We start from the raw sequence: 144,179 nt of genomic DNA on the forward strand, positions 1-144,179 counted from the left end.
CAGCCCATCTCTGGCCATCGCCTGGTTTTTGGAAAACCCTGTTGTGTTGGAACTTTGGAGTTCTCTTCTCAGCACTAACATACCATGAGCCTGTGTTTATGTTCCTCCTGTGTATAACACCTTCTGTTCCATTTGTTTATTTTTTTCTGCATTTCTACAAAAACAACAGCTTCTTAGAACCAAAATATCAAAATGAAGCTGCCATCCAATTTTTATTTTTTCCCCATGTGCAAAATTTAGGGTTGTTTTTCTGGTTTTTGTGTTTCCCCCCCCTTTCTGAAAATTGTGTATAAAAATAGGCTCTTTGTTTTTCTACAGTGCCTACCGCTGTAGCTCCCACATGCTTTGGAAATCATGCCATTCAAGTTTGAATAGATACTAAAGGAACCCAGGGAGTAGTTTTCCCTTGCATCGTTCAGGCGACAAAATATTTCCAAACTGTGCTCTGACATTCACTTTGAAATATTTTTCCCTTCCTGTTTGCTCCCACCCCCCCTGAAAACGTATAAGCATGCCTGATTGAATAGCTCACTGGAGAGAGTTAAAGATAAGGCTGGGAACACCTGCTCTTGAAATAGTTCTGTGGTTAGTACCCCTTAACAAAGAAATATGATTCTTAGAAGGTCCAGTAAAGGGTAGATGAAAGAATTAAGGGAATATGTGGGCTGAAACATGAGGTCAAACTAAGAAGATTAAGACTTTTCAGCCCACAGAGATGAAGGCTGCATGGGGAGATGATCAAAGTGGACAAAGCCACGAAGGGCATCAATATGTTGTGTTCATCAAATTCCAAAGTACAAGGATGGTCAGGAAGACTCTTTGAAGCCTGAAAGAGGAGGAATTTAGGACAAATAGAAAAAAACATTACTTTACACAGTGTGTCATAAACTTTTGAAACAAGTCACTCCTAAGATATGGTCTGGGTCAAAAATAATAAAGGTTCACAGAAGGTGTAATGTACTTATGAGTCATAGAGGCACAGTGGTTTTTCAAGAGTGAATTATACTGTCCTGTGTTACCTCTTTGGCATTTTATATTTTACACTTATATTTATGTTTGAGATAGAGTGCTAAGCTATGTTTACTATGCATGTGATCTCATACGACAAAATTTATGTTCTTAAGGGGGGAAAACACTTTATTCAGTCAGGTGCCTTAAAAATTTTAGACAATGGAAATGATTTCCCTACTAATTAGGGATGTCTTGCCTTAAAACTTTTCACCCATCTTGAATCCTCATGGCTTGTCAGTTGATGTTTTCAATAACAGTGAAGCTGGGATGGGAATGAAACAACTATTATGGTGCATGCATTCTGGATTTTTTTTTCATTTTGCGTGTTTAACCTCTAAACAGTTTAGTGAGTCCAGAGAGGAAAAAGGGAGAGTCCTCCACTGATGCCGCTGATACCCCATGAGGCCCATACCAGTGATAAAGCCATGTGAATACTCCTCAGTGCCACATGTGGGAATTCCTTTCTGAGGCAGAATGACCTTTCTGCCTTTTCAATCATGCAAAAGGCTGACTGTTGAAGCTGACAGACAGGGAAACATTATATCCTAGGATGTGAAGTCAGCCATAGAAAAGGTGGAAATAAGAGGGAGGAGTTTTAGCCTTCCTTAAACTCTTTCTCAGACTCTAGTAAAATATATCCATAAATAAATTATTCTAGTAAGAGTACACCAAACAGCAGGACTGAGAGTTGATTCTTTCTCACCCTGTCAAAATTATACTGTATAAATAGCTGAGTCATGTAAGGAAATAGCCATGTAACAAACTGCCTCGACACTTCGTGGCTTAAAGCAACAACCATCGGATTACACTCATGGATTCTGTGAATTAGTAATTTGGATGGTTAATCTCTTCTCCACAATGAATGAGGCCTCCAAATGGCTGGGAGCTGAATCATCTCATGGCTTCTTCACTCACGTGTTTGACACCTGGTCTGCGATGACTTAAAGGTTGGGCTCAACTGAAATGTCAACTGAAAATGGCACCTGTATATGGCCTCTCCATGTTTCTTAGACTTCTCACAGCACAGCAGCTGGTTTTCAAGTGGGAGAGTCTGAAGATTAAGCAGATGGAAGCTCCATTGGGCTCTCGCGACACAGTTTAGTTTCAGAAATCATGAAGTGGTCACTTTGTTGTTTTTGTTGGCAGAAATAAATCACTGAGGCCAGTCTTATTCAACAGAGGGGTATTAGACTCCTCCTCTTAATGAGGGTGGTGGTAAAGTTACATTTCAGAAGAGCATGTTGGAGGGTAGATATTTTCATGGTAATCTTGCAAAATGAAGTACAGTATACCACAAGGATGTGTGTGTGTGTGTGTGTGTGTGTGTGTGTGTGTGTGTGTGTAAATGATCACCTTCCCCTCCGCCCCATATTAAGATCTGAGAGGGAAATTCTCTTGGCATCCAGGTGATGGGGAATGCAGGATGTGTTTATTGGGGGTGAGAAGAGATGAGAGTATTAAGAGTAATATTTGTAACTTGCCCATAAGAAGAAAGAAACTGGATAAGACTTTCTTCAATAAAGGATGAGCAAACAAACAAGTAAAACCAACATGGGGCCTTTGGAAAGTTTCTGCAACTTGAGAAAAAAAGGACCATTGCCTTGAAGATACAAATGGAAAGTATACTTTGAAAAATGACCTGTTAAAGGAAACAAAAGAACATTTTTGAAATCTTTTTTGGAAGGAAGAAGGAACATAACTGAGACTGCAAAAAATTGCATCAGTTACCATGAAGAGAGAGTTGAGAGTCTCCTTTAGAACACAGAGGAAATCATCAAAGAGATGAACATAATAGCAAAATTGATCAATATGGAAAGCAGAGAATAGATAATGAAATCATGAGTATCAAGAGTATCAATGTATCAAAGTAATAATAAAAGATATAAAGAAGAAAACTTTCCCAAATAAAGATTGAGTCAGCATTTGATAGCACTCAATAATTCCCAGAGAAAAGAAGCAGAGTAAGACTTGCCATCTGACATGCCCTCACAAAAATGTTTGAACTTATAGACAAAAACTTTGGTGCAAAACCCTGAATTCCCCAAAGTTTTCTAACAGAAACAAAAATCAGATTTTAATTCTACGATATTAAACATAAGATGATAGAGTAACCTCTATAACATGAAGCATTAGGTAATAATAGAATTATGAGGAAGAAAAAGTTTGACCAAAGTGTTCACTCATCCAAGTTTTTATTAATGTGTGAAAGCAACAAAAGCATTCTCAAATGTACAAAGATTCAGAAACATATAACACCTGTATGATTTATGAAAAAATATTAAAGATATGTCTGGGGATGGCTGGACTGAGAAAATACACATGCAAGACACTTAATAATTATGTGGATTTCAAATTTCACATTTCATCTTGGATTAAAAAAGACTGACAAGTAGTCAGGAGAGAGACAATGCTGATGTTCTCACCTTACCAAGGGAGAGATGACAACAATACTGCTTCCGCTGCTCCAAAGCAAATGAAAGATTGGTGCAGCAGAGTGGATAAAACTTCAGCCATAATATCTGCAGAGGAGGTTGCAGCCCAGAAAGGAGCTAGCCTGCCTAGAATATTCCAGAAAGGCTCTAGACTTCAAATTCAGAGATAGCAGATAACTGAGAGAATGGGAATGAGAGTTTGCAGAAAGCAGAGAATTGAAGGCTTATATTTAATGGCCTTTTTAAATAAGAACACATAGTCTCCTTTTTCCTTCAGAAAGTCTAGCAACCAAACATTTTCCTCTAGGCAAAAACAATAACAGCAACACACTAAAAACCCAGAATATTCTCTTCTAAAGAAATTGAACAAATATTTTGGGAGAACTTGAGCAGTTAGTGTGGGTGTTATCACCCTGAAGGAAAGCCCTTCACATTCTGTCATTTTGATGGCCCATTAATAAAGCTGGTTCTCACCTCTTCACCCTGTTGCCCTAAGGGGAAGCCTGTGAGTTGGCAAATCCTGCTCCTGTTCAGCTTTGTATCTGAGGAAGTTCACAACATGGAAAAGAAAACAGTGAAAGATAATCATAAAAAGCTGACCCCTGAAGAAAGAGAGAATTTAGGGAACTGAAAAGAATTTAAAAACAACTGTGACAACTCTGCTGTCCTCAGTGAGGTATAAGAAGCTATTGCCTTCATAAAAGGAGAGCAAGAGGCCATGAAAATGAAAAATACAAAGAACAAAGAAGAATACTTAGAAATTAGAGATGATTGCTCAAATAAAACATTCAACAGAATAATTGGGAGAAAAAGTTGGGGAAATCTTCCAAAAAGTAGTGCAACAAGAAAGGCTAGAAGGAGAGAAAAGATAGAGGTTAATTAAGGTGAAGACGTATAAATGTCAAGGGGATGGATTTAGCAAAAAGGTGGCTATTGGTGATCTTGCCAAAAATAATTTCAGGGGAGCAATAGAGTGAATACAACATCAGTGTTCAAATGATGTGATTCTGTTTAGCTTGAGAAGATTGGTACGGTGGTACAAACTCAGTCAAAAAGGATCCTGTATCTCATCCCAAATATATGATCCTAATTCATCTGTATAGTTCAGTGGATGGTGACTTCATGGTCTTGAGTTCTTACCCCAAAAGTATCTACTGGATTATTTGTCACTTTTGGTTCCAGATGGGTGGCAGTGACCACAGGCAGAAATGAGCAGGGCCAAGGTTATATCGAGTATTAATTTATTTTTCAGAATCTAGGTTACATACCATTAAGAATCTTAATGATATTGATAGTATTTAGTTGCAAATTGGCTGTCTCTACTAGGAGAAGGACATGTGAGTCATGTGATTAGTATCCATTACCATATCATAAAGTGGTGCATAACTTCTTATTTAAGTTAGAGACTTATTTAAGAGACTTATTTAAGTTAGAGACTTATTTAAGTTAGAGACTTTTCTGGCAGTAAGCATTGTGGTTTTCTGCATATAAATTAAAAAAAAAAACCCAGACAAATATTAGAAGAAATAGATGGAGATTAGGTGGCAGAAAAATAATCCTTAAACTACATTTTTCAAGGATTTCCATGAAGTATTCATTGACCTTAGGTAGTACTGCAGCAGTATCAGCATCCTAAGAAAGTAATAGCTTGCTATATTGATATTATTATTAGATTTTGAAAGGGGGAACAGGCTGCCTTCCAGGTAAGCACTGTCTTGGAGCTCATTGTTTAACCACAAATGAAGGGTTTTTAGCTCTGTGGTGCTCTTTAACTTTGTACCATTGGCGGGAGGCAAAATGATAATGGGTAATAGCTAAAAAAAAGTCACTTTTTATACAGCAAGTGAGCTTGAGACTTTCAGTCCTGCAAATTAAGTTGAAATGAATGGCTTCTGAACAGCACATTGGGTGACAGGAAGTTTATAAATGTTATGTCTCCTGAGGTGTTCCAGTAATAGTAAGTTTGGGCAGAATAAGCTTTTTCTGTAACAGTCTCGTTGGAAGGACCAGCAGTCTCCAGAGAGATTGGTTAATAAGTCAGTTACCTGGGTGTTGAAAATGAAATAGAAAAGGTAGTGGAATAAAAAAGACTTTGAAGGAGAAAAATGTTTATTTAGCCAATTCAGTGCTTCTACTAGAGTGATATTCAAGACTAGCTAACCTGCTCTCTCTGATTTCGCTCTAATTTCAATTTGTATGACAGCCTCCACGAAAGCAGGTTTTTTTTGTTTTGGTCATGCAGAGCTGATATGGAGAAGACAGTGGATGTGTGATTTAGGTTTGGTGCTGGGAGAAGGCTGGAAATGGCATTAGGAAAACCACCAGGTGTGCTGTCTGATTGGACAGCCCAGCATGTGGAATATGGTGCTGTTGCCATGAGCTACCCTTTTTCTGCTGTTGCTTTTGCAGATCTCAGTAGGAATCGAGGCAATGGTAAATGGTATATCTGTATGTTACAATCTGACAGTCGTCCCTACAAAAGCATTTTAATTTTCTCATGTAAAATTACTCTCAGAGGAAACACAATTAATTGGCTTCTGAAATGCCTTGACACTTTGAGATCATTGGACAAATGATGCTGTGTAAGTTCACAAACAGAATGTGCTTGGTTATATACTAGAAAGAGCATCTCCTTGAAAAAGGCAGCGTTATTTGCTTGAAGGTTTTTTCCTTGTCCTTGGGGTGGCTAAGATTATGAAACAGCCATGAGAGAGAGAAGATTGAGGTCTCTTTTGATTTCACAGCCTACCAACCCAGCAGGTTTCATGATTTTGTTTCATACGCGAACTCTACATATATTTACACATAGTTTCTCTTATTTTCTGCTAGCCCAGAAGTTAATAGTGTTGTTGCTAATGTAAATGAATGTATTAATTTTAATGTGAAATGATTTTTGAAAAAGCAGTAATGTTTTCTCCGGAAAGCTCATGAAGTATTCATTTTTCTATCACTACATTGTAAATCTGTTTACCAGTCATAATCATTTTAAGATTTAGTTTGTATGCTCTTTGGTGATTATTTTGACCAAGAAGTCAGGGAAACATGACATCATTTTATCTTCTCTCTCTTACCATCTGCCTTCCTTTCTCTGTTCTCCATGTCATTGCCTCAGTTCAGGCTTGTATCCTCCCTTGCCTGGACTATTGCAGTAGCCTCTTCCTAACTGGGCTCCTTTCTCCAGCTTTGTCTCTCGGCATATCCTCCAGTGATCGGTCTCAAGGACCTATATGATCAGGTCAATTCCTTCCATGATTTTTAGTGTTTGGAGGGGATAACCAAACCCTGTGCAAAGCCATTCATAAATTGACCCATTTCTACCTCTGTAATCTAGTAATTCTTAACCAGGCTCAATTTTGCCTCTCAGGGAACATTTGACAGTGTCTGTGTACATTTTTGATTGTGTGTGTGTGTGTGTGTGTGTGTGTGTGTGTGTGTGTGTGTGTGACTGGTATCTAGTGGATAGAGAGCAGGGATGCTGCTAAATATACTATAATGCACAGGACAGGCTCTACAACAAAGAAGCATAGAGTCTAAAATGTCCACAGTCCTGAGGTTGAGTAACCCTCCTCTTATCTCATATGCTCATTTCTTCTCTGCTTCCAGGGCTCCAGTCATAGGGAACTACTTACTCCTTTATGACTATGTCTTGCTGTTTCTCTTGTCTTGCTCTTTGTACATGCTGTTCCCCCTGACTGGAATGCCTCCCTCCCCTTTAACCATCTGGAGGTAAAGTGTTATCATCCTGGCCTCTCATATCATCCCTTGGGCATCTGTGTAATTTGAGCTTATGTGGCACTGTAACGTTGGTTTTTAAATTTTTTTCCCTTGGTCGGTCCCTCCTGGGAAGAGCTATTCATGTCAGGCATCATGTCTGACATCTTTCTTTTTGCCCCATCTGGTACAAATATTGGCATGTAGTAGATGTTAAGCATGCTTGTTTGTTGGATACTTGGTGGGATGTATGGATGAATAGAATCTGTGTTTAGATCAGATGACAGTCAGAGACCAATATTGTTCATGTATTCCAGCTTGGAAATTAATTATTCTTTTAGTCCATTTTTTTCAATGTCACCTTCTTGGTTATTTTCCTTGGATTTCCTAACTTGACTTCTGGTGCCTTGAATATAGTAAGTGATCAGTGACCATTTACTAAACAAATATTGGCTATAGGTCTGGGTTTAAACAGAACTTTAGATTCTTTCTGGATAACTTTAGATTCTTTCTCTTTAGCAAGGCAGGGAGAGATTTTTTTCCCTTCAAAATTGATCTGGGTCACCTTGTTCTTACTCTGTTTTTCTCTATCTTATTGGTACCTCCCTCCCTCTACTGCACCACCCACTGTAGCTCAGCACACCCTCAAAACTTGAGTGAAAAATTGAAGATCCCTGGAGTGAGAAGGCTTGGGGTCTTCCCACAGATACAACTACCTTAATTTGGTTCACCTGACTCAAGTTCGGAACATTAAATCCCATCCCTGCTATGCTGGTAATGGCAGAGATTTATCTCCTCTTTGGACCACAGACTCTTCTGTAGGTTCTGTCCCCTTCAATTACAAATGCTGGTTAGTTCATCCTGCTTCTACTCTTAGATATCAACTTGAGCTTTTTCTATCTTTAGCTTTCCTTTGTCATCTGGAAGAGAATGGTCTATCCAGTTTCTTCTGAATGTCCATTCTTTCCCTGGCCAGAGACATGGTTCATTAGGGAGAAGTAACTTGTTGAAGGTCTGTATTCAGGTGATTTTCCATTCACTTGTGCAGCTTCCCTGTTCCCACCTTTCTCTCTCAATACACTCAGTCGGCTGTTGATGGTTCCTAGTTTTGGACCCATTTTCATGTTCCCGGGCTTTTTCATTTTTATTGTAGATTCTAGTCCTCTTCTATCGCAACATAATTATTTCCTTTCTTGTGAAGTCTTCAGTTATTCTCCTGAACTCTTGTTCTTTGCCCTCATGTCTCTGTAGGTACGCATTAGCACTTTAGATATCTTCCCTCTGAATTTACCATATCCTTTCTAGGTGATGACATTTTTTTTTCATAGTACTTTAGCTTGAGTCTTCTACTTATTGTACCTCTTGAGTAGCAGATGCTTGGTGGTCTTAATCTTTGGATTTTATTGTGTCTGGGAAATGGGGTCAGATGGGTGGGGGAGAGAAAGGGAGCATTTAAGGAAGAAAGAGGCAAGAGATCTTCATTTCAGTCTTATCAGAAAAGGGCAAGGATCACAGAGACAGGGATTCTTTTCTATTAAACTCAGGTCTGGGTTTTGTAGAATTTCCTTTTCTTTCTTGAAGCCTTGATCTCTACTTCTACCCATAAGCAAAGTTTCAGTAATTTGTGGAATTTGAAAAAGCAAACCCAACCCCAGGAAGGTAACTCTTGGAGTCTATTCAGTATTGGGCATGACAAGCTACGAAATGTACACCTGCCCACAGTGGCAGCCAGAGGGGAGGTAGGTGTGTTCAAGACTAATGGCATTGGATCAGAAACAAACTAAGGAAGAGAAAAGTCAGTTTTCAGCAGGAACTCCAATCAGGAAGTTGTCCTTTCCACAAATATAAAATAAAAACAAAAATAGAAACAAACAACAAGCCAACCCTTCTCTTTCGTTTGCCACAGGCAGACACACACACAAAAAATACAGAACAGCCCACCGCCAGCTCAGAGATTAGACAGGAAATAAGTCATAACACGTTCATAAACTGGGAGACAAACAATGTATTCCAGGGGTTTACACAGAATGTAGGCAGCCAGCATGTTACAGAGGGTATTGGCAGGAAGCAAAGTATCCTCAGCAAAATGATTGATCATGAGAAGCATAAAGTGAACTCTGAAGTGCATTGAGAGATTTAACAAAAGGACACTGATGAGAATTGCAGCTACTACACTGTGGACCAGGGTGGAATAAGAATAGGTTGGTGAAGATGGAGGAGAAAGTGCAATTCAGATTATATCAGAAGCACAATCCCCTACCATCAGTGGCTAAAGGTTTTAAACAGTTTTTTCCATAAGAAATAGCAAGGTGTTTCTTTTGGAACCCAACCCTCTTTTTCTTCTACACGTGTGTGAATGAAGCTCAGGCATTTTCAAGTGCTTGTTATCTTCTTGAAATCTGAAGGTAACCCCACCTGTTTTTATTATGTAAGGACGGCTGATCCTATTTCAGCCACAAGTCAGGCATGCCTAATGGGAAGAGTAGGTAAGCAGCAATCTTATGGAACGTTGTCATGACCAGGCTTCCCAAATCTCTGCCATAAGTTCTTTTGTAGAAGGTAAACTTCCTATAACCACAATCCAGTTAACCGGAATGTTTAATAGTCCCAATTCCCAGCCACACTTACTATGGTTTTGAATATTTTTATACTTTTTATTAGAAAAAGGTCAACGTCAAGAAAATATATGGTGGCAATATGTAGTACATTAAACATTTTGAAAGCCATTTACAATTGAAAAAGTATTCTGGGATCAGTATAGATTTGGTTCAGTCTCCTTTACATGATTTAAATCAGTAGCTATGGAAACTCCTACTTGAAGTTTATTGTAATAAGCATGAAATGCTAACCTCTGTCATCAAAGGAAGATTCAGCTGTGTTCAGGGTGGTGAAGGGAGCTAATAATGCATCTTAGAAGGGTTTAAAACAGAGGTCAAAAGCAAAGGTTCCAAGAACATTTTGAACACTTTTTATTAATATAAAATTGAACATACACATAAATGTAGAGAGGATGATATAATGATCCTGAGGTTCAGTTAGATTCAAGTCCAGTTTTTAGGCAAGACTTTTTCCTGGGTAGTGCTCTTGCTTCCTGTTGCTTCATATCATGGAGCCATAAGTTCTGGTTGTCCCACTTGAGGTGATGCTAAGATCTGTGAGTGGGGACAGGTGTATCAGTCTCATTCCTCCATTATGAAATTTCTGTCCCTTGATGATTGTTGTCTAGATCTGTTATTTCACTTAAGTGCTTGGAAAAGGTGACTTTCTAGTTCTCTCATTCCTTCTGCATTTATTAGAAGAACATTTCCAAAAAAAGAAATTCCTTCATTGACTATTTGATTACCCTGAAACACATAAAATACACCATAAAGTACAGAAAGGGCAGAATAAATATCTCATTCATTCCTTTTATTTATAAGCCTTCAGAATCATTTTTTTGGGGTCCCAATAATTAGATTTGTGGCCACCTAACAAATGGGACCTGGGGATTTATTATTAAACTCTGTTTGCTAAGGTCACTGATGAGATGCTTTTGTCCCTACCGCCCATTCTAGAATTATATTATTTTCCTTGGTTAACTGTAACCCTCTTACTTCCCACACATACCCTTCCTTCAACAAAAACTAGTTAAAATTCTCAAACAGAAGTGACAGTAGAGATGTTGAATTGAAGGAAGAGTTATGGTTTTCATGTTCTTTCTTCAAGTATTTTATGATTTGGGTTTAACACAAGGACCTCCCAGACCTGACATTGCAAGGGTACGTTTAAATATAAATTCTTGATGTTGAGAGGTGATGTATGGTCTCCTTCTTTCCCTGTGGCAGGCCTATTGTAAGGATGTGCACATGCCTGTGATATATGGACAGGGAGCTGCTATAGCAGGAGCATCTCTCTGCATTGGGCCTCATGCATCCTGGTAAGGATGCACTTGGTGTTGCCAGCATGCTCCATCAAGTATTTTAGGAAGTAACAATAGCATGCTTCTATGGAAGGCTTCCATCATACTGTAAAATGTACTGTTAAATAGGTCTAACCCAAGGAATCATTGGCAATACTAACACTGGGCAATGTACTAACAACATTGGTTAGTACTTTATTTTGGGGATTGAGTGGCCCAGGGGGAAAAAGAATTATTTGAAAGAGAAAATAAATGTATTTATTTGTTTTTTGCTTTGCCTCTTTTTTCTCATCCCTTGGGCTTCTGAATTCAGTTTGGTGACCACAGAATAGTAGGAGTAAAAAGCTTCTGGGATTTGGATAAAAAGTTTCGTGAAATTTAACTTTTAGAAGCTGTTTGTGTTAAAACCTTTTGGGGAACAGGACTAAAGGCAATACCAAAGAGACCTTGGAGGATAGGCTTGTGGGGTGAAATACAGAATTCCCAGCCTAAATTTGAAATTCAGAGAACGATTACATTTTTAGTAGAAGTATATCTCAAATATTGCATGGGATATAATTCTACTGAAAAAAAAATTACTCATTTATCTAAAATTCAGCTTTAACTGGATGTCCTGTACTTTCATTGGCTAAATCTGATAACTCTACTTGGAGGGCAGAGGGAACAATCTGAGAGTTGTTTGTGGTGCTGTGTGCTGAGCCTCCAGCCCTTTAATTATCTCAGGAAAACTCAAGGGAGTGCTAGTAATGACCATGAATATTCCTATACCATGTGCTGCTGATATTCATCAGAGCAAAGCCTGCTGTTCCCTAATAGGCATACTTTTTAATGTCCCCCTTACTTTAGAAAAGTGAATATCAATAGGCATAACATTTTCTGAGGGTTAGAAGACCCCAGGCTAATCAGTCTTTCTCACTGAGCATCTTAGTTATATGAGATCCTAATCTGGGAACAGCAAAACACTAGGAGCCAGGGCAGTTGTCTTGAGCTTTAACTGGGTGAAATGGATGTTAAATAAAATTTTGTTTAACTTGTTCAGACATCCAGTGAAGAGGCCAGTGTGAAACTTGACTTGCATTTTTCATGACCTGATTATAGAACTAGAGAAATTAAAGGAGGTGGGAGTGTCTATTTGTTTTAAATGTTGTTGCAGTAAATAGACCACATCAAAGCCTATATTTTTGGTGATCTTGAGGAATTTATACCTAGGATTTCTTTGTACTTTCAGCAATGTCTAGAGGTGTTCCTTTTCCTTCCTTACAGCACATGTTGATTTTTGTAGTGTATGTAAATCTGAAATAGGGAGACCAGCCATTATCTGTATGTGATGTTGAATAATTCTCAAAGAGGAGCCTTACTTGTAAGATAAAGAACTTGGGGCGCCAGGGTGGCTCAGTTGATTAAGTGTCCGACTTCCACTCAGGTCATGATCTTGCAATTTGTAAGTTCGAACCTCTCATAGGGGTCTGTGCTGACAGCTCAGAGGCTGCTTCAGATTCTGTCTCTCCCCTCTCTGTGCCCTTCCCCCACTCGCACTCTGTCTCTCTCTCTCTCTCTCTCTCAAAAATAAATACACACTAAAAAAAAGAGAACTAAAAGTTTACACAGTTGAGCATGCAGGACTTAATGGTTTTATCTGTCTTTTTGTAAATGGTGTTTCCTTTATTTCAACCTTCTGTCTATAAGCTGCCATTTTTGTAAAACATGTCTGCAGGTTCAGCTTCTATTGATTGGTCCAGGGATGTTACTTGATTAAAAACTGGACCAGTCATAATAGACCTTTGTCCTTAACCCTTTCTGTGATCACCTGAGGTGTCTCCAGTATTCTTCCAAAAAAAAAAAAAAACAACCAATAAATTTCTGTTTTACTCTAAACCAAAATATTCAAGTTGGATTTGTAAAATTTGCAACCAAAGGAGTCCCAACTAATAAAACCCAGAACTAAATTTTTACAAAATACAGCATATAAGCCTTTTGGTTGCTTTAAAAAAAATAAACCAAAACAAAAAAAATTAAAGCCCAGCCTCCCCTCAGTCTACTCTTGAAAACATTCTGTTTACATTTATTTTAATGCTGGCCCACCCCCAGGAATTTTTTTTGATCATTCTTTTGGAGTTCTTTTTCTTTCAGTAAACTATCAGATTTCACTATTTGTACTAGTCTCATCACACTTAATTCATATTGTATTATATCACAGTTATTTTTGTTCACCTTTTTCTTTTGTACTTGTGAGTAGGGACCAATCTTTTATTCATTTTAGTAGTGCTTGCAATATCTACATTGTAAGTCAAAAAATTATTCATCCATTTGTTAAATGGATGAATAAATATTCTATTGGTTATTTGTTCTTAAGGGAATGTAATAGAGGTTTGGGTTGTTCTATATCCCAGAAAAGCTACTTATGATAAAATTTTTTTTTGTTACTTAGAGATGTACACATATGCATGTGAATGGTGTATTTAATACAAAATAGAAAAACTCATTTTTAAAAATCTGATTCAAAAGGCAGTAGAAAGATATGTCTGGCTTGTGGAGAAAGGGAGTATTGCTCATCTACGTTCTCTGTATGCTCTGAGAAGGCCAACCTCCATCAGTGACAGAAGACACAGAGGGGCAGAGGGAACTTAATTGTCATGGGCCATTAGAGACAGTGAAAAAGATTCCCAGCCACATCCTTGAGTTGTTTCTGGGAGGAAAGCAGAATGAGGCTCATCAATGAAGTTGGGCTGTGGAATGGATTGGATTCCTAAAGGAAGCCATACTGGAGGGAGGCACAGGAGGGACTTAAGTAAAATCACCCAGAGGGAAGACATCTGGAGATTATCCAGAATACAGTGGCTGGAATGTCAGAGAGAGCATGGCTCCAGGTATAAATACCTTGATGGTCCCTAACCCAAGCCACTCATGCTGGCATATTGTGGTGTATAGGGAAGAATTGTGTCTCTGGGGCCTGTGAACTATTCTGTGGGAAAACCCTTAAATAGCTTTTTATGGGAAGTAGAAGGAACTGTTTTCTTGGCCAGAGATGAATGCTAGAAGTTGGCCTTTCTCGAGAGGCTGGCAGAGGTGAGGATAGCTGTAGGAAAGCTCTGGATGGAGATAAGGAGAGTGAGGTGAGGAGGAGAGGGGCTGTGGGGCTCATTTCCATGGCCATCTTCCTTCCAGTTCTCCTCTTCCGTCCATCCTAGAATCAAAGAGAGGACAATTGGGAGAGTGATTCCTGGAAAAGTCTAGACTTAGTAATAATGAAGCCAGCGGGGCTTTATAGGCTAGTTTATGGTAAACATGAGATAGTATATACCACTTATATAGTATTATAGTATATAATATTGTAGCATATAGTATTATAGTATATAGTGTTATCATATTATAATAAATACAGTAAACACGACATGTTTGTATTCACCTGGATGAAGTTAAAGGACATTAGAGTGGCATGTATATAAACCATTAACTATTTCCAATTATCTGACAGTTTGTAATTTTTCATTGTCATCAATAATATGGCTATGAATTCATTGTATATGTAAATCTCTGTCCTTATCTGATTATTTGCTTAGGATAAGTTCCTGGAAGTAAAGTTAAATCTAACAGTATAAATAATTTTGTGGGTCTTGATACCACCAAGTTACTCTTTAGGAAGGGTGTACTAATTTATATATCAACCCAAAGTATGTAACAGTTCCTATTTCAATGATAGCATTATGACCCTCAAGGGTTATCATGAAAATACAAATCTTTGCACAGGTGAAAAATGCGTGTGTTATGAATTTCCTGTATGCTTTTTGCTCTATTAATATTTTTGGGAAGGAAAAATATTTCCTCCACCATTCTAGGTTCTTTTGGCTAGCCTATTAATTAAATTGACATAGATTAACAAGAGAAAAACAAATTTAGTTATGTATGTATGGGAGCCACCTAAGAATATGAGACCCACATATGGTCAAGCAGTTGAGGCTTGTATGCCATCATGTGCTGGAGAAGCAGGTAGGGATCTGAGGCTTCAAAGGGGAGGAAGGCAATTTACAGAAAGATGAGAAGAGAAAATATTTGGTAGCAAATTTTTGCCATGCAATACAGACACAGTGGGACACAGAGAGGAATTTGATCTCCGAGCCCTGCCAAACTCCCTACAGTTGACCACATCTAGCATATATTCTTTATAGTTATCTGTGGTAATGGTTTTCTTTCTGGACCAGGCCCTCTATCTAAATTCTTCTAAGAAGTTGAAGGGAGGTAAAATCTCTTTCTGAGTCTTTGAGCCTTGATTGACTTCAGCTCAAAGTAATCTATGTGCCAAAGTAACACATTTTGGGAAAGCTTGTTCTGAACCCCTTCAGTATGATGTATTATATTAATAAAATTTCCTTTATTGTACTTCTTAGATAAACCGTATTTGTTTGTGGTAGAATTGTTTTTAAAAAAGAGAAACTTGATTTCCTTTTTATAAAAGAAGTATGTTGAGGATAGAAAATACAGGCAAGCAGAAAGGAGAAAATAAAGATTACCTATAATCCTACCTCCTGGAGATAACCACTATTAAAGTTTAGGTATGTACAGTTGATTCTTGAACAATGAAGGGCTTAGGGCTGCTGACCCCCTACACAGTTGAAAATCCACATATAACTTTTGAATCTTCAGAAACTTAACTACTAATACCTTACTGTTGACTGGAAGCCTTACTGATAACATAAACATTTGACACATATTTTGTACATATGTATTATATCCTGTATCCTTACAATAAAGTAAGCTAGAGAAAAGGAAATGTTATTAAGAAAATCATGGGGAAAAGAAAATACATTTATAGTGCTGTATTGTATTTAATGAAAAAAAAATCTGTATGTAAGTGGACCAGTGAAATCCAAACCTGTTTTGTTCAAAGGTCAACTGTATATGTTTAGTCTGTTTTTTAATGAATACATCTCAATGGTTTTCAAGCCTGGTTTCACATCATAATCACCTGTGTTGCTTTAAAAAAAATACAGATGACCAGACCTCATGTGTGGAGATTCACATTCAGTAGGTACTTTCTTAAAACACTTTCTACCACTGTGTTTAATGGTATTGCACTCACCACGCCTTAGAATTTTATTTACCCACCTTCTCTGGGTCATGTCATCAACTGTCAACTTTTTGATAATCTGTTGAGAAGTAACAATTCCTACCCTTACACCAGATGGGTCTACCAAGTATGAGAACCCTATATCCCAGCAAGTATTCCCCAACTCAACATGGTGTGCTACAGGTCCCCCAAACTCAAAATATCCAAAACTCATCTCATTACTTAAGAGCAAAAACTGGTCATTACTTCAGTAGTCCCGGTAATTCAACTGTCTACCCTCTAATTCATCTCAATCCACACAGCCAGTCAGACTCAAAGATAGTTCCAGTTATCCTTGAATTCTGTCCTTGTGTAATCCATGTCCTTGTAGAATTCCCTCCCCTTGAGTATGAGCTTGCCTAGCAACTTGCTTGTACCCAATAGATAGCATGTCATTTCCATGATTAGGTTATAAAAATATATTGTGGCTTCTTTCATGCCAGCACAGTCTATCCTTGCCAGCTTTACTGAAGCAAGCTGCTATGTTGCAGAGGAATGTTCTGTATTGCAAGGAACAAAGACCCTCAGTCCAACTGCTGCTAGGAACTAAATCCTGTCAAAACTGCATGAGCTTGAAAGCAGACTCTTGTCCAGTTGGAACCTTCAGATGGGACTCTTGCCCTGGCCAACACTTTGACTGTAGCCTTGTGTGAGACTGTGAAGCAGAAGACATGCCTGGATTCCTGAACCATTGAAACTGAGATAAAAAATGTGTTTGTACTAGATTGGTGGTAATTTGTTATACAGCAATAGATAACTAATATACAATTAATCCCCATGTCCTGTTGTTTCAGTTTCCTTGATATCTCTCAAATATGATGTACTTTTCAAGTCTACAGCCAGCTGTCTAGGTCAGTCATGATCTTGAATCCCCTGAATTGTTATACCACCTTCTCACCCTGTTATTAATCTTGTGGCCTCCATTCTTTCTTTTTTTTCCCTCTTCATTTTTTCTTTTCAAAATCATCTTTCACAATGGAAATTGGATCATATTCCACTGCTTAGAAATCCTTCAGTACTCTTTGATTGTTCTTGGGTTGAAGTTCAGAGTTTTAAGCATGAGTCACAAGGTTCTCTATGACTTGGGCCCCTGCTTGCCTGTTTTTCAAGTCCTAACTGCATCATGTTCTCTTGGTTCTTGGCTTAACCTTGCTGCTTTCTCTGCTTGAAGTGCTCTCTTACATACTTCCCCCCTTGCCCTGACTCCAGATCTTTCATGTATTGCAACTAATTTTTCACATGCAAACAATTTCCTTTAGTAAGTCTTTCCCAATTGTGGAAATCTGATCTGGATGCCTATGTGGATTATCTGCTGGCTCCATGTTTTTCACCTATTTATCTATCATTGCCATCACCTATTTATTTGTCTCATGTTCCCTATAGACTAAGCTTTGGAGCACAAGGATCAGGCTATTTAATTTCCTAGTTGGTTGGTAATAAATATTTGTTGAATAGATAGATAGATAGATAGATAGATAGATAGATAGATACCAGTAGAGGATCTTTGTTCTCTAGGTTTGGTGAAACCTAGAAACAGAGACCAGTTTTCTACATGCACCATGTCTGGATCAAGCTATGACTTGATACTTACAACCAGTATCCAGCCCACCAGATCTCTGACACTGTGTCAGCTTTCTGCTTTTGTTGTTAAATGGATCCTGGGGCCACATTCTTTCCAGTGTTAATGCTCATGAGGGATGAAATGGAGTGCATTTGGCTCAAGGTTGTTCTAAATCCAGCCCAGGCCTCCAGCTTAGGAATGTCAATAAGCTTCAGCTGGGGCTTCCTTCACTTACATCCTGGGTTTGCTGCTCTTTCTTAGGTAGGGGCTGTGTGAATGGAACACATTGTGGACCTTCTCTCAATATCTTTATCTTTATTAGATGAGAATGTTTTTAAAGTTTTGCCTTATGAATGCTATTCTTCCCTTCCAGGGCTTACTGATAAAGGATGTCCCCTGATTTCATTGGGGAAGTAGGGAGGAAGAAATTAAATGATTGTGTTCAATGCCATTTGACCTGAAAATAAATTGCAATTATTTAAGCTTTACTTTTTAACTCTGGAATGCTCACCAAAGTCTTCTTATACATGATTACCTGATTTCTAGGTTCCTATTTTTAATTCATCTTTCTTCATAGGAATGTATCTTCAGTGTAGCTTTAGATTTCTTCCATTTCTGAGAATGTTTTTAACTTTGCTTCAGACATGGATAACAAGTCAGTGGAATAGAAAATATTTAAGGTAGTAACTTTTTCTGTTCAAAGTCTGTAGCTATTCATCTGTAGTCATCTGACCTTTGCCATAAAGAGGAGAAGTCTGAAGCCAGCCCAATATTTTTCCCTTGTGGATCACCTTTTTCTTTTTTTTTCTATCTGGTGGCTAATGTGACTTTTTTCTTTATTATTGTAATTAAACTTTTTATTCTAAAACATAATATCAAGGAAGCCTGGGTGGCTCAGTCAGTTAAGTATCTGACTCTTGATATCAGCTCAGGTAGTGATCTTGCGGTCGTGAGATCAAGCCCTGCGTCAGGCTCTGCGCTAAGCATGGAGCCTGCTTGGGATTCTCTCTCTCTCCTCTTTCTGCCTCTCCCCCACTTGCTCTCTCTTTCTTTTTCTCTCTCAAAAAATAAATAAGTAAACATTAAAAAAAGACTTTAAAATGTAATATCAGTTCTTCATTTTTTTCTAGAATGTAGTAAGCCCACTTGGTCTGTATAGGCATATTTCAGAGATATTGTGGGTTCAGTTCCAAACCTCCGCAGTAAAATGAATATCCCAATGAAGTGAGTCAAATGAATTTTTTGGTTTCCCAGTGCATATAAAAGTTATGTTTATACTACACTGTAGTCTATTAAGTATTTAATATCATTATGTCTAAAAAAAAAGCACATACCTTCGTTAGAAAATACTTTATTGCTAAAAATGCTAAGCATCATCTGAACTTTCAGTGAGTCATAATATTTTTGCTGGTAGAGGATCTTGCCTCAGTGTTGATAGTTACTAACTGATCAGCGTGGTGGTTGTAGAAAGTTGGGGTGGCTGTGTCAATTTCTTAAAATTAGACAACAGTTAAGTTTGTTGCATTGATTGACTCCTCCTTTCATCAATTATTTCTCTGTAGCATGTGATGCTGTTTGATAGCATTTTACCCACAGTAGAACTTATTTCAAAATTGGAGTCAGTCCTCTCAAACCCTGCCATTGTTTCTTTAACTAAGTTTATATGATATTCTAAATCCTTAGTTGTCAATACTCTTTACACCATCTCCACCAGGAGTAGATACTATCTCAAGAAACCACTTTGCTCATTCATAATAAGCAACTCTTCATCCGTTAAAGTTTTACCATGAGATTTTAGCAATTCAATCACATCTTCATGCTCCACTTATAATTGTAGTTCTCTTGCTGTTTCCACCACATTTTTGCAGTTACTTTCTCCACTGAAGTCTTGAATCCCTCGAGGTCATCCATGAGGGTTAGAACCAACTTCTTCCAAACTCCTGTTAATGCTGGTAATTTTGATCTCTTCCCAGAATCACAGATGTTTTTAACGGCATCTCCAATGGTGAATCCTTTCCAGATTTTCAATTTATTTTGCCCACATCCATCAGAGGAATCACTATTGATAGCAGCTATTGCCTTACAAAATGTGTCTCTTAAAGAGTAAGACTTGAAAGTTGAAATTACTCCTTGATTGATGGGCTGCAGAATGAATGTTGTGTTAGCAAGCATGAAAACATCCATCTTGTTGTCCATCTCCATCAGAACTCTCGGGTGATCAGGTACATTGTCAGTAAGCAGGAATATTTTGAAAGAAATCTTTTCTGAGCAGTAGGTCTCAACAGTGGGTTTAAAATATTTGGTAAGCCGTGTTGTAAACAGATGTGCTATTGTCCAGGCTTTGTTGTTGCATTGATAGAACACAAGCAGAATAGATTTAACATAATTCTTAAGGACCCTGGAATTTTCAGCATGGTAAAAGAGCACGGGCTTTAACTTAAAGTCACCAGCTATATTGGCTTGTAACAAGAGAGTCAGCCTATCCTTTGCAGCTTTGAAGCCAGGCATTGACTTCTCCTCTCTAGCTATGAAAGTCCTAGATGGCATCTTCTTCCATCAGAAGGCTGTTTTGTCTATGTTGAAATCTGTTGGTTAGTGGAGCCACCTTCACTAATTATGTTAGCTACATCTTTTGGATAACTAGCTGCAGCTTCTGTATCAGCACTTGTTGCTTCATCTTGTACTTTTATGCAGACAGCTTATTTTTTTAAACTTCATGAACCAATCTCTGTTAGCTTCAGACTTTGCTGCTGCCACCACTGCTTCTTTAAGTTTATTTGTTTATTTTGAGAGTGAGAAAGAGTGTGAGAGGGAAGGGGGCAGAGAGAGAGGGGCGGAGAGAGAGTGGATCCCAAGCAGGCTCCATGCTGTTAGTGCGGAGCCCAATGTGGGGAACCATAAGATCATGACCTGAGCCGAAATCAAGAGTCAGAAGCTTAACCAACTGAGCCACCCAGGTGCCCTCCAAACTTTTCTTCTGTAGCTTCCTCAGCCTTCACAGAATTAAAGAGAGTTAGGGCTTTGCTCTGGATTAGGCTTTGGCTTAAGGGAATATTGTGGCTAATTTGATCTTCTACTTAGAAAACTAAAACTTCCTCTGTATTGGCAATAAGGCTGTTTCACTTTCTTATCATTTATGTGTTCACTGGAGTAGCTCTTTTAATGTCCTTCAAGAGCTGTTCCTTTGCATTCACAACTTGGCTACCTGGACCAAGAGGCCTACCTTTCAGCCTATGTTGGCTTTTGACCTGTCTTCCTGATTAAGCTTCAATCATTTCTAGCTGTTGCTTTAAGCTCAGAAATGTGTGATTCTTCTTTCACTTGGACACTTAGAAGACTCTGAAGGGTTATTAATTAGCCTAATTTCAGTATTGTTGTGTCTAAGGGAATAGGGAAACCCTAGGAGAGGGAGGGGAATGGGGGAATAGCCAGGTGGTGGAACGATCAGAACACACACATAACATTTATCAATTAAATTTACTGTCTTACATGGGTGTGATTGGTGGCACCCCAAAACAATTACAATAGTAACATCAAAGATCACATGATCATAGATCACCATATCAAATATGGTAATAATGAAAAGTTTGAAATATTTTGAGAATTACCTAAATGTGACACATAGACACAAAGTAAGCAAATGCTGTTGGAACAGTGGCACTGATAGATTTGCTTGATGCAGGCTTTAGTTTATAAAAAACACAAAATCTGCAAAGCACAATAAATTGAAGTGCAATAAAATGAGGTATGCCTATATACTCAAGTCATTTTTTCTACCTTTGGAAAGTAATTTTTAGTCATGTATTGTTGCTTCTGTTTCATTTATATGGGTTTCCTTTTCAGATACACTTATAAATTCTTAGATGGAATCTCCATGTCAGTTGTGAATTTTTTTTTTATGTCTGAAGACTGCTTTTGTGCAGAGAAAAGGGCTATGTTTTTATTCAAGGTTTTAATTTAATATTCACTTTATTAAAGGTACAGTTTTTTTTTTTTTATCAATCTGGCTTCTCTCAAATCTTTAAGTTCACCTTACACACTGTATTATTTGATTTATGAATCTAGTAAATTTTAACAATTGCTTCCAAGGGAGCCTTTGAATAATGTTTGATCAATTTAAGTTGAACACATTCAACTCCCAAGCAGGTCCCTTTACAACTTAGTTAATAAAATCCCCTTAAGTATTAAAATCCATTTATACATTTGATACATTCAGTTCTCTTTTTAAGCTTTTCAGATGCTTGACCTACTAGTCAAACATTAACAACTCCAATAAATCTAATAAGTTAACCTTAAATAACTAATCATATGTTCTCCTAACCATTCCAGTACTTTTAAACTTGATTAAATTTTCTGAATCTTCCCACTTAAAGGTAAAAGTCTAAAATCCATTACTCAATTACACCTTTTAAATGGAAATCCCAAGACTAATCTGTCATATTCCCTGATATGCCACATTCTCTTAAATATTAAACCTTTTTATATACCACACACATAAATATTGTCCCATGATTAGAAACCTGTCCCTACATTTCCCACAAAAGTATTAATTCTGCAGGTTTGATTTATTTTATCATTTCGACATTTAGTGCAAACCTTCCTGGAGGGAAAATACCTATACCCACTAGATTGAAGTATCTAAAATAAATTAAGGTTGCCATTCCAAACAAGTTGGAGTTACCATGTAGGGAGAACTGGATGCTGAGCATGCTTATTGGCCAGAGATTTTTGACCAGGATGCATAAGGGCCTGGTGTGACAACATAGTATTATTGTTATGACAACAGGGGACTCCCAATCCATTGCCTGTAGATGAAGTTGGCTGCTTCTGGTTGAAATTACGTAATGCACTTTCCTCTTAGGACTACCTTTCCTGCACCCCACAGGAGTTGGACTATCATGTTTTCACTTTCACTTGCTTCCATGTATTTTTTTAAATTTCTTTTTTAATTTCCTGGTTAACCCAATCATTCTTTAGTAGGATGTTCTTTAACCTCCATGTGTATAAGGGCTTTCCAAATTTTCTCTTGTGATTTATTTCAATGTTCCCTAGTTTTGTGATCTGAAAATTATGTAGTTCTTCCTTTTGATTTGAGTAGGTGGGATCCTGCAGTACCCTAACACCCCCAAGGATTGCAACTAATTCCAAAACTGCTTGTTTGAAGTTTGCATTTCTTTGGCTTCTTTAATTATTTTAATGTATTTCTCTTCATCTTTAAGGCCATGTATATAATTCAGATTTGAATAACAGCAGTAACACAACAGCAACTGACTTATTGGGCATTTGCTCTGAACCAGATTCAGTATTTTGTGTGACATAACTCTTTCATTCCTCACAGCGGTCCCATGAGGAAAGAACTATGATTATTCCCATTTTATAACTATAATTTTAATTTTTTTAGGCAAAAAGAAATAAAGCAACTTGACCAAGGTTGCATAGCAATGAATCCAGGATTTCAACTCTGGCAGTGTCTCTCGGATGACTCAGCATGAAATACCATTTATTTCTCTGTTGTAGCTCAGACCAAATGAGACTTTGTATCCAACTCTTTACAGAGGAGTGACCTCTCCAAATTCAAGTTATGCCTATAGTTTTGTAATACTCCTGGTAAGGTTGTAGTTAACTTCCTTCCCAACTTCTTTGTTGCCAGATTGAACTCTTGATTCATTTGCAGGATCTTCATGCAATGAGAGCCACTACTTGTAGGATTGCATTGTGATCTCTCCTGAATTGTCTGCATCTGTTATCACAGATGCATGTTAATCATGTGCTATTATTTGCCTAACCTTCTTATCTGTCATTGGTAGAGAAGGCAGTACTCATGTTCTCATCTCTTTCTGATTTGATTTTCTGGAGTGTGAATTCCACTCTTCACCAGGTTCAATGTGAGTTTAAATTTTATTATGGCAATTTTAGTTTTCTTGCAAATCTTCCTTGGGTCATCCAGCTTCTTTTGCACTTAATACACTGTTTTCAAAACTCATCCTGTTGTCTTTTATTCTTGACCCTTTCTCTCCTTGATGGCCTCGTGTCTGGGTGTCCTTAGAGGGCACAGCTTCTTGGACAGTATCCAATTGAGGTTGCCAAACTAATTCTTAGAATTCCTTCTGATTCCTCTAAGGAAAGAATTTTCAAGACTGTGCTCTTCCTCTGAGATCCTGGATATTTTCCCACCTTTTTCCATGTGATTTTTCCGAGCATTCTTGGGGAAAAGAAGAGTTCTTCCCAGGGTGCAGCAACAGAAAAGGAAGTAATGCAACATTCACTGTCTAGTTCTTGCCTTACTATTTTCTGGGAGTATTAGTCTGAGGAAAGTGGTGGATAGAGATTGGTGAGTTGGAAGAGGTGGGGAAGTAAACTGCATCTGGGTCTTCAGGCTTGCAGTCCTTCAGACCAAGGTCTCTGAGGCCCTGCAAGCATACATTTCTAATCCATGTTTGTGAGCCATATGTTTATTTGAAATACTTCTTAGAGTCTAGTGGTAAATTGTCTATAACTCTTATTTTTTTATGGTGGTATGGTTTTATATTTTTCTTTGACTGTATATGTATTTTAGTAAGGAATCAGGAAAGGCCATATCAAGGGTTGCCAGCCAGGCTCCATTTAAATCACAAGTATTTTGCTATATTCTTGGAGATCTTTATGGAATATGTTGGATATCCCAAATGACTTATTTCCCGGATTTTATAATGGACTTGGATTTATCTCAATCTTTTTTCTTTTTACCTGAAAGATAATGTTAAAAATCTTGTATTTATAAACATCCAGACCTGAGTATTATTTACTTTTGGTTACTCATTCACGGAAATCCAAGCAATGTATGTGACTTGAAAAGACACACATGAAATCTTTAGCTCACCTGTTATGATAGAGAACAGAACAAAGAATGCAACATTAGATTCTATAAGTGTAAGAAATAACAAGAGGACAGTTGGCCAGAATGAGAGGGTAGGGAAGGGAGTATTCTCGAAGAGTTCTTTAAAATCCCACCAGAAAAACGCCATTACCTTTCCATGGTAGACAGTAGAGTCTAAATCCCTTTGTCTGGCATTCAAAGCCACCTACCAATTGTATCCCATCTGCTTTCGTAACCCTGTCTCTTATCACTTTCCTATGTAGGCCCTGCACTAAAGACTAAACTTGGTTGAACTTTGCAACAAATGGTAGTGTTCTCTGCCCCCTACATCTTGGCTCACACTCTCCCTTGGTTGAATGCTCTCCCAGGGTACCAGAGTCTGCTCATTTCCAAGGCCCAGCTCTTGAAACACTCCAGCATTTACGGTTCAGCACTGCCTTATTGCAGCTCTCTGGGTTCTTTTCTTATCTTTCACCTTGATTGTACTTTCCAGTCTGACAAGGATCCCACATTGTATTCATGTGGTCCTAAAGCACAGCAATGTGACCTGCACAGAGTAGGACCACAAGGAATAGATCATTTGATTGAAAAGAGAGTTACAGTGAGAAGGCAAATGAAAGGGCAAAAAAATAATAAAATAAAAAGAGAGACAGGGCAGGGGTGCCTGGGTGGCTCAGTGGGTTAAGCATCCAACTCTTGATTTCAGCTCAAGTCATATCTCATGGTTCGTGAGTTCGAGCCCCACTTGGGGCTGTTTGCTGACAGTGTGCAGCCTGCAGCCTGCTGGGGATTCTTTCTCTCCCTCCCTCCCTGTCCCTACCCCACTCTTTCTCATGAGCTCTCTCTCTCTCTCTCTTTAAATAAATAAATAAACATTAAAAAAAAAAAAAAGAGAAGTAGGTCAGACCAAAAATAGAGAGTATAGAAGAAAAAAAAGGAAAAGGCAGATAGGGAGGAGTGAGATACACAGATTTAACTTTCTTTAATTCAAAGATACATATCTTCTTTTCATTGAAATGCTTGTTAGCATATGAGCACCTTCAGCATTGGAGAAAAGAACTGTCTGCTTATATTTACACATTTCGAAGCTTATATTGGAAATAAACATTTATTTTCCCACGGAATACCACAAATTTTGTATTATGTCACAGAATGTGTTAAGATTTTTAAAAGGTATTTTGGAAACTCCAGGACGTCTGTCAATTTTCCTTTTATTCCTGTGAGTCTCTTGGACATTCACGTTCTATCATTTTTGCCTGATCTTTGTTATTTGAGAGATTAGGCCTGTCTCATTTCACAGTACATGGAAGATTTTATTTGAGACCAGCATTTATTTCATGATGTGGACATGTTTTTATTTTTTTTTTTTTTAATTTTTTTTTTTCAACGTTTATTTTTTTTATTTTTGGGACAGAGAGAGACAGAGCATGAACGGGGGAGGGGCAGAGAGAGAGGGAGACACAGAATGGGAAGCAGGCTCCAGGCTCTGAGCCCCCAGCCCAGAGCCTGACGCGGGGCTCGAACTCACGGACCGCGAGATCGTGACCTGGCTGAAGTCGGACGCTTAACCGACTGCGCCACCCAGGCGCCCCATCATGATGTGGACATGTTTTTAAATCAAAGCTATCATTTTCAAGTATAGCCACTTTTTGTTTTGTTTTAATTGTTCATGGTGGGGATTATATGGAGAAGAAACCAAAAGTAAAAATGCAGAAAATCATCAGGAAGAAATGAGTGGCTCTTGATCGCAGCTCTTAAACTGTTCTTGTTAAATCTCTAGAGCTTTAATTTTGAGCTCAGGCATCTCAGAAGCTTGCTGCAGCCAGCTTAGGCTGTGGGTCGTCATGTTACCTCTAGTCCAACACTACCTCATAACAGCTTTTCTGGCGCCAGATGAAACGAAGGCTAAATGTGATTTCTAGGCTATTTTCCACTTTTGCTTACTCTCAGCTTCTAGTCAGTAAGAGACGTAAACATCCTGAAGACTCTGTGATGCATGTCACGCCTCTAATGGGTAGAAGTGACTTTAAGACTTCTTCAGTTTACATCATTCCTTTGTGGGAATGAGTCTTCAGATTTTTCATCTGGGTCCACTGCATAGTGACAGATATTAAGGTGGTGATTCTGGAATCTGGCTGGCAGCCATGTTTCTTCCCTCACTTCTGGGGAAAGGTATTTTTGGTATATCTGGAAGGTGTATCTCTCTGGGAGCTCCGTGAGAAGCCATTGAACATGGCATGTGGTGGAAAAAGCTTTCAGTGTTATGGTCAGTTCAGAATGAAAGAAACTCCTGCATTACCAACAATTTTGGCACTGGAAAGCCATGTTAGAAGATGAGAATACAGCAGTGCAGATGGAGGGTGGGAGAGGAAGAAAGATATTTCAGACAGAGGCATCAGCATTTATAAAGACCCATGGAGAAGTGAGAGTGTGGGTAGACCTGGTGTGCGGTTTGGAGAAATGGAGAAGATGGGTCAGGAGAGATAAAACCCAGGAGCCTTGTAGTCCAAGAGAAGAAATTAGCACTTTGAGTTTCAGAAATGAGAGCTGGCTGGCTCTGTGAAATGGGAGTAATGGTAGAGTGTACCTGAGGATTCAGTTTGGTAACCACAGGCTGGCACAACATTTAGAAAGGGCTTTTGTCACAACTGCTGCTCACCTATACAGAGCCTCTGTGTGAGTTAGAAGTAGGTCCTGGTGGATGATGTCCCAGTTATCTGTTGCTGCCATAACTAGCCGTTCCAAAGCAGAGTAGTATAAACAACCATGTTAGTATGCTCTTAGACACTGTGGGTCAGGAATTTGGACAGGGGCTACCAGCGATGGCTTGCCTCTGCTTTACAATGTCTGGGGTATCAGGGCACCTGGGAGGCTCAGTTGGTTGAGCATCCAGCTTACGATTTTGGCTCAGGTCATGATCCCAGGGTTGTGTGATCAAGCCCCACGATGGGCTTTGTACTGAGCATGGAACCTTCTTGGGATTCTCTCTCTCTCTCCCTCTGCCCCTCTCCCCTGCTTGAGTTCCATTTCCCTCTCTCTCAAAAAAAAAAAAAAAAAAAAAAAAAAAAAAAAAAAAAGGGTTATCAGATGGAGAGAGTGGAAGGCTAGGTGTGACCCGACAGCTGAGTGTCATCGGGAGGTGTCTGTACGTGCATGTTTGCTGGGTGATGCTGGCTATTTGGCCAGGGCCGTAGCTGAGACTGTCAGGCAGAACACCTGCATGTGGCATCTCCGTGTGGCTATCAGGGAATCGTAACTAGGTTCCAAGAGCGAATATGCCAAAAGGCAGGAAGAGGAAGCTTGCACTGTGTCACTTTGAATTTTCTATTGATCCAGCAGCAAAAATCTTAGATTCACAGGGGATGGACCGTAGATCACTTGTTAGGAGGAGTATCAAAGAATTTGGAAGTCATTTTTAAAATTGCCACTTGTTAATTAGAAAAAGATGCTCCTCCAGGCAGACATATCCCTCAGGCAAGGGAAAAAAAACTACCCCTTTCTCCAAACACATACTGTCCCACACCACGGAACACAGGTTGGATTCAGTCCCACTTGTCACCTTCGCTGGGAGCCTTTGTACAGTTCACACCCTGCATAACCATACATAGAAGCCTTGGGCTAAGTGAATCCTAGGTACACTTCCTCTGTCCTACTCCTCACAATCAAAAGGAAAGCTACCTTTCTCCATGCAACTTTCAGCCTTGCTCCCTACATCTATTTTTTCCCCATTGTGATTGATTCAGTTTACTTAATATTTTTTTTTTCCTGTGGCTTATGGTGACCCTGGGCTTTGGTTGGTCATTTTTAAAAAGACTTATATTGCCTATTGCTGAATATTCTCTTGTTTTCTACTTGATTCCTACACTCCCCTCCCCCCACCCAATCCCTTTTCAGAACATACTTCGAACAATACAAATAACAGGCCTAGTTTCAGTGATTTGAATTTTCTCTCTTAGATCCTTTTGGGGGCAAGTATTTTTAAAGTGCTAATCCTCTTTTCAGAACTTCCAAGTTTTAAATTTTTATCAAGTTAGAGAAGTTAAAAAGTTTTTTAATTAAATCACACATTATAGTATGTTTGAACCTTTCCCTAGATCTTCCCTGAAGCAACTGGCATTAGGTGAAAGTGGTCAAGGAAATGAGTTTAAGATAATGTGTACTGGTGAGAAATGGTTATGGAGGTCAAATTAATTGAGCTATAAATAACCAAAGAATGAGGAAATGGGTGGCTAGGATAGCATATTCATGATCCTACTGAAGAAAGAATGGGAAGGTATGAAGAGAATTAGGAGCAGAACACCATCCTGTACCAGCCACTAGCTGACCCTGTTAGGCACGGACAGCTTGGATATTGCACAGGTGGTGGTGGAAGTCGGAGCGGGGGGGAGAAGGAATGGAGGCATCATTTGGGGAGGAAAGGACATTGGGGAAGAAAGCGTATACTGAGGGATTGATTAGCAGTACTGCACTCTAAATTAGTCTCTGATTATTTCCTGATTATAAGTTATCCAAGGTCTGGAATTGGGTCATGTACTTTTTTTTTTTTTTTTTTTTTTTTTTTTTATTGTATCCAGAGCCAACACCAGACCTGTAATAAGACCATTAAAATATAGACTAAAATTCAACAGTGATTTCTAACCATTGGGCATTGCAGTGAAAGTGTTTGTCTTTATTCTTTTGTGGATCCTCTTCTCTCTCCTTTTCAGATTAGGAGTTCTTGATCAGTGTGGTGGGAGGACATTAAGGGAAAGGAAAAATGACTTTAGGAGTCATAAATGTAAGTACTGGCTCTAGATGGTCTTAGAATCACCTGAATATTCATATTCTAAGGTCATTGAAAAGTCACAAATACATTCTGTTTATTAGATATAAATTGAAAAGAACTGTTTTTATAGCAAATGGAAAAATTTGTGCAGAAAACATTTCATGCTCCTAAATGCTGACTTTTGGAAAATCCCAGGTGAAATCAGAATGACCTACTATTTTAAATGGGCTCACTGGGAGTCAGCATAAGCGTTCTACTCTCCTGAGCCCTGGAGCCAAATTTCAGTTTCCTGTAAGTATTCAGTTACTTCATAACACCAGAGAAACTGCCTTCCTGGGCCTGCTCTTCCTTCCAGGTGCAGAAGGAAGATTGGTTTGATCAGGGCCTAAAGTTGCTAGTGAGATGATAGCAACTGAGGCAGGAGAAATCCTTTGTTGTCTTGGTCTGGTTGTCTGCCTAAGGGTTGCAGAAGGGACAATGAGATACTCTTATTTAAATTGCCCTCCAATGTGAATTTCAAGGCATGACCTCTCTTTTAATTCACTTATAAGACTATAACACTGTTAGATTATTTGTCTACTGGATGACTCTGTCCTAATAGATCCATTTTTTTCCCCTGCACACTTTTTTTTTTCAAACCCACTTCAAAAAATGTGAAAAAGACTACTGATTTTTAAAACTCTGTCTTCTCTTCAGTTGGATGCACCATTTTCAGTGGGTAAAAAGCACTTTTGAGGGGTATGATATTAATATAATACCCTATCTTATCCACTTGAGGCACCATCATTTTATGCGCCGTTAAGAAAAGAAAAAAAACAAAACCCTGCCAATTAATTGTGAGATATCAGATGCCATCAATTATAAGATGCATTCTGATTTCTGAGATATTAAAAGGCAAAAAAGAATGTCTTAGACTCAGTGAAATAAGATACAAATATTTCGTTTTTTATCACTATATACGTGCATTTAATTTTACAGAACTACAGTATTTCAGTGCAAATTGTTTATCCCCTCCCTCCCCAACTGTTGTTGCTATATCCATCCGTCCATTCATCTATCCATCATCTCATATAATTAAATTGTATAAAATAATGTATAAAGGTGTATATTGTATATAATCCATATTTATTCATATGATCATACAACCATGTGCAAACCTAGGCACACAAACACATAAATGTAACATTTTAGGAAGTTTGATCATTGTTTTATAATACTGTGATTTTATAAGCATTTTTTCTACATTTAGGTTTTATCCCAGTTGGTAGAGCTGTGATTCATTCTTTTTCATGGCCGTATAATATTCCACGATGGATCTAATATCATGGCCATGTTCTATTCCACAGTGGATCTGCTTTATGGATGCTTATTTTTCTTCCATTTTGTTGTAGTTGTCAGTGTTGGCACTTATTGGCTCTTTTACAAACAGTGATGCATTAAACATCCTGTACCACGTTCTTATACGTTTGAGCTTTTATTTCCTTGGCCAAATCCCCAGGAGGGGCAAGTTTTCAGTCAAAGAGGTGTATATTCTTAATAAATGTGGGCAAATTCTTTACCAAAAAAGCTGTTGTAGTTCACATTTCTTTTTAAACATGCTTTTACCCTTGGGCACATTTTGTCCTCTTTAAGAAATGTAAAATAGACCTGTTTTAAAAGTTTAACAATAGTAATTATTTTTCTTTCATACTTAGTCAAATGAGCATAATGGACATTTAATTTACTTCCATTTACATTTCCTGTGCCACTAGGGAAATTGAACATTTTTGAATACTTGTGGCATTAAGTCTTGCTAACTAATAACATGGACCAAATTTTAAGTGACATTGTATTAGCAGGGTTTTTTTTTTTGCTGTGATCTTATCACAATTTAGTATTGCAGTAAAGCTAGATTCCACTAGTGAGATTGCCTTCATTTTCTGTGCCCTAGAATAGTTTAAATAACACTGGCATTATCTGTTCATCAGAACATTTGCAGTTGTCCAGGTGTTTTGGTTATCCCAGTGATGGTGGGATGCTAATGTTATTGTGTACCTAGGAGCTAGGAATGGGTTAATGCCAAGCAATGTACAAGACAGTCCTATAATAATAAAGTATTCAAAAATACTGATAATGCCCCAGCTAAAAAAACACTGGGTGACTCAGTCAGTTAAGTGTTCGACTTCAGCTCAGGTCACGATCTCACGGTTCATGGGTTTGAGCCCTGCATCGGGCTCTGTGCTGACAGCTCAGAGCCTGGAGTCTGCTTCTCCTTCTGTGTCTCCCTCTCTCTCTCTCTCTGCCGCTCCCCAACTGGTGTGCGCGCTCAGACACACACTCTCTCTCTCTCCCCCCCCCTCAAAAATAAATAAATATTAAAAATACTTTAAAAAAACAAACACTGGGTTTGAAAAACTCAGCTGAGAACCCATCAGATTTCAATGCTTCTTTCTAATGATAGCTTTTTAAAATTTTTTAACCTTTCAAACCTCTGTGCTAATGGATCTCTTTCCCTTAGGTTTAAAAGTACGTTCCCATAGATTTTGGTATGAAACATTCTTCTTTTCAGTTTGTAATTTTTCTTTTGATTCCTCTTTGGTCCAAGAATTTTCTTTAAAAAAATTTTTTTGAATATTTATTTTTTGAGAGAGAGAGAGAGGGAGAAAGTCAGGGAGGGGCAGAGAGAGAAGGAGAGAGAATCCCAAGCAGGCTCTCCACGGTCAGTGAAGAGCCCAACATGGGGCTCAAACTCACAAACTGTGAGATCATGACTTGAGCCAAAACCAAGAGTCGGATGCTTAACTGACAGAGCCACCCACGTAACCCCTGGTCCAAGAATTTTCTAAAAGTATGTGTCTTAATTTCCTAGTAGTTATACCTTTTTTGGAGGAAACTTTTTATTATTTGTTTCTAATTGTATCATTTTGTAATCAAAGAATGTATCATGTGTCTTTTAAAACTATATTAGGGTTTGTGGTTAATATATTTTTTTTACAGATGATCCATTGATCATTTCACTCTCCAATCACACACACACACACACACACACACACACACACACACACACATTCTATATTTGAGAAGATACTTTCTATTTGTGAATTAACAGATTCAGTATAGATTGTTATTAGTTTGCAAGGCTGTCATAACAAAATACCACATATTGAGTGGGCTTAACAGATATTTCTTCTCCCACAATTCTGGAGGCTAGAAGTCCAAGATCATGATGCCAGCAAGTTTGGTTCTTCCGAGGCCTCTCTTCTTGGCCTATTGATAGCCACCTTCTCATTGTGCCTTCATGTGGTCTTTTCTCTGAGTATGCATCACTCGTGGCACTTTCTGTGTCCAAATTTCCTCTTCTAATAAGGACACCAGTCAGACTGGGTTATGGCCCAACCGTATGACCTCATTTAATTTTAATTACCACTTAAAAGTCCTATCTCTATATACAGTTACATTCTGATCTTTTAGGATTAAGACTATGTGAATTTCTTTGTGGGAGGTGGGGGAGACACAGTTCAGCCCAGTAACATAAGATTTATTAAGTAAAGCTTATAAAATTGAAGTATTCATTTTTTCTCTGATCTTATTTTTTTATAAGCTAGAGTTGGGTGATGCTCAAAAGATATATTGATATTTCAAGCTAAACTTACGTTTTTATCAAGGTCTCCCATTTCTAATAATTTTTGCTTTTTATGTTTAGCTTCTACCATATATGAAATTACAGTTATTTTATCTTCCTTATGACTTGTATGAAAACCTAATGACCCTCTATTTCCTTTTTAGGGCTTTTAACATTAAATTCCAATTTGTCTAATGTTAATGTCCTCTTTGCCTTTGTCCATACATTTGTATTCAGCCTTTCTCAATCACTTAGTTGTACAGTTGTTTCTTTTCAATTGCATAAATCAAAGTGTTCTCTTTTAATCCAGCTTGACAGTCTCATGCAGTGGGAGAATTTAGTCTAGTTTTAGTGTAGTGACTTAATTTTATTTCTCTCTTCTTCCATTATGATTTGTATTGTTGTTCCACTTTCCCCTTATCCTAATTTTAATTCATTTGATCATCTTATTTATTTGGAAGATCTACTGTACTATTTTGATCCTTTCTCTGTACTTATAATGTTACATGTATTTCTCTAGTATTATTTCCAAAATAAGACACTGTTTACTTTAATCTTAGCAAGCCCTTCTTCTTACCTTCTATTTGATGTCTCCCCTGACCAGATAGATCCTCATCACTCTTTCCTCTCCATAGTCCGTGGGTATTAATTCATCATCCTGTGAGTATGCGTGTTGCAGAGGAGAGGCCTGATACCTGTCTGATTTCTTTTTCCTTTGTGGCAAACTGTTTTGTTTTGCTTCTGTCTAGAAGTTGGTTAAATTTTCTCTTTATCCTTAGAATCCATAAATTTATTGGGATAGTCTTAAACCCTCCTTTTCTTATTAATCTAGGTTTGAACTGTGTCCTTTCATTCTGCAGACTCCAGTCGTTTACTAGTACAGAGAAAATTTTCCCTGTTATTTGTTTAGACACTGTATCTCTGTCCTCTCTTCCTGTCTTCTTCTGGGGTGGGGGAAAGCTAGGTTCTTGACTTTGTCCTTCAAAGCTTTTGTCTTTTCTCGTAATATTTCTGACCTTTTATAATTTCTATGTCTTCATGTTTCTTTTTATTTATTTTTTTCCCATCAGCTTTGTGTTTTGAGATGTTTCTTATACTTGACTTCCAAGTCACTCATTTGGATCTTAACAGTGAACATCCAGTCTTCAAATTCATCTGCTAAATTGTTTATTTGTAAAATCATGGTCTTTGTTTTGATTTTCCTCCAGAAAGGTTATTTTTGCTCTTTGCTTTTATTGTGATTGCTATTACATATTTTTCAATAAAAAAACACATGTATTACATCATTATCATTTATTTTTCCTAGCCATTCTGTTTTCCTAGACATGTATTCTATTTGTTCTGATCTTACTCTCTCTGGCTTTAATATAATTTTTTACAATATGTATTGTTCATTCACGTATTTATTTTCCAGCATCCTCAGCGGCCCTCAGATGTGGCTGTTGGAGATCTCTGGTGGTGGCAGTTCAGGAAGAGAGGGATAGGAGGCAGTGTGGTGTCTACATTCTGGGCAGTTGGTGTACCCCCAGCTTCCCACGGAAGCATCAAAAGAAGCCTCCTGCCCCAATGGTTTTTGATTCTGCAGGGCTGGGGACAGGGAGGACCAGGCCCGCATGCTTTGTAACTTCTTCACCACTTATCTCCTACTTCTGGTCTGAGGATCCCAGGCGTGCTCATGGATGGGGCTTAGAACCTCCTGAGTTCTGTGAGCCGTGCTGTCTCCAGCATCTTAGGAGTTGTGATCCTCATGCTGGGGCTCTCTCACATTTACATCCTGTAGTCTCTTGCTCCTTTAGTCCCTGTGGGGAAAACTTGAACCATTTCCTTCTTTGAGGACTCACTCTGAGGGGATGCCTCACTTCTACCCAGTACTCCTTGGACCCAATAGAAACAGATACGCTGGGGTTGAGAGTATAGCCGTAACAGACCTTTGCAAGACCTTTGCTGTAACAGACCTCCGTATTTTCACAATCCCTAAGAGGCCTATTTTAAAGTGGTTACCTTATAAATCAGCAAAATCTTAGCAAAATTCAGAGTTTCCTAGCCTTTTAAATCAGGAGAAGTATTCAATCTAGGCTGATTCTTTGCCTTAATGCACACTGGCAATGAGAGCTTAAATGCTAAATGATGTTCTTTCTTTCACATGTGTGAGACAGAGGAACATTTATTGTAAAAGTTAAACAGAGTGACAGCTTGCTTTGGCTAATGTGTAAGAGTTCTTGACTGGGCTGCTTTCCTTTCTTCCATAATAAGTAGTTAATAGAAATTCACTGACCTGCAGTGCAGACTTAATTTATCGCGTATATCAAGTTGATTTAACAGGAATGGAATGTGGTGGAACAATAGCTTCCCTCTCTCCCCACATCTTGGTGATCCTCCAACATTTCCCCTGAAAAGAAAATCAGGTTTAACACCATGTAGAACCTTTGTGATTTTAAATAATTGGACCATGTTTGAAAAAAAAGTATTTAATCAATGGCAGTCGTCTGTTTATTTGAAAAACTATTGGGTGGGGGAGGTGGTATTTGTCTTTAAATTTTTCGCTTGTAGGAAAAGCTAAAGTGACTGAGTACACTATGTACTTTGCACTGTGCAAAAGAAAAACTGAAAATCCTGAATTGCTTCTTTCTTGTGTGGTATGTTCTCTATTTAGAAAATCCTTAATTAATTTTGTGTGAAAGCAGACGGTCAAAGGATTTAAAGAAGCAGAAAAACATCTTGAATTCCCTACTGCTGGCAAAGTGGGGAAAGAGAAAATGGTAAACTGATTAACAGAAGTCATCTTGAAGTCTGCCATCATAATAAGATGTAAATAACAACAGCCACAAATCTGAATCACTTACAGAAGTTTGCACAGGGTTTTTCCATTTTAAATGCATTTCTCCCCCAACTTTATTCTCCTGAGACATCAGCCATTTAAAAGCATGATATTGGAACTAACCCAGCATCACTTTTAATTAGCACAGAGATGCTAATTATACTTTTTCTGTGTGATGCTTAATGTGAGCTGTCAGGGCACTGCATTTTTCACATCAGCTGCAGTGAGGTACACATGATCACCAGACCCGTTTTAAAATTATAAAGGCCAAATACATCCAAACTGATTATTTTTTAACAGTAGGAATCTGCTAGAAGATACATGAAAATAATGGCATCAAAGTGAAAAAAGTGAGCTTTTTCCAGACACAAGCATATTTTATTTTATTCAATATTTGTGGTCTGAGCAAATCAAATTTCTTGCCATTGCATCATTTAAAATACCATACAAAGCTCGACTTGAAATAAAGCTACACTTTCATGAAAAAGAGTCTATTTTGAAAAGCAAATTCCCTTCCATTTTATAGGTTTAGGGCTTTGCATTTTAGATTTTCTTAAAGGAAGGCCTACCTGTGTTCTTGACATGATTTCATTGTTAAAGCTGATAGCTCTAGGAATGCAATGAATACTATCCTTTAATAAAGTCTGTTGTGTGAATTTAATTAAGCACACATTTGGTTAAATTTATTTTAATTATTAAAAGACAGTTAGATTGAATTCTTCCCAGTACTCAAACACATAACCCTCCCCTTGACCAGACGTCAAACACAAAATGAAACAAACACATCCAACTATAAATTCTAAGCCTTATGTTTTGCTAACATTTATCAGAATAAGGATGAGAACCTAAATAACGTTAAGGTCTATACTCATTGTGCAATTTATTATATAATTCTATCTAACAAAAAGGATTCATTCTACTTTAAATTATTTTTTAAAGTATTGATGTAATGGACACTGGAGTTAGCCAGAAATCTGGGAGGAGTAACTCAACAAAACTGTCTATTTTGGGGGGCACAAGTTTTTTCCTCAGCTAAAGTGAATCCTCTGTAATTTTAACTCACTTGGAGAAAATTCTGAATTATTTTCTAAAAGTCTAAATTGCAGAATATTATACAAGAAATTGAATTTGATGGCTTTTGGTATACTTGGCCTACTGTATAACGATAATAACACAACAGTGATCACTATAATGTTTATTCACTGTCTGCTATGGTCCTGGCACTGCACTGTGTGCTTTACATAAAAACCATACCAAGTAAGAGCCATTATTATCTGCATTTTATAACAGAGGACAGTATGGTGCTGGGCATTATGGAGCTGGCTCAAGGCTTTGTAGCTAGCAAGTGGCAAGAGTGAGTCGCACCCAGGCCTGTCTGGTACTAAAGCCCATGTTAACCATTGCACTATATGATGAAATTTATGGTTTTGGTCATATGGTAGAAAGTCCTAGATGTATTTTTTTTTTCCATCTAAAATCAAGTTTCGTATGACTGCATGATCATGTTTTCACTGTTCTCAGAAGGCCATTTCTTCATATCTATGGTAAAAGCAGATCTCTGTCCAGTATGCTTTGAATGCTGACTGCTATGGACTAAATTCCATAATTTGAGGAACTGCATTCCCCCCAAATTCATATGTTGAAACCCTAACAATTAATGTTATGATATTTGGAGGTGGATGCTTGGGGGGGGGGAGGGGGTAATAATCTAATTAGTACATTAAAAGAGAAAAAAAATACCTTTAGGACTTTCTACCATATCCCCCCAAACACATAAATGAGGTTGTAAGGGTAGGCCCCCATGACAGGATTAGTGCCCTTATAAGAAGAGGAAGAGAGGGGCGCCTTGGGCGTTCAGTAGGTTAAACAACTGACTTCAGCTCAGGTCATGATCTCATGGTTCATGAGTTTGGGCCCGTGTCGGGCCTTGTGCTGACAGCTCAGAGCCTGGAGCCTGCTTCAGCTTCTGTGTCTTCCTCTCTCTCTGCCCCTCCCCCACTTGCATTCTGTCTCTCTCTTTCAAAAATAAGTAAACATTAAAAAAAAAAAAAAAAAGAAAGAAAGAAAAAGAGGAAAAGACACCAGGGCGCCCTCTGTCTCTCTACCATGTGGAGACCCAGCAAGAAGGTAGCTATCTGTAAGCCAGGAAGAGAGCCTTCTTTGGGGAGCCAGTGTAGCCCACACCATGATCTTGGCCTTCCAAGCCTCCAGAGCTATGAGAAATAAATGCCTGTTGTATAACCCACACAGTATTTTGTTATGGCAGCCCCAGCTAACTAAGGCACTAATAAAGTGCAAATGAGTGGAATACAGAGGAATAGTCAATGCAGGATTTTAAATGACAAGAACATTAGTATAACAATATGAAACACTTATGAGTCCTATGTACTGGGCACTGGTCTGTGTGCCTTAACAGTGTAACTTGCTTGACCAGTCCTCATAGTAATCCTCTATGTTACTGTTATTAGTAATGTATAATATATAGTGTCTGTGTGTGTGTGTGTGTGTGTGTATATGTATATGTATATATACATATATATATATACATATACATATAAATGTAGTAATATTACTATAATATTACTGTAGTAACATACATATATATATATATATATATATATATATATATATATATAGTAATATTACCGTAACTAGCATCGTCTTCATTTTACAACTGAAAATACTGATGGACAGAAATGTTGAGCAACTTATCCCAACGGTACACCTCTAGGTGGAACCATAATAGAACTAGAATTCAAACTCAGGCAGTCTAATCCAGAACCTATAGTCTTTCTTTTTCTACCAGAGGGTTTTGTCAGTTTTCATATCTGTAAAATGGGGATAATGGCTGCTTTATTTGTAGGGTAAGGAGAAATAGGTGAGGTCATGAATGTGAAACTACTTAAAAAAGCAGCAAAACACAATATAAGGTATTATTATTTATTAGCATAAGTTTTCAAAATTGATAGTTAGCAAATTTATTTCTACCCTTGCTCCTTCAACAAATAAGTTGAGACAAGCTACAAAAAAAAGGACATAAAAATAAGGCCAGAAAACCAGATTCAAGCAAAGAAGAAAGACAGGACAACAAATAATGGCAAGCCTTCTAATACCCAAGACAAAAGGTGAAACACAAGCTACATAGTTTCATCAATAAAAAAGAAAATAGAGTATTTTCTCAGGAGGAAGAAAGTTTATTTTTTTCCCTACCATTACATTTAAAAAGAAATTTCTCATGTTGGAGCTCCTAAGTGAACATAATGATCAGTGGTTTCACAGAGTAAGCAGTTTGATTGATTACAATATCATCACTTTTGTTTCTCTCTTCTTGTCATGGTGGAGATATTAAGGAGCCATGAAACTTTCAAATTTGGTCAGCAGGAGGGAAATGTTGTAGAATATAAGGATATAGATAATTTAAGACTGGATAATCAACCTTTAAATTGTCAGAAATTGACTATTTTTCAAAGAAGGCCTCCCAAGTGTGCCAGATAGATCTGCCATGGCTGTGACAATGCAAACCACCAGGTCATTTCACACTGATGCCATGTAGGGCATGATGCAGGATGCGTAATTGATGATTTGATGCGGTTTCTGCTCTTGAGGCCCAAATTTTAAATTAGACATAGCGTATTAGTGCAGAAAATGGATCAGAATATAGATAAGATATGCATTGTGGAATATTTAGAAAAATATAAAAATAAATAAAAATATGAAGTCAACATTGATCAAATTACCATCGTTGTTATCTTTTGGTGTGTATTTCTTTCTAGTCTCTTATTCTCATTCTCTCTGTAAGTAGACATATAAATATTGAAATGATATAGGTAGATATAGATGCACACATGTATTTATACACATGTCCAGAGGTTCAGAGATTCACATGGGTTATGTATCTTTCCCATGGTTTCAGAGCCAATAAGTGGCAAAGATGGAGCTCAGATCCATTTCTGTCTGATGCTAATGCCCCATTCTCTAATCACTATTCTGTATTTTGAGTATGTCAGGTTTTTGAACCACGTTATTTTATGAAGGTAGAAGCATGCATTATTTAACACTTTGTACTCTTATGCCCTCCCCAATCACCTTGTATTGGGAGCACAGTTTCAGGTTATTAGTGTTTTTCTTTTTTTTTTAATTTTTGATGACTTTTGATATTGTTTAGTATTCTGCCATGGACCATCATGTATTTAATTGTATCATTAGGGGTGGCTCAGGCGGTTAAGCATCCGACTCTTGATCTCAGCTCAAGTCATGATCTCATGGTCATGAGATAGAGCCCTGCATTGGGCTCAGGATGGAGCATGGAACCTGCTTGGGATTCTCCCTCTCCCTCTCTCTCTCTGCCCTTTCCCAGCTCATGCTCTCTCTCTCTCTCTTTCTTTCTCTCAAAATAAATACTCTTTAAAAACTTATATCATTATTTAAAATTTTTAGGTTTCCAGTGTTCCCAAGTTGTTATATATTCCCCATAAAGCAGAGGTGAAAAGCCCTGCTTTTGTTTGTCAAGGAAGGCTTCATGGGAAAGGCAGGCACTAGGGATGGATCTTGAAGTTGCCTGGGGTTGATCAGTCAGACATGTAAGAGAAGAACATACCTAGTGGAAGAAAAAAAAAACATGGCAGATCTGGAGAACTAAAAGTAGTTCAGTGTGGCAATATAGTATAAGAGATGAGGCTTTGTTTCCATATACATGCGTCTGAATTCCATTAGCACATCTTAACCGTGTGAATTTGGGTAACTTACTTGGCCTCTTTAAGGCTGGATTTTCTCATCTGTAAAATGAGTATTGCAATAAGGTTGTTGTAAGGGCACAGAGGTCTTTTTATATAGAACCTGGGGCCTCATTAGAACTCAAGAAATATTATTGTTTTTTATCATTGTTAGTATGATATCAACCACTTTAGGGTGTATGTTTGGGGAATGCTGAGAGACAAAGCAGGGCAAATCCTAGAGATCCATAAATGTTCTGCTAGGGAACTTTGTCTTTATGTCACATGTATTCAGGCACTGATAGATTTATAAGCTAGGCAGTGCTGTGGTAAGATTGGAATTGCAGTACGGATGCAAGACTGTAAGTAGGGCCATTGCAGTTGCAGGTGAGACATTAATTCATTAATAGTGGTATCTTAAAGGAGACAAGTAAGGGACATGTTAAGGTTAGAGAATCACTGGAACTAAGCAATTCTTTGGATCAAGGGGTGAGGGGAGGAGGGTCCAATATGATATGGAAAAAGTATGTGATGTTTTTGCCTGCACAGTGTTCCTCCTTTTCTTTCTTTCTCTTTCTTTCTTTCTTTCTTTCTCTCTTTCTTTCTTTCTTTCTCTTTCTTTTCCTTTCTTCCTCCCTCCCTCCCTCCCTTTGTTTCTTTCTTTCTTTCTTTCTTTTTTTGTTTCTTTCTTTTTCTTTCTTTTCTTTCGTTTTTTTCTTCCTTCTTTCCTTCGTTCCTTCCTTCCTTCCTTCCTTCCTGTTGTTGGTGTTGAAATAGTATCTCGGTTTTCCTCTGGGTGATCACTTCTTTCCCATACTCAATTTCCTATTTCCCTTTATCCAAGATGTGTGAGGATGACCCAACAGTTCCATATCCCTGGGCACAGTAAGGACTCAGGAATGAGTCAGTGAACTGAGTTGGTCCAGCAAGACCAGGACTCTTGCTAAAATTATTAGGAGGGAGAACCTCTTTCTTTTTGGGATTAAAACAAGATGGATATAAGCTTATCATACACAACCCAAGAGGAGCTAACACTGGAGAAGAGCCGAGAAGAAAAAGAGAGTAGGAGAGTAATTTTATAGTACTGCTTAGCTTTAGACTTCACACCTAAGTGATTCAATAAATTATGTTTTCTAGTCCAGCCAGCTTCAGTTGAATATCTTTACTTGAAACCAAATTTGAAATTCTAGCAAATACAGGTGATTTCCAGATTTTTTCATTGGGCAATTGGGTGGACTAACCACTATGTGAAACATAGAGGAGATACAGGTTTGGGAGAAAATGATCACTTTGGTTTGGAGCATGTTCAGTCTGGATTACTCACGGGGCAAATAGGTGGAGATGTCTGATAGACACATGGCTACAGGTATCTGAAACTTAGGAGAAAGATCACAGCTGGAGAAAAAAGTTTGAATCCATCTGATTTTGTGGTTTGGAAAGTGTTTCTTTCTTTTGGAAGTTCTACTTTTGTGGTGCAAGGCTGATGCCATGGCAAGCGGTCAGGATATATTAGTAAACTAGAGGGAGAATGGCAAGCAAATCAATACCATGTGTAGGATTGTTTTGGAATGTGTTGTACATTTGATGTTCATTTGTATCATACTATTGATAGTAGCATTATAAGGTAATTAAGCCATCAGTTTTCCATCTCAGAAAAAACAAAATATGTATTTTTTTTTTAAATTTTTTTTAAAGTTTATTTTTGAGACAGAGAGAGACAGAGCATGAACGGGAGAGGGTCAGAGAGAGGGAGACACAGAATCTGAAACAGGCTCCAGGCTCTGAGCTGTCAGCACAGTGCCCGACGTGGGGCTTGAACTCACGGACTGCGAGATCATGACCTGAGCCAAAGTCGGCCGCTCAACCGACTGAGCCACCCAGGCGCCCCCAAAATATGTATTTTGAAAGCATTCTGTGATTTTCTTTTTAGGGACACAGTAATGGATACCGTACTTTTATAAGACAGAGAAGAACTGTAGTAAGCCTGACTGCTTTTATGGTAGAGGTACAGTAAATAGAGATGAGTTGGTATAAAATGACATTTGGTGTTTTGTAATCACTAGCTATTTAAATTAAATAACATAGCTGTTTAAATATAAAAAATGAACAGGTATGTCTGCCCTCATTCCTAAGTTGAATGTCTAGCCAATAGCCATGGACAGTGTACATCAGGGCTTTGTTATCATTAGTCTCTGGATGTTTGGTATTTGAATCATCTGGGGAACTTCTTTTTTTTTTTAATTTTTTTTCAACGTTTTTTATTTATTTTAGGGACAGAGAGAGACAGAGCATGAACGGGGGAGGGGCAGAGAGAGAGGGAGACACAGAATCAGAAACAGGCTCCAGGCTCCGAGCCATCAGCCCAGAGCCTGACGCGGGGCTCGAACTCACGGACCGCGAGATCGTGACCTGGCTGAAGTCGGACGCTTAACAGACTGCGCCACCCAGGCGCCCCTGGGGGAACTTCTTAAATCCATAAGATTTTGGATTCCACTTCCCAAAGAGTCTGCTTCTGCAAGTCTGTGCGTTCAGGAACTTGTACGTTTATTAATAGGTGACTGATGGTTGGCCAGGTTTGGGAATTAGTTAAAGCTGGGAAGTTATGGATGTAGTCCCCAATCATGTGTCCTTGAGCTGGCTGTTTTGATTCTTTGCATCTTGCTTCCTCATTGTTAAAGTGAGAGGATTGGAATGATGATCTCTGAGGTGCCTTCCTGCTCTTATCATACCTTCATTTCATTCACCAACCAGTTCTTTTTTCCATTCGTATGTGAGTCTTACAAAGTGTTTCTCCTATTTCATAAAGGAGATAAGACAGATAAAATTCAAACCAGCATTTCAGCTGTCTTTTGACTGCCAACAAGATGACAGATTTAGGAGTGTCTTGGTTTGGTGATGTGTAGTAGTAATGATAGTGAGCTATGTTGTGTATAATTTAATCCTTAAGCATGCATACACCACTTAAAGTTATTTCTATACACGTAAAATGATAAAATTGCAGAATTTTCTTTAACTTTCTCTGTTTTGTTGTTGTATATTGTGCTATTCCCAAAGGAGAAAGTATAGTGATTTTTTTCTTCTTTCTTTTGAAAATCAAGTTCATGCAAAGTGACAGGTTTAGAACTTATTTCTAAATCAAAGAATGACCATTACAGGACTCTATCATACAAGTTACTTCCCTAACTACCATTTATTTGTGCTAAAATTGGCTACATTCCTGATGATAATTCTGCAAGACAGCAGTAGGATATGACTTGCCTTCCCACCGTTTGATATAAAGCTCCACTGATATGAATTGAGTTCAGCTGCAGTGAACTTAAATGCTAATGTTGAAAACATAAGGCAGCCTGCTGTTTCATTTATACCAGAAAGTTTTAGCTTCTGCAGTCTTCTGTATCCCCCTGCTCCCACCTTAAGTTAGACCAAATTAGAACTACTCCATTTCTGTCTGAAGGGTGAAATGTGCAAGCATGATTTACATAACTCAACATGAAAATAGAAGAAGGAATTAATCATAAGGATTGGTGGCCCATTCTTGTCCTTGAAAATATACCACGACAGTCATGGGGAAACATTTGGTGGCATAGCATTTATCAGATAGCCAACCAGTATTCGTTGACTACTGACTCTGCCCGGTACTGTGTAAAGCATTCGAGGGTCTGCAAAACAATAATAGTCAAAATGATAGTAAGGGAATTTGTTGAGTGCTCACTATGTATCAGGCATGGAATCCTCAAAGCAACTTTATGAAGTAGGAACCTGTTATTATATAAATTTTACTGATAGAAAAACAGACTCCCCAAGAGATTAAAAAAAAAAATGGCCCAAGGACTCCAGAAACCAGGATTTAAGCACAGGTATCCATACTCTTGGCCTCTTGATTTTCCCTAACTTTAAAGAGTTTACAACATAGTTTTGAACACAAGAAGCATAGCTCTTCTGGAAAAGGGTCGGCATTGCAAGGTCTGCGTAAAACAAATAGCATCAGGGTTTCTCCCCAGTCATGTGATGTCAACAGAGGTCAAAGTATAATTCTGAAGTGGAACATGGGCCAGGTTAAAGAAAAAAACATGAATGGGAAAGAAGAGTCAGTTCAATTGGACAACATTTATTCGGTTCATACCTACGACATTTCCCTCAAGCTTTTTAAGTTCATGTGTTTTTCTCATTGTACTTTTTCTGTGACTCAGAATCGATCTTTGGATACCCTAATATTAGGCACACCTGGAATTTTATATGATCAATATGGCTGATACTCTGAGTTTGAAAGAGAGAATGGGATGAGATGAGATGAGATAAGGAAGGTAGGGGCCAGATGGTGAAAAATTTGATCTGTATCCTAAATGTGGCAGTGGGGTGATGTGCTCAGAATTGGGTTTTGGCAAGATTATTCTGGATGTGGGATGGGGAATAAATTGAAGGAGATACAAGAATGATATACATGAGCAATGATAGTGGTTTAAACCTGAGTTGAGATGGAATAAATGAGACATGTTTGGGAAATATTGAGATAGTGGAGCTATAGGATTTCTGGTTTATGACTTCATCATTCTTTCACACTGCCTTTGTCATTGCTATAGTTACTTACTTTTACATTCCCTTTTTAGTTGACAGTATTCTGGATAGTTGGCCTCTTGACTTTTGGACCCCATTTTTTCTTTTATTGACTTTTCTAATTTTTACCTTATTTTTACCTATTTCTTTTCTTTCTAACCTAAATTTTCAGTCTCTTTTTAATTACTTTGCTCCCTTTTAACCACCCATAATGGAGCTCATCAGGGTTAATTCTATGATTGCTTTCCTTCTCTCTCTATGGTGTAGTGTCTACAGTTTTTCCAGGTGATTTTATTGTCTCTGTGCTGTTGACTCACAACTTTATGTGTCAGCCCTAGACTTCTCCTTGAAGTTATAGGCTCATTACCCCAACTGCTACTTTCAAAACCCATTTGGAAGCCTAACAGACATTAACTCCGCACATCTAAAACTTACTTATTGGTTCCCTACCTTTCTACAACCTCAGATAATAGCACTACTATCCACCCAGATACTCAGTCGAGAAGCTGGAAATATTCCTTGATTTCTCTCTTTCTTTTGATGCCTAAATCCAATCAGTCAGGAAAACCTTTCAATTCTGCCTTCCAAGGTATCTCAGTATTTTTTTTTTTTTTATTTCTTTGTTGCCCCAACTCTAGTCCAGTCATAGTTATCTTTTAACTAGTTTTCTTTTTCTTTGTATTTCTTGCTTTCTTATTTGTCCATTTACTTGTTTAGTAACTACTGTTTTCCACACTAAGCTATAAGTTTCATGAGGGCAGGGAATTCAGCTGTTTTGCTCTCCATGGCACTGAATACGGATGATAGATTCAATAAATGTTTGTGGAATGAAATAATAAACGGTCTTATGGTGATTTAATGTGAGTGGTGAGAGACAGAAAAAGGAGAAAAAGGTGCCAGAAATCATTCCCAGATTTCTGATTTGAGTAAGTGGTTACTTGTTTATGCCATTTACCAAGATAGGAGCAACTTTGGAGGGAAGAAGTTAAGTTCCTTTATAGACATCCTTAAGTCTGTAAGTTCCTTATAGACTTATAAATTTAAGATTCTTGCAAGGCACCAAGTAAAGAGATCTAATTGGCCTTTGGATGTATTGGACTAGAGCTTAGAAATCAGTTCTGATCTAGAGATATCGACTGCAAACTCATTAGCCTAAGGATGGTACTTGAAAGCTATAGAAGTGTCTAAGTTCGTTTAAGTGAGAAGAGTGAGCCCAGGGAAACATCAACATTATGGAATCAGTAGAAGATCAAAAGTAGCCAGAGTGGTAGGAAGCAAACTTTAGAGTATGTGCTGTCAAGAAAAAAGAGAATTTCATGAAGGAGGGACTGGACAATAGTGTCATATGCTTCTGCGACATCAGAAAATTGTAACTGAAAAGTGACCATCGGCTTTAGCAATATGGGGGACAGTGACAATCTTGGGAAGCAGTTTCAGTGAAGTGTGAAGAAAAGGTCCAAATTTAGGGGACACAAGGAGTGGTAGACATAAGGAAGGTGGCACAAAATTTATTTTTTACAGAAAGACACACTGTCAACCGGAGGTTGGACAGGTTGATGGATTTTTTTTTTTTTTAATGTGGAAAGAGATGTAAGCATATTAAATGCTGTCCAGGAAGAGAGAGCAAGTCAGAGGTGGGGAGGAAGGAATGAATAGAGGGGAAGGGGATGGGAGAAAGAGGATAACACAGAATGAAACATTGAGAAGAGAGATAATAACCAGGAAAATCAGAATGTGGGAGAAGATAGAAACCAAAGTACAAGTAGGAGTGGCTTTCCACTGGAGTAGGGCTAGAACTTGTGTTCTAACCAAAAGGAGCAGAGGCCATGTGCACTTTTGACTGATAAGTAGATTTGGTCAAAACTGCAAGAGCTCCATCTAATGGCTTCCACTTTCTTTGTGAGGGAGGAATAGAGATCTGTTCTAGGACTACCCATTTTAGGGGCTTCCCTTCCTTGCAATGACTACTCTAAAATACTGTGTCTGGCCAAGTCCTCTTGAACTACTACCTTTCAGTGGTAGTCCAGAAATGAACCCATACGCTGGACTTACCTCTCTTAGTGACATTACTACTCTGTGGAAGATCTTCAGAGAATTGTGACCAGTTTAGTGTTTTTGTGGACAGGCTTTCATCACTCCCATGACTAATATAAAGTTGTCTATTTATTATTCTTTGGTTCCCTCTTCTTTTTTATGGCTACTTTGCATTTCACTTTCCTGTGTGTTGCCAGGCATGATAAGCTGGAGCAGAGATACTTGGTATAATGGTTTCAAATTATAATATCAGTACACTTTTGATGCCACTAGATAATTAATGCTGAAATTCACAGCCAGCAGTGGTAACAAGAGTCAAAAACAACTCTTAAGAATAATGCAGTGTGCTTAATAATTGGTTCATTTTTTTTTCTCTGCCTAGTAATCAACTTTATTTTTACCTGCTATGACAAAGACTGGTTGGGGAAAATTCTTATTATGTGACAGTCTCCTCCTTGACCTCATCCAAGTATGAAAGACATTTTATCTGTTCAGTGGGTGACTGGGAATCCCAGACAGTATTGTAGTCATGGCTTTTCTATTTCTATTTGGAAATAACAGTAACTACAATATCACTCAACTCTTTGGAGACCTGAGCTGCAGCATTAACAGTCATCTCACGTTGGTTTATTGCATGACCATTAAACAACTTTGAAAATCAGATTTTCACTGTTAATAATTAAGTAATTAGAGAGTTACGAGCTTTGACAAGAGTTCTTCATCTTTTGATCCCTACAGGGAAAATAAAAACAACAAAATGGAAGTTAATATACTGAAACCGCTCACTGGTTTTCAAGTCCTACAAATGCCCTGCCATTGAAATTTCAGGGAGCGATGGACCAAGCACCTCAAGTATGATTATTTTCCCTTTACTCTTCCAAACTTATGTCTTATTGGAGATATTCTCTGTCTTCTCCCAGAGATAAATATGTGTGACATTGGCTGGGCAACCCTTTGGAAATTTCCCACATTCATTCAGAGGTTTGCAGAATACTGAGAATCCGTTTTGAATGTTGATAGAGTCAGAGGAACGGTGAATGGGGTAAGAATTGAGCACTAGGAAATAAGAAAGACCTTGGAGTGTTATTTTGCCTTGAAGTAACACAAACTGATCTTGAAGGCTCCATGTCTTATTATCTTTCTCTTTGGCAAGTTGCTTAACTTCTCTGACCCTCGGTTTCTTACTTGTATAAAGGGATGATAATACCCGTTTTAGGGATTCCTGGGATTAAATAAAACAGTTCATGATAAGCTCCCAGCATAGGGTCCAGCAAATATAATTCTCAATATATATGAGTTTCTTTGTCCTTCCTTCTCAAAGTAAAATTTCTTTGCAACTCCTGAACACATAAAACTTCCTTTAAAGATTTGTTGCTGTCAGATCTACTCCTGTGACTGTCTCTCGCATCTATATCTTCCTTTCCATTCCTGTTGCCAGGAATGGCAGATTGATATCCCAAGTTCAGATCGAGATCCTTAGGATATGATTCCAGTTATTCGATAGGCCTGCTTTGAAGCCTTCAGTGGTTTTCCATTGCATGCCTGGAAATATCCCAAACCTCTTAGCTCAGGGAGGTGGGGCCTTCCATGTTTGAATCTTCTACTTCCCTTTCCAGCCTCTTCCCTGAGTTCCCTACACATGCTAATTAAATCATGCTATTCCTTTCTTTCTGAACATTGCTCATTGTCATCTGCTTCTTTGCCTTTTCTGCTTTAGAATCTCCTCTTCACCATCTTTACTTGATGAAGTCCTATCCTCAGGGAAAGCCATTGTCAGTGTTCTGTGCAGTCTAGGATGTACCCTCTCTCCTTCCCAATCCCACCTCAGAAGGATTTCTCCCTCTGAAAGCTCCCCTAGCATTTTTTCTTTATTTGACCATGTCTAGAATGTTCTTCCCCATCCTCCCAGCCTTATTATCTCCTGTTCGTTCCTAAATCATGTGTCCAACTGCTGGGTCTACATCTGTCCCCTGAGGTATATGCAGCCTTCAGGGCACTTCATGTTGTTAGTCTGATTATCCCATTAGTGTTTGTCACCCATTCGCAGGAGTGGAAGCTCTTCTAGGGGAGGAAGGGTGCCTGTTTTTCTCTCTGCTGTTTCCTCAGTGCCTGGCAGAGAAAGCACTCTATAAATGCTTGTTGAATCAATAAGTATACTACTTGCCACATACTGCCTTTCTCTATAGCTATTTGTATCCATGACTGTCGCATCTGTGTCACTGAGAACAGGGGCTGTGTCATATTAAACCTAATCAGCCCCACAGCACCTAGTTCAATGCCTTGTTGATCATAAGTGTTCACTATTTGTGTGGTAACAACTGAGTGAACACAGAAACAGAGAGTCTTAGGCTGAAGCCTACTGCAGGCACTTTGAGTGATACAGCAGCTCTCTGTATGGGGCGAGGGGAGACGAAGTCCCCTTCAGGTCTAGTAGGAGTCTTCTCGTTTTAGTAAACAAAACACTTGGCAGTGGCTTATGAAAACCTTGATTTTCAGATCTCATTCATAAATGGCAAAATTTTTTTTCAAGAAAAAAAAAACATTCTTAAAGCAGAGGTTAAAGCATAAACCCTTTAAATAAAAACAAAAGCGTGCCCCTTCAGCCCCATGTTTCCGATGGAATGGGCTTTCTCTGGAGATATAATTTCCTGTGTTCACCATCTTTCTTTTAAATTGCCCAATCCATCAGGAGGGGGGATTTGTGCCCCACCTGTGGCGAGACATTTTAAAAAGACGAGACATTTGATTGCTATGTTTAGATTTATGGGGATTGAGATGACCCTGAAGATTAAATGAAGAAGCAACTGTGAAAAAGAAACCGAAACAGGGAGAAAATTGATTTTTAGGTTGAAGACATATTGGCGTTGAGAAGGGCCAGGTAGGTCTGGGAGGGGCACCCTGAGGGGAAGCCACGTTGTTTAATTGCTGCTGGTATAGTCCCGGTTGACCTTCAGGAGGCTCTGAGAATGATGATAGTGTGAGACTTGGGTTTTAGAATCACATTTAGTGAACACCTCACCAGAGCTACAGATGGACCTCGGATTTGATCTTCCTGATGAAGCTGAATTAAGACAGGGTAGAAGACAGATAATCAAGAGTGCCCATGAGATGAAATCCCTCAGAGTTATTTTTCAAAATGAGACAGCCAGCAAAAATACATTGCCTGCTAAAACAAAAGAAATTTAATCAGTGAAGATAAAAATATGATTTTTTTTTCCAAGGGGCGGGGGGAATGTCTTGGGAACTTTCCCAAAATATGTGAGTTTCGTTAAGGGATATTTACTCCTGCATACCAAAGTTGATTTATTTCTGCTTCCTTCTAGGTCACTGGTCTCTCATCTGTTCTTCTACATTTTGCACTGTAACATCATTCCTTTTTTGCCTTTTCTCCATCATGTTATGGTGACTTCAAAAACACCTCTCCAGGACTGATTGTGGAACTTCAATGGCACCCAGTCACATTCAGTATGTTTTGAGTAATTGCTGTTTACTGTTTAACAATACTGTAGGATTTAAGCTATAGGTCCTGTCCTCAAGAATCTAAAGGACTTTTGAGGATACCAAGCACATACGTGAAATAATGAATAAGCGTTTAATCTATAGACGTTAACTTAATAGGAGCTCATGAGAAGGAAGAGGGTCCTTTGGGCCGGCCCATCATGGTAAAAGTACCTGAAGCAGATGGGACTTAGCACACTGGAGAACAGAGAAGTCATGGAAAGCTCAGTGTGGGGGGAAGTAGACTAAAAAGTCATGGAGCCCAAATTGAATATGGAGGTGATGAGTGGCCATTGAGGAGATTGACTTGATAAGACTAGAAATTCATTAGTAAGGAAAAGGGAGTATCAAGTGAAGTATAATTTGTGGACTTTGGGTAACTGTAGCAAAGGGAGTTATATGTTCTGAGAACATAATTATATAACTGTTAAATCATTTATATTTTGCATTTATGAATCTATGCATAAATACGTGGATGGGAACACTGGATCCTATAATTGTGTTTCTTTGTTTCTCATCCTTGAAGCCATTCTGTTGATACCCGCCCCCCGCCCCCCACGCACACCTCACACACTATGCAAAGCACTGTATTAAGCATAAAGCTCCATGCAATGCTTATAAATATGATTGATTTTTCAGGGGGGAGGGGAGATAGCAGATTTTGTTCTGAGCACATCCTTCTTACTAGATAAATGCGCTAAAAAGACTACTATATGGCCTTCTGCATGGGGGATAGAAATTACTAGATACAAAAATTCCATTAATGAATTCAGTGAGAACAAAATTACGGTAACTAAGTGGTTTAAACACCAGATTGTTCTTTAGAAATGTCCACTTATGGGGCGCCTGGGTGGCGCAGTTGGTTAAGCGTCCGACTTCAGCCAGGTCACGATCTTGCGGTCCGTGAGTTCGAGCCCCGCGTCAGGCTCTGGGCTGGGCTGATGGCTCAGAGCCTGGAGCCTGTTTCCGATTCTGTGTCTCCCTCTCTCTCTGCCCCTCCCCCGTTCATGCTCTGTCTCTCTCTGTCCCAAAAATAAATAAAACGTTGAAAAAAAAAAATTTAAAAAAAAGAAATGTCCACTTAAAAAAAATGGACTAAGATGCTTGGGCAATTAAAAACATATCAGGAATGATATAAGAATATCTCCTGATATATAGGTAAGAGAGATGAGTAAGGAGAAAGAATTTGCATTTAGTTATATTATAAAAAGAATAATGAAGGTTATTCAAGCCCCGAATTTTAAATCATGGCAAACTAGAGTGATAAAGAATAAGAGAATAAAATTCAGTGGCTATGGAGGCAGGATGAATTATTGAATAAGGGAAGCACTGAACTGAGAATCTATAAAAATTTTGAATTCCTTGTGCAAATTCAGTTCCTCTGTTCTAAAGGGATTCTACAATCATCATCAACAACCTCATCATCATCACCACCACCACCACCATCACCACCACCATCACCATCACCACCACCACCACCACCACCACCACCACCACCACCACCACCTTTTCCAGCTAGTTCTTGGGTTATTTGCTCTCAGACCTCTTTCTTAAACTTTTCCTGTTCTACCCTGAGGAGCAGGAGGCCTGACTGCATTTGCAAAGGTCACATGTCAGCAAGCATTTTGCAGTGTTGTCAGGAGATTGGAGGGTGGGAGGAAGGGAGAAGTCAGGTTATTTCTCTACCCAGCTCTCTGCCTTGGCTGCTGCTTCTCCATTATTCTAGTCATTTCAGACTGGCCCTATTGCTCTGGCTTTAGTTAGGTGACCCGGGCCCTGGGCTCTGGAACCACAAGCACCCCTCCTCTACTGGGCTTGGAGGAAGAGACTTCCTGTGTTGCTGAGCTCTCAGTTGCTTCACTGTTTCCTTTGGCTATTCATCTCTTTCATCATCTGTTCTATAAAATCCCCTCTGTTAAATTCCCTCTGTTTTAAATACTGTTTTTCTGGTCTTACCCTGACTGCTATGCTGGTTTCCCATGGATAATGCAAAGAATGAAATAGTATAGTAGATCAGTCTTAGATATGTGGAGAAAGGCACTCATACATGTTCAAATAATAATTTTTATATGATACCTCATGAATCTAGAGTAATCATATTTAACACTACAGGCTTTCACAGAAGTATTACAAGGCTTACTCACGGGATAAAAATCTCCTGGTGGCTTGAAATTATCTCTAAGTATTGCTTTCTAGATTGTCATAAAATATTGATAAATTCCCAGGTTCTGGAATGTATCCAATGTATATAATGTGAAAGCAACCCAGATAAATGCTTCTCAGTGTTAAATTTATTTTAGCTCCTTTAATAGGGATACATGCTTATTTTTGTATGGACAAGTTATTGTAATACTTTCTCCATTGCTTAATTGATTTGGCCAAAGAGCGGCACATCGTGGTTGTATCAGTGTGTACCTTTGTGAATCAAGTATATCTGAAAACAGTACTGCTAATACAGGTAATATTGTTAGAGCTCTGTTAGTCTGATATCCTTAAAGTCCTGATTCTTCTGGGAAGCCTTTTTGTATGTTGTTGCTTATAATGGGTGAACTTGCTTCTGGTCCTCTGGTACTTTGACTCCATATCATTTTTGTCACAAGTGTAGTTAAAAAAAAAATCTACTCTTATGCTGAAATCACCTGGGGGGGGGTCTCCTTGTTAAAAACACAAATGCTGAGTCAGAACCTCTGGAAATAAGGCATAAAAACTTAAATTTTAATAATACGATTTTTTTAACGTACTAGAGTTTGCAAAACATTGGGTACCAATGAATGCAGAATTCCCATTAGTCTGTATTTTATCTCCTCAGTGAGATCAGTGGCTTCCAGGGGAAAGTTTTCTTCTGCTAATCTGTCTTCCCTACATTGCCTGGCAGAGTAATAAGCAATTAGTAAATGTGCAGTAAGTATTTGTAGAATTGATTTGAATTCTTTTATCAACCCAAATATGAGGAGTAATTTCTTAAGCATTATCTTAATGATAATGATTATTGTTGTTCTTGAAAACAATGAACAACACTGACATAATTATCTAGCAAAAGCAGGTAAATCTACATTGAAAGAATAGAATGAGCATTAATAGAAAATTTGCAAGCATTGATGAAACATATAAGGAAAATGATAATGGACATTATAAAACAGGAATTTAAAAAGAACAAATCACGCCAGAAGAATTTGATTGCTTTTTTTGATAGAGCTGCAAGATCAGTAGATAAAAGTGATGTGAAATTGTAGATGCAATCTATCTCAATTTTGGTAAAGTGTTTGATAGTGTCACATGAAATTTTCCATCTTGAATTAATTGAAATTGGCTTTGGTGTGAACCTCTTGTCTGCTAGATGCTACAAAATCTGCTAACACAAAATAATGATACATCTTGTGATGAGATATTTCAGAAATGAGAACTAAGTTTGCCTTCAGTTGCCATCTTAGTGTTTGATTTGGAGACTGTATTTAAAGAAGTCGGTGACATTTTCCGTTTGTGTTGCATTAAAACTTGTTGGAATCACTAAGGAAAGAGAAATTATACTCAGATGTGTTAAAATATCATAAATATTCATGTTTTATACCATTGACAAACTTCGTGCTTTTAAACATTCTACCAACTTGCACAGTTATGTTCACATATAGCCTTTTCTACACTGTGAATATATAAACATATGCCTATTTCAGACATATTAAGGGTTGCCAGATTTATCAGATTAGAATACTAAATGCACTTAGAATTCATTCTCAAACACAGATGTATTAGGAGATCCTAAGAAGTAGTTATAAAAAATGCTTATTCATCTAGGGTTGCTGGGTCAATTCTTTTAGGTCTAACCTGCTTTTATGGACTGATAGAAGTGTCTAGTGTGAAGTATAATATGGCTTTCCAAGTAGGTATCTTTGGGTATGAATGAGAAATAGCAGATTGAAAAGGATATTGTAATTTTCCATTTTCTATAATTCTGAGGAAAGTGTTATCTGAATTTAAAAAATCATGTTTGTGGAAAGCGATGGGAATATTTAGCGATAAAGGATTTGATTCACATATGTCAGAGAGATGAAAATAAATTAAAAAATAAATATTTATAGTTGATTAAAATGGTAACTCAAGGGGTGTGGTGGGTTGAGGGGGTTATCTAATAATATCCAAAGGATATGAACACTGAAGAATTAGTTACCATGGTACATAAATATTAATGAATGGCATTAAGTAAATGAAAATTTAAAGAGAGTGATACCAGGGTGAGTTATTTTAATTCTAAAACTCTTCTGAGAAATTGTTGGGTATTTAAATATGTTAAATATATATATATATATATATATATATATATTTTAGTATATATTTATGTATTTTAATATATTTACATTAGACTAAGACCCAGCATATATGCAGAGAGACTTTTAACTAGAGATAACAACTTATTTCTTATTTTCTCTCTAATTGCATTAATTTTATATTTTTCTGTTTAAGAGAGCTAATGATAATCAACTTTAATTCAGTGTTAAGTGTCAGAACTTCACTAAGCACATTTGTGGGGATTAGCATTTTTACAGAGATTTTATGAATCCTCCCCACAACCCAAGAAGTATTCTTATCATCCTCATTTTATAGAGGAATCTGAGGCTTTGATAGTTAAATGACTCGGCCAAGGTCACATAACTTAGAAGCTGGGATATAAGCTGGGATACAGGCCTGCCTGATTCCTAAACCTGTGCCTTTATTTATTTTTATTAGGGTTTTAATTTTAATTACAGTATAGCTAACATATAGTATTATATTAGTTTTAGGTGTACAATACAGTGATTCAGCAGTTCTGTATATCATTACTCGGTGCTCATCATGATAAGTATACTCTTAATCCTCTTTACCTGTTTCTCCTATCCCCCACCCACCCCCTGGTATGCTGTATTGTATTGTATTTTTCAAAGTTTTTATTTAAATTCCAGCTAGTTGACATACAGTGCAATATTAGTTTCATATGTAGAATTTAGTCATTCATTACTTACATACAACACCTAGTGCTCATCACAACAAGTGCCCTCCTTAACATTGTCAATTTAGCCCATCCCCCTGCCCATCTTCTCTCCAGCAACCCTCTGTTTGTTCTCTGTGGTTAAGAGTCTATTTCTTGGTTTGCCTCTCTCCCCCCACCACGTTCATTTGTTCTGTTTCTTAAATTCCATTTACGAGTGAAACCATATAGTATTTGTCTTTCTCTGACTGACTTATTTTCCTTAGCATAATACTCTCTAGCTCCATGCACATCACTGTAAATGGCAAGATTTCATTCTTTTTTTATGGCTGAGTAATATTCCATTGCAGATACAAGCCACATTTTCTGTATTGAAATATTTCTCTTTTTTATTTTTATTTTTTATTTTTCTCAGTTTGTTTGTTTGTTTGTTTCTTTCTTTCTTTTACATCCAAATTAGTTAGCATATACTACAACAATGATTTCAGGAGTAGAGTCCTTAATGCCCCTTACCCATTTAGCCCATCCCCCCTCCCACAAGCCCTCCAGTAACCCTCTGTTTGTTCTCCATATTTAAGAGTCTCTTATGTTTTGTCCCTTCCCTGTTTTTATATTATTTTTGCTTCCCTTACCTTATGTTCATCTGTTTTGTCTCTTAAAGTCCTCATATGAATGAAGTCATATGATATTTGTCTTTCTCTGACTAATTTTGCTTAGCATGATACACTCCAGTTCCATCCACGTAGTTACAAATGACAAGATTTTTTGATTGCTGAGTAATACTCCATTGTATATATATACCGCATCTTCTTTATCCATTCATCCATTGATGGACATTTGGGCTCTTTCCACACTTCGGCTATTGTTAATAGTGCTGCTATAAACATGGGGGTGCATGTGTCCCTTCGAAACAGCACACCTGTATCCCTTGGATAAATACCTAGTAGTGCAATTGCTGGGTCGTAGGGTAGTTCTATTTTTAATTTTTTTAGGAACCTCCATACTGTTTTCCAGAGTGGCTACACCAGCTTGCATTCCCACTAACAATGCAAAAGAGATCCTCTTTCTCTGCATCCTCGCCAGCATCTGTTGTTGCCTGAATTGTTAATGTTAGCCATTCTGACAGGTGGTGGAAGGTGGTATCTCACTGTGGTTTTGATTTGTATTTCCCTGATGATGAGTGATGTTAAGCGTTTTTTCATGTGCCGATTTTTGCGTGCTGAGTTTGGTAAGTTCTTTATGGATTTTGGATACTAACCCTTTGTCTGATATGTTGCTTGCAAATATCTTCTCCCATTCTGTCAGTTGCCTTTTAGTTTTGCTGATTTTTTCCTTCTCTCTGCAGAAGCTTTTTATTTTGATGAGGTCCCAGTAGTTCATTTTTGCTTTTGTTTCCCTTGTCTCCAGAGATGTGTTGGGTAACAAGTTGCTGCGACCAAGATCAAAGAGGTTTTTTCCTGCTTTCTCCTCAAGGATTTTGATGGCTTCCTATTTTATGTTTAGGTCTTTCATCCATTTTGAGTTTATTTTTGTGTATGGTCTAGGTTCATTCTTCTACATGTTGCTGTCCAGTTTTCCCAGCACCACCTGCTGAAGAGACTGTCTTTATTCCATTGGATATTCTTTCCTGTTTTGTCAAAGATTAGTTGGGCATACGTTTGTGGGTCCATTTCTGGGTTCTTTATTCTGTTCCATTGATCTGAGTGTCTGTTCTTGTGCCAGTACCATACTGTCTTGATTATAGCTTTGTAGTATAGCTTGAAGTCCTGGACTGTGGTGCCTTCTGCTTTGGTTTTCTTTTTCAAGATTGCTTTGGCTATTCAGGGTCTTTTCTGGTTCCATACAAATTTTAGGATTGTTTGTTCTAGCTCTGTGAAGAATGCTGGTATTATTTCGATAGGGATTGTATTGAATATGTAGATTGCTTTGGGTAGTACTGACATTTTAACAATATTTGTTCTTCCTATCCAGGAGCATGGAATCTTTTTCCATTTTTTTGTGTCTTCTTCCATTTCTTTCATAAGTTTTCTATAGTTCTCAGTGTATAGATTTTTCACCTCTTTGGTTAGATTTATTCCTAGGCATTTTATGGTTTTTGGTGCAGTTGTAAATGGGATCAATTCCTTGGTTTCTCTTTCTGTCGCTTCATTGTTGGTGTATAGGAATGCAACCGATTTCTGTACATTGATTTTATATCCTGCATCTTTGCTGAATTCATGAATCAGTTCTAACAGTTTTTTGGTGGAATCTTTTGGGTTTTCCATATAGAGTATCATGTCATCTGTGAAGAGTGAAAATTTGACCTCTTCCTGGCCGATTTGGATGCCTTGTATATACAAACCACATTTTCTTTATCCATTCATCAGTTGGTGGACATTCGGGCTCTTTCCATAATTTGGCTATTGTTGATAATGCTGCTGTAAACATTGAGGTGCATGTGCCCCTTTGAGTCATTTTTGTACAAAAGTATTTTTGTATCCTTTGGGTAAATACCTAGAAAGTTGTGGGGTAGTTCTATTTTTAACTCTTTGAGGGACCCGCACCCTGTTTTCCAGAGCAGCTGCACCAGATTGCATTCCCACCAGCAGTGCAAGAGGGCTCCCGTTTCTTCACATCCTTGCCAATACCTGTTGTTTTCTGTGTTGTTAATTTTAGCCATTCCAACAGGTGTGAAGTGGTACCTCATTGTAGTTTTGATTTGCATTTCCCTGATGATGAGTGATGTTGAGCATCTTTTCCTGTGTCTGTTCAGCCATCTGTGTGTCTTCTTTGGAAAAATGTCTACCCATTGCTTCTGCCCAGTTTTTAACTAGATTATTTGTCTTTTGCATTAAACCTGTGCCTTTAATCATGATGCTACACAGACTTCCACAAAGACAATGGGGGCTTTGATTCAGTTCACAAAAGAGATTATTATTGTTTTAAACAGTAAACTTCATTGTTGCTTTTGAAATCCTTCAGTTTACTCAAATTTTATTTAAGCACAACTCTTTTTTTAATGTTCTATATATTTTAAACTTTTATTATGTTTTTTATTTAAATTCCAGTGTAGCTAATGTACAGTGTTCTGTTAGTTTCAGGTATACAATATAGTGGTTGAAGCATAGCTCTTTAAAGGAACAGATCTGTGGGTAAAATGAGATCTATGTCTGCAGTTCTCAGATTTCCCCTGATGGTCAGAGACATCAGTAAACCCTACCTCAGTCATACTCCATATGGATAATTATGTGAGATTCATGAGCATAAACATGCAATTTTTAAAAAATTCCTGTGGATGATCCTTCAGGAGTGGTGCTCCCAGGAAATGTATCCATTCCCTCAGAGGAAAATCTCATAGTTGAGCCTAGTGGAAAATATTTAACCCACAGAAGATCTGACTCTACTTCTCCTGCTCATTTCTAATACCACTGTACACATAATGGTATTTTAGGGAAAAATGTATTAAAAGGAAAGAAGGGAACCTGGGTGGCTTGGTTGATTAAGTGTGTGACTCTTGATTTTGGCTCAGGTAATGATCTCATGGTTTGTGGGAGCAAGACCCACTTAGGGCTCTGTGCTGACAGCAAGGAGCCTACTTGGGACTCTCTGTCTCTCTCTTTCTGCCACTCCCCTCCTTGTGCACGCATTCTCTCTCTCTCTCTCTCTCTCTAAATAAATAAATAAGTAAATAAATAAACAAACAAACAAACAAACATTTAAAAGGTTGGAGATTTTTTTTTTTTTAATTTTTTTTTTCAACGTTTATTTATTTTTGGGACAGAGAGAGACAGAGCATGAACGGGGGAGGGGCAGAGAGAGAGGGAGACACAGAATCGGAAACAGGCTCCAGGCTCCGAGCCATCAGCCCAGAGCCCGACGCGGGGCTCGAACTCACGGACCGCGAGATCGTGACCTGGCTGAAGTCGGACGCTTAACCGACTGCGCCACCCAGGCGCCCCGAGGTTGGAGATTTTTTTAGCCTCTCTGGTCTGAACTACTTCATAAAAATGAGGATAAGCAGTTCTGGTCTCAGGTTCTTAAAACTGAGTGCTTGGCTCCATATCTGAGCTTGAGGACATCTGCTTCTGTCTAATATTGACTGAAGGAACTAGATTTACCTTCCTTCCTCAAATGTCTAGAAAGTCAGGCAACATATATGATACTGGATAGTTTTTAAGAGATTGGACATCATGTCATGATGGACAGTGATCCTTGAGATATGGGAAACAAATGAGGTGAGTCCTATAATTGCACTTGCTCACTGCCCAGAGAGCTTCCAGGCTAAGGTGTAGGCAGGGGGAAGCTGGGTAGATCAGGGCAGTCTCCCTGACTTGAAAAGACAGAGCTAAGAGTTAAGGGAGGGCAGGGCCAGAATTTATAGAGTAAAATATTGTAGAGAAGAGAGGCAAGGAGAGAGAGCTCCAGAATTCTGCAGAGGGTCCCTCTGGAGTCTTTGGCTGAGTAATAGATAACCAGCTCATTGATGAGAGGAAACTACCAAGGATAGGGAGGGAACTACCTGAAAGTTTTAGGGGGTAATACTAGGAGCTCACACAGGCCTGGGACCAAATCCTGTTTCCACAAGCCAGAGTATAAAACCTTATAATTAATGGGGTATCAGATGTCTGAAATTCTGAAAAATTTTGCCTTAGTTGAGGAGAATATTTAGCCCTTGATTAAACACTGCTCTGATCATCCCTGCAAAGCTTAAAACCAAGACCCGAAAGAATTGAATTGTTCCCAAGTAACTTTACAGCATTCCAGAACACAGCTCAAGAGAAGAATACAAAAATATACAACATCCAGCAATGTAAAATTCATAGTAACTTCCAATAAAAAATTACCAAATCTAAAATTGACCCCTTACCAGTGGCACCTTGAGTAACTATTCAGATTCTCTAATCCTCTGTTTTCCTTCAAAATAAAGATGATCATAGTACATTTCACAGGACTGTGAAGGGCAAATAACTTCATATAGGTCAAGGACTTAGTGCAGTGCATGGTATATATTAAGTGCTCTGTAGATAATAATCATATATTACTGTTATGGTTATTTATGAAGAACTGTATCTCTTATGCAGACTTTAGGATTTCTGTTGAAGACCCTTCTACTCATATATCTACATGTTCATGAAGTACAGAACAGTGCTTAACATTGTTTAAAGCCCCCTTCACTATGGTGCACTTTGGTTTTTAGCAGCACCCCTCAATTTTCTGATGATTAAGTATTTGGGAATTTACTTAGGATAACAAGAATGTAAATAATTTCTTGACAGACAAAAATCTGAGTTTTGTCAGTTACAGATTTTTATCTGATGGAAATAAAAAATAACAAAAAGAAAATACTGCCATAAAAAAATGTCATTATTTGAGAGCCTTTTCTGACAGGAAAAAGGGAGACCAAGATTGACCAGAAGCTTCTTCTGACTGCATCATATGCCAGAATCTCAGTCAGCTCTGTTATAACTGCCTCTCAGGACCTCTCATCCATCCAGCATCATCCTGTGGTCTCCCATCAGTTTTTTCTCTGTCACCAGTCTTATTTTAATCCCACCAGGATCATGGGACCAAGGGTGCAAGAAGTTCATGATGGAGCCAGTGCTACCTCAGTGCTGATGATCCCGTCTCTGATTCTGATCATTATGATTTGGAATATGTGTGGCCAGATCTATTAATTGTCTTCCTAGTGCGACTATATTTTTAGCAAAACAGAATAGAATCCATTATATTTAATTTGGTGCTATGGAACCTAACATAAAAATGTAAACTAATTGAAGCGATTTTAATTTAGAATGATTTATTTGTTTCCTTTCATTTTAGTGTATGACTGTTAATTTGTAGCATTAAGCAGATTTCCAATACATTTTTTTAAATGTTTAAGGGCCCTACCCTATTATTTCCTTTCATGACCTTTCTTTCTTTGGTTATTGGATTCTTCATTTTATTTTATTTGTTTTTTAGATGCTGGCACACTGCACCTCCAAAGGTTGTTAGCATTTGTCAGCTCACAGAATGACAGTTCTATTCACTATAGGAGACAAGTCATTTTCTTCCTGAAGAAAGGGGAAGCTAATCTCCTCCCACAGTAACATGTTTTGAGAAACATAATGCAGTGGGAAAATGTACCAATTATTTCGCTGCAAATTGTCTCCATTCTGCTAGATAGACAATCATATCAACATTTTCGGACTTTTTTTTCCTTTTTTTTTCTTTTTTTTTTGCAGTTTTATAACATAACTCGCTTCCTGCAAAGTTAAACTTGATGTTAAAGAAAATGAATGAATGTTCCATGAACTGTATTAGTGATAATGTATTGCTGTGTGGTTCCGGCCAGCTATCATTGAAGATTTCATTCCTGTTGATAGCTTCCATCCAAGCCCTTTAGCAAGAATATTTGTTTTCTATCATACAGGAGCAGGAGTGGGAAAGGCACTGGATCAGTTACTTATTCTTCATGAATTCAGTATAGATAGAGGGTGTTTATTGTATAGCCACTTCCCTCTGACCTCTTTAATGACTGGAGGGCGGTGGGAAGAAGGGAATAACTTCATTCTTGAGTCCATGTGCAAACCTGATTGTGCGTAGCTTTAGATTAGAGTCTGACCTGAGTTGAAGTCCTGGCTTCAGCATATGCCTGCTGGGTGGCCTTGGACTAGTTGCCCAGCCTCCCCAAGGCTTACTTTGTGCATCTGTAAAAGGGAGATGGTCATTGTACCTTCTCCCTGTGGGGCGTTTTGGAAGATTAAGGGCCCAGCATACTCAGTGCCATACCCAGTACTCAGCAGAGGCTTTGGGTCTATGACCGCTGTGATCATGACTGTAGTCTTAGGCACATTATTTCAGTTAAATGAGTTTAAAATGATTATAGCCATTTTTAATGTAAAATTAGCCCTGCACAAACTAAATTTGGTATTTTTTTCCCCAACAGAGTATACTGATACTGCAGACCTATTCAGTGTATGTAGAAGAGGCTGTTACAGTTCCTGATACATCAGAAGTGTCTGGCCCGTGTTATTCCCCTACCATATCTGAAGGCAGGTGAAATTAAATAACGAAAAGTTTAGCTGTTTAAAAATTCAGGTGGGGCGCCTGGGTGGCTCATTCAGTTGAGCGTCTGACTGGCTCAGGTCATGATCTCATGGTTCACGAGTTCGAGCTCCACATCAGGCTGCTCACTGCTGTGAGTGCAGAGCCCTCATTGGATCCTCTGTCCACCCTCCCCTCCCCCACTTGCACTCTCAAAAATAAACATTAAAAAATACAGGTAAAATTTTTAAAAATACATGTACAGTTTTCAAATTGAGATTAATAATTCAACCTGATAGCTGTAAAGTATTTGTCCTGCTGGGCCCACTTCAACAGTTAGATAAGATCTTAATTTCTAAAGATTGAGGAGACTTCTGTGGCTTATCTATTTCAACCATTGAGTTTGATAATTGAGAAAACTGAGATCTAGAGTGTTTAATTTTTTTTTTCAAGATTGTGTAATTTCCTATGAACTCAGATTTCTTCCAGCCTAGTTGAGCACTTTTTCTATGGTATTTTCCTATCACCCATTGGCTTTTTTGTAATTTTAGCATCATTTTTATGCAAACAGTGTGCACATCAGGGGTCTCATAAAAATAAAAGTAAGTTACCTATCCTTGCTTACTGTTTACCATATTAATTTGCCTTAGAATTCTTTGTTCAGTGAAGTTCTAGTCAAAGAGTTACAAATTTGGAATTACTGTTATCCAAATGACTATTACTTTATTTTAATAATGTCTGTAATTTCATTGTTCTTTGCATGGTTTTTAACAGGAAAAATTTCATTTGCATGCCTGTGCATTTTCCCATCTTAAAAAGATAAAAATTAAGCTTTTCATAGATAATAACTCAAGGAGAAACCCAACCAGGTTTTAATTTGACAACATGAGTCACGTGCATGCTAGACTCACAGCTTGCATTTTCCCCCTTACTATGCAATTATCTGTAAATACTATATGTGCTGGGCTAAAATGCTAGGAAGTCTACAATTACATTAATGTAGCTCCTTAATTGCATGTAATGGGATTTTCAGGCTACTGCAACCTATCACATTTATCATATCCCTAATAAAATTACTCAATTTTTTTTGGTCAAAGATCTTTTTATTTACTCATTTAATTTAGAAGAACTTTAAAAATAATTTAATTCTTGAGAAATTAAATCATTTACAATGAAGGAGGAAATTATGCAGTCCAGGTTAAGAGCTGAACCTACTTAAGAGGCAGTTACCCAAAACCCCATGTCTTGTCGATGAGACACTTTTGTGCCCGGAGCAGCAAACACTTAACAAGTGAGTCATGCCAGGACTCTGCTTAGAAGATTCCTAGCTGTCCTTTGGAGACGAATATGAATGCTCGTAACTCCTTTGATGTCAAAAACAGGTATCCCTTGATTATATAGAGTAGATATATTCCCCTCCAAAAGTTAGCTGCCTTTAAGGCAAATTTCTTCATGTTAGTCCCACTTGTATTGATGGCCATTAAGAAATTCAACTGGTATTTCAAGACCAAAGAGTCTCCAGCATTTATATTTTTGAGTTCCTAATAAGAGAAAGACACTGGTTTATAAGAAAAGGGATTTCAAAAGTCACTGAAAAATACCCATGCTGACCCTCAAAATACCAAACTCGGTTTAAACCTGTAGTGGAGAGGAAGGAGAGAGTCACGTACTAAGAAGCTGGATAAGCCAGAGGGAGACACCACAGGGGGGCAGAACCTGTGTGAGGTGGGCACCAAAGTGCCTAGTTATGTACTGACCTGCTTCCTCTCTTCTGTTCTTTCCTGTTCTTTCTCCTTGAATCTCTAACCTCATTGCACTTGTTTGTTTGTTCAAAGCTTTCCATTCTGATTTATCCAACCCTCTGGTTGAATCATCCTCTTCTTATAGTCTGGCTAGAGCCCTTGTGTACAAGTGTGGCGGCAGCCAATCCACTCTTTTTTTTTTTTTTTTTTCCTGCTTCTGGGGAAACCATGGCATAGAATGGAAAGTATGTGCTTGCTTTTTATCTCCCTGGTCTCATCACCTCTGTATTCTGAGACAGTGGTAACCTCTGGCTGCTCTTCCAGGCTTAGTGGAAGCTTCCTCTGGCTTGTGGTCTCTGGCTCCTGAGAGTTTCATTTGTGTCCTGAACCACAAAATCGGTAGAGGAGTAACATCCTGTTCTAGCAGTGCTAAGCTCCTCAGAAAACATCTGGACAGTGATGCTTTGGTCAAGGAGCACTGGGAAAAGGAGAGAGAGAGAAAGGGGATAGGGACAGAAAGAGAGAAATAGTGAGTAAGTACATGTATGTTGAGATGTGGAGGACAGATGGTGATAGGGAGCTATTTAAAGGTAGAAAGTTTCTAATCAAGGTCTGATTCATACAAGTGCATTGAATACCATCCGGGACGGTACAGCATTGAGGTAGCAAGCCCAGGTGCTTGAGCTAAGAGTTATACTCCCATACCAGTTCTTGTTGGCTGTGTCACTTTTGACAAATTAACTTATCCCTCTGTGCCTTGGTTTCATCATCTGGAAAGTGAAGGTAACAACCTTTATAGGGTTGTGGTGAAGCATTCCTAAGGGACAGAGGGGAAGTGTTAATACAGATGAGCCATTATTACTAGCAGCCCCAGAGTAGAATATCCACTTCACTCTTTCTTATTACATGCCTTGTATTAGTTTTGGGGTCAAAATGAATAGACTTGGATTTTTAGCAAATGTAGGTAGTATCTCTTTGGTTCCTATTAACGTGTATACTGTCACTGAGAAATGCTGCTTGGTAGTCTGCTCTATCTTGAGAAATGTTTGCATTTTATGCAGTATATATTTAACATACATGGGGGACAAGGATGCTCAAACACTAGAGGCTTTAAATTGTAGCATCTCTAATGATAAAAAAACTTTAAGCCTTTCGCCCCTAGAATTATGTCTGCATATTTTCTATGGACCACATGCTTTCCTTCATGAATTTTTAAAATAATATCTCAGTCACCCCAGTCTCTAATTCTAAGTACTTAATACCACATCTGCTAGTATTATATGGAGGTCAGATGGTGCAAGTGCTTGGATTTATCTTTATTTTACCAAGAACTTATCATTTAGGTCTTATTGGTGAACATAAGGGTGATGAAGTAGATGCTAGGAGAATTTCTTATGTTCAGTTTGTTACTCTTTGCCTTTTGTAGGGATTCATATTGTTAGTTAGACAAACAAAAAACAGTAGGAAAGCTTGGGATAATTTTTTTTCTCAAAGTAATGGAATTATAGTTTTGAAAATGTTGAAATAGGGTGTGATGTGTGGAGGAAAGCTCTTTGTGGCTGCCTGGAGAGTGTGAGAATGTTTAGGGCCAGTGCATTATTTGCTAGCCTGCCTGCCTGCTTGACCTGATGCATTGGCATCTGAGAGAAATGAATCTCAGGGGAGAATTTATTTGGGTCACCATAGCAACAGAAGGGGGGGTGCAAAGATCGGTCTGGAAACCTATAAAGAATGCACACAAGTCGGTATGACAACTGCAATACCTACTTCGCTGAGTTTAAATGTTTCAGGGAAAGTCTAATATTTAACTTTTCCAGTGGCATTCAAACTTTTCTCTGGCCATTGGTGGTTAATGTGGCATGACTCAGACTTTGATGTCTGATGTCTTTTTAAGAAATTAGATTCCCGTAGGAATTCAGTGACTATTACATTTTGAGTCATAATACTCTTGTGGCAGTCTAGTAGGAATAAACTTTTTCTTTTTTAATTATCTTGTTCTATCTTTTTGGTTTCTGACTAATAAAAAAAAATGTTCTTTTAACCGATGTGTACTAACACCGGGTGCCCTTCTTTATCATCCCATTACTGAGCTGAACATTTTAAATGTCATTTAGAAGAACATCATATTGAGCTGCTCACAAAGAAATGCCTTTCATGTTGAGATTCAATATGGGAATTTAATTCAGTCTTGCACTGAGATACTGGAAAGATTAACAGATTATGGGATGAGAATGGAAATGTAAATGACAGATCAGACAAGTCGAGTAGCTGACGTCTTGAATTCCCCAATAAGAGACGGATGAGTAAAATAAGGCACATGTATTTGAATAAGAGCAGGTATAAAAGCAAATGATACACATTTGTTTGAAATCTCTATGCTAGAACTTGGGTGTTGGAATATGTAGATACATGGAAATCTGAAGAGGGTGGGGCTTCCAAAACAACAACCTTCTTCCAGCCTTTCATATATTTTTATCTTCACCTTGTCCCAAACTCAGTGTTTTCCCTACTCTGATTTCCTGCTTCAGTTTCTTGAGTTCCTGCATGGCATATACTTTTACTTCCTTCTAGGCACTGAGTAGGTTGACCAGTAGTTCTAGTTTGCCTAGGACTGCCACATTTTTGTTCTCAAAAGTCCCATGAAACTCCACAGTCCCAGTCATACCAGGCACGTTTGCTATCCCAGTGCTATGTGTTCTCTGCATATTTCTTCCTGCTTCCCACTCTCTGTTCCTCTCGGGGCTCTGTTCTCTGCCACTTTATGATTTGCAAATGGTCCAGACATGTACTACACAATATGTTAGCTACTAGCTACATGTGACTATTTAAATTTAAAACAAAGTAAACTAAAAAAGTCAGTTTCCCGGTCTCTCACTAAGTGCTCAACATGTGGGTCAGCACAGATACAGAGCATATCTAGGACCTGAGAACATTATGTTGGACGGTGCTGATCTATATAACTGAGAATGGAGGTAGCGGCATGTGTTGAAGTGTTCCCTACAATCTATGGCTTAGATATAATGTTAGCTGGAAACACGAAATGCTGAAAGAACCAAGTCATCCTTAGGTTCCACTTTCTTTGAATTTCTCCTTATACCAACTATGGAACATGTAATAAGGCTATCTGTCATCCTTATTGGGTCATTCGTCAAACAGGTATTGAGCACCTGTGCTGAGATACCATGATGAATGATGACGTCTGCCTTCTAGTAACTTATGGTCGAAAATGAGAAGAGTTGTGATAGTTATCATATAATAAGACTCTTCATGAGACACATACGAGGGGTTGATGTGTGATTGTGGTTGGTAGTCAGAGAGGGCTTTGCAGAGGAGATGATACAGAGCAAGGAAATGAAGAAGCAGAAAGAGGGCAATGCATGTGTGGTGAAGGGAACAGACAGACATGGAGCTGGACTGTCTGGGTTCGAATCTTGCGTCTTCCCTCCCTCCACCAGTTTACTCGCTGTGTGGCTTTGGGCAAGTTTCCTAACTGATTTGTGCCGTTTTCATCATCTACAGAATGGAGAGAATAATAGTATCTGTCTCACAGGGTTGTAATGATTGAATGAGCTAATACTCACAAAGCTTATTGAATAAGACCTGGCACATAAAAGCTGTATAACTCTTTGTTAACTACAGTAAACAAGAAGGACACGTAATTAAGATGCAGAAGGTGATGAGTGAGATTACAATAGCATGGGAGGATTAGAGAATCACGGGCTTTCTAGAACTGTAGAGTTAAGATAGTAGTGGTGGCCATGCTGGAGGGTATGTGTGTGGGTGGGTGGGAAGTAGGGTGGGGGGGGTATTGAGGAGAGAGGAGAGAGTAGACAGACCTATAAGTGGGGCATGCCAGAGAGTGGGGATATGATTCTGTAAGTGATGGGAAATTGTTGACTTTTTTAAGTAGTGGGGAGGGGGAGGAGATAAGATATACAGTTTACAAGGATCCCAGTCCAGTGGGCTAGGAAGATGCATTTGAGAAGATAGAATATGAAGAGTCCTGAAAGGAAATTACAAATTTGAGAAACATTCAGGAGGTTAAAAAAAAAAAAAATTGGTGGCGAATTGGCTTACTGGGAATGGGTAAAAGGGTGAAGTCCTGTGTAACAATACAGTGCCAGTTAGCCTAGTATACTTGAAAATAAGAAAAAAGGTTAAATTTGGGGGCTAATTTCAAAGACGGTTTAACCTGCCTCTAGAAGATGTTGTCACAAAAATATGCTTTTATTCTTACTTATTGCTCTATTGTAAACTCGTAAATGGAGTTTTAATTTTTTTTAAGGAAGTTTTCCTGTGATATGGAGAAAGAAAAAGAGAGAATTTGAGGGTTGAAAGCAATAGAAAGTTTAACATCATTCTGTTATTCTAAGTTATTGCTTTGTCTCTGGAAAAGTAATAAAAGCTTATTTCCCTTATAACTTCATCTGTGTACTCAGGGCTGTCACATTAACCCTACATTAGTATTAGATTTTAATAAAGGACACAATACGGTAGGAAGAAAGATGTTTGCTAAATCTAGAGAGTGGGCCATATAATTTCGTTTTTGGAGGGTTTCTAATATTGTTTTTATTTTTTCATTGTCTTGAAAATGATATTTAACTTTGTCAAATAACTGCAACAGAAAACAAAGGCTGTGTTTGAATAGTACTTGGGAGGTGTTGCTAAACAACATAAGCCGGGGCTTCTGTTTCTTTACTAGTTTACTTCTTGGTAGCATTTTGGAGCCAAAGGGGAGTTGGATCCCTTGCTTGAAACAGAGTTCCTTACATTCATTTCTGGGCTGAGACGTGTTTTTGAGGATGATCTTTGCCAGCGTGCGCCTTTCTTTTCTTCTCCTATTCTTTACTTAGTGAGTTTGGTAATTCCATTTTATGACCTCATACGATCTCTGAGTCTCCAATGACTAATGAGCTTTGGTGCCCACCCCCCCCCCCCGCCCCTCCGAGCTGGTTCCTCATGCTCAGGAAACTCGACGCTGTCCTTGGCATGTTCTTTCTGAAGCCCTTCTTTCCTCATAGCTCTTTCTGTGGGTCCCAGGCTTCCTATCCCAGGTCATTCAAGCCCAGGTATTTCCGTGGATGGGGGATCTTTTCATCTCACCCCACTACCCCTGGGTATAGATATACTACGGCTCAGACCATTAGTATTTTTTATTTCCCCTCTTCATTTTGCTTCTTGGCTTTAAGAAGATTAGAAACAAAGGGAGAAGCATAGGGCTGCATATTTGTATTTCCGATAAGGCTTGTTGGAATATACGGGAGAGGCTGAAAATGTCTGGTGAAATGGAATTAAGCAATGGCCCGTGGACTTCATTTATCTGTGGCATACCTGTCTTATGGTAATAATAAGCAATTAATGGTTGTGAGATTATTTTGGCATTTTTCCAAAAATATTTCCCTTGAGTTTCTGATTTCAAGTGAGGTCAGTACTTCCATAATTTCCTTCCCATGGCAGGTTCCTTGATCCTTCATTAGTATCAAAATATAATAATGTTAGCGGCTAACATTTTGAGTTGCTTCCTGTGTTTCAGACACTGTGCTAAGTACTTTATATTCATTATTTGTTTTAGTCTGTAATATAATCTCCTGAAGTATGTATAATTATTATCTAGACAAGTAAGGAAACTGAAGGTCAGAGAGGTTGATAGATTTATAGAAAGCTACCCAGCAGACAGTAGAGGAGCTAGGATTCTGATGTAGGTGGTCTGGCTCTAGAATGCATGCTTTTAACCAGTATTCTCTAAGTATTACTTTCCCTGCCAGCCACCAGCCTTTCCCACATACACCTTGCTTCCTAGGAAGTGCTACGTATAGTAATGAAGCCTACAGAGATGTCACTGTTCAGGATCTTGCAGAAGTATGTAGCGTCTTGCAGAAACCAGACTTCCTTTGCTTTTCCTGTTAGTCTCGATGAGCATCTAAGTCCTGCTTCTCTGTGGATTCCAAAGTGCTCTTTGGAGACAGAGAAAATTGCCAAAACTCAGCACCTAAGTGTTGAGTTTCCACAAGAGTAACTTCTTTTTTAAGTTTAGTTATTTATTTTGAGAGAGGCAGAGACAGCAAGTGGGGGAGGAGCAAGGAGAAGGGAGCATCACAAGCTGGCTCTGTACTGTCAGAACAGAGCCCAACACAGGACTCGAACCCACGAACCACAAGATCATGACCTAAGTTAAAACCAAGAGTCAGACGCTTATCCAACTGAGCCAGCCAGGCACCTCATGAGTAACATTTTGATAGCAGTAGCTCAGACTCTTTGAGGAGCAACTCACAATATTTATCATCCCCATTTTTATAGATGGAAAAAGGGACCCAAAAAGGCAAAATCACTTCTCCAGGTTTGAGTCGCAAATCTTCAGAGGTGACAGAAGTGTGGCCAGGAGATAAAGGAATCTCAACTTTCTTTCAAAGTCCTCTAAGTTTGGGGTTTATAGGATTCTTTTTGCTTCTTCAGCTTATATAATACCACCTGAGTATCTGACCTGACCTCTCCTTTTTTCCTGGGAGAGCTAATGCAGTCAGAGCAACAGGTTCTCCTGTGGGCCCAGGTTGGTTGATTCATTTTAAAAACCGTCTTTTGTTGTGCTCTTTCCACTCAGGAAGGGCTCTCGCTTTTTCTCCTGTGTTTCCTCAGTCATGCTGCCTGCTTGCTGCTGAGAAAGGCCACGGAGTATTTTTATTCTGGTCATTCTCTCATTACCCTTGCATAAAGTAGCCACAGGCACAGTGTAAGGAGCATTTACAGTGCTTTGCAGTAGACTTGGCATTCATTCCTTTCTGTTTTTCCAAAATGCAGCGAAGAAACATCTCCTGATAGTCGGAGAGAATGGAAGCTGCTCACCCATGGGTCAAGTCCTGTTACAAAGAACGCTGCTGCAGCCGAACCGCCACCTCTGTGTGATGAAAGGGCCTTTTGGCTAGAGCACCCACCTTTCAGAAAGCAACAGGACAACCATTTACAGCTTCCAGCTACCGTTTCATCTCCTTCCTTTCATCTTGATCACTTTCTGGAGCAGTATTGCATCTCAATATGTGCAATTCCCAGAGCCCCTTTCAGAATAGCTCTTACTCTCCCAAACTGCACGGCGCTCCACAGAGCCCATCCCTGTCTATGAAGATTGCTGAAGCCTCCTTCAACCGTTAGATTCAAAGGCAGCTGCTTAGCCCCGCCACCGCTTCTGGTTCTGTGAGCCGCACCTTCATCCTGCCCTGGCCTGCACGCTCTCTGAGCACCTCACACAGTGCCTGGTATGTCATAGGAGCACACAGAGAAGTCTCCCACAGTGACATGGCCTCTGAGGAATGGTCTCAAACGGGCTGCCTGTTATTTCTCTGACAGCCCGTCTATACCTTCTCCTTCTCCCTTAAATACCTCTGGAGCTTTAGCCTGCATGTCTAAGCTCTCTGCCTATTTGTACTCTCTCTCTCTCTCTCTGGATTTATCGTCAATATCCTCTAGCTACAGTTCTCTCTCTCAACCTCTACAGTTCCTCATTTGAGCACCTCTGCTGCTCCTCATCCCCAACCCCCCCACCCCCCACACACAAGGAAATACACAGATTAAATACTCTTGCAGACTATGTCCACCCAAGGAGTTAAAAGTTTTCTTCCCTTCAGGAAGCAACCTTGTCCCCTTTTCTGATCACATAGTTCCCTCTTCTGTTGACAGATTATGTAAAACTGACTTACTGATTCTGAAGGACTTCGCCCTTCCAACCTCCTGGACCAATGGTCAGCAAATTGTTTTGTGAGGGACCGGATAGTAAATATTTTAGGCTTTGAGGGCTATACAGTCTCTGTGGCAACAACTCAACTCTATGATGTGAAGGCAGCCATAGGCAATGAGTAAATGAATGAATGGGTGTGGCTGTGTTCCAATAAAACTTTATTTACAAAACAAAAAAAAAAGCCAGCAGGCAGGATTTTGTTTGTGGACCATGGTTTGTTAACCTCTGAACCAAACTGTGTGTTTTTTTTTTACCCTGCAATCTTTGAACCAGTGAATGGGATTCCCAGAGTAATTTCTGTGATCAGGTCCAATCCAGACAGACTTCTATGTTTTTTCCACAGCACTGTTACCCCTGAACTCTTCTGGAATGTTTGCCCAGATACTTTAAAACTTCTCTCTCACCCTAGTTGAAACTCTCCCCTGGGTTCTGCTTTCTACTGCTTTTTCAGATCTCTGTTGATTTAATCCTTTCCAGAGTTCTTGCCTTAAGCAAGTTTTTCTGTTTAACTTCCTTGGTTCTTTATACCCTTTCAGCCATAGCTATGTTGCCTTAAAGTCACATCTTTGGTTTTAGGAAGCCAGATACAGATTTGTTTGTTTTTTGCCTCTCTTGCTAATTTATATTAAAAAGACAGTTTGTAGTACTGGGAAAAGCATTGGCATGGTAGGTAAAGCATGGAGTCTAAAAGATCCATTGGTTCAGCCTCAATCCTTTAGTTGTAGACAACAGAATTCACTCTAGGTTGTTTAACCTGAAATGGCTATGTTATAGGGTGTTGGGAAATTTACATACTTTCCAGGCCTAGGAAACAAGTCTGCTTGCTATGCAGCCAGAAATAATGCAGCCAGCAGAAACATTCCAAAATCACAAGGGTCTTCTTTAGAGAAGACTCCGCTACCAACTCTGCCTTCCACTCGTCACTCCTGTGAATTGAACACATAGGCTCCTCCACCACTGCCCTCAAAGAATGAAAGGCTCTGCCCTGTGCTTGCCAGAGAACCCTGTCTCTCCACTTGATGCTCACATCCACCTTCCTTGTCTTGCATGGGTGTATCTACTTGTCAAACCCAGGTCATATATAGAACCAGAGCTATAAGAGGGTCTGGGAACTAGCTCTCTAGTCTCCATAGTACAGAAAGGTACAATGGAAGAGAGTAGAGAGTAGAGCGGGTTAATGTAAATAACCATTTACTGGCCACAACCTTGGGTGATTTAGGTTTGAATTTTCCTATAGGTAAAAATGGGGATAAAAGTACATTTCGTATAGTATTGGTCCAATTATTTTCAAAACACCTAAGACATAGTAAGCCTCAATTAATGGCCATTATAATAAGCAGACAATAAATGAGTATTTGTAACTATGTAAGAATACTACGAGCATGTTAAAGAAAGTTTTCCTTACGCTTAGAAGCCTACAAAAATAATAAGAATGGAGCATGCATGTCACCGTTATAATTTGAGTGTTCTCACTTGCTGACATCCATCCTTTGGTTGGTTCACACGAATGTCAAAATACTCTTAACTCATATATTCACTGACTCCAGTGCCTTCAGTTTAACTCCAACCTCTAATATATACCCACATCTTTTTATTCCTAAAACATGACTATAAAATGTATATGTGACCACTGTAGAAAAAGTGAAACATACAGAGTATAAAGAAGAAGGTAAAGATCACAGGTAATCAGTGTTCATTCATGATAAAATAAAAAGATATTCATGGGTAGCCAGTTGAGGTGTTCATGGCTTGATGCTAATGGAATTGAGGGTCAGGTCCAACAGAAATTCGAGTACAGGCCACTGTGGGTGGTATTTGAACCTATGTTATTGATTTGTTTCTCATTAACAGTTGAGGAGGCAACTGTAATTGTCACCCTCATTTTACAGTGGAAGAAACCATGACAGGAGGAGACCACTGTGTGGTTTCCTAGTTTGCATCTTGAAAAGCCAGGATTCAAGCTTGGGTATTCAGACTCCCCAAGTCCACGTCTCTTTCCATTGTCCTGCACTTCCTCTTTTTTTATGAGTTGTGTCTCCCTGTGGTCGATCAGTCATGCACAGGGAGCAATTCCATTATGTTCCTACTGCTTATACTCTCACAGTGAGCCATTCTTATGCAATCTAAGATATAAAGAGTGAATTAGTATCACTCTGGCACTTTAGGACAACAATGTCTTGCCAAAGACTGTGCCATTTAGTTACTCAAAAATAACTTTGAGATGTTGACAAAATGACAGCACAGCACAAAAGTCGTTTATTATAATCATGAAAGTGTGAATTTTGTTTTTTGACTACACGTGCTTAGTATATCCTAGCATCTCAGTTAAATATCTTTTGAATTCAATTCACATTTATAACAAAGTATGTGACCTGTGGGAAAACATGTTTCCAAATTGTTTACTAGTAATTGGCCTATCCTCAAGAGTTATTTCCTGACATGTTGATCAAATGGAAATAAAAGACAACAAAGGAGTATCACCTAATTTAAATTTTTGACTGTTTAAAAAATTTTTTTAAATGTTTATTTACTTTTGAGAGAGAGAGATACAGAGGAGGCAAGGAAGGGGCATGGAGAGAGGGAGACAGAATCCCAAGCAGGCTCCACACTGCCAGCACAGAGCCTGGTGCAGGGCTCAAACTCACAAACCATGAGATCGTGGCCTGAGCCGAAATCCAGATTCAGATGCTCAACCTACTGAGCCACTCAGGTGCCCCTGTGTTTTTTTAAATGTTTTAAAATGCATTCCCACATGATACTTGAGTTTATAAGTGGGTAAAGTAAAAATAAAAAGGACACCCTGGATATGTGCAAGATGCATCGATATGTCCCTTTTACATATTCCTTGTAAGCTGAGCCCCATCCTTTTCCTTTCCGTATTTAGTGACAGTACATTCAATAAGGTGTCTAAGCCGTGGTGTTAAACCTACACAAGTAGCTCACCATGTATAAATCTGTTCTCAATGGACTCAGTCTCACCAGAGTTAAAAACAAAAATGGAAAGAAGTCACCCTGTGTCGCTGGTTGATAGAGGACGGACCTGATTGATTTCTAGGGACGTTGGGTCCCATACCAGGGCTGTGGGAAGCAGAGCTGATTCTCTAAGTGCATCATCAGTCCATGAGATCTGGCAGAGCTAAAAATAGCCTCTGTGTGCCTCAAGTCTAGTCTGTGTGCACTGAGGATGCGTCATCGTCAAGAGAAAATGGCGTGGCTGCCAGGGCAGCAGTTGGGATGCTCTACCATCAAGGCATCTCCTCTCCACTCTTGGTAGGACTGTTTGATTTCCTGTGCTGGATACTCACAGAGCTAGGATTTCTTCTGGAATGCCATATCATCTTAGTCTCTCTAACGAAATCATTCTTATGAAAAGGCAACTCCTCCTTTAGGAAACTAAATGTCAGATATTTCAACATTTCTTTCTCTCTTGTCGTAGATACATTTATTGTTTTCTGTGAAATTTAATTGCTTTGCTCCTTAGCTAGCTTTTTCCTCATTACATTTCATACAACTTAAAAAAAAAAAGGTCACTCAGGGCGCCTGGGTGGCTCAGTCTGTTGAGCGTCTGACTTCGGCTCAGGTCATGATCTCAAGGTTTACGAGTTTGAGCCCCGTGTCAGGCTCTGTGGCGACAGCTCGGAGCCTGGAGCCTGCTTCGATTCTGTGTCTCCCTTTCTTTCTGCTCCTCCCCCACTCCCGCTCTGTCTCTGTCCCTCAAAAATATAAATAAACATAAAAATAATTTTTAAAAAAGGTCACTCACAAGACAGAGTGGAGGAGGCAAAAAGGTGTCAGTTTTCTCCTCTCTCACAATCACCTTCTAGTCAACAAGTGTCCTCAAATATGGCTTTACTTTCCACACGGTTGTAGAATTCCTCAGGTGGAAACTTTTCCAAGTTTGGGATCAGTTATCATGATCAATTTTTTTTTTAATTTTTAAAAATGTTTATTCATTTTTGAGGGAGGGAGGGAGAGAGGGAAGGAGGGAGAGAGAGACAGAGCGGGGGGGGGGGAGGGAGAGAATTTGAGCCGGGGAGGGGCAGAGAGAGAGAGGGAGACACAGAACTTGAAGTAGGCTCCAGGCTCTGCACAGTCAGCATGGAGCCCTACATGGGGCTCAAACTCATGAACAGTGAGATCATGACCTGAGCCAAAGTTGGACACTTAACTGTCTGAGCTACCCAGGTGCCCCTGTCAGGATCTATTTTAAGTACAAGCCAACAGGATCTTTTCTTCCTTGACACGGTGCTTTACTTGTGTTGTTAATAAAATTAGGAAGTGTTTACAGTTGCCAAGTTCTTTAAATTTAGTTGGTGGTAAAAAATAGCAATTAAAGATGAAAACCCACTTAGTTCTTTAATTCTTGGGGGAAAAAACAAATTCCAAATGGGAGCTTAGTTGTTTCTCTAGGTTTAAACTCTGTCTTTAAAAACATGACACTTATAAGCTACTCCTAGCACCCTCATTTTCTTAGAGTAGGCAGGTGGGCATATTTGTTTTAATTCTAGAGCTGTGGTTCCCAGCCTTGGCTGCGTGTTAGAGTCACTTGGGGCACTTTACCAAATGTTGGTCACACCATCATAGAGTCTCGTTCAGTTGGCTTGGGGTGTAGCCTTAGTGCTGGATTTATAAAGCTCCCTGGTGATTCTGTTGTGCCGCTCAAGTTAGGAACCACTGTTCTCGAGCATAGCACAGCACATCGGTTGGATTCTCAGTTTATAGCTATTTAAATGGACTCTTGCAAACTTATGTACAAAAGGAATTTGTTAAAACATAAAGGGAAGCTCACTGATTCAAAGGAAGAGCTATGTTACCAGGTCTCAGAGAGTACAGAAACCAGGACAACCATGGCAACGGAGGCAGCATGAGCTAATGGACAACCTCCTTAGGCACTGCTTGGATGAATCAGCTCCAGCCATTTTCTGTCCTTGAAGCTCTGCTTAAGGTTCTAATACCAGGGAGAGAAAGATGTGCTAAACTCTTAATCCCTATCCTTAGCCAGGATAGGATGGGATGGGGTAGTTCCCCATAGGAAAATTGATTTGCTCTTCTTGGAAGGTGGCACTGTAGTTTCTTGGCAGGCAACACCAACAGATGTCCCCACACCCTGAGACCATTTTGCTTTGGATGGGGAGGATGTAAGGAACATTCCTCTCAGAAGGCAGTTGGCTTAGAATCAGACTCCCTTGGTGTCTGCTAATTTGTTCATGTAGTTATTCATTCATTCAGAAAATGTTTATTGAATATCTATACTATGAAAGTCACTCTATGAACGTCAAGTTGGGGAAGTAGTTGATGCTTTTAGGGTGCTTACAATCTCATAAGGGTAAGAAACATGCAAATGTAAGCATGATATGCCAGGCATATCTCTAAGCATTACTCCATAGAGTAAGACCAGCATCAAACAACCGGTATTTGAGTGCCAGTAATTTGTTAGACCCTCACCAGTGAAAATAAGATGAGGGACCATCAAATGTCCCTAGACAAGCTTGATTCTTTCACTGGTTACCCATGGCTGAAATTTCTCCTCTTCTGACTGAATCTTTTCCTATTGTTTCTCAGTCTCTTGAACTACTCAGAACTGCCTTCATTCTCCTTGCTTTAGGTGGATTTTCTGGATATAACCTCATGTCTGACTAACTCAAAATCCTTACCAACATTACGACTTTTTTCCTGAACTACTATTCTGACATACGTCCACCTTATTGCTTTGCTTTGTCAAACACAGTCCAAAAAGACAGGCTCTCTCCTTGACTTTGGGCATAGTCATTTTTTATTAAGCATGTTGAATATGGTAGATGGTGGGCAGAAAATATATTCTTAAAACTTCTGTCTGGCCTTTTAGGCTTATGTTCTAAACCCAGAAATGGTCAGCTGACTATTATGTTAGACCTATAGTGTGTTTGGGTATATTTTTTCTAATTTCATATTCAAAGTATGGTATAAACCTGCCAGAGCTATCAATGCAGCAGTAATGACAACTAAGAAATCAGAATATATCTGATTTTTAATTAAAATACAAAACTAAAGGATCTAAGTAACAATAATAAAAACAATGACTTCATAAGGTCCCAGTAATTCACTTTTGCTTTTAATTCCCTTGCCTTTGGGTAGGTTCCTCAGAAAATTAAAAATAGACCTACCCTATGACCCAGCAATAGCACTGCTAGGAATTTATCCAAGGGATACAGGAGTACTGATGCATAGGGGCACTTGTACCCCAATGTTCATAGCAGCACTGTCAACAATAGCCAAATTATGGAAAGAGCCTAAATGTCCATCAACTGATGAATGGATAAAGAAATTGTGGTTTATATACACAATGGAATACTACGTGGCAATGAGAAAAAATGAAATATGGCCTTTTGTAGCAACGTGGATGGAACTGGAGAGTGTGATGCTAAGTGAAATAAGCCATACAGAGAAAGACAGATACCATATGGTTTCACTCTTATGTGGATCCTGAGAAACTTAACAGGAACCCATGGGGGAGGGGAAGGAAAAAAAAAAAAAAAAAAAAGAGGTTAGAGTGGGAGAGAGCCAAAGCATAAGAGACTGTTAAAAACTGAGAACAAACTGAGGGTTGATGAGGGGTGGGAGGGAGGGGAGGGTGGGTGATGGGTATTGAGGAGGGCACCTTTTGGGATGGGCACTGGGTGTTGTATGGAAACCAATTTGTCAATAAATTTCATATATATATATAAAAAAAAAAAAAACAATGACTGGGGCATCTGGGTGACTCATTCAGTTGAACATCCAACTTCACCTCAGGTCATGATCTCATGGTTCCTGAGTTCAAGCCTTGCATTGGGCTCACTGCTGTCAGCACAGATCCTGCTTTGGATCCTCTGTCCTCCTCTCTCTCTGTCCCTCCCCCACTCATGCATGTGCTCTCTTTCTCTCTCTCTCAAAAATAAACATTAAAAAAATAATGGCTAATGTTTATTAAATGCACATTCTACCTAGTCCTTGGCATATAGTAAATGCCTCATAAAAATTGGTTGTAGTTTTGTGTGGTTTTTGTTGTTGTTGCTGTTACTGTTATGCGGTCTGGCAGGCATTTTATATATGCAAATACAAAGGTTAGTACTCTGTATTTCCAAACTTATTTAGTCCTTACAACAATCCTATGACATCAAGGTACTCTCATTAGCCACATTTTACAGATGAGAATATTGAGTTATATAGAGAGTAAGAACTTGCCCAAGGTCCCACAGTTAAACTAAGTGCCATAGATGGGGACTAAACTCAGGTAGTGTGGCTCCATTTTTTTTTTTTTTTTGATCCTAAGATAGTTGTTGGTTATTTTTAATGATATAGTGCCTACATATGGTTGCTTCATAAATGTTTGCAGAAAAAAAAAGAATGAATGAATGGTGAGTCCTATAGCTGGCTTTTTATAACATGCTCCTTACCGCTGTGTTTTGGAACACAAGAATTTAAATTTATTTTTCATTTTAATTAAGACATAATCATGATGACAATTTATATTTAAAAAACTACTCTAGGGGCGCCTGGGTGGCGCAGTCGGTTAAGCGTCCGACTTCAGCCAGGTCACGATCTCGCGGTCTGTGAGTTCGAGCCCCGCGTCGGGCTCTGGGCTGATGGCTCAGAGCCTGGAGCCTGTTTCCGATTCTGTGTCTCCCTCTCTCTCTGCCCCTCCCCCGTTCATGCTCTGTCTCTCTCTGTCCCAAAAATAAATAAACGTTGAAAAAAAAAATTAAAAAAAAAAAAACTACTCTATGCAAAGATTATTACACTTTTTGTTTTTTTAGTTTTGATTTATTTATTATTTTTTCAGCTTTATTGAGATATAATTTCGATAAAACACTGTAAATGTGAGTAAGGTATATAACATGTTGACTTGATACGCTTACATAGTGCTAAATGATGACTACCATAGTTTTAGTAAAAACCTCCATGAGTCTTGTAATTACCATTTTTTTGTGGCGAGAACATTTGAGATTTACTCTTTTAGCAACTTACAAGTATATACTAGACTATTACTAGCTATATCACCATATTGGATATTAAATCCCTAAAACTTGTTAATCTCATAACTGCCTATCTATACCCTTTGACCAATATCTTCTTCATTTCCTCCATTCCCCTGCCTCTGGTAATCATCACTCTACTTTCCTTTTCTCTGAGTTCAGCTTTTTCTCAAGTATTTGGTTAATGTAGTTTCTTATGATTTGATTAGTTTGAATCACTGAGCTTTGCTTATCTTCAGAAGAATAATGATCTGTTTGGCCACTGTAGGTAGATAGGCCAGTGCTTCCGGAAAAGGCAGCAATAACTAAGACAGGAGATGGGGCTGCTTCATTGTTGCTGTCTTTCTGATTCTTTTTCCTTTGCTTGCTTTTTCTCTAGGCTGGAGATGACTGTCCGTAAAGTTAATTCCTCAATTGTCCTTGCACTGTCAGATGCCTTTCTCTTCTGAAGGATTTCCTTAATCCACAGTGGTTCTTTAAGTGGCTGTCTTGATAACACCAAATGTTGTCTGGCAAGTGAATGACCTTACCTGACTATCCCCATATATTGTCAGAGGAGACTGTGAACTTTGTTTTGGCCTTAATTTTAGGAAACCGAATCCCAAGGCACATACAACAACATGAAGACCTGTCCTATTTCCTGGTCCTGCACTTTGTCTAGAGACTAGTAGAAATTATTGCTCTTTTTTATTTGTGGTGATTTACCTATTTTTGGAAGAGCTACTTATTTTTTTTTAAGCCACAGAGAAAGAATGCCAGTAAACCAATACCTGGGTGAATCACGGATTGAAAGTAACCGTGCTGGGGATGTTACAAAGATGCTGCTGTCTCTTTTAACCTAGGAGATGCTGAAGGCAACTATTTACTATATCTCTTTGTAAAGCTTTGCCCTCAGTTTCAGTTGCAATGTGGCAAAACAAATGTCTGTGGTAAGCACAGGGTTCTAGTCTGGGACAGCAAGAACCAGGTGCATTCCTGAGTGTGGTTTCTAAAAGATTGTCAGTCTTAGAGTCACAGTTAGCCTGGCTCCTGTGCTGGAGCAAGTGTGCGGGCAGAGCATGCAGCTGGGGCAGCCGGGGCAGCCGGGATGGTGGCCATGGGTGGTGGTAGGTGAACCCATACCTGTCACTGCCTAAAATTAAAGAAAGAGAAACTCCCCAGGCATGTGGCTTCTCAAACAATCTGAGGTTAGGAGAGAGACATCAGGCTCTGGTGAGGGTGAGTTGGAGGAAATGACCTCTGATCTAGGTCTTAAAAAAGTGGGAGTTGGCTCAGCAGAGTAGAGGAGACCATTCCAGGGAGGGTTACCTGTGTAAAGATTTAAAAAGGGAGGAAGAAACTCAGTGGTTGATGTAACCATGTGTGGAGTAAGGTGGGAGAAGTAAATAAGGACCACATTACAAAGGCCTTCTTTCCCCAAAATGAAGGTTTCTTATTTATCCTGAAGGCTCTAGGAGGGAGATAGAAAAGTGACAGCATTGGATTTTCATTTTGAATCTTCATTCTCATGTGAAGGACAGGTTGGAGGTGGCTGGGAACTAGAGACAGGAAGACCAGCTTTGAAGAGGTAGCAGGATGAAGAGGAGGGGGTTGGTTGGATTTAGGGGATATTGTAGGATGTAAAAATCAACAGAACTTGGTGAGTTACCTTACTTGAGTGCAAGAGAATAAGGATTTCCCCAGGATGGGAGGCTGGGTGAATGGTGGCACTGGTTTTTAAGAGAAAGGCTACAGGAGGGGAAGCAGGTTTGGCAGAAAAGCATACACATACGTCTATCCCTAGAAGCTGACAAGATGTATCTACTGAGCTATTTTTTCAACTCCACCTTAACTCCTGTACATACGTAAGGTACTTCAGGTCTCCACCTTGGTTGCTGCAGTCCACTGGTCCCTGTTAAGATTGTCACTACTGATTCTCTCGTGAATCATTCCAAGACCATGGGAGCTTGAAAGCAGAGACATTTCCCATCTTAGAATGGCTTGAGATTCAGTCTCTTTCGGGCTTGAGCCTTAGAAACTGGAGAGCCAAAACAGTGTTTCTGTGAACTGGCCTCTTGGAGAGTAGGCTGGTGGTACAGCTGCCAAACTATAGTCAAACCACTGGATCTAAATGGTCAGGGTCTTTGTCCTCTCAGCCCCGTCACACAGAACCCCCTCACAACATGGGACAGGCTCACTCATTCCTGCTTCTCTCTCCTCCTTCCCTCACAGATTTCCTGCAATAAGGGTACACATCCTGTGCTTTTGGCCACCCTTGGGCCCCTTATAGACCCCAAATTTTATCATTTCCAAAATTTATCCTTCAGTTTGCAGAGTCTTTCACTAGGTTAATGAGGTGTCAGAAACGATTAACAGAAAATTCTGTGGTTCTTGCCTTGACCTGCAGAGTCCTTTCCAGCAGAGTATCTCCGAGGGTGCCCAGACGATGTTTCACGTGTGCTCATAGGGGTCCTCCTGGTTTCCTGTTCGACTGATCACCACAACTAGCCACCATTGCTGCTCTTGCTGGTGTCCTGCATTTTTTCTGGGAATACTGATGTCTGTACAGAGGGAACTCTAAGAACTCCTGATTCAGTGCTATGATGGTTAAGTGTAGGTCAGCTTTGCTAGGCTGTAGTGCCCAGTTGCTTGGTGAAACACTATTCTTTTTTTTTTTTAATTTTTTTTAATGTTTATTTATTTTTGAAGGAGAGAGAGACAGAGTGTGAGTGGGGGGCAGGGGCAGAGAGAGAGGGAGACACAGAATCTGAAGCAGGGTGAAACACTATTCTAAATGTAGCTGTGGAAGTATTTTGTAGATGTGATCAACATTTACAATCGGCGGACTTTCGGTAAGGTGGATTACCTTCATAATGTGGGAGGGCCTCATCCAATCTGTCGAAGGCCTGAAGAGCAAAAACAGGTTTCTCGGAGACAAACACATTCTGCCTCAAAACGATAACACTGAAATCCTGAGTTTCCTGACTTTCTACCTGCAGTCCTGCTCTGTGGATTTCAAACTTTGAAGCCTGTCACAATCACATGAGTCATTTCCTGAAACTGTCTATCATTCTATCTATCCCTTCCGTTGGTTCTGTTTCTCTGTAGAACACAGACTGATACACATGTCTATGCCAAGGATACTCTCAGCTTTCTTAGTTGTTAAGGGTTCCAAAGAATCGTGGCTGTATCTGCAAGGAGAAAGCCTGTAGCTGTATGGAAGGCTGAGACCCCATCTGCCTTGTTTATCCATGTGTCCTCAGTCCCTAGCAGAGTACTTACACTTTGAGAGTTCGTTTTTATTTGGGGAGCTGTAATGAGATAGTACATGCAATGTAATCGGTACTAAATAAATATTTGAGGATTGGCACATTGAGGCAGACCCTTCCTATTATCCCCTTTTCTGGTCGCTTTCCCTAGATCCAGCAACCCAGATGTAAATCAAGTAGTTCTAGTCCTGCCTACAACCAGCACGCTCAGATCAAGCCCAGGCACCACTTTAGGCTTTACTGAGGGAGTAGAGCTATGCAGTCCTTTCCTTCTCTGGCTGGAATTCATCCTCCACCTGCTGCCTTCCCACACATTGTGGTCATACCGAATCCAGCTCATCTGTCTCATTTTGCATTTCCATTATTTTTTCGCACTGATCTGTCTTCCCAGAAAGTATGGAGTCCTGATATACATATTTTTGCCTTCCCAGTACCTCAAATAGCATCTGGAGCTTCTTAGATGCTAAGATAATTTTTCATAAAGAAAGAATGGATGGAAGGAAGGAGAGAAAGTAACCTGAAAGGATGGGAAAAAGGAAAGAATGAAAGAGGGAAAGAAATACGGAGTTAATTAGAGACACAAATCCCCAGTTTTAAGACAACCTCTACTCTCTCTTGTAATTGCATTTGGTTCTGTCAGATTCTGTGGGTAACAAAGTTTCCCTCATCTGGCAAATGAAGTATTTTGAGAATCCTGCTAGTTTGAAAACTTTAGTGCTATACAGAAACTAGTACTTTTGTGGCTTGAGGGAATAGAAGCTAACTTCAGACCTGAGAATTCATCTCATTGAACCACAGAACCCTAAAATTATTTCTACACTCACAGTCTGGATCAGACACCTAATATTGTAATGGAAAGTAATCATATTGCATGATATATTTTGACTAATGAATGTGTGGGAAGCCCCCCACCCCGCCAGTGACTGCAATGCACATGGCTTTTAATATGGCTAAGTGGGACCGATGCTGATGTGCAGAAATCTCATGTTAGAATTGTTGTATTTGCATCCAGATCCTAGAGAGACTCAGACGGAAGAATCTACCACAATTAGAATGTCAAATCACACTTCCCTCTTCACATTGCATTTCTAAAAATAAGATAATGAAAATATGTATTTGTGTGGGAGAGGGCTTATTGTAGAAAGCTGCAAATAAGGCTCAAGAAAATGTGCTCAGAAACCCCATTCAGGAGGCAGCTTTCACTGCAGGGAGCTTCTGTGCCATGAAGAAAGCTGCATAATGTGCTCTGTGCACAAAAAGGTAGCAGCCAAGAATGCTGACTGTGTTTCTAAGCCTCTAGAATAAAAAGGCATGCAGACAACATTGTTTTACCAGTTAAGGCCAGTTTTTTCTTCTCCCTGTCATCTGACTTCAGGCATTCTTTGAGGGGTTGGTGAAAGACTTAATATGGTCTATTAAATCCTGCTACAGCTTTTAAACCTTTAAAATAGTTTGTTATTGAAAACTTTGGTGGAATGTGATAGAAGGCATCTAAGGAGTCCAACGGATTTCTCCCATACTTTCTTTTTTTTCCAGGTTTCTATTGTACAGATAAAACTAAAAATAGGAAAAAGATTTAGGATCTTTACTAGTGGCAAGGGAAAGAATCAGCTGATCTGTGATGATCAGTCCTGTAAGAGGGTCTTCCTCAACAATGAGGATTCTCTGAGTAATCTCTCTTCTGGAATGCATTAAGTCGAAGGAGAGGTTTGAAGGCACCTATCCTCTTAAGATTTAGTTTTCTGGGCACTTGGGTGGCTCAGTCAGTTAGGGGTCCAACTTCGGTTCAGGTCATGATCTCACAGTTTTTGGGTTCAAGCCGCACATTGAGCTCTCTGCTGTCAGTGCAGAGCCCTCTTAGGATCCTCTGTCTCCTCCTCTCTCTGCCCCTCCCCAACTTGTGTGTGCATGTGCTCTCTCTCTCTCTCTCTCTCAAAAATAAATAAACATTTCAGGGCACCACGGTGGCTCAGTTGGTTAGCATCTGACTTCTGCTCAGGTCATGATCTCGTGGTTTGTGGGTTCGAGCACCCTGTTGGGCTCTGTGCTGACAGCTTAGAGCCTGGAGCCTGCTCAGATTCAGTGTCTCCCTCTTTCTCTGCCCCTCTCCTATTCACATTCTCTCTCTCTCTCTCTCTCTCTCTCTCTCTCTCTCCTCACCTCTCTCAAAAATAAATAAACATTAAACAAAAAGATTTAGTTTTCATTTGGGGAGTTGTAATGAAATAGGATCATTTTCAGACCAGGAATAGACATTTGGACTCCCCTTTTCTAACTTTTCTAAGATTATGGATACTTTAGGAATATAAAAATTCTCTGACTTAAGTGAAAATGGAAGTGAAGAAACTATTCATTTGGATTCAAGTGGAGACAATATTACTATTTTTTTAATAGTTAAGCACTTACTAAGAGATAGTCATTGTGCTAGGAACTAGCTGTAAGTTGTTGAACTCCTTGCTGTTCTGGAGAATACTGACAGGCTTTTGAAGATGCAGGCTTTTCATTACTCTCTGCATTTCAGTGTTGCTATTTTAGATATTTTTCTCCTACCTGAAAAAAAAATCATTTTCGTAATTTTATTTTTTAGAAAAAAATCTTCATATTTTAGAAATATTACTTGCTGGGAATGTATTATTTATATTTTTGGAGTTTGCTTATCTTAAAATATCTTAATGTTCCTTTTATTTTTGAATATTGAAATCTTTGTTATTGTCTTCCAATACTTTAAAGAAGTCATTCCATTGTCTTCTGGTTTTCATCATCTCTCATGAGAAGTTAGCAGATTATCCTACTGTTGCTCTGTTACAGATGAGTCTTTTCTCTCTGCCTAATTTTAGGATTTTTTTTTCATTTTCTTTGGTTTTCAGAAGTTTGACATGATATAGCTAGATATATTTTTTTTTGTATCAACTTCATTTAGAGTTCTGAGAATGCTAGGAACTGTGAGTATGGTCTTTTGTGAGTTTGGGAAATTTTCAGTGATTATTGGAGTATTTTTCCGTTCTATTGTTCCCTTCCTTCTGGAATATCAAATACATATATGCTATACTTGTTATACATGTATTTATGCTTTTTTATGAATTTTTTATTCTTTTTCTCTCTGTTCATCATTTTGGATATTTTTATGAATCTGTCTTCCAGTTCAATAATTTTGTCTTCTTCTGTATTAAATCCATTCAATAAATTATTAATTTCAGTAACTGTATTCTTGAGCTCTAGAATTTTCATTTGACTCTTTCTTATACGTGTCATTTTTAAAAAATTCTCTTTCTTTCATTTATTTAAAACTTTTTTTCTTTGTTTTCTTGAAGTTATAACACATAGTTATCCTGAAGTGTTTTTTCCTGTTAGTTCTAATATCTGGATGTATATATACATATTTCCATACCAGTTTTTCTTTGGGTTTTTAGACATACTGTTTAATATCTTGGCATGTCTACTAATTTTTTAATTAAATGCCAGTCCTTGTGTAGAAAAACATTGTGGTTGGCTTCCAGATGTTATCTTCCTCCAGCCAGAGGTTACCCTTTATTCTTCTAGGCCAATTTGGAGCTGATTCTTAATCCAAGTAAAAAGTGTCTTTGAATTTTGGTTTTAGTCTACTTCTGGTGCACCCCCACTCCCAAGGCCTAACCTTCATGAGAGTTGGAGGAGTTCACTGGATCCCTCACCCAAGCAGGGCCTCAACTCTAATCCTTCCTTCTTAACAACTGAGATGCCTAAAAACTCAACTCTGCTTTTCATTTTATCTGCTTAGCTTCTAAGCCTCCTACCCTCATTTTGAAATTGGCATATGTGTTAAGGTAAAAGATGACTGTGTATCAGGCTTTGTTCTCTATTCCTCCCTTGTCACCAATAACTTAAAATCTCAAATTTTGTCTCTCTAGCTTCACAAGACAGTAAAAAACTCTGCCTGTTTATCTGTCCCAAGCAGTGGCTTTCTGCGTGGGCACAGCTTAGATTTGCATGCTCTTACTGTGAATCCAGAATCATCAAAACAGTTGCACGATGTCAGTATGTCTTTTTCTAGTTCTGTCCTTTCCAGAATCTTGTACCCTTTAGCTCTGGTTGTGTCAGCAACTTGCAGATGCCTTTAAGAATTTTTTGTTTGTTTAGTTTTTAATTTTAAATGATAAGTTATTTCTGAGAATGTTGACCTTCTATCATGCTGGATTTTTTTTCAGGGAAGAACTGTTTGTATCACGATCTGAGATGATTCAGATACCATTTGAGGCACGGGGAGTACAATGGCAAATGGAGTTGATAAATTCTTGGGGTAGATTCTATTTTGTACAGGAATAGGGTCCTGGTAGGGGTTTAACTGCATACCCCTCAAAAAGATATGTTTAAATCCTAACTTGCAGTACCTCAGAATGTGACCTTATTTGGAAATAGGGTCATTGCAGGTATAATTAGTTACTGTGAGCTTATACTGGAGTAAGGTAGGTTCCTAACCCAGTATGACTGCCGTTCTTATAAGAAGACAGCCAAATGAAGACACAAGACCTAGAAGAATGCCATGTGACAATGGAGGCACAAATTGGAGTGATGCACGTACAAGTCAAGGAATGCCAAGGATTGACAGCCAACACCAGAAACTGGGAAGAGTCAAGGAAAGATTCTTCCCTATAGATATCAGAGAGTAGTGACCTGCTGACCCCTGGATTTTTATTTTATTTTATTTTATTTTATTTTATTTTATTTTATTTTATTTTATTGAGAGAGAGAGTGCAAACGGGGAGAGGGGCAGAGGAAGAGAGAAATGAGTCTTAAGTAGGTTCCACGCCCAGCACGGAACCTGATGTGGGGCTCGATTTCATGACTGTGAAATCATGACCTGAGACAAAATCAAGAGTCAGACACTAATCAACAGCCACCCAGGCACCCCAACACCTGGATTTTTTACTTCTAGCCTCTAGAAGCTCTAGGAAACAAATATAGGTCTCTTGTCTTCAGAAGTCAGAGAAACTACTCTGAATAAGAGAGAATTAGGAATTTCTGCGAGATAGAGAAAGGAGGGCATGGCTGGGAGTTAGAGACACAGCAAGTTAGAAATAGTGGCTTCACACAATGCTTCATATTGTCAAGAATGTTTGTGACTTCTAAATCTTTGGTACATCCTAGAAATGGTGATCGATGCAACCAGAAAAGGGCTCAAGAGCAATGTCCAGGTAATTGAGAGCAACAAAACCAGGTTAACATAAATGGGTATCAGAGGGCAGAATAACCTTGGAACTTCTAGGCCCCCGGAATTCACAGAATTCTTAGGGAGAATTTTGAAATCCTTCAATGAGAGTGAGGAGGATTAATTTTAAGAAATTTTACCTTGAGCCCAAGCGTCATGGCATATGGGTTATTAATGCATTCATTTACTCAAAATTTGTAGCCATTTAGTTCCTTATTTGCTATATTCTTGAGTCATGTTTTTAGAAGGTTGCTTTTGTCTTGTAGTCAGTCGCCAACTAGATGACTCAGGACAGGCTGGTTATACAGCGGTAATAAATTTACCCTGAAACCTCAGAGGTTTTAATAAAGATTTATTTATTTTTCATCTACTATCTAATGTGGATAGTAATGGGGGGTATTCTGCTCTATATGATCACTCATGGACTTAAGATGATGGAGACTCCACTGCCTGGGTCATCAACATTCACTATGGTGGGTGACTAGAGAACATAGAAAATTGTGTACCAGCTTCTAAAGTTTTTGGTGCTCAATTGACACAATTACTTTTGCTCATATCCCGTTGACCAGAGCTAGTCATATGATTCACTTCACTGCAAGGCAAATGGGGAACAAATGAGAACACATAGAATATTTTCATAAATGATGATTGTCTCTGCCACTTCACCTTAGCCTGTTACTATCTCCATTGAACAGATGGGGACATTTGAAGCATAGAAAAGTTAGGTAATTTGCTCAAGGTGACATAGCTAGTGAGCTTTCAGAGTCAGGACTCAAACCCAGGCAATCTGCATTTGTAAGCACTGTGCTATTTATTATATGTAGAGGAAAGAATGGTCAGTTTGCTTTGAATTTTGGTCTTCCTAGTGCCCCTTCCCCTTTCTCCCAGAAAAAAAGGGGATTTCTTTATCCTTCTGTTCCCTAAAGTAAGATGTCAAGAACTGTTGAGTGAAATGTGTTTTTCAATCCTTTTTGGAAAATAAACAAAATAGGTTATTTTCCATGACATCTTTCTTAACGAGCTTAATCTCTTCAGGCTGCTGTATCAGAATACCATTGACTGGGTGGCTCTAACAACAAACATTTATTTCTCCCAGCTCTGGAAGGCTGGGAAGTCTAAGATCAAAGTGCCAGCAGTTCCAGTATCTGGTGAAATTTCACTTCCTGTCTCATAGACAGCAGCCTTCTCACTGTGTCCTCAGATGGCAGGAGTGAGGGAGCTCTCTGGGGTCTCTTTATAAGAAAACTAATCCTATTCACAAGGGCTTCACCCTCATGACCTGTTTATCTCCCAAAGGCCCCAGCTCCTAATACCATCACATTGGTGATTAGGTTTCAAAATAATGAATTTTGGAGCACACAGTCTATGTCACTAGCTAAAACTGATCTTTCTTTTCTCTGAACCCTCACTGCACTTGGATTGCATTGCAACAAGGAGGAATTGGGAGAGATTAACTTTTCCATAATCCCATAATCCTATAATATCCATTGGCCTTGCTATCATACACACAATACACATATACCTCTTGTATAATTGGCACGTCCTCCGTCTTATGTGTAGTGCTAAACAAACATGGTTTCTAACTTCCCTTCTAAACATGTGTCTCCTAAACCACTTCTGTGTAGAAATTCTAGGCTACTGTTCACACACTTGGAGTTTCACTCTTTCCTTAAACAAATAGCTTTGAGTGCATACCTTGTGCTGCTTACAGTATAGCAGCAAGTAAGACGCATATACATGGTCCCTCTCTACATGGAGTAAAGGTGGGATCAATAAATACACAAAAAATGGTGTAATTACTTGTAACTTTCCCTGGTCGATTTCTTCAAATTAATTGTGAATTTCTTGAAGGCATTAGGCACGTCTTATACTGGTTGGGTCCTTGCACCATGCTTGGTTGAACTCTCAGTAACTCTTGGTTGATTATTAATTATCTGACCATCTGGACTTCAGAAGAAATTCTAGGTTTGAGGACTTCTTGGCAGAAGGAGTTCTCTGAGGCTGACACTGATTTCTCATTTGGCTCCAACTTTTCTCTATTTTTTCCCTTAAGAAAATAGTCAAGATTTTGAGATTGGTTTATGATGTGGTCAGAGGTTAATTTATTCTCTTAGAGAATCTGTGTTCACCCATGAAATTCAAAGTATTAGACTGAAGTCAGAGGTGCTGTTTTCTATAATTGACTAAAGCTAAACTGGTGAGTAATACAGTCTCTGATGCAGGTAATAGTGCTGAGCTGGCACAGTGCGGGCTCCACCTCAGAGCAGTAACTTGTCTAAAATAAGCTAGTGGGTTCTTTTAACCAAGTTAAACTCTCCCCTACTTTCTGACCCCTGACAGGGCAGGTTTCATCTTATATTCCAAGACGACATCACTTGTGTTCTCACACTCGGGACTTGGTTAAAGGAACTTTTATCGGACTACAGCCTCTCATACTGCCCGGAATTCTCTTGTCTTGTTACTTAATAAGGTTAAGGGCTGCATTGATCTTAAAGTGACCACATGGCCCCAGTCCTAGCAACCTGCTGAGAATAAGGCTGGAGCTTTGGCAGAAAGAGCTGTGCCTCTTAACTGAGAGAATGGGCTTATAGTACATCCTAGAAAGGAGGAAGCTGGCAGGAAGAAAATAAGGTCACAACCGCCACTATTCTCCTTTTTATGCCAACCAATTATTGATATAGTTTAAGAGTCTCTTCCTTGAGCAAAGCATTTTCCCTTTACATCATGCTGCTGAGACAATGGAATGTCTCCTGTATGTTCACACAGATCACTGCATTTTGGGCCCCCTTTGCTTTTAAATTAAGGGTATGTCCTGATGAAAGGAAGCACTTGCCTCCTAGATTGTGGGGATCACTGTCACATTTTTTTTCAATATGGATGGGGGACTAGATCGACTATGACCCAGTTAGAAGTTTTTATGTTCGATTCATAGTTAAGACTCTTTCCATTGTCAAGAATACAAATGGAAGTCTGTGGTTCTTTGTCAGTATTGCTTGTTTCATGTAAGCAAGAGTCAGTGTATAGATGTGTTGTTAAAAATCTGAACTACCTGGAGAAAGTTTTTTTTTTTTTTCCTAACTTTATCAATTCCCTATGACTGTTATAGCAAATTACTGCAAATTGAGTGGCTTAAAACAACACAAATGTATTATCTTATAGTCTGGATATCAGAAGTCCAAAAGGGGTCTCACTAGGCTAAAAGCAAGGTGTTGGCAGAATGTATGCCTTTTTGGAGGCTGTAGGAGTATCTGTCTTCTTGCCTTTTCCAGCTTCTAGAGACCATCTACATACCTTGGCTCATACCCCTTTCCTCTGTCTTCAAAGCCAACAACACTGGGCTCAATCTTTCTCACACTGTCATCTCTCTGGTTCTCCTTGGTCTTCCTTTTTAAGGACTCTGAAGATTACAGTGCCCCACCCGGGTAAACTAAGGCACTTTCTTGATTAAGATCAGTTGATAGCAACTTTAACTCCATCTGTACCCTTAATTCCCCTTTGCTAAGTAACCTAATACATTCACAGGGTCCAGAGATTAGGTTTGTGGACATCTTTGGGTGGGGGTGGGGGGCATCATTCTGCCTACTAGAGGAATTAGGAGGTGGTTTTTTGTCTTTTAAAATTTGATTTTGGTAATTCCAGGACCTGCACCATGATTGTGGGTTTTTATCTGTCAGATAAAGAATCTTTAAATTTAAATCTTCCCAAAGTCTTTACTGGTCCCAATTCAGTGTAACTTCACAATATTCTCAATCTTGCAATGTAAGCAATCAGACACAGGGGTGGATTATCAACCACCTATTTCATGAGCTTAGAAACTGCTGGTGAATTGCTTATTGATTATGTATGACTGTGACATGATTGTCTTTGCTTTATTGCACATCTTTGCAGTGCTTACGAGAAAGGATCAGATCCAAACTTGTTTCTGATGTGACTTAACATTCCCAGACCACCTTCCCCAATAGGCTGCTTCTTCGAATATCTGGTATTCTTCCAGACACACAGACTGGAGACTTGGGTGTCATCTTTGACAGTCCAAAGTGTGTATTTTAGTTTCCAGGGCCCTGACACACAGGATTCTGAGAACACAGAACTTCTGAGTCACTTGCCCTTATTCTGGTCTTTCACCCCTCTATCCATTCTGCTCACTCCGACTGGAAGAAATTTCCCAAGATATCAGTTTCACAAATAATGAATGCTTGTTCCAGTACTTACTAGCTGTGTGACCTTGCAAAATTAATTTTCTTCTCTGTGAGAAACAGATGAACTGGAGCTAATACACAGTATTTACCTCTAGGGTTGTTGTGAAGATGAAATTTAATACATGTTAGGTACTTTGAACAGTGTGAGGCATATACTAAGCACTCAACAAACATTTGCAGATATCATGATGATTATCATTATTATTATTAATGGATCAACCAGTGTGCATGCCTCTGCTCCTGCCCACATGGTGCCTCTGGCCCAGTCATCTTCTGTGGAGAGACTGACCTCTCCCCAGTCTTCTTCTCCTCCAGCTTCCCCCTACTTACTACCCACCCACACCCCTTAAGCCCAGGAGCTCTTACCTGCTCTTGAGTGAGGACAGGTGAGAAACTAGCATTTATTTCATGAAGCCTTCCTGCTGTATCCCCTCTGGTTCTAAACTTCTGAAAGGCCAGACTTCTAAAGTCTAAAGACTTTAGAAGCCCAGGCCTTCTAAAAGGCCAGACTTTGAACCTCAGAAAAGCTTCTTCTTTTTTGTCCTGACAACCTTCCTGAGTTTGAAGCTTTACTGTTTGGCCTGAATGGGGAAAGTGCCAGAGTGTAAATGAGGAAAATACTAGGGATCCCCCCCTAGTGAACACGCACACACCTGTTAAAGTATTAAAATATCACCTGGTGTAAGAAGAGCTTTGAGTAACAACAACAAATATTTATTAAGCTCTTTTTATGTGTTCGGCACTGTGTTCGGCTCATCACCCACCTGTTCCATCTCACTTCTGGCTACGCTTTCATGGATCCTCTGCCTGTGACCTCCACTTTACTCCCTGACCCTAGATTTGCATTCCCACCGCTGAGACTTTGCTTCTGCTATTTCTGCTGTTTGGATTTCCTCCTCTTCCTTGTCTATTTACCCATGCCCTCTCCATCCTTTATGGCCCATCTGTAACACTGACCATTCTAAAACCTGTAGATCCTCCTTCAGCCAGACACTGTGAGAGATACAAGTGAAGTAAAAGGAAAGGATCTTGCCATTGAAAGGCTAACTGAGGAGAAAAGACACAACAGAGAAAACCCCACAATACTGTTAAATTCTGGGGTAAAAATCATAATTGCTGCACAGGTATCCAGAAGTCATAGTCAAATGACCAGTTATAATACCAAATCAACACATGTATAGAATTGACCAAATCCTTTCATCCTTGAAGCAGGTTTCTTTTAGGAGTTTATGAACCCGTTCCGGTTACTATATAAATTAGTTCAGGAGCTTCCCACTTTCAGTAAATCTGATATATACAAAACAGGATTTAGAAAACACTTTAGGTCATGATTATTTCCACCAAAAGACTTACCATAACATTTCTTCTAAGGAGCAAGCAAAGCTTATTGGCTAAATAGATGTAAAACATGATTTGATTTACATAATGGTTTATTTGTACAGAATTTCAGGACAGATAGCCATTGAATAAAAATGAGGCAAACCTGTAATTACTCTACGAAATAGCCTGGGGTTTCATGAGTTAATGCAACTCCCTAGTAGTAAACTTAATTCCTTCCCAGGAAGAAACGTGAATTGAAGTTTTGGTAGAAGATATTAACAGAGTATGTCCAAGAGATAATTAAGTGCTCATATTCATCAATTTGGTTGCCCTGGGCGGGGAGTCTCACCTCCATTTTCACTTATTTATGACTTTATTTATGAATAATGAACCACTACAAAAAAAGCGTTTGAACCAACAGAAAGGAGATCTTGAAATTTAGATTGAGTCTGTCTCTAGAGCAAGGATTCTTAAATGGGATACTCAAATCACGGGTGAGTTGTAGGGAGTTGTCAAACACTGGAGAATGTAAACGAAAAACTGTGTGTGTATGTGTGCTTTTTGGGAGGAGAGGACCAGAACTCTGAACAGATTTTTCAGAGGGATCCATGATATCCTGTTTAAAAAGCCATTCTTCATTCCCCATGGATGAGTTTCAGGAAGTTCCATCAACTTCCTTGATTTGTATCAAAATCTTACATATCAAATATACCTGGGACAAAGCCAAGTAGGTACCCAAACTCTTAACTGCCCCCCCCCACTGGCTTTGCTTTGCTTCTACTCCTTCACCCTTCTCTACTCTGACATTAACATTTGCCTATTTGGATTCTGAGAACTTGACTTTATACGAAGTTTCATTAAATACATTTTCTTTAGTATTGTCATATGACTAAACTAGAACAATTTAGTAACAAGTTCGATGCCTTTACTGAAGGGAAAACAGCCCATGGACTGGAGGAGTACAGTGCCTCATAAGCAGTGGAGCAGTCTTCTTGAGGGATTTTGGGCAAGAGCGGGTTTTATCGGAAGTTAGAAGAGGCAATATGGAGGCAGGGCATGATTGGCTCAGAGGTCAGGGATTTCCTAATAAGGTGAGCAGATCCTATTTTCTAGGGTACAGTAAGCTGGCTAACACTGAGTAGGAGGTTTGTGATTGATGTTACATTTCCTAGATAGTGAGGGATTTCTTAGTGCAGGCCAAGTTAGGTGTAGATTTGTGATGTGAGGCCTGCATGTTGTGGGTCCCGATATGCACATAAACTTTTATCAGTGTAGATGTACTTTGTGAACATTCGAGTGTCTTGAGCGGGATCACCGTGTGGTCTTTCTTGAAGTTGTGTATTTGTTGTGAATTGTACAAATTTATCCTTTCAGAGTGGTCATTTAGTTTTTGTCTGGGATATTTTATATGGCACGGACCTTCTGGTGTCAATTTATTTAGTAAGCGTGAGATTATTTGTATCATTGTTATTGGTTATTACTACTTTACTGTATTTTTTTCTGCGTTAAAGGTTGAATTAACAATACCATTTGTGTACATTTTTGTAAGCATTGTCTAAATCATAAGCTAGAAATAGCTCCATAAAAGACCTCAGAGGGAACGGGGGAACAACCATATTGTAGAATAATTAATGAAGAGAAAACACCTTGTTAGGTTATGTTGTGATAATGAACGTTAACTATTGAGGTAATTAAGCCCATTGTAATGGGATTTGAAGTTGTTTTAACATTAAGTGCCTATCAATTTGGAGAATGGAAACACAAAACTTTTCCCCATTGAAATTGATTGTAATAATATTTTTCAGAAATAGCCCTACAGATTCCTTTTCAGGAACATATTATTCTCCAGTAGATGGTATGACTCTTTTGTTCTTGTTCTGTCTAGTCTCTTTTCCACTGTTAACTGACCTATGACTATATTTACCTCCACTAGTTCTAGGGAAAATGCAATGTATGTGGTAAACATTCTTCCTTGTCATCAAAGGTAGGTGACTTTTTCCTGTTATACATACACAAACGCACACACACGCGCGCGCACACACACACACACACACACACACAACTTACGCTGTAAATGTGGGTACCAAAGGAAAAAATGAGGATCAGTGATTGCCTTATAGAACTTTATGTAAATTTTCCCTTCCTATAGAATGTCTCAATTTTCCTCAACATTGACCAGAAGTGCAAAAAGACCTCTGTAAGTCTGTTGGGCATGTGTATGTGAGTGTGGTGTATGTGTTGGGGGGTGGTTCACCTGGAGGGATATTGAGAAGAGACAGAAAGATTTCTATTGGCTTGACAGTGCTACAGGAAGATTTTGATAGATGCTGTTTACTGTTGTCGAAGATCCGACTCAAGCCTTCTGGAGAAAGGTCATTAGTGACACCCAACAAATCACTTTTATGTTGTAGCTGATGTGGAAGTCAAATGGAAATTCTTTTTAAAAGTCAATCAGAGCAAGGCTTACCATAAGTCTGGTTAAATTACCTTTTCTCAAATTTACCAGTGTATGGGCTAAAAAGCCACAACCAAGACAACAGAAATAATGAAAGAGAAAAAATCCAGCTTCAGTAAACACTGTGGGGATGAGGGCCTGGAAGAGAAATGTTTTTCAGGGCAATACAGGCTTTCCAGAGCCAGGACAGCACAGCCCCCTTCAGCTTCATGTCAACAATGTGAACACTTAGCACAGAATGCTGCCGGCACTGCCGGATGAAGCCCGGTAGGCAATGACTGCCAGCTCAAGCATAAAGACCAAAGGGAATGGAAGTTCGTGATTAGGAAATTGAAGACTGGCTGAAAACTTGAGATTTCCTGTACTTAGCTGGGGGACTCATGAGAGATTGATTAGAATGCACACCAAGAGGCCAACTCTTTTGTCTCTACTGCTCTACATTGGACTGAAGTGGTGGGGTGCATTCCTGTGCCATTATTGGATTTGTCTCTGAAGATTTAAAGCATTCAAAAGTAAAATTCCATTGATCTGAGAGGTCAGGAAGGGCAGGAGAAGGCATTATAGGTTTAATTTCCAGTTCTGGGTGACTTCCTAGTACTTTACCTCCATCGCTCAGTACTTCATCCATAAAAGTGGAGGAAATGTTAAAAAAAGAAGGAGATGGGGGGGAGGAGGAGAAGGAAAGAAAAGATAAAGGAAATATTCATCAGAAACAATGCAAATGAAAAAAAAGTAAATAATGCTAAATACTTCTAAAAGAAGTTAGTGAAAACGAACATTGTTAATATCATTTTGGTCAACATCATATAGACGTTATTGCTATAAATAAGAAACAAAAATAAGACAAGAAATTGTGTACAGCAGTAAACTATGGTTGTTACCATAAGAAGTTTTTGATATAAGGAGAAGGAGAAGTTGGGGTTCTACCATAGTGTTGAATCCACACAGTGAAATCCACATATCTAAAAGGAAAAAAAAAAAAGAGAGAAAGGACCAGATTAATTTGGGTAGAATTGAGATGCCAACAGATTGTCCACTGTGGGTAACTTGGGTGCTCCTTACAGGTATGTGTGTAGCAAGCTGGGTTACATGTTGCTTCCATATCTCTGGGAGTCCTGATGACAATGAGATGCTTTCCTCTTCACCATTGTGAACTCCTTCCACGTTAGCCCTTTGATTAATTCTGCCAATTTTGTGTACTGCCGGAGTCATTTTGATTTAGTGACATTTAAAATCCATCTCCTGTGTTTTCCTCCTCTTTTTGTCTAAAGTCAGCATAGCTGATCTCTTTGATGTACAGTTGCCCTGTGCTTCTGAACTTCAGAATCCCACAGAGAGCCCTGATGTGGTGCATCTGACTTTCCTAATTCAGAAGAAGAAGGCAGAGCTGAAGCACATCTGTAATGGAAAACCTTTTACATAGTAAATATGAATGGCCCTGTTCTCTCCTAGGTCACATTTCGTATTTAACATCAATTTCATAAGTCAGCCTTCCTTTCTCTTCTTTCTATTTGATACTTTCATATCAGGATTCTTTCTGAACATTTCCAGCTAAATCAGTTCACACATTGATGATGGCACAGTATTGTTTACATTCCAACTGCATGTTTATAACAGGGATATACATTGTCAGAATGCTAGAAAAAATGAAAAGGTGAGAAAAGAAGGTATGTGTTCTTCATAATTATGTCCCTAATGCTTATTGTTCCTGCCTAGGTTTGCCCAGCACCTTTCCTGCTGGATATTAGATATTAAATGTGTATTTTCCCCAAGAAGTAATTTCATCTATGGGTGAAAGCACCAATGAGCAAAATGCATAAGAAAACCCAGGTTTCCCAAATCAGTTTTTTAAATTGGGTGTTTCTGACTTTTAGGTGAAAAAGATATTGGTAATATGTTTTGTAATAAGCGTCTAAGCCAGAGAAAGCTGTTCTCTCCAATTTGGGGATCCTCTCTGTTCACTCCATGTTTCTTGCCAGTCATTATAAGCAATGGGAAAAATTTTGTCTTCATTTGGTCAGTAACACTATCAGCACTGTCTAGTGTTACATTTTCTTTCTCAGGCTTTTCTTTTAATTTTTCAGAGTGATTCCATCCTGCTAGTTCCTTACATAAGAGACCTTGGAGTCATCCTATGCTTTTGTTTCTTTCCCCTCTCATTCCCATATCCGGTGAATCAACACACCCTATTGACACCACCTTCAAAATATTGAGAATACGACCCTCTTTCACCATCCAGGGTTCAAGCCACCACTGTGGTTTGTCTGGATAGTCACAGTGGCCTCTTGACAGGTCTCCATGAGACTTTTCTCTGAAGCGCGACAGCCAGAGTGACTCCTTAAAACCCTCTTGAGTCAGATCATTAAGCCTCTCTGCTTAAAAACATTTATGGCTCGTCATCTCATTCAGAGTAAAAGCCAAAATCCTCGCAGTGGCCTCAGATCTGGTGCAAGTCATCTCTTGGACTCTATCTCGGATCTGCTCTTCCTCCCATGCTTCTTCCTGCTGACCACACTTATCCTTGCAAGGCCGTGAACATGCTGTCCCAGCCTGCACTTGCCATTCCTTCCACCAGGATGCTCTTCCCACACTTACCACCATGTCCCAGACTGCCTTCAGGTATTTCCTCAGATGTTGCCTTCTCCAAAAGTTCTTCTCTGATAACTATATTTGTAGTGGCTGTAAATTCCTGACATTCCCATCCTGGCTTTCTTTTTCCTTGTATCACTTATTGTCATGTGACTTGTATTTCACTTATTTATTGTTAATTGTGGGTCTCTCTCCCTGGAAAGGGAACTCTTTAAAACCTGAGGGCTTCATCTGCTCTGTTCCCTGGAACTCAGCAGGGAACTGACTCGTATTTGTTAAATGAATGAATGAACACTTTCCCACTGTTTTGACCAAGCTGCAATGTTTATCTCCATTAATCTGCCTTTTAATAAGCCAAGTAGACTGATTTTATATATGTATGTACATATATATATATATACATATATATTACTTTTATATATATACATATATATGGTATAGCTTAATGATATGATTTAATATGTATTTAAAAGTAGATGACAGAAAGAAACTCTAACAGATCTATACTCCTCAAATGAATGTAGCTCTATATGTAATTACTTTAAATTTCATGGGAATCAAACTTATTGATCTAGAATTGCATGCTTCTTTATCAAATTGCCTTAAAACCATTATTCGTACTCTGTTACCTCCCTGAGCCCATCTATTCATATCCCTCATACTTAGAAGTCTAGGGAGATAGTCACATTGCCTGGCTGTGAGGGAGAAAAAAATGCAAGAGGTTTGGAATGTGGTAGAAAAAATGGTTATGGTAATACAGAGGTGGAGTAAATCAGGTGTAATTGATCATTTATTATATGTAAAGGACATTCAGTTTTTGAAAATTATTGTAATGTGCAAACCCTGGAAGATGTTAGTTAAAGCATCATGTCAAAGGTGAAATTATAAAAAGGACTGTGTGAAATCTCTTCTGAATATTTTTTGGCATTACTGATTGAGGAAACTGTAACAATATTTCTCATAAATAGTAGTGACTACAGAAAAGCCAGACCTCTTCAAGAGTGGACTGCTCTCAAAAGCCCATTAAAATAGCATTTCAAAGTCCGTTAATAAGCCTAATTAATGGCATCCTATTTCAGTATTAATGACACAACTCTGACATGGTCTTTGGCTTTGTAACAACAGAATACACAAAGAACAGTGGGATGTGAAAAATAAAAGTGGACAGTGCTTGCCCCTGTTATTCAGCTCAAGAAACTTTGAAATCACTTGAGTTTTATAGCTGAAACTGCTTTCATAGAATTAGTTACCCCTGTGAATCGATTTCCTTTACCTCTAAATTGTTATATAAATACATTTATGTATTTATGCTTATGTGAATATTAGAGTATAATGAAAGATGATGAATCTAGTAAAATGCTTTATTTGGTGTAGAAGTGTTAGGTGATCTACGGTCAGCAGAGTCAGGTATTTTTATCTTATTTAACTTGTAAAATTATTGTCTGGACACATAGTATTTTGGGAAGTCCATTTTATTTACCTTTATAAAACACTAAGTTATAGTGCCTATACAACGTCAATCTATCATTTTCCCCTTTATTTAAAATAATGCTAAATTTGATGGTTTTAGTCTACTGTGATTTAAAAAAAAAATCTTTGTAAAAACAGGTATAGAAGAATGCCTTTTTTTTTTTGCATTTTTTAAAGTTTTCCACCCAAATCATCACCAACTAATACTAGACAGGTTTACACCTGCCCATAATATTTTGCAGTTTAGGGTACAATGGCTATTACACATCTATCTCCTGTACTTAGGTGATTAAATTTATGTCACAAAATGTGCGACAGCAATGGACTTGTGCATAGAAAAGGCCTACAACATTATTGACGACCATTGGAAACCCTGAGAGGTAGTGTTGCATTTAGAATTTGAAAAAGAGAGAGGAGGGGATGCGATGGGATGGATTTCAAAATATGTAGCCATTTGAAGCACATTGAATTGGTTTTCTGCAATCCTTGTTTATTTCCTCATAATGCTCTTCATAAGCATTGACGTGTAGAGCCAGTGCTTTTGCAGATATGAATTTTTCTCTTTGCAAAACAAAAATATTTTAAGAAATTGCTAGTAAGGTAAAACAGAGAGTAGCCAAACAGCTAGGGTTCTGAACCTATCTTTGCCACTTACTAGAAGTTTGACTTCGGGCAAGTAGACTAATTTATCTTTGCCACCATTACTTCCTCTGTACAATGGGAATGCTAATTGCATCTACCTTAAAGTCTTGATATAAAGATTAAAAGAGCAAATATGCCTGAAACATAGCTCTATTAAATGAATGAATGTTTGCGCTTTGGATTCAAGATACCAGGATTTGAATCTTTGTTTTAATTATTAGCCATATGATAAGCTATACAACATTTCTTGGCTTTGGTTTTCTCATCTGAAAGATCAGAGGAATCATTTCTATCTCATAGAATTGTTGTGCAGTACCGAATGAAATGTTATTTTTCACTATTAGAGGGGAAAATTTATATATTTAATTCTCTGTACTTTTGGAAGAATATGGGAAAATGGTTCATTTCTATTAGTGGGAATATAAATTGGTACAACTATTTTGGAGGACAATTTGGCGACATCTCCTGTCCTTTTAAATGCACGTACCTTTTTTTTCCAGGAATTTTACTTCTTGAAGTTTATCTTACTGATAAGTAAAAATATATGTGCAAGGGTACTTATTATACCATTGTTTATGATAGTAAATAATAAATGATAATCTTTACAATGGAATTATGTAGTCATGAAAAGGAATGAGATTGATACACAGAAATGGAAAGACATCCAAGAATTATTATTATATTAAATAGTTGAAGAATAATAAATGATAGGCATCATGTATACACACATGCATATATATGTGTGTATACACACATATAGTTAAGTATATATAGACATAAAAATATGTAGTACCTTGTGTGTAACCAGCTTAATATGCTTCACTAACTTGGTACACAGATGAATATATCTCTGTTGTTTTTCCCACTAATTGCTTGTGTCCACCTTCCCTAATGAAGTGATTTATGCAGTGCAAAAGGGACACGTCAGTCCAGCTCCCAACACCAGGGGGCGCCAGCACAGCAGACTCTTCTCAGCCCTCTCCTGGCCTTCTCATTTCCCGTCTAAGAAGTACTGACTGGTCCTGGCACCAGCTGCCAGGTGACACTCACTTGTCCATGCTGTTGGAATGCCTCACTCCCCCAGGATCCTGAGAAGCTGTGATGGCCCATGTCTGTGCTGTGGAAGGATAGCTGCTTTTAGTTTGCACCCACAGGCTCAGTCCTTATTCCCCAGATCAAAGGCCAGTCTTAGCCACGTTCCCTGCAGGAGCTGTTCAGTGGAGACCCTTGGCCCTGCTGGTGAACTGATACCCCTTTTCCCTCCTGGTGAGGCCTCCGTATCCTTTCCTTATGGAACCACCCAACCAGTTTCCCTAACTTCAGGCAGAAGTTCGACTCTGCATTTCCTCTTTCCCAGAAGACAATAGAGACAGAGGTCTTTTCCAGATTGGTCCATCTTCTCTTCACTTTCTGCATACCAAGGATAGGAATGGCTTTCGCTAAATCGCACAGGCCTGAATTGTCTCCTTACACTCTCATCCTAGGGGACTCTTGTGTCTGCTGGCCTTGCATTTGCCTAACTACAAGCAACTTTTTCTTTTCAGAATGAAGAGCTCTCCTTCAAGGTGACTTCTGGATCTGCCTTTTCAAACAGGTGACAACTCGGGGGATATGGATACTTATCCCTGCCTTATGATGCATTCCATTTATCTAGAATGTGAATATTTCTCATGCACACACATTTTATATTTATTTTTTTGTCGATGCCTGTATGTATAGAACCTTTCTGGAAGAACACTCAATAAATTATTAATTCTGTTTATATGAGGAGTAAGAATGGCGTAAGGGGGAAGACTTCTATTTTCTACCTTATCCCTTACTGTTTTGCTTTGATTTTTAAAAAGTTACTTTGTAATAAAAATTTTAAAAAGGCAAAGATAATTTCAAAAAATGAGAAATGAGAATATATTTCCCAGCATATGACAAATATTTAAAAATGATTATTTCCTTTCTCTAGCTGTAACTGGCAATTTGTCACCCTGTTTTCTGGACAGGAGAGGCTGAGCAGGTCTAACATGTCCAATATTGAGCAAAGTGTTTCTCCATGACAGAAATATGAGAGAAGGGTCAAAAAGGACTTGCACTGTTTCAAAGTCGGCCAGTGTATATGAGTATTCTTTATCACAGTCTTTGCATACAGGGCTGCCATGTACAGCTGTGTAGGATGTGCACTGAATAAAAGTGTCACACCAAGGGATATGTTCATATAACAGACATAGTAAATTGGTATGTTTATCACTGCCTTTACCTGGAAGTTAAAAAAAGTATCCTGATTCAATAAAAATTATTATATTATGACAATTTCATACAGATGGAAGTAAAGCACATGGGTGCTGTAGAGGAGGTCTGTCATGACCCACTGCCAGAGTGATCATTTCCAACAATGATGGAGAAGTCCCATTGTCTCCTCTTCTCTGACTTCCATTCACTTTCTTAGTTGTACTGTCATCTGCCACTGAATCCTTCTTCTGTCAGAGAAGGAGAAGAAAACAGAGGATGGCATATACTTTACTCTTCCCTGAGCCCTTTCCTTCTCAAACAAGGTACATTCAGAATTAGTGGATGTGTTTATTGTCATTTTCTGTGAACCAAGATAGAAGCTCTCCTGTGGTCCTTGCCTGTATCAGAGTTCTCTTAAATAGGATGTAAGTGAGTTTAAACAAGGTGATATTTTCGTACCTTCAGACACAAAATCTACTTTCAAATTATTGTTGACTTTGAATGACAAGGAAGCTCAATAGGATTGAGAACCTTTGCTTGAGTTTATCATTTAGTGTATTTGTCAAAACATAAGACACATTGTTAGGACACTGCTTAGAACTTTCCAAAGCATGTTATTTTAATACATTGCTATGTATTAATATTTGTATATGTTGTTTAGGTTTCGGGTAATTTATTTGTAATAGAAGCATTGATAGTTGTGCTTATGTCTTCATTGTGCAAATTTTGGTACTCAGGGTCTAAAAGACAAAATGCTACATAAATACCTGTATTTTATGCATTAAAAGGAGTACAGTTCCAAGAGTCTGCCTTGCACAACTGTTAGTCTTATACAGGTACAACAGTTTAGTACTCTGGTAACAAGGCCCCAAAGTAGGATATTAAATAGATATGAGGTTATATCAATTAGGACTCTCAGTTGTAAGGGATAAAAACTTAAGTTGAACAGGCTTAAGCATAAAGGGAATTTATTGGCTCCTACAACAGAATAGCCCAGAAGCAGTGAAGGTTTCAGGACTGATTTGATCCAGAGGCTCAAACAGTGTAATGAGGACATAATCTTTCTTTAGGTGAGTTTCATTCTCAGGCTTTATGTGCCAGTAACACAACTGTAAAAAGCTCTTCTCCCTCAGTCTTATTGCATCTCTGTAAGACTAATCATGTGCCCATTCCCGAATCAATTACTGTAGCCAGAGAATATGATCTGTGTGCCCAGGAATGAATCACATGCCCAAACCTGGAGCCATGGGGGAGTCAACTCTTCTGTAAATTCATGGTCTGAGATAGGAGGAAAGGTTCGTTCCCCAAATGAATGTTGGGATGTGGGTAACAGAAGAAAAGGCACAGGGAAGCAAAAAAAAACCAGTGCCCACTTCAAAGGTGGAGAAGTCTAACAAAAGGAGGGTGGATAGTCTACATTTCCAGATGAACATTTCTCTTTAAGGTGTATAAGAACAGAAATAAAGAACAGCAGCTTGGGCATGCCTCGGGAATGTGCAGTGACATCACTGGTTATGTATGTCCTTCTGTTATGCATTCGTTGTTCATTAGATTTACTTAAATCTTAGTGACCTTTTTGTCTAGATCTGATGGAAAGCACTTACAACGTTTTTTTATTTTTAAAATAATTTCCCTTTTTAACTTCTTTATTTTTTAATGGAAACATTTGCTTTCCCACCCTCCCCTCTCCCGCAATGCCCCTGCCCCTTCCCCATCCATCATATGTTTCTGTTGAAAACTTGGAAAAATCCCATAAACTAAAAAGAGGTGAACAAAAACCACTCAGACTCAGCAACCTAAATATTTTCACTATTATCATCTTGGCATATTTCTTTTTTTTCTGTTGCTTTATTTTGCATCAGAAATTATATGAATGATTTGGAAGGATTAATGAAATAATGATAATTCTTGGCTAGTAGCTTGGTATCTAGATATAAAGATTCAGATATAAAATGTTTCAAGAGCATTTAATGTATGAAAACAAACCTCAAAAGACAACTGCATTTTCTGATGCCGTGTTCTATCCTGCAGGCAAGACATTATTCTTTTTCAGGATATGAAAGGTTATTTCAGTGATATTGGCTTAAATCAAAGAGTCAGGTCAATCTGTCATATGTCCCTGAGTTTTCCAATCAACAGGATTTACAATATTATTAATCACATTTTTATGTTATTTTATCAGCTGTAGAGGTTCTGGATAGGGACCCTGTGAGAATATACAGTGTGTCATACATTTTTAATACACTTGATATTAGACCTTCCACAGACCTCCTTTCCATTCATATTGGTATATTCTTATATTAAATCATTTTTCGAATAACATGAAAGTAAAGCAGGCAGAATTCTGCTTTTACTTCTCTTGATGCTCTTTCCTCCTTTGCAAATGGAATCAAAGGTAATGAAAGGTTGCCTAAGTTATGTTAGCCTTGGGCCCTCATAGCCCAGTTTCTCATACTCATGAAGGGCACGGCTCTCTTTAGTTACTGAACAAGATACAAGTTCCTGTGTTCTTTAGACAAAATCCTGTATTAATTCCTGATGGCTCAGCCCTTCCTTTCAATTTTGAATTACTATTCCTAGGGTTTGGTAACCATTTAAGTAGAGACCATAAGTCATGCATATTTAGATTCATCTGTGGCAGTATTCTCTGGGTGCTACTTATGCCCAGAATATCTCAACTTCATTCCTGTACCTTGATTTTTATGGCTACCTACCTGAATGCTATCTCATTCCTGTTTGTTTAAGGCTTGGTTCCTTGAACAAATTCCTACGTGTTCAATCCCTTAGTACTACAGAATGTTAAGTTGAAAGTATCCTAAAAGGTACCTAATCACGGAATTTGTAAGCTACCAGCATTCTCTTTCTTTCCTCTTCCAACTTCTCAGTCTATAACTTCATTGTCACCTACTTAGTCAATCTGTAAGGTTCAAAGTCACCTTTGACTTCTTTATCTGCCTCTTCTGTCAGCCCCCTGCCAACCCCAAACCAGTTGGTGTGAAGTTCTGCCAATTTCATTGCCATAGTGTCTATCCATCTCTGTCACCTACCTGTTTTTCCAGTGCCGCGTCTGATAACAGCGCCCACTCTTCCAGTGGGGAACCAGACCACCTTCATACTAAATCCCTGTGGTTCAGATAGAGCTGACCCAACTTGTCTCTCAGTCTTTAAAACATTCATTGTCAATCCATGGGCTTTGTAGGACCTTTGAGAAAAGGCACTCCTCTTTCACTGGGGGGTGCTAGTTGGAGTTGCTTTTGACCATTTTTCCAGCACTTGATTAGAGCCTGTCTGAAAGCAGAGCTAGGGAGAGTGAGAGGGAATTCCTAGAGACATGCAGAGGTGCCTGGATCCTACTGCATCAGCCTCTGGATTGATTATAGTCCTTTCTTTCTTTAGTTGATGTGAATTTGGTTTCTGTCATTTGCAAGACAGAGTCCTAACCAATACAGAGCCTATGAGCATGTAAATATACCCAATTTTAGTGAAAAATCCTTCCTTGATCCTGTGTCTTGCCTTCAGCTGCTGTCCTTTTCTCTCATCTCCTTCATAGCCACAACTCTTAAAGGAGTAGCTTACCATAGTTTTCACAGCATCCAGTTTATGCAATTCACTGCATCTGCCTTCTGCCCATTCTGCTCCTCAACCCCACCGACATTGCTTTTCCCAGGATCCCAAACTCTCTCCTTAGCAACAGCTCCTGAGTTTGCCATGCTTATTTACTCTGCTGGTGATGTTTGATACTGAAGACTGTTTTCTCCATCTTCATATTCTCTCCATTTTTCCTGGCTATTCTCCTGCCTCTCTGGATATCTTTCTCAGTCTCAGCCTCCTTTGTGGGTTTTTAATGTCTGGGATCCTGAGGACTCTATCCCAGGTATACTTTCCTTCTCACTCTACATATTTCCCCCTGGGTGATCTTGTCGACTTCAGTGACTTTAATTACCATCAAAATATTGACGATCCTGTATTAGCCAATATTCTCTGGATTTCAATAGACATAGCCCCAATACAAAGTGGCTTAGGTTTAAATAAAAAGAAAAAGATAATCTCTTGGTTTACATATTGGAAATATACAGTGCTTGACCTGCATCAAGTCTGGCTGTATCTGTGTGCTCATACCATAGCATCTGAGTCCATTGCTTCTATCTCTTGTGCAAGGTTTCCTTATGCCCATTTAGAAATCCCGGTGGAGAATGAGAGTTTTCTTCCCATCTCCAGGAATGATTTTGATTGGTCCATCTCTGAACCTATCACTATGGCTAGAGTGATGAGTATTCTGATTGGCCAGATCTAGATCACATTGAACTATGCAAAATAAATTCTCTGTGGCAAAAAGTGTCCTGTTACTAAAAAAGAAAGAAGGAGATATTGGGTGGGTAAAGCCATCAGTGTTCAAAATGACTCCCAAGGATAGGATTTCAGTTTAGATCTCTTTCCCAGGCAAGATTGCTGTATAACCAGCCACCTAATTGACAACTTTTCTTTCTCAGAGGAGGTTGTTCTTTCTCCCATGATTACTGTTTTGGGAAATTTTTTCACTTCCATGCACATGACAAGACCAGTATCATCCTTGGTTCTTGCTCCCCTTTCCCTCCATATCAAAAACCAAGTCTTGTCCATCATGCATTGTAAATATCTCATGTGACAATTAAGGAGAGCCTAGAAAATCACAGAACACCAGTGCAGCCATTTTGGAACCACACATAAACACTAGCCCACCTCATTTCTTGTTTATATAAGAAAAATAACCCCTATTTGTTTAAGCCACCATCATTTGTATTTTCTTTTCCTTGCAGCTGAAAGCATTCCTAATTGATACAGTGCCCCTGCTATGTGCTCTAATCTGTACACTAATCTCATCTCATATATCATTTATATTTTATTACAATTTGTTATCTAATTTTTTGTCTTCTTAGCTAGAAGGCAAGCAAACTTTAGTGTGTATCTGTCTTGATTGCTGCTGTACCTCCCAAACCTAGCAGAGTGCCAAAAAACAGAGTGCCAGAATAAATCTGATAAAACTGAACCCACATTTTTAGCTGAAGTTGTGTAGTAAGTGAACCTCTAAAGAAGAGACATCAGTAATCAATTTCCCATAGTCTTCACCATTTATATTTTATCCCTGTCATTGATGCCAAGTGTCAGTGGCCACATCAACTGTGCGTGTACTGCTGTCTAGCTTCCGGTAGAGAACAGTCTTTGTACCTTTGTGACTACAGGTGAGTGATTAAGGCGTAGCTATAGGTACGTGATTAATAAGTATTTGTTAAATGAATATGTGGCTTGTACCAGGTCCTATACCATCAGTAGTCTCACTCCCTAGGATACTAGAAGCAACTTAAAGGAGGCAAATGCTAATTAGAAACCAGGTAATTCTGGTATCTGGGGCTACACTATGGAAGTGGCAGAAGGCTTTAAAAAGCTAACTTCTGCTTTTACCCATGCATTAGGTCTTGGCTGAAATATCACTTTCTTGGGAGGCCTACCTTAAACTTCCCTTTTCTTTGGGGTTAGAAATTCAAATGCAAAACAGGTAATATAGATGAGTATGACGAGATGATGTAAGCAGAAGGGCATCTTAAGCTGTATTCTTCCAGCACAGACACTGTATTTGCATTAAAAACATGGAGAAGTTCATCATTTCCATAAAGAAAGAGGCTATTTTTCCTGAAATGAGCTGCTTTCTCCATCTTTCTCTTACTTTCTCATTTTTGGTAGTTCAGTACGAAGACAGTGTCTTCTATAGGAAGTTAGTCAGCAGGGTAAGCACAGTGATGGTGGCCACTAACAATTAGCCTCAATGTCAAGGACAAAGTGTAAATGATGAGGACTTTGGGAAATTTGCTATTGATGCCTCTTTTTCACGGGTTTATCTACTAACTCAGCTTTGGCTGGAAATGTGGGTCCAGTTTTGCCAGATCTGATTTTTCAGAGAAGATTTTTATGTGGAACCTATCCATTTTAAAGTTTGGGTCAAATTAAAACAAACAAGTAAACAAAATAAGCTGTGCCAAATATAGCTGGAGTTCGGATCTGTCCATGGCTCCTGAGTTTGCAACCTCTGTTCGAAGAATCAAACTCTGGCAGCCATTACTTAACACACTTGACAGAGTAGGTGATGAGCATAAAGATGAATGAAGTGTTGGTCTTTCTGCTTCTAATTTCTTCTCCTTTTAGTCTGTCTTCTATGTAGTTGACAGAATGATATTTATAAAATCTAAATCGGGTCACGTTGTTCCTACTTAAACACCAGAACTTTCCTTGTCATTCATTACCTTTAAGTTAGAATGCAAATCAACTAGCATGGTCTTACCTGACTCTTGACCCACCCATGTATCTCATGGTCCAGGCACGTTGGCCTACTCACCACTGCCTTGGATAGCTGAGTTTGTTCTAATTTTATTCTTACAATTCCCTCAGGCTAGAATGCTTTTCTCCTCATCACAGCCATATTAAATCATGCTTATCCTGCAATTCCATATTAGTTGTAACCTCCTGTATGAGGCCTTTACAGACATATGAGACAGAATTAATGGCTCCCTCTGTCTTCTCACATCACTTTTTCTTATGTCACTGATGTAGCATGGGCTCTGTTTTAATATAGATCTATTTTTAACTGTCTGCCTCTCCAGTTATGTTATGAAACACTCAAAGATAGGGGCCAGATTTGTATCTCTTCTTGAGTAATCTCTTGTATCTTACTGCTACTTTGCTTTTTAAACTTAATTTTTCATGGGCCTGTCAATGCCTTAGCTTCCCAATTAAGTTGGAAACTCACTAGGGTAGAGATTGTATAGCTCATAAGACATCATTCTCTGGTGTACCTAGAGTACATGTTACATAATTATCTTTAAAAGTGTCTGAATGATTGCATCAAAGTCTTTTGGAAAAGAATAATGAAGATGCTATGTAAGACCAGTGATATGCTCTGTTCTCTTTAAAGTAAATTTATTCTAACGACCATTAAACTGGGCTTGTTATTTTTAATATAGTCCAATTTCATTTTTTTAAAAAACTATAAAACCAGAATTTTAAGTTTTGTAAGGAAATTCTATATTTGTTACATTCAAGTACATGAAACAACAGGGCTTTTTAAATCAGCCCACCCATACTCCATATAACTGTTTTATGAGTGATTAAAAGTTTGCTGCCTTTTGGGCTTAAGAAGACAAAATTTGGCCGTCTGGGTGGTGGCTCAGTTGGTTAAATGTCCGACTTCAGCGCAGGACATGATCTCATAGTTTGTGGGTTCGAGCCCCATGTTGGGCTCTGTGCTGACAGCTCAGAGCCTGGAGCCTGCTTCAGATTCTGTCTCTGTCTCTCTCTGCCCCTCCCCCTCTCATGCTGGTGTTCTGTCTCTGTCTCTCAAAATTGAATAAATGTCTTAAAAATAAAAAGACCAAATTTCACCTTTGTTTGCATTGTTCATTTGCTCAGCAATGAATACTTTGTCCCATCTTCTGCCCACATTCAGTACAAAGGCAAATATCATCAGGATATGATTGCCTCACTATGATTATTACTACTACACTGGAGACTCATATCTGTGGTGCCCCTGTTGAACCATCCTATGACATATTCTAGTGTGGATCCATCTTAAAGTAATATATAATGTCTGTTATTTAGGATTCTTTGGTTACAAGAAACAGAAATTGGCTCTGCCCGATTTTTATTAGATTGTCAGGTATCTCATAGAATCAATGGGCTTGATCTTTCTAATTCTTGAAACTTCTGACTATATGTTATTTTCATGTCTCTTTTTCCTTTAGATAAATGATATCATAAGAAACTTAACCTTAATTTTGAGTGTAGCAGAATATCTCGTCGTCTCCTTAATTGGAGAACCTCAACGAGAAATAGCTATCCCATCATAACCTTGTGCTCCTCAGCCCTGACTTTCTTCCTCTTTGTTTTGTACTCCATGGAAAAAATGAAGTAATACCAGGAAAGAAGACTTCTCCATTCTTTTAATAGGCACAATTGCATTCCAGACTGTAAGTGAGTTTCAATTCAAGACTAGTGGAAGGTCAAACTCAGGATATTAATGAGAACCATATTTTTTCTTCCTTGGTGGCTATTAAAATGATAGATGCCAGTGGAGTGGGCTAGAGGAAACCCACTCAAGACCTTGAATGTTACCGTACATCGTTAAATCTCACACATACACGTGTCATTTTACATGAGCAGTGTAAGTGCAGCCAAGCTAAGGCCATGGCTGCTTCCTTGTCCTGTCTGTCACTGTGCTGTCAAATCCCATGCAAACAAAGAAGCTTCCCTTATTATTTATTCCATGAGGAACAGTGAGGAAGAGCTGGAGCCAGATCTTGGTGGATGCGTTCCTGGGCTGGGTTCAAGCCAGGTCAGAAGGGCAGCAGTCAGGCAGCAAAGCAAATTATCCCATGCAGAATGCTGGCCTGAAAGGTGATCTGCAGAGGTGGAGCTCTGTTTACCCAAATGGTCTTGATCTCTGAATCTTACCTTTCTGTCAACCGTTCTTATGTTTGGTGACAGTTTTAAGGGCTGCTGCTTTACTAGACAGCGGTTATATTTGGTATTTGAAATTAGAGTGGGGAAAAAAAAAGGAAACGTGTATTAGGAGAGTCAGAGTGAGAAAGTGGAGAGAAAGGAAGAATTTGGATAGGTGGTTAACATGCCATGAGTCCACTGTCTAAGTTGATTCATCATTTGTTTACTCAGTCAACCTTTATGGAACACCCTTATGTGCCAGACACGTGCTAAATGCTGCCTGTGTCAGTGGTCCCCAGGGCTACCCTGAAATTTGATGATTCACTGGAAGGACTCACAGGGCTCAGAAAAGCTGTTACATTTATGTTTATGGCTTATTATATCAAAAGATACACATTAAAATCAGTAAAGGATAAAAGCATGTGAGGTGGAATCCAGGACAGACCAGTTCAGGTTTCTAGTTGTTCCTTTTCAGAGTAGTCAGATGGTGCTTAGTTCTCCCCACAATGATGTATGACAACATATGTGAAGTAATATCAACCAGGAGAGGCTCAACTGAGCTCTGTGTCCAAGCCTTTTATTGGGGGTCAGTCTCATAGGCATGGAGCACCACATAACTGATCTTAGCTGCCTGAGTCTCCAGCCCCCACAGAGGTCAAATTGATACCGTGGGATGCAGGGCCCAAAGCAAACAAAAACAGGCACTCACCGTAAATTACATTATTGGCGTGAACTATCCAGTGTGGCCCAAGACTCCAGATATACAAAGACACTTTATCAGGCAGGATATCACAAGGCTTTAGAGGTTATCTCCCCAAAGCTGGTCAAGGGCCAGTTCTTATTCAAGACAAGTGGAATGTGCAGGGTTCAACACCCCACACCTGCTGAATTAACCCTTTACTGCACACTGGGGATGGAGCTCTTTCTCCCAAGAGCCCGGAAGTCTCGTTATACAAACAAATACACATACAGTAACACAGCCAATACTGTATTCTGTTACTTTGACCTAGCTTCATTTCTTTATCTTCAATAGCTAGAGTATCTGTGCCTGTAGCTGCTATAGTTACTGGGGATAAAACAGTTTTCTAACCATCACCCCTGCTCTCATGGAGCTTCTGACTCTAGCTGGGGGAGGTAGACCATAGGCAGATATATTAATAGATATATCACATATCAGATCTTATGAAAAAAGTAAAGCAAGGTGTAAGGGGGGGGTAGTGGGAGATGGGGATATGGAGGCTGGTGTTTTATGTGGGGTATTGAGAGTAGGTCCTACCAATAAGATGGTATTTGAGCCAAGACTTGAGGTAAGAGAGAGGGAATCAAGTGGACATCTCAGGAAAGGATGTTCCAGGTAGAGGAACAGTGGGTATAAAGACCAGGAGGTAGGAGCATGCTTGTTTTCAAGGAAGAACAAGGAAGCCAGTAGCATGGCAGCAGAGGGAGGAAGGAGAGTGAGGAGGAGATGGGTTACAGAGAGGTTGAGGCCTGGATGGAGAGATGGGAAGACTTGAGAAGGTATTGAGAAGAGGAATGGCATGGTCTGCATTTATGTTTCCAAAGGATCTCTTTCGTGCCTGTGAGGAAGATAGACTTTAGAGAGCAGGAATGAAAACAGATGAGATTGGAGGATGGGGGGGAGGGTGGGGCAAGCACTTATGTAATGAGGTGTGGCTTAGACTAGGCTTATGGTGGCTGAAGTGGGATGGTTAGAAGGAGTCCCAGTCTGTATCAATCTCAGAGGTAGAGCTGCAGGATTTTCAGATGGAATAGATGTGGAATGTGGAGGAATGAAGGAAGAAGTAAAGATGACTTTACTAAGATAAGTAGTTTCTCAGTCTGAATTGCCCAATAACCTTTAACGTATAAAATATTTACCTGGTGCTTTAGGATGAAACACCTAAGGATCAAATGCAATTAACACTTAGGTGGAGTTTTATGATTAAGAAAATTTTATTTAATTGTTGAGCTATGACTTGGTATATGAATTAATACTTCCATTTTATAGATGTGACATAATGCCAGGAGTCAAGTTCTAGGCATTAGTGAAATCTAGCAGGCATGATTGGTTCAACCCTACATCTTACCTTTTCATGTATGACGTCTTTATTCTGTTAGCCTCTGCATCTTTAGAATGCCTTTGGCTACAGGTAGTAGAAAGCTGAGTCAAATTAGCTTAAATATTAAAAACATTGCTTATGTTACATAATTTCAAGTCCAGAGATGGGATGAGATGTGGTTATGGTATGATCAGGGCTTAAAGACGTCATTGAAGACCCAGGTTCTTTCTGTCGCTCCAATTTTTAACATGGACTCCCTGATAGCACTAATTTTCCTTGTGGTTGCAAATGGCTGCCAGTGGCAATCTGGGCTCCATGCTTTCTTGTTCAAGGGAAACTTAAGAGGGAAACTTATCCTGCAAATGTGGGATCAAAGTCTTTCTCATTAGTCTTACTGGAGCACCTTACCATCCCAGGATCAATTGCTGCCACCAGCTAATGTCATGCTCCAATTGGCTTTATTAGGCAGGATCTATCCCTGAATCTGGGAAGGAAATCACCATCCTCTGACTCATGTATGTGGCAGGCAATGGGCACAGTTAAAGCAAAGGTCCTAAAGAGCATGCCTGGAACATTCCAGAAATGACGAGATTAGAGTGGCTGAAAAGAAATGAATTGGGGATTGAGTAGTAGGGAATGAGGTTAGAGGGTGAGAGAGGCAGACAATGTAGGACCCTGTCATATAATGAAATGGGAAGCTATTGCAGGGTTTTGAAGAATGGCATGAGCTGACTTATATTTTAAAAGGATTCCTTTGACTGTTGTGATAGAAATAGATTATAGGGGGCAAAGGTAAAAGTAGAGGGACCTACTCAAAGGCTAATGCAGTTATCCAGGCAAGAGGAATTGGTGGCTGACACAAAGGTGGTAGCAGTTGAGGTTGTGAGAAGTGACTGGATTCTAGATATACTGTGAATGCAGAGCCAACAGAATTTCTGAAAAGATTAGATGTAGGGTGTGAAAGAAGGAAAGGTCAAGGGTGTCTCTACTGTAAGATGGAATTACCATGAACTGTAACGGAGATTTAGGTAGAATAGGTTTTAGAGTTCTGTTTAGATATGCTGATTTTGCGATGTCTTAGATGCCAAAGTAGGAGCACTAAGTAGGCAGCTTGTTGTTCAGAGAAGTCAAGGCTAGAGATATAAATGGGAACCTGTCTGCATGCACATGACATGTAAATCCATGAGATTAGGCAGGAGCATGGAGGGAGCCAGAGTAAATGAAGAAGAGGACCAAGGACTGAGCTCAGAGGCACTTTACATTTATAAGGTTATGGAGGAGGGGGAGGAACCAAGATGTGACAAGTGACCAAGAGGAAACTTAGGAGAATGTGGTGCTCTGGAAGCCAAGAGCAGAGGGGGCAGCATAGAGGCAGAAGTCATGAAGGTGCCACAGGCCACCATGGGGAGGTCTTTGATGACCCCGACAAAGTGCAGAAGGAGCAAAGTCCTGATTAGAGTGGTTTGCTATCATTATTGTTATTTGACTCATAAAACCACCTTTTAAAGCTCCTAACATAGCTACTCAAGGCATTGAATGTTGGTAACTGTGTATACAGAGCTCTCTATCCCCCAAAACTCAGGCATTACAATTCTACATATCATTTTACCCCCTTTCTATTGGAGTACTTTCCTTTTGGTGGAGAAGCTTGCACATATTGCTGTGGGCAGTAGATTCTTCTTGATATCCAAAATATGAACAGAAAAGATAGATAAATGAAAGGTTTCTAATACTGAGGGCTAACATTAAAAAAAAAGTTTTTTTAATTTTTTTTTTTTTTTTTTTTTTTTTTTTTTTTAGTTCCAAGAGATAGAGCGTGAGCGGGGAGGAGCAGAGAGAGAGAGAGGGAGACACAGAATGTGAAGCAGGCTCCAGGCTCTGAGCTGTCGGCACAGAGCCCAATGCAGGGCTCTCAAACTCACGAACCGTGAGATCATGACCTGAGCCAAAGTCAGACGTTCAACTGACTGAGCCACCCAGACGCCCCAGTGAGGGCTAACATTTATTAAGAACTGTGATAAACACATGGACTCTTCCATTTGGTAACCTAGGCAATAGATACAACTATTGTTCCCATTTTAGACACAGTGTAGCTAGGATTAGAGAGGTTATGTTACCTAGCAAAGTTTTCATTGCTTCTGATGGTAAGATGGCAGACCTGTGATTTGAAACAGGTCTTCTTTATATAATTAGTTCTCCTGATATTATGAAATTTGAATCGCAAAATTTAGTTTATGTAAAATGGATGGTGCCTAATAAAATTGTAAGAGCTACAAAAACCCCTGTTGAATTTTATCGAACTGAATTACATTATTGGGAATATTGAGATACCCAAGCCGTGCCCAGCTTGCAGTATCCTTTGGCCAGCTACCCGTTTTCCCAGTTGAGGTAGTTTCCTCCCTTCTCCCTGTTGCACCAGGCAGACACGATTTCAGGTTGCCTGGTTTAAAAGCAATTATACCTCTAGAGAATCTTGTTGCCTCTGATTTCTAAGTGCTGGTTGTTTATAGAATTACTGCTCAGATCCCTTTAGTTCGAAATGAACATGCCAATGAAACTGAAATGAGAATCTGCACTTCTAAATTGGATTATCGGCTTCCCTGGTGTACCAGTTTGCACCATTCCTCCCTCAGCAAAGTTGCCAGTGATTCTCAGCAGTTTAGTTTTACGGCGTATGCTGGATGGCTGGAGCTAGGTGCATCTAGTTAACTTATTAGTTATGCTGTGTCTTGGGGATGACTGTTGCCACAGTAACAGACCAACAGATCTTCCTAACCTTTTTAAATAGGTTCTAAACCTTTAAAAAAAAAAAAAAAAAAAAAAAAGAAAGAAAGAAAAGAAAACTATATTGAGAGGAGGATAAAATCCAACTATACATTCTAAATTAGTGTGCTTCTGTAGGGGAGGAAAACTTTTCCCTTCTTGCCTTCTAGGTTCTTTGGCTGGTCTAATAAATAGACATAAACAGATTAACATGGGAAAAAACAAATTTAATTTTGTATACATGGGAGCCCCAAAGATACAGGCACAAAAGAGGTGACCAAAGCAGGCAGCTTTTATATGTTTCAAACAAAGAAACAATAATTTGAAGAACTGACAAAACAAAGGGGTTTGGGCTTGGGGTAGCTAATTAGTGAAGTAGTAACAAGGTTTGTTTATATAGCTTTCTCAGCCCTGAAATTCCTATCTCTGGTGATAAGGATGTCTCTCTACTTCCTGGTATAGAGAAGGTACATTTCACGTGAGAGATTTATTTCCTGCTTTCGGGGGTCAGGGGGAGAAGAGAGGGTCAGTGTGTACTTCTTGCACCTACATTTCTTAAGTAACTTTAATTCAAAATAATCAATATGCCAAAGTGGCGTATTTAGGGGTGGCATATTTTGTTCCTCTTCACTCCAGTGCAGAAATTTTTAAAAACCCAACAAACAAAAAAACAGAATTTTCTGTTGCTTTTTTCCCCTCTTTCTGCTTGGAAAACCCTTGCCTGCATAAAACAGAGCTGAAATCAATACGGCTATTTTGAGGCAGCGTTCATACAGCATGTTTTCATTGTTAACTATTTTTGTTTGGCACTAGCATAATTGACTAATGTCAACAGAGCTGGGTTAGTGTTTATCAGTTAACTGCTGCTACAGAATTGTAGGGAGGAGACAACACAATGCAGTGTTTTCATGAACTTGATAAAAAGAGTAGGTGGGTGGCTTAATTTCCCCTGAATAGGGAATTAAAGGAATTAACAGACTTTATGGAACACAGTAAGATTAGCTTTCAGGTAAATCAGGCTTGGGTCTAATTTCAGACAAATTACCTTTTCATTTCTAGAAAAGGATTTAACTAAAGGACTTGTTGAGGATGCTTTTGTTTTGTTGTTGTTGTTTTTTTTAATACATTTCCTGTGAAGTACTTTATATTTATAATTAAATACTAAGAAAAAACTCACTATATTCCCAGGATTTTGAAAAAAAAATATGGAAAGACACTGTGGCCTGATGCCAAAGTTGAAGAAACCAAACATGTGGATAGATAAGTGGCCTGAAAGCTGGACCCCAAGATCATGTGGAGAATAATTTATGCTCTTGTGTGGTCAGAGGGAAGGATGCTGCTGGATGCTGATGATCCACATACCATCTTGGCCGTCCTGTTGATTGGCACATACTCTTTAGGGAGCAATTTGCCTTCCCTGGCAAGCGAAATAAAAATATGGCAACACATTGGCAGCTGCTAATGAGAACGAGGAGGCCAAATGGGAAAAATGGAATATGTTATATTTACTTAGCTGGTTTTAGACCGGCTTTAAAAGATATTGTGTATCAAATGCTGCTTACCCTTCCAGAATAGAAAATGTTTTCCTTCCTTTAAAAATAGGAACTAAAGCGAAGGGATCTATGCTCACTAGTGAGCTTAGATTTACCCCGTGACTCACCACACCTCTGCTTGCTTACCCTGTTTCGCCTACACACCGAAAGGGATGAAGCCCTCGGCTCAACCCTGACTGCGCATCAGAATTGCCTGGATAGCTTTCAGAAATCTTAAAGCCCACATCAAATTAATCAGAGTCTCCAGCGCTCTTATTAAAAAAAAAAAAAAAAAAAAAAAAAAAAAAAAATCCAAGGTGATTCTAATGTGCAACCAAGGTTGAAAACCATAGGTTTCAGGATCACACTCTCCTGGCTGCCCAAAAAGGGCAGGACAGGTGGAGGTCTTCATTGTGTAGAGCATCCACTAATTATGGGGAGAAAGCATGTTTTGTAATGAGAATCAGAAGAAAATATTTCCCATGTACATGATGTACAACTATTTTAATTAGGAAAATACTTTTAAATGGAGATGAAGTCTGGGCAGAAGAGGCGATAATGACAAATGCCATTTGTTAGCACTTAACTTTGTCCAAGGGACATGAACAGATACTTTTATGTGATGTGTCTTTCAGTCTTCATAGCAAATCCTATAAGGTAGCTGGGTTTATCCACTTGACAGATGAAGAAATACAGTCTCGGGGAAGAATAAGTTAAGCTTACACAGCTAGTGGATCTGGAGCCAACATCTGGCACTGAGAGGTTCCCATACTGCTTTCGTGATACTCACTGCTCTTCCCGCAGCCTAACTTTAGAGAGAAGCTGTGCAGTCCTCGGCTTCCTCTATTTGAGCATCTCTCAAAGCCAGAGAAACACTGGTGCCATTCTGCATTCTTCATGTTATTTGAAATTGCCTGTTTTCCTCCCTGTTAGTCCCTTTTCACTTCTATTTCATTTTCCTATCGTATCATATTTCTGCTCTTTTCGCTTTCCCTGCTAAGGCCAATATTAGAATATTTAAGTTGTACATTGCAAAAGCTGTTTTCTGGCACATTGAATACTTTTTTTTTTTTAACCATTATTTTCATACATTCACTCACAACACCCGTTTCATTAAACGGATGGGGAACTGAGGGGAAGCGATCTCATTGTTTCTCTCCATGAGAATGAATGAAGTATTTTCCCCAATGTAAGAATTTGACCATACATCTCCCATACTGTGAAACTTGGCTGTTACTGAAAGGCTCCACACTATAAATGAGGGACAAAAAGCAAACGACCAAATTCCTCCCACACCGTTGGTTTCTGTAGTTGGCCATTTGCACACCCTGGGTAAGTGCCTGCTGTTTGCGTTTGTCTGGGGAAGCACACTGAGATGCTATGGGTATGCCCTAAAATGATGATTTGAAGAATGATGTGAAATCGAGGTGGGTCCTTGTGCGAGACTTGATGAATAATGCCTTTGTCTGCAAATGGATGATTAGCCGCAACTGAGATTCCTGTTTCCAGTATAGTTCAGGAGAAGACCTATTACAACACCAATAAGCTGCATCCATTTATATAGCGTTGTGGCAAGTATAATTGGTGAGTTTCTCATTTTTCCATGTTCTTCCTCCCCCTGACTTATTTACGAGTGTTACACAGTAATGAAAGAGATAGGCTGTAATGAACAACTGCTATGTGGAACATTTTTCCAGTGTTGCTAAGTTTCTTTTCTTTTGGACAAAATTGTACCTTTCTTTCTCCCCCTGCTCTGTATTTTGATGAAAAGAACCCCAGAAAGTTGACTATCCATAATTAATACATGTTTACCATGCCAAATGATTTCTTGCTAGAGAAAACAGTGGCAGGAAACAGTAAAAGAAGGGCTTCAGTTCTGTGACTCTCAATTAGCAAAGCCACTTTAGTTACCTATGTAGAGGGCTGGTATCTTAAATAGCTGTGATTTGAAGTAGGATACCACAACTGAGTTTATTTGAGTTGGATTTCCTGGGATACTCAAGGCATTTACTGCATGTCTCGGTTCTTTTCTTTTCTTTTTTTTTTTTCTTTTTGACATAATTAAAAGGTACAGGCAAAGTGGAAACAGATCTGAAAAAAAATAATTACACCAGCAGCTACAAATTTGAAAAGCCAAACCAAACAGTACAGTTGTCCAATATGGCAATTCCTGTTGGCATTCCTAAAAAAAGATTGATACTAGTCACCATTTTGGAACATTGGCTTATTCGTACTTTCTACATTGAAAAAAGTTCAAATATTTTTGATGGAAATCAGAGGTAATGTATGGCTTGCCTCAAGAATGATAGTTTTGTATCTGTTCCTAGAAATCATTAAGCCTCATCTTCTCTCTGCTATATAACCCCATGTTGTGCCAGAGCCATAGAATTTTCATCCTGCTCCTTTTTATTTGTGGTATTTATGTGTTTTATTGATTATGTGACATAATAAAACATAGCAAGTCAGAGCCGTATGTGCTATATATTTTGTTCAACAGCGATACAGAATGTTAGGGCTCTGCTCTCCACTTGGAGAAACATCTTGCTGGGATATAAATAGATTTATAATGACTGCTAGGCTATGTGCCTGCAAAATATCCTGGTAGGTAGCTCATTATAGAGCTAACATCATTAATAAAATAGCTGAAAAATTTCACAAGTACAGGAATATCTTTTATATCAGTAGCTGTAAGGAAAATACCTAGCGTATGCATAATTTGAGACTCATTTTAAAGCTATAATTTATCATCATTATCTACATATTATAATGGCAAAACAGGTTTAATTGCTTTTGACTGGACTGGCATGATGATGAGGAAAAAAGTTAGCAGCAGATGGCCCCACTGTCAAAACTGCGTCTCTTAGCCCAAAATAAAGTAACAGACTGAAGAGAGGACGTTTCTGGTTTCTAGCTCCAGCTTATCTTGATAAGTATGAATTAGCATTTTCTGGTATTATAATTGTCTAGAGAAAAGTAGAAATAGTAATTATTTACAGAAGGCTAAAATAGCTGTGAAATTTAACTATAGCAGGTTTAAATTGTCTAACATTTCTGGATTAACAGAAGTATTTACTTTTGGTGTGATTTAGTAGCTTTCCAAAATATTTCCATTCCAGCTTTACAATATTAAATTGCTGGCATGTGGACACTGTAGAGCGTGTCCTGTTGGTATTGCATCATATTTATTCTTCAGATCCTCCTATCGCGTTCTCCATTTTGTTAATCATATCAGTGACAACAATTATTTTGTTTGGAATAACCAGCCTGTATGTGAAGAAATAACTTATCCGGTGACCCTTACAGATACACCATTTTTGTATCTCACTGTGTTTGAAATTTCAGTATAGCTACATCAGTTACAACGTGAAAGGGTCCTCCTATTTTAAACACAACACAGATGGATAAATGTGGTTTAAGAAAAAAAGTCCCACCCTACCCGTCATCGAGTTCCTCAGCAAATCAAAGAATTTAAGATCAAATCATAAGAATTCAAACGATAAAATTGCCAAAAATTAAGTCTTCTTCTTTGTCTCGTAAGACTTTGGTGGCCTGAGAACACAATTATCAGGTGGTAGATTACACTGTTGGCTGGTCAATGCAAGTAAATTAACTGCTTCAGCTGATAGAAGAGAAATGCCAGCTGTAGCAACTTAAGTGAAGGTGACATGCTATCTGCAAAATAATGTGAATTCGAAAGTGCAGTTTAACCCCAAAGTAAAGAGAAAAAAAAAGAATGGAGCAATCTGCCAGACTAAAATAATGTGCGACAGAAAAATTATTCAGAAAGGGAACTGGTTATAGAGATACAGATTTATTATTTGGTTGCTGTCATGATAAATTTGCCTCAGCTATGCCCATACATGTTACAGTATTCATGTCTGAGATGAGTGGAGATGTTGCAAAAGGCTTTGCACAATTGAAAATTCATTCTGAAAATATAAATGAATAAATGCTTTCTCTTAAGAGTGTGTACGCACACACACACACATACGCGCACGTGTGCATGTGCACGCACACACATGTATATTTTGAATTTAAAATGGTCAGTTAGTGGATTGAGATGCCCACACAACATAAGGGATTTGGGAATATAAAACAAGGTTATTATTATTGTTACCTATTTGTATAAATGGTTTAGAAAGCCACTGCAATGGCCATAACATGGTTATTTCTGATCTACTACTACTACCAAACAGTGACTTTCGACCCTAGACACTATGTGGATCAACATTAATTATAAGTATTGGTCATTGCTTGTTAGTAACATATTTAACCTAAGTAATTCAATTGAATCTAACCACATTTTTCTTGGTTTTGTCTTCACATATAGCAATTTCTCTATTGTGTGATATATTCATCATGAAGTAAACTTAGCTAAATGTTATGAAAAGCAAAGGATTGAGAGGACATGTAATTACTTTTGGTATAGGAGAGAAATGAGATAATTCTCTAGCTGGGGTTCCTGGAGCCTCTCATGCTTGGGAAACCATAATTTTTTGGCATGTTTGGGGAGAAGACTCACAGTTTGTTTGATAGACTTTCATTAACAAATCATACTAAGATCTTCTTTTCTACTGATCTGTTTTCTCCGAGAAATTTGGTGCATATGGCTCCAGTCTGGACAGTTCCAATGATAGGAAGCTTGCTTCTGCACTTTGAAGTTTTCTGTTGAATGATTATTGTCATTCCTTAGCAGAGTTTATCTTCTAGTCGTTCTTTGGTATCGGCTTTCCTTGTGGAACTGTCTGAGGCACCTTTGGCTCCACCATTGTCTTCGTCTCCTCACCCTTTCATTTTAACTAAACATATATCCTGACTCCTCTTTTTTCAGTCACTTTTGCCTGTAACACAAAGGCATTTTATGTACCTCCCACCTAAAACACTGTATTTTGCATTAAATGCAGGGGATGAAAATGAAAAAAAAAAAAATCTTTTTTTCTCAATTCATTTTAGGTTCCTTGGCTGGGCCATTGCAAATTGGACTGAGAAAAGACAGATCAACAGGAGAAAAACAAGTTTATTAACACATGCATCACACATACATGTGGGAATACTCAGTGATTAATAACTCAAAAGAGTAGTTAGAACTTGGGTCTATATAGCATCTTAATAGAAGAACAATAAAATTATAGAGACGTGACAAGAAAATGGAAGAGGACTTAGAGCTTCTAGAGGCAGCAAATTGTGGGGAGGTAAATGTATATGGGGAATCTAATAGTAAATAAAGGCTAGTTAGTAAGATTTGTATGTGTAGATTCATTCTTGGTGCCATCTTGTTTCTGTGTTAAGGCTGTCCCCTGCCTGATATGGGATTTGAGGGAAAGGGTGGTAGGAAAACACCCTTCAAAAGGAATTTATGTTCTGTTTTCCAGTAGATAGGAGGAGAGTAGAAAGCTAGTTCTGTATCTGCTTTTTCTCAATTCCCTTCAGCGCAAAACAGTCAAGATGCCAAAGTGGCATATTGTGGGTGGCATATTCTCCTACCCTTCACAAGTGATAGAATGACAAACTATATTCTACATGTGTATCTGTGTCCATTTCTGGACATCTTAAACTTTGGTTTCCAGGCATCAAGAAGATCATTTCAGGTATATTCAAACATAGTATTTTGTGGGGCATGAATCCACAGTAACAGCATTGTTACCTCCCTCATCATCTTCATTGCTTCATCCTTACCACATAAATTAACTGACAGCTTATAATATGCATACACTACCTCAGTATGTATGATCACATTTGAATCAGCAGCTCAGGGATGTAGATGCTTTTATGATTCCCCAATATCAGGAAACCAAGGCTTACAGGGTGAAAGTGCCTAAGGCTACACAGTAAGAGTGACTTCAGATTCCAGCCCATATCACTTGGACTCCAAAGTCTATGCTGTTAACGACTAACCTTTGCTGTTGTTTTAGAATTTCAGAATTTGGGTTCCTTATCATTAAATGTAATCATATATTCTTAGTCCACATACAGTTTTTGGTGTTACCATCATCCTGGAGCTGTGGTTTTTGGTGTTACCATCATTCTGGAGCTATGATTTTGTTTCTTTTATTTGTGAAATATATGCATGTATGCAACTTATCAATTCACTTTTATTTAGACTCTATTTACAAAATCGAAAACAGTTTTTAATGTTTATTTATTTTTGAGAGACAGAGCCTGAGTGGGGGAGGGGCAGAGAGAGAGGGAGACACAGAATCCAGTGGGCTCCAGGCCCCAGTTGTCAGCACAGAGCCTGATGCGGGGCTTGAACTCACGAACCGCGAGATCATGACCTGAGCCGAAATTGGACGCTTAACCAACTGAGCCACCCAAGCGTCCCTATAGTTACAAAATTTAAAATGACAGATTTTCCTACAAATAGCCTCTTTCATCTTTAAACTTATCTTAAATATATAGGACTGGTTTGAGTCATTGAAATGACAATAAAAGCTTATTGGGAAAAATAAAAAGAAACGAAAAGTAAGACCATGAAAAGGTAGAATAGTAAGTCACATCTTTTTGTTTTATTACAGTGGACTTGTTTTATGTTTTGAACAAATTGGAAACAACAATCAAATTAATGTAAAGCAGAAGCTATTAGTGTTGGGGGCAAGACGAGGAAGTTTTACTGTAATAAAATCTATTTCATCTAACTCCTGAGTGGTGATTTATAACGTTCTCCTCTAGAACAATACAAAAAGAGCATTTTGGAACCATGCTGTTGGAAATGCACATTTTACCACTGTAATGTATAATTATAACCTACTATAGCAGCTTACATTATCCTTTAAATATTTATCCCTTTGAATAATTGGATTTAGGAGATTCGAATTCATTTGGTGAATATGCCATTAATTTTTCATATTTTTTGATAGTCTACCAATCGTTCACTTGCCTAGCATCTAGTAAATGTAACTGAATAGCATGGAGCTTTACAGCAAATTATTCATCTTTCTGGATCCTTTTAAATATTTATATCCAAAATAAAATACCCATTACAAACTAGAAAAATTCAGTTACTGACTTACTTCTGGTGGCTAAAAATTAATTTGACTAGCCCTCTGTTTTACTTTCCTTTGTAGTTGAAAGTAATGGTTAAAAATAAATGAAGACAATATTACATCAAAACCATTCCAAAAGCTCAAAGAGGTTTATAGGCTGTTTCCATGGTACCCAGTGTGGCAGCTCACCAACAGAGTTTGGCAATAGCCGCCTCAACAAAATGGGCCTAACTTTTGTTTTCTACAGGAACAGTCAGACTCCAAAGGCTTGTGTTGACAGGTAATGAGATTTAATTCATAAGGGGACAAAAAAAAGGGGGGGGATATCCATATTCATTGCTTAATCAAATAAAATTCTTTCAGAGGATTCTGGGAATTCTCTCCAGTTGCTTCCAAAGCTTCCCTTTGATAGCTGTAAACAAATTACCTTACGAATAACTTCTTAATCAGGGAAAAGATGCACAGTTCTCTACTTGATCTTTCCCTTTGGGTGGTCCCAGCCAGAGAGCACAGTCTTCCTCCCATAGCTAGGCCTCTGAAAAGCCATATAGCATTACGCTGACAGCTGTAGACCTCTTTTTTGTTAGGATAACAAACATCCTGTGTTGAGGACAGCATCGAGCCAGCTTGCAGTATGCCCAATTAGAGAAGCTAAAATCTCATTTGTTTCACCATGGGAGCCCCCTGAAAGCACACCGTTTTGGCCTCATTACAGTATTTTTAACTTTACAAAAACAATTTCATTATGGAAATTAAAGAAGCTCATTTGGCCTTAGCATGTATACTGAAGTTAATAAATTCCAGAAGTATTTCAACTGCCACAGCATGTAGTTTTGTCTTCACTTAATCACAGCCAATGGTTGCTTTGTAGAAAACATGGATCCAAAGAAAATTATCATTTTCATTTGTTGTTTGCTGTGCTTTGATTAAAAAACAAACAAACCTGCAAGAAAATATTAACTTCAACTGTGTTGGAATAGAATGGATTCCTGAAATCGGTGTCTTTGTGGATATGTTGATTGCACAAATACATAAGCCTGGCATGCTCTGTTTATGTGTAACTTCTTTGGAAGGTACCCACAACCTAAAGAATGAAATCAAAATAAGATTTTCTAACCACCTAGTGCACGTGAAGTTGATGTTGGATGTTTAAAGAAAGTACTAAGAATTTCCACAGTTACTATTATTTGAAAAGAGAGGGATTTTGCTCCTTCAAAAGCAGTAGTTGGCTTTTGATATTCCAGCTAGGGGGAAAATACAGTAGTCCTTCCTTATCCAGGGTTTCACTTGTTACCTGTGATCAGCTAAGGTCATCAGCTAAGCAGATGATCTTCCTTCTAATGAATTGTCAGAAAGTCAGTAATGCCTATGTCGTTCACCTCACTTCATTTCACCATGTAGGCATTTTATCATCTCATAGCATCACAAGAAAAAGAAGAATGAGTACAGGACAATAAGATAATGGGACAGTGAAAGAGACCATGTTGCCATAACTTTTTTTTATAGTATACTGTTATAAGTTGTAATTGTTCTGTTTTATTATTACTCTCTTATTATGCATAATTTATAAATTAAATTTAATTCCTTCCTTCCATCCTTCCATCCATCCATCCATCCATCCATCCATCCATCCATCCATCTATGATCTCTATCTGGAGAATAGCTGGATAGTTACTGATAATGTTCTTTGTAACATAATGTCTGTCTGAGTAACTTTTATCAGTGAGTGCTTTCCATTTGATGCCTCCTCTATAGGGGTGTAGAAGAACTCATAAGTGATGCAAACCTAGGAGAGATTAGTTCCATTGTCAGATGGTATCTTTCTTCCATGAAGATAATTTTGCTGCCTCACAGTGGAAAGTTCTGTCAGTGTCTCCAAAAATGTTACTAGCAATTTAAGCTAAATATTCATGGTGTTTCTCTTATCCTCAAAGAGAATGAACTGCAACTTGATATAATAGATAACTAAGTTGGAGTCAGAAGACTTGAGTTCTGGTCTAACTCTGAGTATTGGTTAACTATCGCTGCATAACATATTGTACCAAAACTCAGTGGCTTAAAACAATAAACATTTATTATTTTACACACTCTCTGCATATCAGAAATTCAGGAGTGGCTTCTCTGGATGGTTTTGGTTTGTGTTCATTTTCTAGGGTTGTTGTAACAAAATACCACAAACTGAGAGGCTTAGAACAATAGACACCGACTCACAGTTCTGGAGGCTATAAATCCAGAATTAAGTTGTTGGCAAAGCCATGCTCCCTCTAAAACTCTTAGGGGAAAACCCCTTCTTGCCTCTTCTATGTCCTGATGTGTGCTGGTAATATTCGGCATTCTTCAGTTTGTAGATGCATTACTGTTGTCCCTGCCTCCATTATCACATGACTGTCTTCTGGTAGGTGTCTACGTTAACTTCCCTCTGCATCTGTCTGTCTGTTCCAATTTCCCCTTTTTATAAGGACACCAGTTATGGTGGATTAGGGCCCACCCTAATGACCTCACTGAAACCTGAGTACATCTACAAACACCCTATTTCCAAATGAGGTCACATTCACAGGTACTGGAGGTTGAGACTTCAACATGTCTTTTTGAGGGGGATAAAATTCAACTCCTAAAAGGCTTCTTTCCTGAAGCTGCAGTCATGATGTTGGCCAGGCTGCAGCCATCTGAAGTCTTGACTGGGGCTAGCAAATCTGCTAGCCGGTCACGGCTAGTGTGAATCTGCCACCGCAAAATATGTCTCTGTGGCATAAGGATTGATTATTTTGAGGCCAAAGACAAGGGAGAAGCTCTGAAGACAGAGAATAAATTCCCCTTTTGCAACAGATATTTACATTTGTAAAAGAAATCTCCATTTGTAAGGATCTCTCCCTTTCTGTACCAGGAAGAGAAGGAGGACTCTTAATCACAGAAGCCTTAAAAATGGAGAAGGCATAGATTTAAATCTGAATAACAAACCTTAACCTTGTTTACTATACTTTTCCTGGTCACCTTTCCAAAGCTTGCCCAGAAACCCAACTCCCTTTTCCTTTGTTTTAGCCCAAGTGGGGATTTAACTCAAGTTCTAACCACCCCTTTGAGTTACTCATCCCTTAGTTTCTCCCATGGATATATGAGATGTACATGTTAATAAAATTCTGTTTTTCTCTTGTTAATCTGTGTTTTGTTACAAAGTCCCAGCTAAGAACCAGGAAGGGTAGAAGGAAAATATTTTTTTTCTCCCCTACACTGGCATGTGGATGCTGGTTGTCTCAAGAAACATCATTTTTCCCCCCTTTGGGCCTCACTAGAGGCTGCTGGAAGCTCCTCACAATATGGCAGCTGACTTTCTTCAAAACAGGCAGTCCAAGAGAAGGCAAAGCAGAGGTGGTAATATCTTTTGTGGTCTAAATTTAGAGTCCTATACCATCACTTCCACCACATTCTGTTTGTTGGAAGTGAGTCACTAAGTCCAACCCATATTCATAGAGAGGGCAATGAGACTCTCTCCTTTGAAAGGAGGTGTGTCAAAGAATTTGTAAAGATATTTTAAAATCACCCTACTCTGCTATTCAGTAGCTATGTGATCTTGGAAAAGCCATGTTGTATTTGGACCTATGACATCAACTCAATTATCCTGAAGTTATGAGTACTATTTGGCTGTTTTATATACCTGGATAACCATAGTCCCAGCTGTAGAATCAGAGCTGAGAGGGCCTTAAACACCCTTTCTTCTAAATAGTTGATGTTGCCCATAAGAGTTATAATCTCAAAGCAACAAAGTCCTTTTGCAAGTATTTCATCTACCTTTCTAGAATGGTTGGATGAGAGATTTCCCATCTTCAAATCAGGCCTATAGGAGTGCTTTCCTATTCTATCAAGCTCAACATGTCCATTTTTGTCCCTGGTGCTGGGAGTAGACATGAAGTTCAACCTTTGGATGGGGTAATGGTCTCACTAAGTTTATAAGTCAAGGTTAAGTGAAGAAACAAAAACACTAGATATTTCAAGCACAAATGGATTTAATACCTGAACTACAAGTTTTTACAAAATCAAGGGGTAATGGTTAGTTTTATATATCAACTTGACTGGGCTAAGGGATGCCCAGATAGCTAATAAAACATTTCTTGGCATGCCTGTGAGGGTGTTTCTGGAAGAGGTTGACATTTGAGTCAGTAGACTAAGTAAAGATTCCACCCCCCCCCACCACTACCAATATGATATCATCTAATTCATTGAGGGCCTGAATAGAATAAAAAAGGTGGAGGAAGGACATATTTGCTCTCTGCCTGAGTTGAGACACCCACCTTCTCCTCCCTTCAGACATTGGTATTCCTACTTCTCAGGCCTCAGACTAAGACCAGGACTTACTCTATTGGTGGCAGATCATGGGACTTCTCAGTCTCTATAATCTCATGTATATGATTTTAGAAAGAAGGGAAGGAAAGGAGGGAGAAAGAGTTGGAAGGAGGAGGTGGGGTGTTTGAATGAACCTAGAGAGTTATGAGGAGAAAACACACAAATGTATTGTTTCTCTGGAGAACTCTAACACACAGAGGACAAGCTGGAAAGGCAGAAAGAAGTCAGTAGGGCTCTAGCAGACTGCTGGGTGAATGTTCAGCACTTAGCTATAATCTAGGCACCAAAACACTGCTGTGACAACTGCCATATACCCATGGAGTGGGCCTACATAGAATGAAGTCCACCATTGTAAACACTATGTTTGGAGGTTGCTTTTAGCAGCCAGCCACACCCACAGGAAGATGACCACTACCTCACTATGCTAGTACAGTCTTAATCTCTTAAAAGTGTATCTAGTTAGCAAACAATTCACACTAAAAATCCTAGCTGCAGGGGAGTCTGGGATATGTCCTTTTACATTTTTGAAAGTATGCAAATAGAAGTGAGATGAAATGAAGATTGAGAGTGCCAATGCAAGGTCTTACCACATCATGCAATCCAACTCAAGACTTAACGATGACCACAGTCACGTACCATGATAACTAATTTTTGTGGCAATCACCTGAAACTTTGCTTCCACTACCATGCTCCCAGTCCCTTCCCATGAGTATTAGTCTCTCAATAGTTGCTAGTGATTGTGAACCCCCCCACCTAACCACCCACTAGCTGGGTTGCAAAATTTTGAAGCCACAGACCTTGTCTGACATTTTCATCACAGCACCCCCAGCATCTGATTCAGTGTTTTTGCTTATGAAGAACTCAACACAAATCTGATACATGAATGAAGAATTGAGAACTGTCAGTGAGTCTTCAGGCTCTTTGTGCCTTCTTGTTGGTGAGGATAGGGGGTGCAAAGCATTTATAAGCAGAACTTCCCTCAGCAGCAGAACCAGTGCAGATGTAATTCTGAAGAATGGTCTGTGGAGGCTTATGTAATAAAGAAACTGATATTCAGTTTGGTCGTCTTCAAAACATATGATGGTCAACTATCTGGGTCAATTTAGTTGAAGAGTTCTCTTACTGAGTGCCATTATCCTATACTTTGAAATTTCACTTAATCCTGGATTGCCTTTTAACTGGCTTGTGATACCTTTTTTAATGGCATGACTTATTTATCTGCTTTTTACTTATGCAGCTTTTTCAGTCTGTCTATCTTAAAAGGTCCTTTGTAGGAGACCAGGACAGTCATTTAGTTGAGCCTTGTGACCCAGTGTTTCATCTTCAACATTGTTAATTACAATAGTGCTATAAAAACAAACATATACCAAATAAATCCTCCTTGGGACTATATGCCTAGAGTAGTTAACAACTTAATTAATGGTCTACCCATTTTCACTTCAATTAAGATACCTCAGCATCTCTAGCTTACTTCTGGACATGGTACCATTTGCATTTGTGATTTCAGGGACCCACAAAATATGTGTTTCTGGTCTCATAGATGCCTCTTCCCTTGCTTCTCCCTTATTTACCATGTGTTTCCATTAAAAGGGAAAAATAAGAATTAAAAAATAATATTCTCAAAATGTATGTGATTCAGACTCTAAATCATATCGAAAGGATTTTTCAGGGGCACCTGGGTGGCTCAGTCAGTTAAGCATCTGACTTCGGCTCAGGTCATGATCTTATGGTTTGTGGGTTTGAGCCCCACTTCAGGCTGTGTGCTGACAGCTCAGAGCCTGGAGCTTGCTTTGGATTTTGTCTTTCTGTCTGTCCCTCCTCTGTTCATGTTCTCTGCCTCTCTCTCAAAATGAATAAATTTAAAAAAAAATTTAGAAAACAAGGATTTTTCCTATATATGCCACATGAATCAGTTCTGTTTTATTTGTCTCTCCTGTTTATACTTGAAGCTTAGGTATTTGCATTAGTGGTTCCAGAATTTTACGTTGGAGGGGTTGAAGAATAGAAGTCTAGCCCATGTTTTTATAGCTGTATGTATACTGGGGGAAGAGGTATGTGCATATTTACATATGTGGGTGAGTGCCAAAGAGTTTTTTTCTGGAAATTGCATTTACATAGCAAGCATGCATATTCTATGTAGGTTGTCTGTTCTGTTTTGGCTTCCTCTGGAGAGCTGGTGGAGATTTGGGGAGAAAGTATTCAATGCCCCTTCAAGCCATGCCATGGTGTACCCATTAGGAATTTGATTTCAGCCCCCAGAAAAATAGTACTCTGAGTCTGAAAGACTGGACTTTGCATCTAACATATTGATGCATCTAACAATATGCATGTAACATATTGATAAAATGGAAATACTAGAATTCTAGAATATCAGAACTGCATGAGACTTTAAGAGATTTTCCAGTTTTATTCTCTCACTTTACAAATGAGAAAACTGGGGTCCAGAGAAGTTAAGTGATTTGTAGGAGAAAAATGAAAAAACACAGTTGGGAGAGTTGATCCATTTTTGGAACACCCAAGCTAGATGAATGTACTTTCCATTACAGCTCTACTGACTCCAATGTTACAAGACAAATAGCCTTTCATTGTCTTCCATTGCCACTCAGCAGTGGGAAAATTAATTCAAAAGGCCTGAGATATACTAAACATCAATAGTCTAGGCCTATGAGTACTTATATTAACTCATTTAGGAGAGACAGGCTATTGATAAATAGATTTGGCTGCTGTGGCAAGTGTAAATAGCTTCTTCATTGTCTTAGAAGTCAACGATTCTTTTTAAACATTACACATACCTCCTGAGAGATACAATTATCGCTCCTGGACATTACTGAAGAATTTGAGGCTTTGAAGAAAGTTTAAATAAAAATCAAAAGAAGGAACTAATACTGTGCAGTAGGCAGTCTACCCTATGTGCCATGTGATTCCTAGGAGGAACATTGTTTTATAGATCAAGGGTTCCACGCTCATACCCTATACACCAATAAATCTGAAAAGTAAAGTTGTTTTTTTTTTTCCTCTCTCTCTTTCTCTAAACTGAGGCTGAATTTCAAATAGAGGCATTCTCATGATACTAAATATTTTTTAACAAAGTGGTAGAAAATATCATACAAAGCAATCATCAACCAAATATAAGATTTTGATAAGTCACTTAACTTCCCTAGTCTCCAGTTCTGCACTCATATAATTAAGTTCTTGATGCCTTCAAAGGAATTGGAATAAACAGTGATTTATTCATTCATTTACTCATTTACTCATTTAACCGTCCTTCAACAAAAAATTGAAGCTCTTTGATGATTTTTATCTAAAAGTACCCTGTTCCTTATCTCACAAAGTGAGATTGTATTGTAATTATTTCCTCCTGAAGCTCTCCTGCTCCCACCAGACTGTAAGCCCCCTGAAGTTAGGCACTATATCTTTCTTACTGATTGACAAATTCTGAGTACCCAAGAGACTACCTGTCACATAGAAGTTATTCAATCAATTGAAATCAGTGAATGCAAGCATATATATATGTGTATATATATATATATATATATATATATATATATATACACACACACACACACACACACTAACATACCAGACACAGAGAGAAAACCACATAGACAACATTCATGGCTGTCAGTTACGGGCTATAGAAGAAATATACATTCAGTTTTAAGAAAGCAAAAAAGGAGAAGCACTGATGCTAGCTTGATGGAATCAGGAAGAAAGTATTAAATCTGTATAAAAACTGGGAGGAGAGAGGTGCTATTCTAGTCACTTGTATAGGTGAGGGAAATGAAGCTCGACACTCTTAAGACCCAAGGATCTCACCATCAGAAAGTACTGAATCTGGTTCTTGAATTCCTGTGTCTGTATCCAGACCTTTCCCCTGACTCTGTTCTGTCTCTTTCTCAGAAGGTCCACAAATTCCTCTTTCCTAGGGATGTGGCCTAGAGCTCTGTGAGCTTCTGAGTCACTTGAGGTGGAGGAGGTTTTGTGTTTTGTCTTTGAGCTGATAGAATGCTTCCAGGCTTATTCTCCTGTTACAGGTGGTCCTCCTGAAGGCAGGCAGTCTGACAGGTACAGCACTCTTGTATTTCTAGTCCAGATTGTCCACATAATGGCCAAGACTGTTACTTTTTTTTTTTTTTTTTTTTTTTTTTTTTACCATCTGGTATATATTGATTGATGGATCCATAATGTGCCTTTTCTTTTCATTCCATGTTTACAAAATGAAAGTATTTAAATCCCCAAAACAAGATTAGTGTTTCCACCTTCTTTCCTTGTAATTTATATCTTCTTTTTGGATCCCTCATGCTTCAGATATCCTTTCAGTGGTTTCCGAAAGGTTACTTCAATGTCATTGGTTACCAATTTAATGATGGCTTTTCCGTTTTCTATCCACTGGATCAAAATGCTTACGGACCTTTGTCTCTACCATAAATCCCATCAAAGTGTTTACATCTACCCCCAAATCGCTTTTAAATGCAAATAAATAAGTTCAGCAGACACAAACACCACGTGGATCGTTAACTGCAGCCTGAAGACTGTTCCAATCGTTAACTGCAGCTTGCAGAGATTCTTGACAAAAAAAGAAAAAAGAAAGAAAAAGTGCGGATGGTCTCTTTAATGAGGTTTTCCCTCTCATTTATCAAAGATGGCGTAGCTTTGCCCAGCTGGCCTGGTTTGAAAATTGGAAAATAGCTTAATCCAATTCACACAGAAGACCTTTCTATCAGGTAAAGAAGTACATGTATTAAGGTGTATGTTTCTTTGATTTATTTTTTTTAAACCATGCCCTTGACATGGGTCATCTCTATGATGGAGATGATTAAAGGACACAAAATATTTAGCCATTTGAGTCAGTGCCCTATTGAGTAGAAAACATATTTTTTTTCTTTCTGATTATTTCTCAAATGTCCTCCCAATCAGGATTGTTGGGCAAGTGTTAGAGTGGAATTATGGGGCTGGAGAGCCCTTAGAAATTCTCCAATTTGAATCCCCCATTTCCTAGATAAGAATCCTCAGACATCTACACCAACCCAGTGTCTTGACCACCTTCTAACAGATAGGGGCACTGGTGGAACCAGAAAGCAAGTCTTCCCATTCTTGACCAGAACCCATTCCCACTGCTTTATAGTGATAAGATAGGCATGAAAAGGGTTACAGTATTTCCTTCTTTGGAGGGTGAAATACACAATACAGTTGAACATCTCTTTGGCTTGGTCTGTTTAGAAAAGGATGCACAAAAAGTCCAGCTCAAATGGGCTTAAATGAAGAAAACAGAACTTAGTTGCTCCTCAAACCTCAAACTCTAGGGCTTAACATGGACCCAGGCCTCTCTTAAATTCTAATCTCCTCCATAGTGGTGGCTTTACTATAGGCTCCCTGCAGTGACTAATGGCTGACCTCAGTGTCAGGACTACATCCTCCCAGGTTCAAACCCAAGGCAAAAGAGAACTACCTTCTTACCCAGCAGTTTGAACTTATCATTCCACTTCCAAAGTTATCATTATGATCCAGGGGAGTGCGATGCTTTCCATGGGCAGGCCTGAATCACAGGCCCTCCTGTGGAGCTGAGAACTTCATCAATTGTAATAGAAGCATTGAAAGTGAGGGATAAGATGATTATCTAGAGGAATACTGGGGTATGTATACTTCAGAAAGGTTGAATGGATGTGGACAGAACAAATAACAAATAATTGTTACAAATGGCATTTTGTGAGTCTTTTCAGAAGTCAACATCTTCCTTCCCTTTGTTCATTTGTACATTTCTGTCAGCTTTAGCCCAGCAGAATCATAAATATGCAAAGAATAGTTAAAGTCCTGTGGGAAAGAGTATGCTTGAATATGATAATGATCCTTTCATTAAAATGTGAGTTATTATTTTAGAAAAAAAAATACATGGTGAAATTTGAAAGCAGTAACTTGAGTTGACCACTAATAGGCTACAGAACTCCGGGTGCACCGGCAGAGGTCTCTGGAGCAGAGGAATTTCTTCAAGCTCTGCTGAGTCTCTCTTCCCCACAGCTCACATTGTGCTCCTCAATGAATGTTACGGCAGTATAGTGGGCTTTTTGGCATTCGACTGTGCAGAGTTTCCTGGTTGTTCTTCTGACCCTCCTCCTCCTCCTCCTCCAGCACATAGGGAACAAGTCACCACACACTGACTGAGAGACTTTCTGTCTCCCTTTTCTTTTCTGTCTGGTTGCATAGGTAAAAGGAGTTTAGATCTAGTTTGACCTTAGAAAGATCCAGTGGGCTTGACAGGAGTCTTCCCGGTCTTTTGTAGTACCTTTTAGATCCCCAAGTCTCTTCTGGTTTGGTGGGGTACACCCTCTAAGTCTTGGTATTTCGAAGACTTTTTTTCTGTTTGTCCTGAGGACGAGAGGAAGGACTTGTGTGGCCACAGGGTGATGTGCTCTGAGACACTCCGTTTGGGAACTGATGGGGCCTCTGGAAAACGGACCCCATCCGTGTCTTCAGGATGAAAGTGGCTTCGTATGCCTGGGGTCCATGCTATTGTTTGTGGTATCCCTTTCATATGCAAGGCTGAAAATGAGTCATTTAAAATCCCACCTGGAACTATTCAAACAGGTGTCTGTCCATGCTGATGAGCTCTCATTTTCACACTCAGAAAGCCCTCTGGAATTGGAATGGATAGGATAGTGTTATTTAACCCATTCAAATATCCATTAATTAGCAAGAATGTCTATGTGCTTCTACCATACATTCTGCTTGTTAAGTAAGCTTGTATGCAGATAATATTCTCCAGCTAAGTTGACCCTCAATGAGTGAGAGATTGGTTAGAAGCTGAATACCATAGTAGCAACCCAAAGCATCTTTACCTGTGAAATCTCTCATTTGGGCACAGCATGAATATACTTTTAGTATTCAGCCAAAAATGGGAGATTTGCTTGAAGCCTTTGATTAATGCAAATAATTGCTGCACTAGAGCAGCTCTGATGCTTGGGAGGCCATTAGTGGTGCACAGCTGCCATCACCAGGAACAAGCTGTGCATACAAAGATGATACATGGACTGATTCTGTGGCGGGGGCATACCGAGTGCCCTGGCGTTTGGTCTGGATAACTCTGAGGGTTGAACAGTGTGTGCATGGGCGTGGGGGATGCAGGTAGCTGGGGGAGAGTGCCAGCAGAGGTGGTAGAGTAAAATGGGCCTAAAGGAAATGTCTTCAATAACAATTTCTTCTGTTATAGTTCTGGCACATTATAGTCGATCTATTTTGTCTTAGATTCTCACAATGTGGTGGTAAGTAAGAGAGTATTCATCGTCTCCATTTTACCACTAAGGAAAATGAGGACCATGAATATTAATGACTTGTTCAGAATCACAGTGATGACAGTTGGTGGAATTGGGACACAAATCAAGACTGTCTGAATCAAAGACCACTGTTCTTCCTGTTCTACCGAGTAGTACCAGTGGTCTCTGGCTGGACCTAAGGATGTATGTGACTTCATCCCTTAAATATCATGACTGAAGTGATGGGGCATGAGAAGTAGGTGAAAGGTATACAAATTCTGTATGAATATTGAATGCTGTGCTCAAAAATAAATACCCAATTGGCCAGATATGAACATGATTATGTATGAAATATAGGCTTAGTTGCATGGGTCGTCCCTGTACAGTTCTTGGCAAATACCTTGAAACCTGCAAGCTGACTAGTCAGTCTGTGCAAAATGCATTTATTTTTGGAAAAGACTGATATTAATCAAATTTGCAGAGACCAGGATGCCAAATTATTAGTTTATCATAAGAAATATAAGTTTGGGAAGGGTAGAATGACCCAGTCTCTTCCTGTGCTTGTGCTGCACGGGATGATTTTTTTGGTGTGTGTATTATTTGTTTACAGTTCTTCCTTCTTTCCCTGCCATTGGCATGATTGAGAGCAAAATATATTTATCTGCTCCCACTGAGTTTGGGCTTAGCCCTGTGTCCTGACTTGGTCAATGGAATATGAGAGGCATACTGTACAAAACATTCAGCTCAAAGTTTTAGATGTCCCTGTGTGGTTTGTCTTGCACTTGTATTCCTGCCCTGAATAATGAGAAGAGTATGTGCAAGTAGCCATGCTCCTTCAACCTGAGTCGTGGAATGAGAGACACATGGAATAGATCTAAACCCAACCTGGAGTCTAAAACAGAGCAACCACAGCCAACCCAAAGATCTATGAACAAGAAACAGGTGTTTGCTATTGAAAGCTTCTGAGGTTTTTACATTGTTATGGAGCATTGTGTAACAGTAGCTAGCCAATGTAGGTGCCAAGTCATAATCAGAAAGGTACTCCTTGAGCGTGGGATGGGATGAGATGGTTCAAGGCCTCAGTCTCATTTATCTCCTCCTGGGGGACATATCTACCACCCGGTCCAGATGCATAAGTCTTGGATCTGATTACCTTCTCTCCTGAATCCCATGATAGCTTCCTTTTCCTTTGTTGCTATGGCTTACTAACTCCCCTTCTGATCAGCCTAGTCTTTTGTTTGCTTGTTTGTTTGTTTGTTTGTTGATAAGGAATATTTTTAAGTGAATTCATCTATCTCTTTTATGTTTATTTTAAATTTTTAGTTCTAGAAAGTGACCATGTTTCTCTGATTTCTAGTTGGATAAAACTTTGCTTCATTTGAGCCTCATTGTAGCAATATCTACTATAGTTAAGTCCAGACCATTTGGTAGGTGTGAAGGAAGCCTCTGCTAAGCTCCAATCATGGTTAAAATTAAACTACAGTTAATACTAGCCCTTTAAAAATTATTATTTAGAAATAATAATATCCCAGTAGCAATTAGCACATCTAATACTGGATCTTGTTTTCTAAATACCATTTCCCACTCAAAGCAACCAGAGCTCATTAGAGAAGTGACTAATTGCACATTTGAGTCAAGGAACAGTATGAGCAAGGGGCATGTTGTGCTAGAAGACAAAGAAACTCTAAAGGCTAACAGGAGCACTTCGGAGAACTTAAGAGCCAAATCCTTGAGGCTTCCACTGGTCCAAATTTATGGCAGTGTGAGCATCAAAAGAATAATGATTATAATTACATATAAAACATCAAATAAATAAAAACCATGAATCCAGACTAAGCAAGGGTCCTTTGATGATATTGGAAGTGGTTATTACAATAAGCTCTTTACATTGAAATGCAGTGGTTAAAAATAAGAAAAAAATAATAAAAATAAGGGATTTACTTTATGCTTTTTAGGAAGAACTACAGTTCCTCCTAATTCATCCCTTATTGTTGAGGGAAAGCTCTTCTCTACCAAATAAATAAATAAATAAATAAATAAATCCCACAACTAAATGCAGAAGAATGGTGGGATTAGAAAGTCATCATTCTGTGGTCTCCAGTGAAAGTCTTGATTTGGACCTGGATGCTAAATGGATGAGAAAAATCATTAGGTGAGAGGTTGTTGGCACATGGGGTATTCACCTGGTACCAAAAAAGCAGCCCACAGGTTGCTGATTGCAAAGGGAGAACATAACTTTATCATCAGAAGATGTGGCAAGGATGGTACACATACTCTCCTTAATACTAGGACAGCCTGACTTTATGTGTCTGTCTGGTGATGCAGTCTGAAGACACAGTATTTCCTATAAGTACTCTTGCCCAAAATATTTAACCTGAGCCTAATCAATGTTTAGATCTTAGTTCCAGTTGATAGTAAGTGAAGGGAATGGAGAAGTCCGTTAAACAATGCTGTGAGGAAACATTAAGTCAAATCTAAGATGTAAAACTCTCTGCCAAGGAGATGTTAAGGTCTTTTCAAAAAGTCAGTGTCATGAGCAAAACATAAAGGTGGATCTACTGTTGTAGAATAAAGAGACCAAAGGCACAGAGCAAATGCAAATGCAATGTGAGAACCTTGATTTTCCATGTAAAAAAAAAAAAAAAAGAACTTTAGAAGTCATATTGGGCATGATAAGAAAATGAAATATACACTGGATGATCAAGGATATTATGGAATTATTGTAATTTTCTTAGGTGTGATGGCAGAATTATGTTTATGTAGGAGAATGTATTTTTTAGAGGCTGCATACTCAAGTATTTATGGGTAAAGTGTTTTGTCATCTGCAATTTACTTTCGACTGATCTAGCAAAAAAAAAATGTGTATATTTATAGGTAAAGAAAACATGAAGAATATAAATAATTGTTGAATCTAGGTGTCACTTAAATTGATATTCATTTGACCTAATTCTTAAAATTATTCTATATGTTTGAAATTTTTTTTTTGTAATATAAAGTTGGAAATAAATAGGGACTCTGCTGTTTTTAGTGATTTTAATGATTTTGAAATGTCTATATTGTTGACAAGCTCTTCTATCAGATTTTAGTCAAGTGTAAACCACATTAATGCCACCACTAATAGTGTAGATTTGTCTATTATAGAACGTATTTCTTTGCTATTAATAGTAATTTCCAGGCAAGATGAGCTGTGAGGAGATCCATCCTTTAGTAACACTGGTTTATGTTTTGTTTTTCTGTTAACTGTCAGAATCCAAAAGAAAACCCATGTAGCCCTCATGTCACCACTGATCAAGTTTGAGAGAATGTCATATTTCTTTTCTCAGAACCGTTTTGAATAAGTCAGATTCCATGTAAAAGAAAGCTTGTTTGCAAAACTCATACATTAGAGCCCTTATGCACCCTTTGGGGATTGAGGGGCTTACTGAGCCCCCCTCCTCTTTTTTTTTTTTTTTTTTTAATTTTTTTTTTCAACGTTTATTTATTTTTGGGCCAGAGAGAGACAGAGCATGAACGGGCAAGGGGCAGAGAGAGAGGGAGACACAGAATCGGAAACAGGCTCCAGGCTCTGAGCCATCAGCCCAGAGCCCGACGCGGGGCTCGAACTCACGGACCGCAAGATCGTGACCTGGCTGAAGTCGGACGCTTAACCGACTGCGCCACCCAGGCGCCCCCCCCTCCTCTTTTTTTTAATGGGCTTAGTATTCAAGTGATTTGGTTTAGGGATCCAATGAGATTAAAAAAAAAAAAAAAAAAAAAAAAAAAAAAAAAAAACTAGGAAAATTCATTCCAGAAATAAGGCAGATCAGGATTAGTTTTCATACCATCTCAGGTGTCTTGGCGTAATCCTGACTGTAAGATTCTGCCCTAGCAAACATTTCTGAGCACTGTGCATTAACTAGGGCAGAAGAGTCTGAGAGGAGGATGTCATGTTTTTCCATCTGTGTGATTCCTTCAGTGCTCTCTTGTGTATGGTCTGCATTTGTGTGTGCAAAAACATGTGTGTGTTTGTTATGCATATATATTCCCTTCCAGATCTTATTCCTCACCCTCCACCCCTTCCCTACTGCAGCAGAACTCAACTCACTCATTCTCTCTCCCTCCCCCTCCGCCCCACTTCCCTTCCAATAGCTGGACTCCAGCTGTCAATCATTATATGCTCAAGCATTCCTGAGAGTTTGGGCTCCCATCTTGGCAAGGCTTTCCTGTCACTCAGCTTAGCTGGGAACTGGACTTCCGGGAGAAAATTGAATCTGCAGACAGTCCAGAAGGGCATGGTTAGCCTGTTACTGCTGCTCTGCTGCTTTGAGTTCCCCAGCAAGGAAAAAAGAATTCAGAGGTGGAACCTCTGGGTCACGTAAGCAGAGGCTTTCAAGTGAGACCTAACTACTTACAAAAAGAGGCATCGTGAGGATGAATCACGGGGTAATTTTCTGAAAACAAACAAAAACCAAACCATCCCAAAACACAAGGACCAAGTTGCTTGTATTATTTCATTAGAAGTGGTTATTTGCAAAAAAGAAATATTGGAAAGATAAAACAGAAACTCATCTCCTCATTTAATGACTTTAATTTGTTTTTAAAACCTTGCCACTAAGTGAAAAGCCATTAAAAACATTTTTTTCTGTTGAGTTTAATTGGAAAAAGTTGTGATGCATTCCACCTAACCCAAAATACCCAAACATTATTCACAGGTAGAAAAATATTATCAATTGAATAATATAAATAAGTTTCTATTAACTCTTAACAATTTGAAAGTAAATAAATGTCATTTATTTAAAACATGGAATGTAATGAAGTTTTATTGTAATGATTACTCACCAATGAGAAGAGAAGATGGATTGGGGTGCCAGGAGATCATTCTTTGGAAGATCATGAAAAGTCGGGCAGTCAACTTCCAGATGGGCAGACTTCTGGTACTAGGGTTGTCTCACTGTCAAGTTGCACATGAAAATAAAATTATAGCATTTACAGAACTCTAGGGCAAAATCAAGCTAAACACGAGAGCGCTGCAAGACATATAGAATGGACATGCAAAACACAGTACAAAGTCAGAAAATGCTACCTGTTCATCTCTCTCACTTGGTATATGAATACAAAGTAAAATGGGGTTTATCCAAATATATCACACAATACAAACATATTCTCTGACCAGAAACCACCGAGTCAAGTAAATTAGTGGGCTTATCTTTGTCTAGAACCATAGTGTCAAGATAGCCTTTCTTATAGCGCATTTATTTGGTGTCTTTGGCTGAAAATGTTGATTTATCAGCAAAAAGTGAGTTGTTCAAAAGTTGTGTGGTTTTTCATGTGCCTTCATGATGAAGCTCCTGATTAACTCAGTGGCTGTTAGGTGAACATATGTATGTGTCACCGTTGGTGACAATATCTGTCTTAAAATGTGTTCAACTCCTTTTTAGTTCACTTGGGATGATAGTAGCACTTATTAGCTCCCTCATAAGATTGAAACTATAGTTGAAGTATCTCTACTTAGAAACTTCGTTTAATCATAAGCACCACGTTTCCTCTATCTTAGGGGATGTGAACATGAGTGAAACCAACAGAGCCCTGTTTCAGAGTCATCTGACTAGTCTGTTGAGTTCCCAGGGTCTTGATCCTCCAGGCTGTTCCACTGGCTGCCTACATACCTGGCATATAGCAGAGCCTCCTCCCCACTGTACCTCCCCCCAAGATGATTGCATGAGTAAATAAGGGTTGGCCGGAGCTCTTTGCACCTGTTACTCAGAGACTTGGCCTTCTCACCTACCTTCACTGACCTTTACCACTTGGACTTCCTGTGTGATGGTCTGGGTGGTTTTGCTACTTTCTGCAACTCAGGGCTCGCTGTGGGGAAGCAGACTAACTTCATTTGGAATTTCATCTGCATAGAGACAACCCTGGAGGGAAACAAAGACCTGTACTTCCTACGCTCTTTCCAAGACATGGAACATCTAACAATCAACTGTTTATATCCAGGCAAATTTCCATCAGACATTTGGAACTCAAATGTCAAAACCTGAATCCATTATCTTCTCCCTTTCTGTCATTCCTGCTCTAACATGTTCCCTATCTAGGGAAATATAATCACCATCTGGCTGGTTACCTTAACCGGAAACCTGGGGGTTATTCTTCCCGAATGTTTCCTAGTGTCTTAATTCCCATTAATTCAATTTCTGCTGATTCTGCATCCCAAGTATCTCTGGTACCCTTTTTCACTTTCCTACCTGCGCTGCTATTGCCCTTGTTTAAGGCTTCTTCACAACAGCAGTAGCTTCCTATTTGCAATCCTATAGGATTTGTCTTTCATTAGTTCACTCATTCATTCATTTAGTCAATAAATACTTATTGAGGATTTACTATTAGCAGGAACTATTCTGAGCACAGGGCTTATAGCAGTGAACAAAATAAACAAGAATTCCGGCCCTCATGGCTCTTATCTTCTGGTGGGAGGAGACAAATGATAAAAAAAAAAAATAGGTAAGTTACATAGTATATTAGAAAATGGTAAGTGTTTATACGATAAAGCAAGGAAGGAGCATATACAAGTATTGGGGAGACAGACATGAGATTTTAGATAGGGCAGTTAGGGATGGTCTTTCTGCAAATGTGGCATCTGAGCAAGGCTTTGGGAGAACTAAGAACTGATCGATGCAAGTATCTGGGGGACAGGTGTGATTAAGAGGAAAGAGGTACAGCGTCCGCCCGTGGAATGGAGAAGACAAGAAGGGAGAGCAGTAGAAGAGGTAAAAGTTCTTAGGGACTGTATCATATAGAATCTCACAGGTCATACAAGGACCTGGACTTCTGTTCCTCTGGGATAGGAGCACTTGGCCATTTTGAACAGATGTGGTGATCTGAGTTATGTTTTACCAAGATGAGTTTGGCCACGCTGTTGAGACTAGACTGTAGGAAGAGAAGGACAGAGAGGGAGGAAACCACTATAATACTCTAGATCCCAGAATGATCTTATTAACATACATATCCAACCACGTCATCCTCTGACTCAGATTTCTCCAATGGTTTCCCAACATGGATAGGATAAATTGAAATTTCTTTGAATGGCTTCTAAGGTTGGTCATGATTTAGTGTCTTCTACTATTTTGCCCCATCGTTTGCTAATGCTGCCTCCCATCCACCGTTCTCTGATCTGATTTACCATCTGATAAATGCTTATTGAGTCCTTAAGTTACAAATGCTTCCTTTTCTGGGAAGTTTTCCCTGAATTTACCCATTTTCCTATCCTACATTCAATTTGAACACTTGTTTCTTTTAATACTAATGCTTTTGGTTCTCACCACTATAATGTGTACTTCCTGACGTCAAGAATTTGCTTTTCATGGGGTGCCTGGGTGGCTCAGTTGGTTAAGCATCAGACTTCGGCTCAGGTCATGATCTCACAGTTTGAGTTGGAGCCCTGTGTGGGGCTCTGTGCTGACAGCTCAGAGCCTGGAGACTGTTTCAGATTCTGTGTCTCCCTCTCTCT

Source organism: Lynx canadensis, chromosome B4 (assembly GCF_007474595.2).
Source record: "Lynx canadensis isolate LIC74 chromosome B4, mLynCan4.pri.v2, whole genome shotgun sequence".
Taxonomy (NCBI): Eukaryota; Metazoa; Chordata; class Mammalia; order Carnivora; family Felidae; genus Lynx; species Lynx canadensis.